This window comes from Marmota flaviventris, chromosome 3 (assembly GCF_047511675.1).
Source record: "Marmota flaviventris isolate mMarFla1 chromosome 3, mMarFla1.hap1, whole genome shotgun sequence".
NCBI lineage: Eukaryota > Metazoa > Chordata > Mammalia > Rodentia > Sciuridae > Marmota > Marmota flaviventris.
In genome coordinates this window covers 142,773,434-142,908,108 of record NC_092500.1, presented here as the reverse complement: position 1 = coordinate 142,908,108, position 134,675 = coordinate 142,773,434, and the positions used below count along the sequence as shown (strand labels likewise).

Below are 134,675 nucleotides of genomic sequence, written 5' to 3'. Positions count from 1 at the left end.
TCACTAGCTCTTGTTTTCAAACCCTTGTCTCCCTGTCTACCTGTTCAGTTCAGGCTTTCCCAGCTTCTTCCTGGGACGAGTAGAAAGTTCTCCCCACCTCTGTCCTTGCCCTTGGCTTCCCTCCCCACAGTTCACTGCACACTCCCACCACAGTGATCTTCCCCAAATACAAGTGTGACCATGTACTCTCCTGTTTAAAATTCCTCAGGAGTTCCTTCAGGGTAAATATCACACTCTTTAGCTTGGCCCACCAGGCCTTGAAACTCCGCCTCACACTATACTCCTCGAGCTTTAGCTGAAAGACACCCTTTCTCCAACTCCTGGACCATGATGTTTCATTGGCCCAGAATTCACTTATTAAACCACTTATTTGAAGAATGTTTCTGGAGTGCTCGTTCCGTCCCAGACACCATCCCAGCGATCGGGGATACGGCAGTGAACGTGAACATGGTGGAGTCTTGCCCTCACAAAACTCATATTCTAGTGGATAAAGATGGTAGACGAGAGGCTATGAAGTTTAGATAGTTCTCAAAGTATGCAAAAGCACAAAACCAGGGTGGTGAGATAGCAATTACCAAAACACATGTGTGAATCTGCAGAGTTTTCTTTATATTGGGGTTCTCTGGGAGATATTCTGAGCAGGGCAATTTTAACAGAGATTTATTGTTGTTGTTTCCTGGCAGGGAGATTTGTTTTTTTAAAAAATATTGCTCTAAAATAATTCCAATTTCTCTACATTCTGTTGTCAGAATGTAGAGAAATTGGAATTCTCACACCGCTGGTGGGAATGTAAAATGGTGCAACCACTGTGGAAGACAGTTTGGCGAATCCTCAGTAAGTGACCTCACAGAGCTACCATGACATCCAGCAGTTCACTTTTAGGTATAGCCCCCAAATAATTAAGAACAGATGCTCAAACAAAAGCTGGTATACCACTATTCATCACAGCACTATTTAAAATAGCCCAGAGGTGGAAACAATCCAAATGTTCATCAACTAATGAATGAATAAACAAGATGTGATATATCTATTACAGTGGAATATTATTAAGTTATAAAAAGGAATGAACTATTTATATATTTATACATGCTACAGCATGGATGAGCCTTGAAACCTTGATGTGAAGTGAAAGCTGACAGACACAGACAGGCAGTTGTTGTGATTCCATTTATGTGAATATTGAGAACAGGCAAGTCTGCAGAAATAGAAAGCATATTAATAATTACCAGGGACTGTGGGAAACAGTGACCACTGAATGGGTGTGGGGTTTCCTTTTGGGGTGATGAAAATATTCTGGAACTAGATTTTAGTGGTTGTTGGACAAATTGTGAATGTACTTAATGCCACTGAATTGTACACTGTAAATGTTTAAAAGGGTAATTGTGTGGGGGGGATGTGGTACTGGGGATTGAATGAGCATCTTGTGCATGCTAGGCGAATGCTCTAAGAAAGTGGTAAATTTTATGTTGTCTTAGTCATCTCAGGGTGTTATAGCAAAATACCATGGTTCAGGATACTGAAACAACAGAAATTAATTTTCTTACAGTTCTGGAGGGTGGGAAGTCAAAAATCAAGATGTCAGCAGGATTGATGTCGGGGGAGGGCTGTCCCCTTTGGCTGGAGATGGCCACCTTCTTGCTGTGTGCTCACAGGGCCTTTCCTCAAAGTGGGTGTGCACAGGGACAGAAAGGGGGCGGGGAGAGAGAGGGAGGGAGAGACAGAAGGAAAGAAGGAGAGGAAGAGGGAAGACAATTCTCTGGTGTCTCCTCTTAAAAGAATATGAACCCTATTGAATCAGGTCCCCATCCTTTGAACCTCTTTAACCCTTAGTTACTTCCTTCCTCCAAATATAGTCACCTTGAGGGTTAGAGTTTCAACATATAAATTTTAAGAGAAAACAGTTCAGTTCACAGTATTATGTATATTTTAACCACAATAAAAAAAAAAAAAATGATTGCTTTGACTACTGTGTAGAACATGACCACAGGGAAGGCAGGGAGCCTGGTAAGTGACTAATACTGTCATTCGTGTAAAGAGATGATGGTGGTTTAAACTAGGAGAGTATTAGAGGGGAACACAGTTTTACTCTTTATTTTCATGTGGAGAAAGTTTTCAATATAACATTTTTGGCTTCTTATCCCACACCTCACTCACTCTTATTGTGGTGTTATTGGTAGTTGGTCCACATTTTTTTTTTATTGTGTAGAGCTACTGTATTGATAAGCTATAAGAATCAGAGATTCTGCATCTTTCCTTCCCTGTATTTTCAGGCCCAGGGTGAGATAGTAATCCTGTTCTGCAGACTCCAAATTTTCACCTGGAGCACTGTCAGTACTTAGACTGCGGTGGTTGTGGGCAGAGAGTATTAGCAAGCTCAGTTAGTCAAGAGACTCTTAGTCAAGACTCTACACTAAATCTCTTTCTCTAATCGGATTCATCAAAATGTATGTGCCACTTTGATTTCCATCCTCATGGCTCACTTGGTCTCCTCTACACAACCTTTAAATCTCAGTTCAAGTGTTACTTTCTCTGGAAGCATTCTCTGACTATCTCCACTTTCCAATGTAATATATTTGCTTCTCCTGTCTTCTTAAAGGGCTATGGGTAGTTCCCTAGCTTAACACATGCCAAACAATACTGCACTTCGTGACCTCTCTGGTAGAGATAAACTCATGCACTCTTTGTGCACATCATATTTTGCACTGTTGCAATACATGGTCTTTAAAGATATTAAGTTTCTAAAGGGTAAGGGCAGTATTAATGTCTTCATTTCCCATACCTGATACAGTGTTTGACATGAAATTTAATGAATGTTGAATACATAGCTCCAATAAACATTTCATTATTCCTTTCTCATCTTTGTCTTCCTTCCTTCCTTCCTTCCTTCCTTCCTTCCTTCCTTCCTTCCTTCCTTCCTTCCTTCCTTCCAATTTTTTAAGTCAGAGACCTTAAAGAAATATCAAAATTGTCTCAACCTTACTATTAAAAGTTAGTGTGGCTCATGGAAGAGATTAGATCTACAAATCACATACAGAGATTCAACTTACAGAGATATCTATCCAGCAAGACAATTAAAGTTCTCTCATGTTTTTGAGAGACTTGCAACTGTGATATTCAACTGGAGTTTGTAGTCTTCTTTGAAGGCTTTCTGACTTCCCAAAGTCATGGAGTGATATTTTCTTGGAGTTGATTGGAGTCAATGGGGATTCATCAAGTTGGTGTGTGTTTTTATTTCTTGAGACAGTGAAAGAAAGCAATGTTTTTGAAGTCACCTATATTCCCAGAAAATTGAAAAAAAATACATATAAATTGTATATTCCTTTAGATGCAAAACTGATCACCTATCAAGACACTTCAGGAGGAATTTTTTTTTTAAAAAAATCAGTGGTTATTGGGTTTTGCTGTCTGTGCACACATTTTCTTCTAGTTTTCCTGTGACTAGGGACTTGCGTGCAGTCCATGGTTATCTGGATTCATGGCTACGCTCTGAGGATGTGAAACAGGTTGGAGTCAGTTTGATAACATGGCATCTGAATCCTTTGATTTGTGTTTCTTTAATTTCTGTTCTCCTATTCAGAAATTGACTTGCTTACAAATTACAAAAACTGACAAATTACAAATTTCCTGAAAATCTAATGATTTAAAAGCTATTTTAAGATATGTCAAACATCTTGAAAAGTATGTGAGTTGATGTGTATTTTTTAAGATAGTGTGTTGCCTAAAAAGATAAGTGAAATAGTTTAAGCATTATGCAAGTCTACAAGTGAAATATAAAGAAGGAATTGTGCATTTCCTTGGCAGCATATTTGAAAGAAGCCAAAATTAGAAACAGAAATTTATATCCATGGGCTTCAAGCACGATCAACTGTAATGACTGCCTGTCATTCATTTAGTGGTTATTCTCCTTTGTTCTAGGAGAATGGTGTCTTGTCTCTGTCTCTCAGGGGTCAAATTTATCCCTCTAGCTTCCATGTGCACAATAATATAGGGTCTCATTGGAATCAAGATGTCTTGTAGCTAAATATTGTTTGAAGGTGGATGAGATGGTTATTGACTTGAGAAGTTGGTGGGAAGCTTGGCAGGCAGTTATAGAATTGCAGGCATACCAATTTCATTTTATAAACTAGTTTAAAATAGAAGACACAAGATTTTGTCTATTCGGGGTACTTCATCTTGCCTGGTCAGCTAGCTTTGATGGAGAGGCCAGAGTTATGGCAAGCAGGACATTCATAGTCCTTGGTTTAATGTTGTGTAATGTTCTTTTTTTTCTGCCCTTCCACTGGGTCTCTCAAATCTGAAAAATATCACTATTGAAAAATTGCTTAAGGGATCCCTGAGATTTTTAAATTGTTATATCCAGTTATGAAATAAAAATGTAATGTATTACTGCAGTTTCAAATCAATTGTCAGGAACTTTGACCTATTGGGCTTTTCAAAAGTGTCTTTATCATCATCCATTAAAGTTTTGCAGGGTACTTTTGGAGTTAGCACACATTTTAATTTATTTAAAGAAGATGTGGTCATACTTTTGGAGACTCAGATAAAACAAGGAAAACCAAAATAGCCAACAGGTCAAAATTAACCTGATTGCCTCTGCTTTTTGAAACTTGAGTATTTAAAAATGTGTGTGTGTGTGTGTGTGTGTGTGTGTGTGTTGCTCAGGATCTAACCCAGGGCCTCATGCATGCTAGGCAAACACTCTACCACTGAGCCACATTGCCAGTCTGCAACTCAATTTTTGAACTTCTAAATTCCTCTACAAGTTTGTATGAATTAGGACAAGACCATTACTCACTGTCTTCTATATGTGTCCTCTCTTTAAAGTAAATACATTGAGTGAAAGAAAATACATATATGTAACTACTGTGCCTTCAAATGCAAGATTGCCTGGGTATGGGTGGAGGACTTAGTAAGTCTACCTGGTACTGAATAGATATTTAAATGAAGAGTATTTATTTACATAAGTAACCCCTTATGAAGAGACTGATCCTGAGGAAAGAAAGAATAAGATAATAAATAAATATTCAAAGGCTAGTTCAAGTCCATAGATTGGTTTCGTTCAACTCCAGGGCTGCAAATACCCCAAGCATACAGTTTACCAATCCCAAAGAAAGAATGTGGAGGGCTCAATGGAGAGGGTTTGAACAATTTATTCCTTGGAGGTAGGCTGGAATGCAATGGGGGTCTGCACCGGGCCTACAGGCAGGGGGAATATATGGATGGGCTAGCGTGCCCACTGCACAGGTCGATTTCCTCAGATGTTTTATGGGTATGTTCCTTAATTTTACAACAAAGGTCCCTCTGTTTAGACACTTTCCTAAAGACTGGGGATGAAAGAAGTGGCCAGCTTCCTCTCTCCATTTCCTTCGTTCTCACATTCTTCAGAGACCTTCTTATCTCACTGCATGCTTTCAGAGGCACTGATTAGAGTTTAACTCAACAGATGTTAAAGGAGAGAAGTTATTCTAAGGGTAGCCAATAGATATCATTTCAGATCAGCCAGGTCACTGCATTTCTGAGTCTTCAGGTAAGAAGTTATAATAAAGGAATGAGAAGGAATAATTTCATGAAAATATCTATGGGATTTGAGCACACACACTGCCAGTTACAACGGTGCTAAAAAACTAGTGGCTTCAGAAGGCCACTTTCTTAGCCAGCAGCACCTTCAAGGTGGCATAAACATCTGGTGGGCATTTAAGTCCTTGGAACAAAAGTATGTAGATATGAGCAGTAATATGTAGGGGTGAGCACATTGCAGACATAGCTTGTACTTGTTGCCCACTCTCCTAGGAACCGTTAGCAGGATCAATGACTTTAGCAGGCATTGATGGCAGTGATGGCAGCTCTGGACATCGTGCTTTTGGCCTTTGGATGGTTAATTTTATATATCGGCTTGACTGGGTTGTGGGATGCTCAGAGAAATAGCATGATTTCTGGGTCTTCCTCAAAAAGATCAGTATTGGAATTGGTGGAATAAAGCAGAATGGCCTCTCTGATGTAGGTAAACATTATTCAATCCATTAAGGGCCCAACAGAACAAAAAGTTAGAGGAAGGTTGAAAATAACCCTTCCTGACTGCTTGAGTTGGGACAACAATCTTCTCTTGCCCTGGCAATCCTTATTCTGAGGGCTTCAAAACTGGTGTGGAAACTATGCCATTGACTCTTCATCTCTCAGGCCTTTGAGCTATGACACTAACTATCCTGGGACTCCAGCTTGCAGATGAAAGATCATGGGGTATCTTAGCCTCTAATTATATGAACCAATACCTTATTATAAATTAACTTCCTTCCTTCCTCTCTCTTTATCCTTTTTTATTGTTCTCTCATTCTTTCATTCATTCATTCTTTCTTTCAACATATACTAACATGCATATATTCATAGATGTAGGATGTATGCATTTTGCTGGTTTTGTTTCTCTGAGTGACCCGGACTTCATCTAGATTAATTGCTAATAATTGTGCCTTCTGGTATAAACCTTGTAGGAGCTGGCTGATACAAAAAGTCATTGTAGAGCACATGAAAGGTGGTCCTGGGGAGATACAGAAGAGTTGGAGACAAGTTCAAGGAGACTTGGCTTTCTAACACAATCACGCAGGCACAGCCAGTGTTAGAATCTTCTGCTTTTAATTGTGACCCTCTCTTAATCCCAGGTTAGAACAACCTGAGAATGAGATTTGACCAGTGTGGTGCAGCTATCAGCTTAAATCATGACGTTTTGAGGTTTTAGGTATTTGGAGAGAATGAATAAATAATTGGAAAATAATTGTAAAGAGATCCTTTCCTCTCCTTTTTCTTTCAGCCTTCCTTCTGTTACCTTCAAAGTGCTTAAAATTTTCTTAAGTTCAAGATTTCCAACTTTAGTTTGGAAAGAGGCTTTGATATAAGTAAAACATTCTTTTTACAAATGTAAAAAGAACATTAAGGGAGATAAGTTTTATTGATGCCCTATAGGACAGAGCCAAATAGATAGATAGATGCTTTTATGCCATAGATAAATATATTATGGCTGCTCTTCTGGAAATTAGGCATCATGACTTTCCATTTTGTCATTTACTCCTCACTGGCTTAGCTTCATGTTGATCATTAGCATCAAACGTCACCTCTGAGACTGGCAAACAGCTGCTCCATTTGGTTTAGGGCTAAGGCCGATTCTGGCAAAGAAGACAGAGCTGCTCATTCCAGAAGAGAGGTTTTGGACCAAAACAGCGTGGATGTCTGCCAGAGCAGCAGGGATCAGAATGAAAGCCGGCACTACATGTACCCTTTTGAGCTGGCCCACGGGGGACAGGTGAAATCTATAGACTCAGGAGTCTGTGTGCTAAGGGATCAAGTGTTGAGGTCTCAAGCTAGAAAAATTCAATCATGAAACAACAGCATCATATCCCATGGCAAAGGTCAGGTTTGGCCTGGTTTCTCATAAAATTCCTTGTCAATGCATCAGAATATTGATAATAATATATATGATACATTATTATTATTAGAAATAACTTAGAAAATATTGTATCCAACTAGTCCATAAGTAGTCATTGTCAATCCACTGACTTCTTGCTCATTTGATTATCTAATGAACTTCTTTATGTCTGAAATTGTGTAATGGCAGGTAAAAATGAAATAAATAATGACATTCCCTGTCTTTGAGAGGCCAAGATATGCTTCATAAAACAAGCGGAGGGTAATATATGGATAAACTGAGTGTTAGAAATTCCAAAAGTTGAAGAGAATTCTGAAAAAAAAAAAAAAGAAATTAGGGATGGAAATAGTTAGGGAAGAGTACTTGAATATTTTTCCACATCATGAAGAAAATATTTGATCTTAGTTGGCAGAGAACGGAGGGTTTAACTTTGCAGAGCAAAACAATGTAGGTGAAAAGACCATCAGATATAGATTGAAGATAAAGGAGGGGGAAGTGGGAACATGGACAAAGATTGGAGTTGTCGGGGGAGGATTGAGTGAGAAGATAGACCAAAAACTTGTCTTCTTAGGAGGCTTTTAAATTTCTGGCAAAGGTGTTTGGGCTGTCGTGAATTTATTCACATATATTTCAAATATCTGTGTTTTACGCATTGATCTAGACCTGGAAAGCAAGACTATTGCTTGCCCTAAAAAATTCCTGTTAGGAGAGAGAGGCACATGAATAGTCTATTATAACATCATATTAGATCTTAAAGAGGTCTGTAGAAAGTAGCCTGGTAACAAAGATTAACTTAAGAAGAAGGATTCATTTTGCCTAGAATGCGGGTGGGGGCTAAAGCATTTCAGCTGGGAATAATGAAACAGCCCTGTAGATGTTCTTGTGGAACAATCCAAAAGGAATGAAAGCTGAGTAGATGCTGTAACACAAACTGTAGGTGCCCGTGAACAAGAGGACAGCAGAAATACTTCGAAGTTTCAGCAAAGCTTGAATGTGTAAGACTTTGTAGTTGCCCTGGATTCACAACCTCCACCACTGCCATCAGCTACTACTTACTGAGTTTTTATATGGCAGCCTCTAGGGTGAGTCCTGCTATATTCCATCTACAGTTTATGAATCTGGAGCTTGTAGAGGTGACCAATTTGCTCATGGTCACACACCAACAAATTTTGTTGGACTATATGACGCAGATTCTACCTGGGGAAACAGGGGCTACAGAATTAAAGAAAATGACAACAGTTCTATAATGGATTGTCCTTGGCTTTTGTCTAGAGAGGAAAGAATAGAAGCTATGTTACCAATATCCTTCAGAGTAGACTTTCCACTTTCTGTATAGTATCCTTGGAAAAGAAAATATCTAGGAGAAGAAAATTTAGAAACAAAAACAAACAAACAAAATCTTCTGATATGAAAAATGAGCATTTCTGGTAAAAAAAGGATGAATAGAAATTTTCTTTTAATTATTTATGATTTATATATTAGTACTGAGTTTTCGTTTGGGCAAAAGAATGATTACATTGGCCTCAAATTATAGTGACTTGAAAGTCAGATTTTTTTTTAAAGAAAAGTAGACAAAATTGTAATAAATTGTAATTTATTATTAATAAATAATAAAAAAGAATTTTCGAAATACCTCAAAAAAAAAAAAAAAAGAAAGAAAAAAGAAATCTTCAAAAGCAATCATCTTTTATGTGGATAGAGAAATATTTTTCTATAATAAATTCTGCTTTAAAATTAAGCAATGGTACTACAATAGCTTTTTCTTTTTGCCTAACTCAAAGTAATTTTTCAATTTGTAAGGAAGCCAGAAGATAAATTTCTTTGTAGGAAATGGAATGTTATATAAATATTTTCTTGGAAGGGGCATGCACAGACAACATTAATTACAAGTGATGAAATGGTATAACCTTATGACATCTAATTTTGGTTGTGTTTTAGTGTATTGATTGATGGAATCCAATTTCCTCTCTACTTTATTTAAACCCATCTTGTGGTTCCTGAGCAAAACGCTTAGAACTGAGCAAACATGATAAGTAAGAGTAACGTACATAAAATACACATTCCTTTCCAAACTGGAAAAGGCATACATTCCTTTCCCCCCAACCCCACTACTTGGTCAGCTAAACACTGATTGCACTTGTGAATAAGTCAAGAATAAAATCCCAGGCTTCAAGAATGCAATGTTGAAAATTTATTGTTTTATTTCAATTTTCACTTACATAAGATTCCGAGGGCAGTCAGTATTGGTGGTAAGCACAGAAATGACTCTCTCTCTCTCTCCCTGGTTATTGTCTCTTTGCTGCCATTCCCTTCTTGCTGGTATTAGTATGCTGCTTGGTTACTGGATAGAAAAATTTCCAGGTCTGAGCAATGGGGAGGTCATGAGGCAGGAAAGCTTTAAGCTTTCTAATGTCGTTGTTTTCACAGAAGGTCTGACTCTGTTCTTTAGGCATTAATTCTCAACACAATAGCACTCATCTGTCAACTTTTCTCTTTCTGGGTCTTTCTTTTCAACCTGGAGTCATCCCAGATACGAGAGGTATCTCACTGTAGATATGCTGGTACGTAGGTGATGGTACTAGTCCAAAGGGTACCCATGGTGTTCTCTGAGAAAGTGGAGCCTCTGAGCTAAAGCCAACCTCTGAACCTATGAGGTCAGACTGGGCACCTTCAGTTCTCTCAAGTCACCAGCATCTGTCTCTTCGCAATGGCCAAGGAGATTGAATGGAGTCTCCACACCCAGTGCTTCCTCATGCTCATGTTCAGCCAAGACTAGCACACAACAAAACTCTCTGAGTTCCAAATCTTGCTAATGCATGTCTCTGTGCCACAGCTCTTTGGGACACATCCCTTTCATTCCCATGTGAAGCCATTATTTTTTTAGTACATATACAGTGATGGAGAAAGCAAAGTGGGCCATGGGGTATTGGCATCAGCTTGAACTCTTGCCCCAGGTTTGGCAATGCCTGCACTACCAGGCTCTGTGGAAGGCCTTCAAAAGGCCTTCCCCATCACTATGGTGAATGTGCCTATTGTCCTTTTCTGTTCTTGGGTCTCACATAGGATTATGCTAGTTCAAGCATATTTCCATATCTTTGGCTCATCAACTGGAAGAGTCAAGATTGTAATCTTTATTCTTCTAAGTTGTCTGCCTTCTTGTAGATTCATGGTTGTAAAATGATACATGGGGGAGAGGCAGCTCTTAATAGCTTCAATGGCTGAAATGCAGATAAATACATTGATGGGGGATGATGTTTATCTCTTCCACCCATAATGTCCAGGACTAAAACCTTGCCATGCCAATGTTATGAGAGGATAATGAAGGAATTTGAGTTAGATCCATGTGGTGATGACTGAATGCCACATGTGGGTGCAATTTACTTGTAGGTAACTATTTCTAATCTCAAGGGTTCTCTGACTAGATCCCATTTTTTTCTTTCTGCATTGAAAACTTCTTATATTGCCACAAGACTTTGTTCATCAAGTAAAGTAATGCGAGAGGGATTCTCTCCAAAATACTACCATGATAGTTGGATGACATTTATTTCTGGAACATTCATTTACTGTCTCCTAAGGCATGGACTTGCTTCTCTGAGAGTAAAATTAGAGTTTGCGGATCTTAAAAGCATCTTGTTCAATAGAACTGTTCTGTGTTTCTGAAGCAGAACTCCTTCTGGTTTCTAGTCTTTCTAGGAACTGCACCCCTAGTCCTGCATTGGGAGGGAGTATTTGCCCAGTGCCTGCTCCTCAGGATGGTTGATGAGCTGCTGGTTGATAAATCATCCTGGGGCCAGAGAGGAGCTGACTTAGAAAGATGTTAGACCATGTTAGGAAGGAAAACATTACTCAGCGAGGATAAAATGGCGCTATCCTATCAGCACCTTTGATAGTAAAGCACAAGCTTGCTAAAGCTGGAGGTACATCGTGGTGGGGCTGATGTTAGGTGCTTGAAGAACAGCATTTAAGCCAGAGTGGAGGCTAGTGAGTGATGGGAACTGAGACAAAGGCACTGATGTTAGATATATAACATCTAGTGCCATGTGGAGATCTCACATTCTGTAACAGAGGGCTGACTTTGGGCTTCTGTGATAGGCAAAGACCCACTGTATGAAGAACTGCTGAGACCCCTCATTTTGAAAATAAAATCATATTTAAAGTATTCTACTGATACCAAGAGATTCTGTGGGGATCCCTTTTATAATGAAAAGAATGGTGAGCCAATGTAAATACTCCTAATTTATTAGCTGACTCTTTATGGTCCATTTTATTGAGGTATAATATACACAGCCAAAGGGATGCACTTTCAAGTTTACAATTTGATTTATTTAAAGTATGCAATAACTGCATTTTGAGATTATTACCCACCCATAAAATCACTGCCATCCTTAAGATACAAAATATTTCCATTATCCCTGAGTTCTTCCTTTCTCCCTTTGAAGTTCTCCTCTTCCTCTGTCCCTGGCCTCAGGCAACCATTGATCTGCTTTTGGTCACTGTGGACTTGGTTTGCATTTTCTAGAATTTCATATAAATAGTATTATGTGGCATGGACTCGTTGTGTCTGGTTTCTTTTACTCATGTAATGATTTAAGATTCACCCATGTGGTTGTACATATCAGTTGTCTGTTACCCCCACCATTCTCTTCCTTTTTTTTTGCTAAGAAGTATTCTATCATATGGATATTCCACCATTTGTTTGTCAATACCTGCTGATCAATATTGTATTGGTTTTAGTTGTAAATAATGCTGCTGGGAACATTTATGTGCAAGTCTTTGTGTGGACTTTTATTTTTATTTCTTTTGGGGGAGTACCTGGGAATGGACTGACTGGATCCATTAGGAGGCATGTACCTTTTATTAAGAAACTGCCACATAGTTTTTATAAGTGGTGGTATCATTTAGCACTCCTGGGAACAGTGTGTGAGAATTCTCTTTGCTCCACCTTCTCACCAACATTTGGCATTTTCAGGATATAGCACATCTTCTTAAAGTGTAAATTCATGTAAATGAATGGTTGCAAATGTATAGAATTATACATATTACAAATGATCTTGGAGAATTTTTGGTTTCTTATGACTTTGAAGAAGTCTTTGCCTCTCCCCTTTTCTTTTCTTATTTTTTATTAAATTAGACACTAGGGGATTCTTTAATTCATTATAGCTGTGGTTAACAAAAGATACCATTTAATAACCTGAGGGGATACATTTAATTCTTGAATATCTAATTTACAACTGAGAAAGAATAAAGAAGAAAGAAAAATGATTCAAAAATTATACATGGAAGAGGAAGAACTAGGTTGGAATGTGGCATTTTCCACAGCAGTTGTAATAATGTGTGGTTGCATTGCTGCCCTCAAACCATGGCTCCTCTTATAGGTTTCAAAGGCTGGCAGCTAAATTGAGCCACCGCAGAGCCACATCACCACTGCTAAACTCTAGGATGCTTTCCTTTTTTTTTTTTTTTCCAAGTTCTTTCTTTACTCTGGCCATGTTAATAGGGGTTTTCTAGGAGACAAAGGTCATGAGAAGAAACAGCAACTGTGAGTAGTTCTATTTCCTGTTGCTGCTCATTATTGACTTTATTATGACATCATCAACATACAAAGCTGCTGAAATGGAGTAAGGTAGGGGAGGTGCAAGGTGACTAGGAAGATATTGGTGGGATTGTCAGTGACATGCCATCTGAAAACCATCTGTACCAAGGAGTACACTGGGTAGTGTCAAGTTCAGAGCAAGGTGGTGCTTAAGACTGTCTGGGGCCCCAATCAAAGGTGAATGTATAAAAGTGGAAAGAGAAAAGAGCAAGATAGGAAAACAAAACAGAAGGAAAAGATTTATGTTCAAGGAAAAAAGCTTTCTAAAATTAAAAAAAAAAACAACAACGATGATATAATTCAAAGTTTCTCATTGTTACAGTAAAAATAGAAGACACTCGTTGCTAGAGTTTGGATCTGGAATGTCCCCCAAAGGCCCATGTGGTAAAGTCTTGGTCCCCAGCTTGGCAGTATTGGGAGGTTGTGTTAGTCAGCTTTTCATCACTGGGACCAAAATACATCACCGGGACAATTTAGAGGAGGAAAAGTTTATTCTGGTTCAGTTTCAGAGGTTGAGTCTATGGTCAGCTGACTCCATTGCTTTGGGCTCAAGGTGAGTCAGAACTTCATGGTGGAAGGACATGGTTGAGGAGCACTTCTCCTCTCTTGGTGTCCAGGAAACAGAGAGAGAGGGAGAGGGAGAGGGAGAGGGAGAGAAGGTTAAGGAGAAGAGAAGAAGGAGAATAAGGAAAAGGAGAAGAGGAAGAGGAAGAGGAGGAGGAGGAGGAGGAGGAGGAGGAGGAGGAGGAGGAGGAGGAAGAGCAGCAGCAGGGGGAGGGGAGGAGAAGGAGGAGAAGAAGGAGAAGAGGAGAAGAGGAGAGATGGGACTGCAAGGAAGATGGACTCCTCTAGGGTATGCCTTCCAGAGACTCATCTCCTCTAGCTGTGCCCCACCTGCTCACAGACACCACCCAGTTAGTCCATGCAAAATAAGATGGACTAATTAGGCTAAAGCTCTCATAACCCAATAATTTCACCTGTGAATATTCTTACATTAACAAAGGAACTTTGGGGGACTATCTCACATCCAAACTAAACAAAGGTGGTGGAAACTTTAAGAGGCGGGACACAGTGGGAGGTCGTTTGATCACTGGGGATGTTCCCTTGAGGACTATAGGACCTCAGTCCTGTCCTTACTCTTGCATCCTGGGCATGAGGTGACTGGTTTTGCTCTACCAAGTGCTTCAGCCATGATGTGTTGCCGTTCCATGTGACCAAAAGCAATTGGGCCAATTGATCATAGACTGGAACCTCTGAAACCATGAGCCCCGGTTAACCTTTTCTCTTTAAAAGTTGCTTCTCTCAGGTATTGGTTACATTCATGGAATACTAACATACTAGCTAAAACCCCTGAATACTTTTGCAATGTCATTTTTAGTATGTTAAGGGGGTACCAGCATCAGAGGAATGACCAGTGGCACCTGGATTGTTAAGCCCATCCATGCATCTTTACCTAAATCCCAGCATATATGTGGTGAAGGCTGGTGAAGGGGAGAAGCAGCCCTGGTGTAAGATCAGAAACCTGGCTGGCCCTGATGCTTTCTTACCTTAACTTTCAGGGCCTCCATTCCTTATCTATAATGCAGCAGTGATAACTGCTCTGTGAAGGTCTGAATAAGATGAATGAGAGTTGGCACTTGATATCTACTTTTTGCTCACGGATATTTTCACATTTTCCACTTTTGGAAAAATATTCATTAGAGTTCAGTTCTGTTAATCTCTTAATTGTTCTATGTCTTCAAGGCACAATGGAAAAATAGGGTGAAAAAAATTGTGTGTCTTCTACTTCATTGTTTTGAGTTTTAGCAACCTTAACGGTTGTAGACAGGCAGTCCTTGAAGGAGAAAAGATCAGGGCTTGCAAAGTTTAATTCCTTCCATTCAACCACTAAAGCTTAGCATATTTTAGTTATCCTCCTTTAGATTTAATACTATCTGGCCTCACAGAATTGCACCAAAGCTGTTTTTCCCTCTTGAAGATTCTCCCTGTTCTTTCTCCAGTAAACCCTGTAGTGAGTTTTGTTACCAAGATGCCTGCTGTTGCCATGCCGACAAGTCCTGTTTTCCCAACTGGCTGTTCTCAGGCTGGCAAGAGGGAACTGACTTAACTCCAGAAACATTTAAACTTCCTGAAAGATTAAATGGCCCTGAGCACTCCCACAGATGCTCTTCAGTGTTCTTTGTTGAGGTCAGGTTCATGCTTCCTTTACAAATATGATGATTTTTCTTGAATTCTTTATCTAAAAATGTAACATCCCTTAGAAGTTGTTCTGCAGCTGCCAACCAAGTTGAGCTTGTCTTCTTTTTACATCCCTCCTTCCCTCTAATGCTTTGATCTCCAGCTGCTTTTTGGTGGATTCACTTTTTTACCTGTTCTGATGGACATACAACCTTTGAACTACCTTGATGACACTTCCCATGGTGTTTGATGTCAAGAACTAAAAATAGATGAAGCCTTGCCCCTTCTCCAAGGAAATAAAATTGAATAACATAACTGGATCACTCTTGGTTATCTTGCAGATACCCATGTGACTAGACTCCTACAAATGGTGGTGAGATCATTTCTAGTCACCTTCTTATGTGTTGGCCACTGGCTTCTGCAAGCTTTGTAGAGTCCCACCCCCCCCCCCCATTCCCACCCCCAAGCCAAAAGGCAGCCAGTAGTATTGAAAATTTGCATACCAGATTGTCACTTTTGACTTTTACAAGTAACTTCATATGATTCATTTCCCTTTCCTCCCTCATCTCAGGCTTTTTTATTTCGGAGGGAGTAGATCTGCTTTTTCACAGTGGTTGCTAAGAAAGAATCCTCTCTGTTTATAGGCTTCTAACAAATAGTGGCAGCCGAAAGACAAATATGGTGTTGTGTTTGCAGGAAGAAGATGGAAGGAGGCCAGCAATTTGCAGCCTCCAAGCACCAAAGTCACAATGAGGCCTTTGAGAGTGTTGGCTGGCATTGTGTGTCCACAGATTGCTTGAAATAATTTAAAAAGATGTTGGCCTCATGCTTTCAATGACAAATTTATTTTCAGAAATCAGCCAGGATCTTATAACTTGAAGAACTGCAAAGTAGCATAGTCTTTTTTTTTTTTATCTCAAAGAAGCTTTTGCTTAATGGGAGCCAAAATTCAGTGTGATTTGTGTCCCTTTTCAAAACAAGTTTGTTCAACCTTTGGGTCAGAGGCTGGCTGGGATATCACAATCAATGGAAGCCAGGAGCAGGTTTATCTGTGTTCATCTTTCTTGCCCCTTTATTTGGGAGGACTTATTCCATTTTTTTGGTTGCCTTAGGGTAGGATGGCAGTGACTGGGCTGGAGTTCAGAAAAAGAATGAGACAGAGAAAAGAGAAGATAATGGTGTCTTTTGGCTTAACATCAATATATAAGTGGATGCTATGGTTTGAATGTGTCCTCCCAAATTCATGTGTTAGAACTTGATGCCCTAATGCAACAGTGTTGATTTGTTTCTTTGTTTTGTTTTTGTGGTCCTGGGAATTGAACCCAGGAGTTCTCCACCACTGAGCTACATACCTAGCCTTATTTATTTTATTTGGAGACAGTCTTGGTAAGTTGCTGTTATGATTTGGATATGAGGTATCTCCCCAAAACGTATGGGTGAGAAAACATAAGAATTTTCAGAGGTGAAATGATTAGATTATAAGAAGTGTAACTGAATTGGTGGATTAATACACTGATAGATTAACTGGGCAGTAACTGCAGGCAGGTTATTACTCCAGGTTGACTGAAGGAAGTAGGTTACAGGGAATGTGACTTTAGGGTTTATATTTGGTCACTGGTGAGCTGGGCTCGCTCTTGGCTTCCTGGTTGCCTTATCTTGATCTCCTCCCTTTGTCACACACTTCTGCCATGATGTTCTCCCTTACCTTGAACCTGAGCTGTGGAGTCAGCCCACCATGGAGTGAGCCTCTGAAACCATGAGTCAAAATAAACTTTCCCTCCTCTAAGTTGTTCTCTTCAGGTCTTTTGGTCACAGTGACTCGAAAGATGACTAAAACCGTTACTGAAGCTGGCCTCAAACTTGAGATTCTCCTGCCTCAGCCTTTTCAGTTGGTAGGATTATAAATAATGGGCCACCACATCTGACTGCAGCAGTATTGAGAAGTGGGACCTTGAAGAGGTAATTAGGTCTGGAGGGAGGGCTCTGTCCTCATGGAGCAATTAATGCTATTATTGCAGAAGTGCATTGGCTGCTGCTGCTTCTTCTTCTTCTTCTTCTTCTTCTTCTTCTTCTTCTTCTTCTTCTTCTCTGTCTCTCTCTCTCTCTCTCTCTCTCTCTCTCTCTCTCTCTCTTCTTTCTTGCCCTTCCACCATGAGGTGACACAGCAAGGAGGCCCTAGCCATATGCAACCCTTAATCTTGGTCCTCTCATCCTTCAGAACTGTAGTAAAGAACCTTCTGTTCTTTATAAATCATTCTGTCTCAGGTATCATGTTAGAGTAGCACAAAGTGAACTAAGACGATGAGTAATTAGGTTCTTTATTTCATTATTACAGAATAAAAGAAATAGTTACCTGGGATAAAACAGATTGCTATGAAATGACGCTTATTATGAAGGAGCTTAGTGGAAGTGGACTGAGCATATCATCTTCAGTCAGTGACAACAGCACAAAGCCAGAATAGTAACGGGTAATGGCCAGGGATGAGGACGGTGGGTGATGAGCACACAGCCAGCTGCGCCCCAAGCACTCTTCTGAGTGCTCTTTACATGAATATCAATGTATTCAATATGCCATGCAGCACTAGCAAGCAGGTACCGTTATTATCCTGACTTACAAGGAAATAGAGGGCATAAATAACTTGTCTGATATACACAGTAAACCATGGAGCTGTGGCCTGAATCCAGGTGGTTTGCTTCAGAACCATAGCTCATAAGCACCACACTAGGCTGCTTCTATTCATATCCCAGTAGTTCTCAAGCCTGACATTTTGTTCTCCTTTTTTTTTTTTTTTAAATCAACAGTACTTCCAGTTCCAGGGAGATTGCTGGCCTTGAAAAGATATTCACCAATTTAGAAAGGGAGAATTCCTTACTTGCTTCTCTTCCTTTCCTCTAAGCCTTCTTAAGAAATGTCTTCATGGGTAGAATCCTGGAAAGACATTGGAGGAGACAAGAAAATTTGATGTGAAAAGAGCACTAAAGATTTAATGGTTTTCTTTTTTTTTTTCCCCAAAAGAATATACAGTACAAAAATTGAATTTACCAATTTAGTATTACTGCTCCAAATTTCCTTTTGTAATCCAGATTACCTGGATTGGTTATTTATTCTGGGTTCCAAAGAATGTCCGAAACTGTCCATAGGCCATCATGGTAGGCTTGGGATCTGCCAGGAATTGGCATAGAAATATTCGAGTTCCCTTTGGACAGATTTCAGTCCTGTTGAGAGCTGAGATAGATATGTCAATAGAAGGCTGATTAATCAGGGTTTGGCATTGTGTTCAAGATGGAATTCATACTCCTGGTCAGTAAGGAATTCATACTCCTGGGCCCCACTTGCTTTTTCAAATCTGACAGTTGAATTTACAAATGTGAAATTCCTTCATGCGCTTGCTTCTTCCCTTACAAATGTCTAGTGTAAATATTCTCTTTTACCTACACAGGTGATGAAATGATGCCCCACATACTTATTCAGAAACACGCAGAGAGAGCAGAATAATGGAGATGACATCAAGTTCCATGAACAAGAGACTCCTTAAAACTGGGGCTGAGTGCAGATTCACTTTTTATTTTATACTTACTCATGCCATTTGACTGTTTTATAAAATCTACACAGTATTATTTTAAAATAGAAATCTAATTAAAATGAAAGTACCAAATCTTCATTATTTCTAATATTTATTGAGCATATAATTTATAGGACAAGAATCTGAAGGTGGCCTTAAGCTCTGCCCTTGTGTATGAGAGAGATGGGATTCCTAATGTAGGAGAGATGATATGCATACTGCCATGAGCTGAGCTGTAATACAGGCCAACAGATGTTCTATTTAGCACTGTTTTAGATTTTGTATCACTATGAAAAAACACCCAACAAGAACAACTTAGAACAGGAAATGTTAGACGTTCCAGTCCATAGACAACTGACTCCATGGCTCTGGGCCCAAGTTGGGGCAACACATCATGGAGGAAGGGCCCAGTGGAGGAAGGTAGCTCAGCTCATGGCAGGGCAGGAAGCAGACAGAGAGCAGAAGGGAAAAGGAAGATGCACCCTTCCAGGGTAGTCCCCTAGTAACCCACTGCCTCCAGCCACACCCCGCCTGCCTATAGTTACCACTCAGTCTGTCCATTCAAACTAGGAATGGACTGATTAGGTAATGGCTCTCATAATCCAAACATTTCACTTCTAAATATTCCTGAATTCACACAGGAATTGGCGGTGTGTGTGTGTGTGTGTGTGTGTGTGTGTGTGTGAGAGACACCTCATATCCAAACCATAACAAGCAACAAGATTATTTTCAGATGGGCTCACAGAGGAAGCTGGGATGGGGGGTGCATTGGCAAAGGATTCACAGAGGATGTATTTTAGTTCAAATTTGAGGATTCACTTACTCATTCTCAAGATATCATTGAACACATCCTATGCACCACATGTTAGAGAAGCAGGGCATTCAACAAGGAAACAAAAGGCCCAGACCTACCCTCAGAGTAGAATCAGAGGTGCTGAGAGGATCGTGAGCTGGCAAGACCTGGAGTTGGCAAGAGGAGATAGCCCTGGGCAGCGATCTTGATGGCTGGAGGCAGTGTTAGGCTCAAGTGTCAGTAGAAGGGGAAGACATCATCCTGCCAAGAGTCCAGTTGTTCCTGAGATGCACTGATCCTAAGACCAGAGTTGTCAGCTCACTACCCTGTATTGACCAACAGAGAAGATATCCATCTTCCCACCATCGTCAGGAGGACTGCTTAGGGTCTTCTATCCCCAGATCAACTTGGAAAGGAAGAAAGGAGGGAAGAAGCAATCTGTTAGTTAATACTTTAAAGAGTGTTTACCAAAATTAGATCATCTTAAGCTGGAAAAGTAATAATGATCGCTAAATTTGAGCTAGTAAACTTTTAGTGCCACTCAAATGAGTGAGAGTTCAGAGGGGCAATTTTGTGGGTTTTATAGAGTATGATTCTATTTGAATGAAATCTCTGAAGTAGGCAAATCCATAGATACAGAAAGAAGATTGGTACTTGGCAGGGGCTGGTGGAATGGTACGTAGGAGGTAGCTGCTATTGAACTTGGGGGTGTTTTGGGGGGCTGATAAAAATGTCTGGGATTAGATAAGGGTGATGGTTGTACAACTTTGTGAACACACAAAAAAGCACTCAATTGTACACTTGAAAGGGATCTTGTCTGTGAATTTTATCTCAACAACAACAATAACAAAATACAAAACATACTGGGTGGGTTACAAAAAATAAGGAAGCTATGATTTCCTTGCCACATCTAAATAGTAGTATAAATCAAGTCCATTATATCTGATAATTGTCAATCAAATGTCGATTTTCCAAATATTCTAAACTTGTACCACTTTGGATAAAAGTCCATCTATGGCTTTATATTACTTCTATTAAGACCATAGACTTCATAAAGAGCTCAACTGGTATCAGAATTCAACTCAGCTACCACTTGTAGCAAAAAAATGTTCTTAGATAACTATCCAAAAGTTAATCAATGTACAAAGTGCTGAAAGTCAATGTGAGATAACATGTGCAAATCCGCATATTTTAAGTTAGAATTTTGCTTTTTGATTTTTCTCTGTTTTTGAAGATGAGAAATGATAACTTTCATTTTCTCAACTACAGCGTTTCCTAAAAACATATACATTGTACTTCTTACTGCTGTTAAATATACCAAGTCATCACAAATTTTATTTTATTTTTTTGTACAAGGGATTGAACTCAGGGCACTCAACCACAGAGCTACATCCCCAGCCGTCTTTTGTATTTTATTTGGAGACAGAGTCTCACTGAGTTTCTTAGCACCTCGCTGTTGCTGAGGCTGGCTTTGAACTTGAGATCCTCCTACCTACCTCAGGCTCCTGAGCTGCTGGGATTACAGGAATGCAATACCTTACCTGGCCATCACAAATTTTTCAATTGAAAAATTTCCTTCATTATCTTTAGATTTGTTTATATTTTTATCATAGAAAACGTGGAAATAAATTACTCTTGTTCTGCGTTATAAGCATGAATGACAATGGGCATTTTTGTTACTCTTTTTATTATTTCTGCTCTTGGCCTTGAAGTTCCATAGTCACCATTAACACCATGACTTCTTTCAATCCCTGAAGAAAACCAGGGACTAAGTCTTACACATTTTACTTTTGTAACACCTCTCACATGTGTTCCCCTGACCGTCAGCTCCCAACTCTGCCCAAGCCAGCGTCATTGCTGGCTTCTTGGATGCAACCAGAATCATCTTCTGAAAGCCTCCCATTGCCTCACGTCCCTACACCTCTCACCACGGTTAAATCTGATTAAATTGTTGCTTTCTTCTGCACTTAGGTTTATTTTCTTTACAAAGCTGTATCATGTCCAACATTTCTCCCCCACGCCCCCCCAAAGTTTTGGATCATTTACTATTCAGTGAGCATTAGCTCTGTCCCTTACTTGAAATTCTTTCTGGAATAAGATGGTGTAGAAATGAACTATAGACACTTGGTGTCTTGGTTATTTATCTTGGTCTCCTGTAAGGTTTATGTCTCTGGTGGGAAACTTGTTTGGATCATAATTGCCTCTCTCTGAAGCAACTTGATACTTAGAGAAATGTCAAATATTACAAATAAAAATACAGAAGGCATTTTTAATTCTTATCTTTTGAATTTTTTTTATAAATTTTTCATTACTTTCTGTTCATTCCCTTTGTAAAGTTTAGCATCCTACAAGCTTCAGTTCAAAACTTTTTTTTTCCTCTCTTGATCTCTCCCTGTTTTAGCTAGGTATGTTTTTAGGTTGGTTATTTTTCTTAAATAACTTTATAATGGAAATAAGTTTTCAAAGTAGGTTTTTGTTGGCATGAGGGATTGTTGTTTGGCTTTATTGAATCAAAAACCTTTGTCTCTTCTACCCTCATCATTCATCCAAATATAATTGTTATAGGAGAAATTCCAAGGTATAGAACAAGGTAATGTTTATTATTAATATTTGGTGATTTGAAAAAGAATGATGTAAACGATTGTCTTAAATAAGGATTTCTATATCCCTTTGTCAAATTAATCACAGAGCACAAAGGCTCTTTTCAGAGATTTTTTCCCTAATGCCAAGAAGAATCTCTTCTTGAGCTTTTAGCTAAGGTCAAGCATCCTGATGCCAATTGGATACCCTTCATACCTGGCTGGAGTGGGAAGGAGGAGGTTAGGGCATAGCAGAAGCAAAAGAGAAGTCTGGCCACTTTCTGGTCCTGGGGAATGGTAGAAATATAGAAAAGGGGAGGAAAGAATGAAGAACAAAGTACCCCTGGAGGTGTGTGCTTTAAGGCAAATTAACTTCAAGAGCAATCTGGAGTGAGTGGGGTGGGATGGTGATGCCCTTTAGGGGAAGGGGCTCAGGGGCTTGGCTTTCCAGCATGCCCTGGATCTTTACATGATGGGGATTCAGAGTTGAGAAGTGAGAGATCCACAGGAGTGTACCTGATGGGAAGGTGAGGTGACAGCACAGCAGATCCCATGTACTTCTGGGTCAGAGATGGAGAAAGGCCATGGCAGACATTCAGGAGTCTGCAGCCTGTGGAAGCTAACGTGAGGCTGAGTCAGCAGGAAGTGATAATCCTGACCAAACCAAGAGAGATTACAAGTTACACCATTCTCAGGTTTCAGCCTTGAAGGCCAGGAGACTCCCAGGAGACAAGGGACATAGCCTTGGAGACCAGAAGAGGTAAAGGACATTGTGCCCAAGAGCTTGATTTTTTTCCCCCACCTCTGTGAGGGTGCTAATTTTCCTTCCAAAAATATCTTGGGAAAAAAACATGGGAAGATAGGCTATTCTGGAAAACCAAGCATTTTACATTTCTATCTTGATGAGTGATGATTTCCTAATATGAGTGCTGAAATCTTTTGAACAGATTACATTACAACATTTGGTTAATTATATGTATATGCATATATATTTTCCTAGTATACATAATTTCTTTTAACCACAGGGTAGGGATTTAAAAGTCAGAATAATGAAGAAATTACATATTTTAGGTTTATTTGACTTGTATGTAAATTAAACATTTTACCACTACAAGTTTTTTTCTGATATTAAAAGAAATATATCTTTATTGTAAAATGTTTTAAAAATAGGAGTATCTCAAAAATCACTGAAGATGTGGCCATAGTCAATATTTTTGTGAATTTTTTCAAATACTATTTCAACATATATTTATTCATTTATTAATTTGAATCATGAATATTCATTTATTAATTTGAATACTAGGAAATTAATAGTATTTTAATATTTTTTTTACTTATACAATTGAAGATTTCATAGTGTTAACCTGATATACTTTGTCTAGGCACACACATGCATATAGAAACACACAGACACATGTAAGCACAATCCTATGATCCAGGTGCACATGCACATAGGTAAACATATGGTCTTCCTTGCAAAAATGGGATCATATTGTTTTGTAACATTTTTTCCCTTAACTATATGTTGTAAACATCTTTATACATCATTAATTTTCTATTAGGCCATTTTTAAGTAGTCACAGTAAAAAGTGCCACAATTTATTTATTAGATAAATAATATCAAAATATCTACTAGTAAATAATGTATAAATATTTATTGTTGAATATTTAGTTTTTTTAATAATTATTTGATACCAGAAACATCATAATACATAAACCATAGCTAAATATTTGAATATAATTATTTTATTAGAATAAATACTTACAAATAATATTGCTGGGCTAACAAATATGTAATATTTTAGACTTTTGGTTAATAATTGTCAAATTTGTCATCCTTCAAATTTTATCAATGAACATGATATGAAGACAAATTTTTGCAAGGTTGCTAATTTGCTGGGTGAAAATTTGTAACTTATTTTGTTCTGGGTTCTTATGGTCTACTGGGTTCTACTGAGTTGTTCTATTTTTCCTTAGTCTTCATCTCTTTTAAGACATTGTTTCTTTAAACCCTTTATTGTGCACTGTATATTATCTGTGGGAAGCTGAGCTTGTGGTCTGGTTTCTGATCACTAATTCTAACACAGGCTTCTAGTCTCGGACCTAGTTAGGAATTTCTATTTTTTTTTTTTTTGAGTCTGCTGGTATTTTTCCGGAAATATATTTTCCATAAAGATTACACAGATAGTTTAGAATTGGAAAGATCTTGATGATTTAATTGATTTTCTTCATTTAACCAAGGAGAATATTGATATCCTGGTCATATTACTAACTTTCTCAATGTCACAATTATATGAGGGCAGGATGCCGGGCTCCATAGGCCAGATTTCTAGTCTGGGCCTATCTCCATTATATATCCCTCGCTCTGGCAGCCTTTCACAGACTAGGTCTCTCAGGAGGAACTGTCAAAATAGATACTGACTGGTAGTCAGTAGTTGGATTTTTCTTCACTGTTGCTTTTCTATTTCTGGCTTCTGTTTGTAAGTCACTCACATTTTTTTGGCGGGGGAGGGGGTGCTAGGGATTTAACTCAGGGGCACTCAACTCCTAAGCCACACCCCCAGCCCTATTTTGTATTTTATTTGGAGACAGGGTCTCACTGAGAGTTGCTTAGCATCTTGGTTTTGCTGAGGCTGGCTTTGAACTCACCATCCTCTTGCCTCAGACTCCAGAGCTACTGGGATTACAGGTGTGAGCCACCACGCCTGGCTAAGTCACTCACTTTTAAAGAACTGATTAGGTTACTGTGAAAAATTATAATGACTATTCTATATAATATCTGCTTTAAAAATCTTTCATTGATTTTAAACACATTTTTAAATGCCACATTCTGATGATCTTTTCAAATTTCTGGACTGATAAAACTTAGCAGTGCAGCCAAGAGAGTTCAGTGAGGTCACTAAAAGTATACTCAAATGTTTGATGTTAATTAGCATCGACTTAAATGGTAACTTCAAAAGGAGAAGAATGTTAGGGAGCTTGCTTTTTAGTAGTGCCAACTATGCATTAGACATTTGGCTGTTTTATCTCATTTACTCCTCAGATAAACATGTGATGTTCTTTATTATGCCCATTTATACTAAGTAATTGAAGTAAGCACCAATTCAGGGCCACTTCCTTAGAAACCTGAGAGAGTCTGAGCTTGAAAAATATGCTTTTTGTACTATTTAGAGAAGTTGTATGGATACAGCAATACATTCTCTCTATTATACCCTTTCTTTTTGTAAGCTCTGAATTCTAGCACAATCCTCAAATAATGTCATTTTTCAGTACCCACACGTGGCCAGAAAGGAAGCTTAGATACTTTAGGATTTGAAATCTACATAGTGATCCTTGTCATGGCTTCAAATCTTTTCTTGCAAGGGAAAAGATGGTTTCCTGAAGTAGGAAGATTATTCATGCCTCCGTTTAGAAAACAGGTCATCTCATCTATGCATCATCAGTGTTGAGAAGTGTGCTGTGGTTTTCAAAACAGCTGTCTAGCAATTTATCTTTGATAGTGAAAGAAATACCATACCCATTAATACATGAGCAGATGTCTGCTAAGCTTTTTGTCATATCATCTGACAGCTGACCAAAGGCATAATTTGTGTGTGTGTGTGTGTGTGTGTGTGTGTGTGTGTGTGTGAGAGAGAGAGAGAGAGAGAGAGAGAGAGAGATATCTTGGGTGGGTGGGATGTCTAGATAGCACTAAGCTCAGAGATCATCAGTATTTTGAGATTTATTTGTTAGTAGGAAGAGGAGCTGGGAGAGGAAGGGAGAATATTTTAAGGACTTAATTATAAATATTTTGAACAAATACCACTGGTGTTTTTCCTAGGGAACAAGCTGAAGATAAACTTACCAGTTCCAATTCATTTATATCTTCCAGCAACTATTTATTTATTTATTTACTTTTTGCCGATGGGTTAAGGGGAAATGCCAGCAATTCTAGGGGAAGCCTATGCTGTCAGTAACTCTGATAAGCTGTGTAACAACTGGTTAATTTGTACAGGAACAGCTGTTGAAGGGCCTTCTTATTAAAAATAGAGTAAGTACATCTCTTGCTTTCAATCTGGCCTGTGGTGACAGATCAGGTTCTAAATAGCTTGATGTCTCTGTGTGTGGTTTCTTTTGTTTTGAATTAGACCTACTCCATGGGTACTGAGTCACCCAGATGAGAATTATCAGTGGAATTATCAAAAGGAATCATGCTTTCTGTCAACACTCCTGAGTTCCAGCCCCCAGAAACACTTGGTTGAGATGTTGGTGGCATTCAGTCAGGAAATGTCAAGCCAGAGTGCTTTGAAAGACAAAATTGAGTTGAATCTTGTTACCCTGTTTCTTGTATCAAAGCTTATCTATAGGAAAAAAAAAAAACAGTGGCACTGGTAACATCTTAAAGTAATGACAGTAAAGAAGTGCTACTGGTTGGCAGTGCATTATAGACCCCAAACACAAATATTTGTTCCAATCTAATTTAGGGACTGATTTTACTTGATATCAAAGAATTGTGAGCAAGTCATCAAAAAGGGACACCAATCCCTTGCCATTTTGTTCAGGGTGATTTTTCTGGGATGAGTATTATCTATAAATTCTTTATGCTCTATTCTTTAAGCATAAGAAAGCTTATGATTTCTTGCAATCTCATCTATACTTATACCCTAGTAAAGAACATTGAAACTTCATGATTCTCCTGTGAACAACATCTAATATTAACTCTTGTTTTCTTATACTATTTTAATACCTTGCATATAATATACATCATATTAGTATTTATGTACTTAGACAAACCCTCACAAGTGGAATCATTCATAGTCAATTGAATGTTTCAGTGCCATCCTGTCCCAAGAAGAAGGGAAACAAACAAAATCCCCTTGAAGGCCCTCTTATGGATGCAATTGAGAGTGCTTCTATAGCAACTGATTGCAACATATGTTGAAGCAAAGGGAATGAAATAGTCTGGTCTGGTGGAATTAGGTTGTAGAGATCTCAAAAGGGTCTGACTGCCTGAGCTCCAGGTATCCACTTCCTCCTCCTCCTTCTCCTTCTTCTTTTTTTTCGTCCACAGTACATCCTTACCCACTTGTGCAATTATAGCCTAGAAATGTGTTGTGCCTCATATCAAGGGTATTTATCAGCATGGAAGAAACAAGCCCTTGTAAAACTTGGTGCTATAGACTGAATGTGTGGGTCCCCTCTCAAATTTATATGCTAACCCCTCAACCCCAATGTGATGGCATCTGGAGGTGGAGGCTTTTGGGAGCTGATTAGGTCCAGAGCACAGAACCTTCATGAATGGACTTAGTGCCTTTCTAAAAGAGATCCCAGGGAGTCCCCTTCTGCCTCAATCATATGAAGACACAGCAAGAGGAACATATTTATGAGGAAGGAGGCCCTTTCTGACACTGAATATGCGGGAGTCTTGATCTTGGACTTCTTGGCTTCCAGAACATTGGAATATAAATCTCTATTGTTTATAAGGCACCCAGTATGTGGCATCTTGTTTTACCAGCCTGAATGGACTAAGACACTTGGGGACACAGCATTCTAAAGGTTGACAAATGAGTAATCTAGAAATAGGGTCTGGATGGCTTTGGGATAGAACCGTACAGACAGCTTCAGCTACCAAGATGAGTTCAGTGAGGTCACTAAAATAGTCAGCAAAATATTGTTTAGTAACCTAAGACTCCATTAAGTATTTTATTATGGAACCTTCAACACTCCCTGGAGGTACTCATATGGTTCTGATAAATATGCAGTCATGTATAGACATTGGAGAAAGTTAAGATTATAGACAGAAATTTTTCTTCTTTTGGGGGTATACTACTATTTACTTGGAGCTCTGCTGCATGGTGGACTGAAAGGAGATTCCTAGTCTATGCAGGTCTGTGCTGTATTTAACAATGAGCGATGTTAAGATGCTAAAATCTTCGCTAAGAGGTTATTTCCTTGGGAATCTAGAAAAATTTCCCTGCATAACTGAATATACCACTTGTGTTTTGTAGGGATGTTTTCTCTCTCTCTCTCTCTCTCTCTCTCTCTCTCTGTGTGTGTGTGTGTGTGTGTGTGTGTATGCACATATAGGAGAGAAGAGGTTGTTTCTCTGTGGAGGTACAAACTGGACTGCTCAACAGATCCCCTGTTACATCTTATTTTTATGTGTAAATTTTAAATTAAGGATGGGTTGGGAGGAGGGGCAATTTTAGCCATTGTCACCCTTTGGAACAAAATAGATTTTCAGTATATGTCATCCACTGAGAACAGGGGAGAAGAAGAGGAGTGGGTGGAAATGGATGATCTTAAAATAAAGATTGACTGTATTATCAACTTGGGCTGCTATAACAAAGGACCACAGACTGGATGGCTTAAATGATGAAAATTTATGTGCTCATAATTCTGGATGCTAAAAGTCAGAGGCCAGGTCAGAGGGATTGATTTCTTCTTGGCATGTAGGTGGCTGTATTTTCTCAGTGTCTTCATATGGTCTTCTTTTTGTACATGTCTGTGTTTTGATTTATTTTTATAAGGACACTAGTCATATTGAATTAGGACCCATCCATAAGCTCTTGTTTTGCTTTAATTACATTTTTAATGGTTCTATCTCCAAATACAGTCACATTCTGAGGTATTCCATTAAGGCTTCAACATATGAATTTTATGGAAGGGAAAATTCAGCCAAAACAAGGACTGAGCTTCTGCATTTGTACTTAAATGCACAGCTACTATTACTATATAGCTTTATCTAGAGATGAGAAGATTCCTACCCTAATTTGCCGCAGTCTGGCTGGGCACAAATCACGAGCCACTGAAGCAGGAACAAACTTTATTTCTGAACTCCACCAGCACACTCCACACACGCTCCCCGGGAACTATCCCAAACCCCACGCGGCTAGTCCAGGAACCAGCCACTGGAAATATCTCCTCCGGAAATCCCTCCTCCTGCACTTCCCCAACCAATGGGAACTCTCCTGGAATCCCCGGGAATCCCCACAAAGTAGCGGCTGAGGCGGATAGTAATGCCTCGCCTGTCAACCAATACTGTTGGCAAAATGCCAGGGGCCATTCCGACTCGGCTGTGGCTCTCAGCACTAATTCACTAGGAACATAAGTGTGACCTGCCTGTTATAGATGGTATGAGTGATTGGAGAGTAACAATTGGATACCCCAAGTTAAGCCTGACTAGGTGGCATGGTCAAAGTTCTCAGTCAGAGGCTGGCTGGTCTTGTCATCAGTTCCTTATAAGAAGGGATTGGAGTCTTCTGGAAGGAAATGGAGTCTTTCTTCCCATCCAGCAGAGCTTCCTAATAACTGAACTCATCTTACTCCACACTCATATCTCCTGAATCACGGTATCATCCCTGGGGTCACCCTAGGAAAGAACAGCCCCTCTGCTCTGGGCTGACATGAGCATGAGTCATAGACGCTTCCACAGTTTCCATTTTTGCCCAGAGTCATTCTCCAGAGATGAACATTTAACAGTAAGTTTTCATGTACTTTGTACCTCATCATGTATCTTCTCCTTACTAGATGTATTCAGACCTTATTTCCAGAATTTGGTAAGAGGGACTATTTTCATCTGCTAATCATAGGACAGAAGATGGATATTAGGGTTATGGTTCTTGGCTCTTTTATTTGGGATTAAAAATGTTCCTAATATGATTTTCAATATAATTATCCTAAATTGAGTTATTCCAGAGCAGAGCCTCTGACCCTTAACACTAACTTAACTTTTGGGCTGGATAATTCTTAGTTGTGAAAGTTGTTCTGCATATTGTGAAGTCAGCAGCATCCCTGACCTTTACCAACTAGTTGCCAAGAGCACCCCCAGTTGTGATAACCACAGATGTGTCTGTAACTTTTCAAATGTTCTGTAGGGAAGAGACAAAATCTTATAAAACATTTTATATCTGAATTTTCTAGGATATATCTTTCAAAATAAATCATTATCTGTTCTGTCAATATTAATTCAAAACTTGTGCACTTTGCTGATGACAGGATGTTTGGATGTCAGGTCCAATTGGAGTTCACACATTTCTCAATTTAGTTCTCCCTCTTCTTTTAGCTACACCTTTGCTCAAAAGATGCCTAAAGCATTCTGTGAGATGATGAATAATATTTTCTTTTCTCCCTTCATCTTTCTTTCTCTTTTTCTACAAATACCTCGGATTACATTGTATTTGCTAGCTTGTGGTAATTCCAAAATTCTTACCTTGTGGTTTTTAATTAATTCCAATTTCATGAATCCTGGGGTTTAACTTTGACTTTTTCTCATTTTTTATATAGACTTTGTGATGTCAAGTTGTCTTATTCACTTTGTTTCAAAGTTCTGCTCAAGAGTAGGTACAGGTTATAAAATGGTAAAGTCAGGATGATCCCAGTTTTGTCTACACACTCCATATACACATGCATGTGCACGCACGCACGCGCGCACACACACACACACATATATACACACACACGTGCAGAAAAATATTTTGGAGGGATATGTTCTAAAGTGTAATCCTGACCTAAATGGGACTCTTAGTGTTTTTTTCCCTCTTTTTGCTATTTATATTTTCTAATTTTTCTAATAATAAGCATCTTGCTTGTGCCATTAAAAAAAAGGAAAAAAAAAGATTTAAAAGTCATTGTCAAGCTTCTTGAAATATCAGTGCAAGCTATGGCACCCATTCACTGATGCTGTTAATAGTAACAAGAGTTTTATTTGAAATGGCACTTATTTTTGGAAGACACAGGACAACTGAGTCACCCATCATATTTTAGGGAAAAGGATGAAACAAGAAACCCCAAAGGAACAGGTGGAGATTTGCTAGGCAGATTTCTTGTCTTGTACTGAAAGCTTTTTGGGTCAAGATAAATGTATGTGTATGAGCTCAGATGGAACTTTCCTGAGCTCCTGATGGGCTGAATTTAGCAGTGAGCTAAGGCTCTGGGTCACTTAGCGAGTCACCTGGCAGAGAATGGCTAGTGTATCTTGGAGCTTTGTATATTTAAAAGCTGTCCAGCAAGCACATCGTGTTCCTAGAGCACCCTCAGCTTGCCTGTCTCCAAGTGGCTCAACAATACCAAATACTTCCCCAAAGCACTATCCGTGGCCCAGCTGGTTCCGTGAAGTTCACAGAGCCTAGTTCCTTAAGGAATCACAGCTCAGGGGCAGTCATGCTATGTTAAAACATGCCAGGAACTGAGTTGTATCGTCTGGTTACCGTGTACTTTTAGAAATCAAAGTTCCCCCGAGGGAAGCCCTTTGTGCTTGATTGATCACATATTTATTTCTTGTCGTCTTGTACATCGTAAGATGCTGTTATGAGGAGAGGACTGTTTGTGACAGCAGAATTTGGTGGAGGAGAATAATGGATGAATGTAGCTGTTTAACTCTGTGTGCACAGTTTGATCAACAGTGTGTTTAGCACCAAGCATGGGTTGTTTAAGAAGAAAGAGCAGAGGCTTGGGAGACAGATACATCAGATTCTGAATCCAATTTCCGTCATGTATTGTAATATCTTACATATATGATGAATTATTTAACCTTCTGCAGCCTCAGTTTATACCTCTCTAAAATAGGTACAAAGTGTATTTCCTCTTAGATTTATTGTGACGATAAAGACACAGAATGCATGTAAGTAACAGCTTGGTAGATAGCAACTGTTCAATATTCCTTTACCTCTGGTCAGTTTCTAGGTTTGTTGCCTACAATTAGCATAGGCCAAGAAGTCATAAACTTAGTTTGTAAAAGGACAGATAGTAAACATTTTAGATTTTTGTGTACTAGAAGGTAAAATTGAGGTTATTATGTACATTATTATATAACAAGGAGAAAATACATCTCTGCCAATTATTATTGATGAAATTAAGAGTCTAATCATAAAAACAAAATAAAATATTTTCTTTTTCTGTGGCTTCTTTTAAAAAATATTTCCTAATATAGACCTACTAATAAAAATAAAGAAATTCTTTCTTAGGAGATAATATTTTACTTAATTAGGGTTCAAAGTTAGTGTTCCCTAACATTAAGTTAATGGCCAGTATTCATCTGTACAAACCACTCCTAACTTTCAGGGAATATAAAAAACAGACAGAGGTCTGAATTTTCTCCTCAGGCTATAGTATGCCAATTCCTCCTACAGATAATTTATTAATAATTCCAATCTCTGCTTGTGTTCTGACCCTAATTATCAGTGATGAGTAAATAATTTGAAATCACAACTGATATATAAACAACTGTTAGAAGGGTACAATCTGGAGAGGAGGCTGAAATAATAATAAATTTAAATAAACATGTTCTTGGAAGCCGACAGAAGGCTTAGTCTGATTTAATCAAATAAATCTTTAAAGAATATCTCCCTTTGTGGCTAAAATCTGGGAAGCAGTGGGAAGAAATTATCAGGCCACACAAACTGACCACCTACAAAGAGAGCAAGCAGTGAATGGTTATGAAAACAGACGGTTACTCAACTAGATTCTGCTTTTGATCAAGTAAGAAATGGACATGCCTGTTTTCAGTGATGGAGTAGTTAAAGCAGGGATTAACATTTGGCACATAAATATCAGAGGGTCTCTTCCTGTTGCCCTTTTGCTGACCTGGATGGGTAGATGCAGTTTTATCTAGTTAAATTCCCACAAATGCACAGGTGAAAACAGGATCATAAGAATATTATGTGACATATTCTTCACACAAAGAGAGCATATATTAGTAGAAAGTTAATAAGTGGTGAAAATTATCCAATGGAACAGAGAAGATCAGAGTGGGAATTAAGATAAAGCAAGGCAGCACCGTGTTTTGATAACTGAGTTGTAAAGAGAGCAATGTCCAACTTTCTGACAAAGACCAAGAAGGGACTAAGGTGTACAGAAAGGATCCAGGTAGGAAAGCTCTTACTATTTGTGTGGCAGAAAAGGTTGATTCCATTGTAGCACATAGTTTGAAATTTGATGAAAGCCTTTGGGTATTAACGGTGGCTGCCATGCTGTGGCTACAGATGTTTAGGGCAAGAATTCAAAAATTTGAAGATAGTTGACTTGGGAAAGTCAGACTTCCTGTGATTAACTTGTCCTTGGACAAACAGTGAGTTTTGAGGCAGAAATATTTTTAAATGTATTATTTAAACTAAAGAGTAATTTCTAGCCAAAGGGTATTTAGCAAATGAGCTTTAATGGTAGGTTTAAAAATACTTCTTCTCTGAGCTGATGCTAACACATATTTTCTCCATTTGTGTGTCAAGAGAACACAGAGTAAATGAATTTTCTTATATTTTAACTAGCAACAGGAAATAAAATACGCAATTTAGATAGGTATAAATGTCAAAAAGAAAAACTGAAATATACTTCCAAGCAAAATTTATTAGATGTCTACTCAAGAAAAACACATTGACCTCTGCTTGTAAGAATTCAAAGTCAATTACCTGAAGTCCAGGTATGAATATTTTTCCTTTTAAAATCAGATACAGAGTAGAAACAGTACTTTTTTTTAAAATATGACAGGCAACAGATATTGAAGTCTTCTCTCATAAATGGCATCAAAGAGAATTATTCATATATCAGCAAATCTGCATGCAGTTGACTTAATTTCAAACCCCAAACCTTTAAAGTATAAAGCTGATTGTGAACTTGATGGTAATCAAGGTGGTCTACTCAAAAATGCTTCTTTACTTTCTTCCTAATGAAATTCCTCTGTAATCAGTATTTATGTACATTTCAATTTGGCTGCTAAGATCTTTTAAACTCATAAAGTTTTGCATAAATGCTACCTTACAGAATCGCACTATCAAGGGGTGTGATCTGTGAGATAGGTAAAGGGTATTCTGCTGAAAGTGTTTTAGCAAAGTTTAAGTGCAGGATAAAGATCAGATTAGGAAATCCCCCTGCTTTCTCAATGACTAAATAGTCTGTACAAAAAAAGAACAAACATATGTACAAAATTCAAGAGTCTATGTATTGTGAAAAGATCAATCATTGTCCATGGAAGAAATGCCATAAAAAGTTTTGTTTATAAGGTGCTCAAGATCCAAAGATGAATAGTTCTTATGCAAAGTCATAAGAAATACAAAGCTAGTTCTCAGGGTATGTGTAATTCAGGCACTATTAACCCTATTAAATCTTTCAGGTCCAATGTAATTTTGCAAATTTAGGGCAAAAATATTACCTGAATGATTTAACATTGTCTCTAAAAAGTGCCTAATTTATTCCTAGGAAGTATTTTACACATACCAGGAAAATCAGACTCAACATATTCCTGTTCTCAAATGTAGCCAGGATTCTGGGTTCCACTGAAGAAAAATAATTACTATAGTAAAAATAATTGTATTGATCATAATCCTTGCTAAAACCAGCCTTAATACTTGTGATGCTTCTGAAGTACTCTATTTCTATAAAATAATATGTGGGATTCTTTTACATTTCCATAAAATGTACAACATATCATATGGATTATATGTTCTCATACAATCTCAAATGCGCCTGTGTACACACAGTGAAATCTTACCTACTAATATTGCTTACAGATACTTTCAAGTGTCTATATTAGAATAGTTCTTTGTACCTCTAACACTGCTTTCATTTAAATTTTATCAGATAAATAAAACACTAAGAGCTCATTGTTCATGATGCTGATGATTACATTTTAATATAAAATAGCAATGCAACTTTACAACACAATGTTTTTTTTTTTTCTTTTAGCCTAGCTAATCCTCTTGTATTCTCATGATAATTACCAAAGGCTCTTATTCACTCACTGTTTGCACTTCTAAAAAGTACAAAAAAAAAATTGCAGGAAAAGACTCCTATTTGAAAACTTACATTCAATCAACAAAATCACACCCATCCAAATTAACTTTCCTACTCTTGCTTTAGATTTTATAGTCACTGTGCATATAACAACATATAAGTGCAGGCAAACGATAGCTGAAGTACAGTTGTCATATAGTGTAAACCAGGACACTAGGCAAACTTGTGAAAGGAAAATAGAATGCCAAGCTAAGAATGTGAAAATACAAACCACAGCATTTAGGAATAAGCAATCTTCTGGTTGCCCCAGGGGAGACCATCTTTCAGAAATTTCCAAGTACAAGCATGAGACCAGAGAGTATCCTGGAGACACTTTCTTTTTGGCTTCAATATTTTACCTTTTCTAAGAAAAATGATTTTCTTTCTGATCCCACACATTGACATTTCAAAGTTTAGGGCAGAAAGCAGGAATATACACTTTCACATGAATGTAAGTCTGCCACGTCCCCCCAAGGCTCACAGTGGCAGTTACTCTGCTGGTGGTTTGGTGGTGGCAGGTGGGGATGGTGATGGCGTATTGGAAACCGTAAGGCATGACAACGAGAGGCCTTCAGGGATGTCTCAGGCAAGTTTTATGCAGATGTGTTGCTGAAATGCGGCATAAATAAGGAGGGAGAGTGATTCACAGCCTCTTGACATAGTTTCCGGGGAAAGTACCAAAGAATTTGGTTCTTCTTGAGGTTCCTGAAAATAGAAGCAATAAATGAAAAAGGTGTGACAACAAGGAAATATCAGTTCATATCTGTAGACTTGAGCGCTTTCCACCTTCAAGGCTTCACTAAGTGATAAAGCCCTGAAGGGTTTTGGCAAGGATGACAGAAAACTCACTTTAAGACAAAAAGAAGAAAAAACAAGCAATTTTAGTCGTGCTGCCTGATGTTTTCATTGCCTCATAAGCCTCAGTGATTGCTTCTGGCACACCAGGCTAGAAAGAAAAGCTCAGCCTCTTCATCTAAGGGGAAAGACCACCCTGTGGGGGAGGTGGGTGGTGGAACTCACCATGCTGCTAAACAAGAGCAAGGAATGAGAAATAAATGTGTCAGGATAACTGGAAAAGTGCAAGAACGAGGGTTGGTTCAGGGCAAGAGGCTTCCTCAACACAGGTGCCACATTAAAGCATTATCTGGGCTCCGACAATACCAGTAGAGCTGTATTATCTCATGCTCAAAGCACTGTCAGAGTCCTTAATAAAATATGGAAAATGTGAACAATTTACAGAGTCACTAAAGAAAGAAAAGATTAGCCACTACTTGTGTGTTTATGTGGGGGTGGGGGAACAGTTTCAGTCACTGGGCATCATTATAATTACCTTTGGTTTCTAATACCATGATTCCTTGGAGACTTTTTTGTGAAAGTTGATGCACCAAAAGCTCACTTGGGATTTCTAGCACAATTAGTGTCAATATGGTCTATCAAATTCCATTTCCCATTAAACTTTAGAATTTACCATCTTCATTTGGTTACCATTATTCCACACTCCTAAACCCCTGCCCCATGAAGGCCAGACATTTTACTTTTCTTCTGGATGGGAATTATTATAAATAGAATCAGAATCTTGGGGCTGTAAATGTGGCCTTAGTCCTTTCATTTTCTCGGAGATAAAAACTAGCAGAAAATCACACATACTGGAAGCAGTAAATACTAAACAGTAAAAAGGCAATGGTTTGTACATATGTATATGCATATGGGGATTACACAATGCATATGAATGTAGGAAAGATTCAAAGACATTATGAATTCAACGAAGGCTTGACTATCACAGTGAACCATGCAGGAGAGCAAATGCAAGCAAACTGCAGCCAGATGTGTCTGAAAAGAAATGTACACGTACCTACAAACCATCCATCGTCACATTTTTCCATCACATCAATGACATCACTTTCTCTGAGTTCCAGCTCATCTTCATTCCTAGGAGTATAGTTATACAGAGCCTGAAACCTTAAACAGGACAAGCGTGTTTTAATTTTATTTTTTTTTACATCTTTGTGAAATCGAACATAGTGCAATATTCATTTTATTTTTAACATTTCTATTCTTGTTAGCATTTTAAGTAGTGTAAATCTTTGGCAAGCATGTAAAGTAATTAGAAAAATTTAGGTCTTTTTATGGGAATGATACTACCCAAATAACATTTCGAAACTCTCAATGAAGAACATTCATGGAAGATTATAATATTCATGAACTGGATGAAAATATGTTAACATTTATAGGACAGACCTACATTTTAATGTTCAAGTTATCTAAAGTTGATTATTTAAATACTACATAACAATGCAGAATACAAAAATAAATGATATTTGTATTATTCAGCTATAATAAAAACAAGAAGGAATCATAGTATTTTTTTTTTTTTTTTTTTGGTATCAGGGGTTGAACCTAGGGGCACTTAACCACTCAGCCACATCTCCAGCCCTTTTTTGTATTTTATTGAGAGACAGAGTCTCACTGAGTTGTCTAGAGCCTTAAGTTGCTGAGATTGACTTTGACTAGTGATCCTCCCACCTCAGCCTCCTGAACCGCTGGGATTACAGGTGTGTGCCACTGAGCCTGGCTGGAATCATAGTTTTAACAGTCATAATCATTAATAACTGATGCTTTCAAATCGAATTTTTAAATGATTCTAATTGAGATTCACAAAATGTTTCAGATGCACATCTTCTAAATCACCATGTAGGAATTACTTTAAAAGAGAAGGTTATTTTTTTTTTTCATCAGGAGATCTCCTTAAAGCAGATTAATTTTATTTACAATCAGTGCATTCTGAGGATTTAGAATTTGCAAGTCACCTATGAAGTTGAGTGGATGTAGTCTATGCTCGGTTTTTACTGAGTCAATCTTAAATATTAGATTATGGACATAAATTTCTTTTTAAAATGGCTCTGGGGCTGGGGATATAGCTCAGTTGGTAGAGTGCTTGCTTGCCTTGCATGCACAAGGCCCTGGGTTCAATCCCCAGACAACCACCAAAAAAAAAAAAAAAAAAAAAAAAAAAAAAATGGTTCTGGAGACATTGTGTTGAATTTAAAATTTTCTTTGGAAGAATTACTAATAGAATGCTATCATTTTTTCTCTCCGCCTGAATTCTTTGAAGAGATACATTATTGTGGCATTTGATTAGTAACAAATTCAGACATTGAATTTGTGGTAACAAATAGAATATATTTTAATGACTATTAGAATGGACTGGTATTTTGGAAAGTGAAGACAAAAATTATAATAGCTGAGAAGGTCAGGAATAATTTGTTTTGCAGTAAACATAAAAACTTATTCTTAATATTACTAAATATTACCAGCACTGTGAGGGGGATTTTTTAAAAAAAATTGGTGAATTTGATTCTGTTGCTCTTTGTAACCATTATATAATTCTACTATTTTTGTAAGAAAATAAAAACAACATTCTAGGGTATTTTGGAGTTCTTTCAACCACTTTGAAAAAGTTGGTAAGAATGAGTTCTGATCAGGAACATTAATGATTTATTTCTAATTGCTTTATTCGGTCAGAAAATCATGTTTTGGTTGAATAAACTATTCCATTGCTTGAACTCAAATATTGAGTCAAAAGTAAGGAACACTGATCCACTGGTTTCCCTCTCTGTTCGTGAACTTTTTAAGCTGAGTGGATATGGATAAAGTTGGCTTCAGGGAACTCTAGGAAAGAGCCACTAAGATACAGTGTTTATCAGCCTCTCTTAAAAAACCCTGTCCTGTACCAAAGCCTGAAATTCCAATAACAGAGATTTCTTTCTTTATTGATACCTTGTCCTTCTAGCAAACTTATTTCAGCCACTTATGTTCTTTTGAGAATAGTCTTCTGAGTCTTTTGTTGTGGGAGGATTCTGATGGTGGCCCAAGTAAAGAAAGGTAGGCAGGTTCCCAGAGCAGGGGTGGTAAAAACTGCCAGGTGTTAACGGAAACAAATCATTCGGATGTTTGTGTGAGGCTAGCCTTGAAAGGAATAGTCAAATCATTTTGTTGTATGTATTGACTAGGTTTTGAGGCTGGCAAGGTGAAGGAATGCTACCTTTTGTATATTCATGGGGGATATTGATTTCAACATGGCGTCTTTTCCAGTTTCACATTGGAGGGAAACAGTCATTTCCAGGCTGCTATTTTAATAGGTATGTATTGCACCCCTCACTTTGGGAAAACTGATTCTGTGATTGAGCTTCTCAGGCCTCTTTAGCCTTTACCAAGGCACATCTCCAACCACTTATGGAGACAGGCCTATTTAAGGCCACAATCCCCAGCTGCTTGAAGAATCTCAAGGTCCCCAAAGCTAACAGACCAAAATTGGCAAGAAGTCCTACTTCATTTTTTGAATGATAAAAGCCAGCATGCTTGTCAAAATTTACTTACCATTCTGGTTTAATTAGACCACAAAAAAAAAAAAAGAAATTTTATGGAAACATAAACAAACCTTCCGGAAATCCTCCTACCTCTGCTGGCTTTCAAAATCAGTATTGCATGACAGGAAATGCAGTAATTATGATTTAAAATGCTGTTTTGAAAGATGTATTGGTGAAATGAATGATGGTGGTGGGGTCAGAATGCCTCAGAAATAAATTTGTCTTTATATAGGAAATGCTGAGCCAAACTAGAAACTCTCTGCACAATTTTCTATAACATATTCACCAAAACTGAATTGTAGTGATATAACATTATATTCCCACTTTTGCTCCAAAACCTAATTTTTAAATGAAGGACATGAAGCAATACCCCAATGAATCTGCAATCAAAATAGAAATTTAATAAAAAATGTTTTATAAATGTCCAAAGCAGGACTTGGAAAATGTGTCTTCTCCCACATGTGGGGTCTCTGGTTTCTTAATAGCCAAACGACCACAGTTGTCTATGACATAAAACAGTGTAACAGAAGACACTTAGTCATTCATCAACTCCTTAAAAGCTGTTTAAAAGAACATGTTGGTAATGCTATAAACCTAGACATCCCTGGAGTCTATATTTTAAATTTTTATTTATTTATTTTTTGTGATGGGATCCTATCATTGTTTGCATCAATGAGAGAAGGAAAAGAAACTTCAGAATCACAAATTATATTTGAAGTTTCCCAGTTAAATTCAAATGATTATTTGTGGTATGGAATTTCCTTCAACTAAAACACCTTTCTGTCTGTACTCTGTGAGAGCCAGTCTCTGTGGGAGCTGGGCTCTAAAGAGGATGCTTTTAGTAAGTTTCAGGTCTAGGATCTACGAGGAGCAAGGGCTTGGTGGTGCTGAAGACTCAGGCTGCACAGCAGGTCCTGCCCATGAGGAGGAGCCTTGTCAGCCTGCTCTGTACAAGGTGAGCAGAGCTGGGGAAGAAGGCTCACTCTGTAGGCCCAGAACTGCTGCTTCCACGGATCTTGCTCCTGACTCAGAATAGGCAGGAACCAGTAAGAGTGGATGACCTCTCTCATGGGTGAAATGGGGAAGAAAAAGCTACACAAGAGAGATTCTTAAAGGCAATGTGTAATACCTTCAGGATGAATTAGCTTCTGTATCAAAGAGAGGGAATTTGAAAGGCATATTCCTGGTGCTGGGGAAGTAATACCTTCTAGCTGAATGACAGTGAGTGTTTTGTTTTAATACTGCCATTTTCAAAAGACACTTCTAAGCATGTAACTTCGGAATGATGGTATTAAGGTAGACTTTAAGTCTACTTTCAATCAAGCAGGTGGAAAAACAATATTAGGACATTTTGCATGTGTCTTTAAAACTGTAGTGACTAGTTACATAACCAGCAGGCAGAGGAAGAGACAAATTTATAAATCTTGGGAATCACTGCAACGTTGGAAGGTTTTCTTAGTGCATAAATGAAAACCTTCTCTGTTTTCTTTTAAGGGTTGCTTTTGATCTCTGTCATAAAAGATGGAGACCACTGCAATTACCCCTAAGTTAAAAGATCTCATGGAAGTTACTTTGATCTCTTCCACTTGCAAAGATGTGCCATCCTCTGTTTTGGTACATCAATAATCTATATTGTGGGTCAAGGTTAGTCTTGAATTTAGAAGATAAGAAGAATACTTACGGTTCCCCCCCACCTTGAATGTTTTCATGAGTAAACACAGGACGCTGTGGCTGAAATGAAATGATTTTCAATGTAATCAATGTTTAAACTGGTACTAATTAAAAGATAATTTGGGTAATGGCATGGTACTTTTCTTGACATTTAATATTTCCTGTTGTAAAAAACCAAGAGGAAGAAAAACAACCACCAAATAAAGGGTTTCTGCAGGATTTATAATTAAAATATTTTGAAGGGTGCTTTAAATTAAATCAAAATAACCATGGTTCAAATGTTTTGAACACATTCACAATCTTGTCTGCTCAAGCTTTAAGAATTCAGGGTTTAGTCCCATTGATTTTTCAAAGGTCAGGAATATGGAAAGAACGTGGACACCAAACCACTAGAATAGGCAGTATGGACACCTTCACTCAATCTTATTCTCCAGCGTTTTCTCAAACAAGCAGAAAGTAAGCCACAGTTAGCTTAACAGCAGAATATCCACATTCACTCTGTAAACTTTTCCTTCACAGACAACATTTTCACATACAGTACAGGTGACATCCCATGCTACATTTGAAGTAACATTCTCTGCTCTCAATGTGGAGAAGGCACATGCATTTTTAAAATGAGAAACAGAGAACTTTTAATAGAATGCAACAAACAATATCCAGGTAACATGTAACATTTTTACCTTGGAAGAGAAATATTGGTAGAAATTCCCAGTGCACTGAACTCTCAAAAGAGTTTCCTTGCTTTTTAAACTAAGCATCAAGACCAGTATCTGTAATAGATACTTATAATATTGGAAATGACAAGCCTTAGCATCCTATATAGCCACATAATTACTTCATTGAACGAAAGTTAATACATTTGTTGAATATGTCAAATTTGTGTAATTGACTACCTAAGTGTTACCTTTTAGGGAGAGAAATGCATACAACTCATTCATAACACGTTTCAAAAGTATTTTCTTCTAAAGGACAGTTACATGGTGAAATAACAAAATCAGAGTTTGCATGGCAGTGACTCTTTGATAATTACTGAATTAATTGTTAGATCCATGTCCTTAGACATCAGGACCAGTTCTCAGGTTACCATAGTTATGAATAGATTGTTGATAGGCTGAAAAGTTTTTCCTGCAGATTGTCTATGGAAATACCACTGGCCCAGGCTTGGATGGGGAAATCTGGGATTCCCTGTACTCGATGATCAGTCCCCTTCCTAAATTCTTTATCCAACCATTTCCCATCCATGCTATCTGGGATAGACTACTAAAATGTCAATTTCTGAATCCATTCACTTATCGCTTCTCGGCCTTTTGGCTAAGATCAAGTGAATCCATTCACTTAAAGCTATTACCAATAGTATTTCACTCAACAGTCCATGCACATAATAACTTAAAATTAAAGTGTGGGTAAGATTACATACATGTGGATGGCTTAAGGCCTTAAAAGAATTTATTCACATAAACCAATATAAAATTGTTAACAGTGTATCTATTATTAAAATGATAAAACATTATTTTAAGAATGATTAAGATTAAACCATTTCCAGCCATTTTTGATGGTTTAAAATATTAAATCAATTTAAAGTATAAAGAGGCAACTGTAAGTCATCCATAAACCTATATGTTACATTTCTTCAGGTTCTCTTTTAATTCAACAAAACTTTATATATGTAAAATATCTTGCATGCTGAAGTAAGAGCTGTATATATTGTCACTAATATTATGTAATAATTCCAAGTCTTCTTTTCTGTTTTCTTTTTCTTTTTAAATGACTGCAGAATAATGTTCCCTCACATATGTATCTATATACTATATTTTTTAACCATTTATTTTTGAAGCTGATTGGCCTAATCCTTTTTTATTTTTGCTATTATAAATAACAATGTTATTAACATTATATTCAAAAGCTATTTTTTTTCTTTTAAATTATTTTTTAGAATACATTCACAGGAATAAAATTTCCAGTCAAATTACTATTTATTACTACGTATTAAGGCTACATGATTTTGAAAATGTCACATTAATCACTCAAAAGTATTGTGTATATAAAAGAGTCTTTAACAGAGTCTAATTTGCTATCTTTCAAATAACAACCATGATAGCGACTATTCTTTCAAAAAAATTTCATAGCACCATACGTAGTGTATGACAAAGAAAAGTTATAGATAAAAATATTATTTGTTCTTAAGAGAAAACGTTTTGTAAAATATGTTTCATTATGCTCTAATGATGGCCTGCCTATTTCCACATAGTTAAATCATCCTAATATGTTTAAATTGAGTAAAAGTTATAACTTATAAATGCATTCAGTGTTTGGTGAAAGTGGTTGATTTAATATCATTAAAATGGGCATGAAATAAAAATTAAAATAAAAATTAAAAATGAAGTTATATATTAAAATAAAAACTCTACTTTCAAAGTTGGTATATCTCCATCACTATAATTCTACCAGTTCGATTTTTTAATTCAACCTGCTTCTTAAATCATTTACGTGAACTATTCTTTTGATGATTGGATTGGAAGAATTGGGCTGTTGCTGTGTGTGGGTCCCTTAGTTCTGCAGGCCTCAGCATGTCAAGAGCTTGTGTTTCTGGCTGTGTCTGTCAGTAATGTCCTTGCTCTTGACCCTGTTTCCCAATATGTCTTTTCTTTTCCTTCACATCCTTCAAAACTTGTCTCTGCCTGCTGCCCTTTCTATACTGTTTATATTCACAGGCTAGAATTTCTCACAGCCTTAATTAACAGAGAAATTGTGAATCTCTCATAAAACTTTGCAAAACTTCCTTTAAGAAGACTCACCCCATGTTAATGGATAACTAGGAACTTGTTTGGAGGAAAGGTAACTAATTACCGCTTTTGAATTAATTAATTAATTTGTGTATGTGTATTGCTGGGGATCAAATTCAGGGCCTTGGGCATGCCAGTCAAGTGGTCTGTCATTGAACTGCATCCCCAGCCTATGAATTAATTTATTTCAAAGGCATTTGACCAATAAGCAGTGGCGTAAGAAGTGTTAGTGGTTGTTTATGAGTAGTTATTTATGAGGGCACATTTGTGTCTGTTTTGGACATTGACTACTTACTCTATGACCTTGGGGATTCATTTCAGCTTTCTTATCTCTAAAGTCAAGGAGTTGGATGAGATGAAAATTAATCTTGCTCCACTTGGGGAACTCATAAAGACATCCACATTTCCTCGGCTGTGTAAAGGGGCCTCTCATCAATCTTAGACATTTAATTGTCAGAGAGCCCTGACAAGTGACATTTACTGGTTGATTATCACTTGTCTTAGTCACATAAAAACAATAATGGTAATAATTCAGCTTTGTTTTCAGACAAATAAACCAAAACCCAACGCTATTGGATAATTTCTTAATGTGACAAATAGATTAGAAAACAAAGTGGGATGATAAATTTTACTAACCCTCTTTATTGTATGAAATATTACTAAGATAGGATAGGTGGCTCAACCTGGTTAATCAACATCTTTATTTTGTCCCTAAGATAGGTGTTTATGTTTTGTAAAGATATTCAAGCAAATTATCTCAGGAGACCATCTTCTGCTCAGTGTGCATGTACCCTAGAATTGGTGCCATATCTGCCCTTGATTGCCACCTAATGGTGAGTAGGGACAGCAACACACTAAAAGTTGTTTTTGCCTTTGGTCAGCTCTCACCAAATTCCTTCAGCCTGGATTAATTTTGAAAGGATATTTTAAAGACCACAGAATGATGTGGAATGAACAATCACCTGTTTTCCTAACCATGTTCTTCCCTTCCCACATTTTACATTCTTGAGAAGGAATCACTTGTCAGCCACCGATGTTTTTGGTCTGTGTTCATTTCTATTTTAATTATCTGCCCAGGCATTTCTATTACTCATAACTGCTTAACTGGGCTGAGATAAATATAGAAGAATATATATTTGTGACATTCTGAGAGGCTTACACGAACTGTGAGCTCAAGAAGATGGTTTTCAAGTTAACACATTACAGTCACTGCTCTGGAAAATTTGAGCAAGAATTGAATTGTATCATGCCTATATTTCCTTGATGAATCTTAAAAGTAGAATAAAATTTATAAAATTCAGTGCAGCACCGTGCTATTTTTATGGTACCATAAGTATTTAATTTCCCCCTTATCAATGTAACAATCTTTTTTTTTCTTTTAGTATAGTTATTTATTTATTTTGGTTGCTGAATAGTTATTTATTTATTTTTTAATGCTGTCAAAGATGAAAGACAGGTTTTTAACACATGTTAACTTTCAAAGCCAGGATCAACCACAAACCACTGCTCATAAAGAAACTGGTTTGACCTATCCTAGATTCTCTGGCATCAGAAGAAGATATACTTTCCCTTCTCATGTGAGATATAGTCTGTCTGAAAGCCAATCTATTTATGCTTCTGCAAAGGTATCCCTGGAGGATTCACTATATCTTTTATGACATCATTGTGAAAATAGTATGAATTGTTACTTTAAATATTAATGTTGAAAAATCTTGAAAGCATGATAAATTGTTCTAAAGTTTTTAAGTCAAGTTTTCCCCAGAAAATGTTAATAGTAGTGTTTATCAAGCACAAATGGCTGACAATCTCCTAATAACAATACCAAGTTTATGTTTATAGGCTTATTTTTCTTTCTTAAATTATGAAAGTAAACATAACTTTGCACAAGTGGAAAGAAAATAGAATATTTATGGTCCACACAAATGTGTAACCTAACTTGCAGTGACCCAAAGCATACCAGTTCATTGACCCACGGGGATTTATGATGAGCTCTATCAATTTTGGAAAAAACTTCCTTGTGTGTGTGTGTGTGTGTGTGTGTGTGTGTGTTGGCTCTGGAAAGCCATTTAAAGATGTTTAAGAATCTCTACAAATTGACATTCCTCTCTCTCTATGGCAACAGAAGATTGCTTTGGCAACAAAACAAGGTCTTACTATGCAAAGCAAAAAAAAAAAGCACAAAATGGCATAAACACAGAACAGTATCTATATTTTAAAAAATGGAAAAGAAAAACTTGAAATGAAGCCTTTGGGAACTTGAAATGCAGAGCCACAACTTTGTAATTGGCTAGTGAAACTCAACCAGGGCCTGTTGAAATAGCAATGGTAAAAGGAATCCTGACGTATGCACAGATGAGAATCCCCAAACATCTTGGCTGCGTTCCCCAGAAGTGACAGTTCCATTTAGAATCCATTCATTCTAAAGTGCTGCAGATGGTATAGAACTAAGCAGCTAAAGGGACAGTAATTGGACCTTTAAGTTTGATCAAAGCTGTCAAAAAATTGGGAGTACATGGACTCCAGAGAGCAATATTGGAGATAAAAGGAGCATTGAGTGAATGTAGCACTTGTCACTGGAGCAACAAAACATTTGGAAAGGCAGCTATGTTCACCCCTACACCACCAACACAAACAACACATTCTGACACAAGGATCGTGAATTAAAATAAATCTGAACAAATTGACATAGAAGCCGACATCACTGAAAGCATGTGAGTTCAATATATGATTGGCAGCAGTTTGGGGTTTTGCACCATACACAGTGACTAGAAAGCAGCAATTTAGTCCAGAAACATGAGACAGATGTAGAAAACCGCACACACTCCTGCCCTTATTTGTATTGTGGGAAACTGATCATGTCTTTTTTGGATTTTGGGAAACCTGATACACACACCAGGGAAGGCCATGACCCCAAGTCTTAGATCAGGATTTTCCTGTTGATATGATTTCACTGGTCATCATCAGCTGGTAACTTCCTCTCAAGGGTCTCTCTTCAGCCCTACTTCACTGTCAGATCATAGCTAGGATAACTGTGGAAGAGCCAGCCCACTGAAAGGGACAGTGGCCAGGATGGCTGTCACAAGGTAGGTGCGATCTGACCCTACCCTGTGGGAACTGCTGCCAGGTGAGCTGCAGGATCTCTTAGACATCACTGGGCTACGAGGAGGTTTACCCAGGACAAATATCTCGCTTTTTAAATCAGCCTGGAAAAGCCATAAGAAGTTAGTTAGTTCTCATCTTCATGATGCAGTCTCAGGAGGAGTTCTCCTATCTTGGTCTTCCCATGCACACCCAGCATGCCAAACTCCTGAATAACAGCAGAGCAGGAAGGGTTAAGAGTCTGCAGACAGCTGTTCTGAGGGCTCCACACAGTGTCTACACTCAGGATCAGATGCTGCATTGATATGGGGCTCATAGGCACAGCAGAAAAAGAATTAGAGAGAGAAGCTGGCATGGAGAAGGTATTTGAAAGCAAAGTACATGGCTATGAATACAAAGTAAAAATTATCTTTTTTTTTGTCCTGGGGATTGAACTCAGGGGCACTCAACCACTGAGGCACATCCCAGCCCTATTTTGTATTTTATTTAGAGACGGGGTTGCACTGAGTTGCTTAGCGCCTCACTATTGCTGAGGGTGGCTTTGAACTCATGAGCTTCCTGCCTCAGCTTATCTTTTTAACAGAGTACTTAACTACTGGGTTAAAAATACCCTCAAATCTGACCTGTTTTCTTTGTGCTTATTGAACAGATACAAAGTGAGATGGAAACTCATCAGATTTCTTGGAAACTGTCAAGAGAAAAAAATTTCTAATAGCATGTATAAGAAGAGATTTTTTTAATGGTGAAATATAATTAAATACTAAATATTGCCCTAACTAAAGCTTGATTGTTTTAGCATTTTTTTTCAAAGTAAGATCTTCACTGTGACAGTAAATAAGCCAGTCATGTGTGGGAGTAGATTTTATGAGGGGGCAGGATCTAGTAATATAGGGTCTGGCATTTGATTTAGCTTAAAAGACCTTTAGTAGAACTAAAAGACTTTTAAATAAAACGTGGTTTTCTCATTTAGGGGAAATTTAACAATAACTGTTTATAATTGTCCTCAAATCAATAGTTTCTTGGGATGAAATGAGCTTGGCAGGTTTGCTTAAGGGTGGTAGCAGGAGTGTCTGATGTTCTCTGATATCCGTTTTCTTCTTTGCCTTCAGTAGTGGGACCCAGGATGTTGGGCAAGTTCATGGCCATTCTGAGTAAAGATTACATTTCCTAACCTTCTTTGTACTCAGATGTATTTGTATGATAAGTTCTGAAAGGCGCAATACAGGTAATTTCTGGGTATTTCCTGGGTTTTCTGGTGACTGTAAAGCCACCATTCCAATCTGGAACATTCTATGTTTATGTCAAAAATGTATGTTTGTCAGGTTTAAGCTAAAAGTATTTTGAGTTTTCTGGGACTGCAGGAATTTTGATTTTGATGAATACCGTGGTTCTATAATATGAATGCTCACAGAGGGGGGAAAAACTGATGTGGACAGTTAACAACTAAAAAGATCAGTTGAACATAGAATTGGAGCCAAATTTCGTATTGGAAACTGCTCAAGGGGCTCAGATTGGATGGGGCTGCTTTAGGATGATGACGTCCCTGTGGGACCATAAGAAATGAGTTTCTTGGAAGAATCCCAAGAAAAAACTGTTCTCTATCTTCATTAAGTGCTTTCATTGCAATTTGAATCCACATTCTATCAATCTCTTCTACAAAATATTCTCTAGGATGTAATGAAAAGTACATCTCAGAGAGGATTTAATTTTACAGTAATTTTTATTATAAAAACTAATTAATTTGAAAACATACTGAAAAAACTAGGGGAAAATCTTGGATTTGGATTATTTATACATCAAATTTACAATTTGTTTATCTTTCAACATTCTATAATCCATAAAGTGGTAGTCAATTTTACTTTTATGGAAGATTATGGATTGCACATGACAGATTTTTCATGGTCCGAGAATATAATTTTAAAGAATAAAACGACATTGAATTAACATAGGCTGAACAATGGCTGATAGGGGTTGATAAAAATGTTATTGCAATTATTTCATGCATTCTCTGCTGTACTTATTAAGATTATTAAAATGGTCTTTTCTCTTTGATTTCAGTGCTAGGTTTCTTTCTTTGCAATGAGTATAAAAATTCAGAGTTGATTCAATTTGTATTTATATTTACTCAGCATGAATAACTTCAGCCAACTTATATTCTTTCTATGAGTAGGAAAATAGATTTATAAGGTGTTTTTAAAAAAACTCAATGGGAGATTAAATATCAAGATTTGCTCCCCAATGTAAGATAAAATCTTATAGAAAAAACATTTACATTTTCTCTGGAGTTAGTTATTTTATATAGTTATTAAAGTATTCTTTTGATATCTCTATTCTCTCATATCATTCTATAAGCATTTGGGACCTGAAGAATTTATGAGATGGACTAGGTTCTTGCAGGAGAATAAAACTTTCTAAATTTTAGTTTTGTCCTTCCTTGATGCTACAAGGTTGAGTCCTCTGTCTGGTCTCTAAGTTGGAGAACTCAGATTCTAAGGTTACTCTTTCACTTACTGATAAAGCTTAAAGGCCTGATGAATTAGTACTAAAAGGCAAGTATTAAATACACTGGCTTTAAAATTAAAACCACAGAAAGCAAGGGAAATAAATTCTTAGCCTGAGACATTATATAAAGTGGCATTATAGTGCTTAATTTTTTTTTTCTAATTATTTTCTGCCAGTAACGGTAAAATCTCTAAGAACAAAGAGCAAATAGTCTTTTAAGTATTTCAGTTTTCAAAAGTTCCTTCCGCACCTAAGTGAATTCACATAAATGGACTGTTCTGGTGGAGGGATGTGATAACATAGATGTTGAAGATTGTATAAATGGCACTGTTCAGGTGTTGGAGTTCCCTAACATAAAAACTTGGCTCTACCAAAGTTTTAACTTTCATCTGCAGAGACCCCCATTTCATGTTCAAAAGACTAAATATGAGGATGAGTTCTAATTTGAAATCTGTCACCTTTGCCAAAAGGGAAATATTTCAGGATCTTTCTGAGCATAGAAGCAAATCTTTTCTGTGATGGACTGATTTCGTGTTGTGATGATCATTATCTCTTTCCAAGGCCAGTCATTAATTTTGTTAAAAAATTTTAAAAATATGATCTTAAGGAAGAGTTCAATACCAACAGAGTTGCCAGCCTGCAGGTGTCAGAGATGGATGCTTTGTCAGCTGCAACAGTAGACTCATCCTACCTACATCCCCATTTACTCCACCTTTGTGAAAGGTCTCGGCTCAAGACAGTCGATGACAAAACACCATTCTGCTCTTAGGCTCTGCTGTTCCTGCTGATGGGTGGGAGGGAAATGATGGGAGGTAATGAATTTACTAGGAAGTGGGAGAGAATAACAGGCACAAAGCTTACACCTTTGAATGGGATGGTTCTCAAGCTGACTCCCAATAAAAAAATCTAATGATTGTTTTTTATGATGATATAAATTTTAGTTTGTTTTTCTCTTCAACCTGGGTCTAGTTACTATGAAGATATAACTTTTAAATTTTTGAACAGAGGCCATGCTATCATGTTAAAAGTTAGCAATCAGTACTTATATATCTTTTTAGAGCTTGTAAGATGCCACAGATTCTAAATGCATACATCTACTTGAGTTCATTTAAAAACATGCAGTAAGCCACACTCAAGACTCAAGATGCAGTTACCTTTAATTTTGGTGAACTTATTTCCTGTTGATAAGAATATTTAGGGAGGAGAGGAGAGTAGGGCTGGGTAGGCTGAGAAAGTGTAGAGACCAGGTCAGAAACAGAGGCCAAGGGAGAATGGAATGAAGGGGAGGAAGGCAGATGGCTGGGAAAAGGTGTAGATGCTCCATCTCCCGAAGAAAATGAAGGTGGCTTAAAGATTGAGGAAAAACAAGACGTGATTATTCACATATCCAGAATGAGGCTGCAAAGTCTTTAAAGAATATTTTCCAAACTGAAATTAATTTTAAAGTTATCCTGGGAAGTGATATTTATGATAAATTCTTGCTTTGTGCTTTTTCTTTTGAATTTGATTCAAAAGTCCCAATGGGTATAATTGGTTTAAATTGGGGGTGAGGAGATAACGTATGTATTCTACCATTTCATGTTTATTTGAAAGCTTCTACTACATGTGAAGACAAAAACTTATCTACGACCCTGTAATGACCCTTTGTAACTTGTTTGGAGAGTAGGTCACAAACTCTAAGTATCACTTTGTTATGAAACAAGGGAAGTGATGATCTCTCTGTGGGATGTGAACTGGCTACTGGGCTCCCCCCATAAGGCATATGCCAAGCCTGGTGTACTGTTTGCAGCAGGCAGATAGCCTGTGAATTGAGCCACTTCTTGTGAATTGAGCCACTTACCTAAAAACATCTTAATACTGATTATACTGAAGGGAAAATTAGTTATTAAGTAACTCCCTTAGAAACATGTTTAACTTAGTGAATTCTCTCTGTGATTGATGAAGTAGTGTGTCTGTTTTATGCAAAGGTAAGCATGGCAGAGTTTTTATTTTGGAAATAGAGGAATCATGAAAAAAATGATTGGCATAGAAGCATATTATGAACCTTTCTTTTTATTTTATAGTTTCAGTACTTGCAAGTAATTATACTTTATTTTTTACTAGCAGAATACACATTTAATTTATTTTTAAAAAAGAGAGAAAAGTGTACACATGAATGTTTTAGGGAATTTTCTCTCTTTGTGATTAACGCTGTTGGTTGATATCCTTTGTTTGTATGAAGAAGTTGTGGAACATAATTCTTAAGTAGTTACCAACTTGAGGACAACGACCTCTCCAGAAAAGTAAAAAAATGATGGAAGGACTATTTGTCTTTTTATTTATTTTATATTATTATAAAATATAAAGTTATATTTTATGTTATTTTACTTTTTTGCAAAGTGCCATCCTATGAGAGATGTGGTCTACTGTTCTTTCATCTTGGAATTGGGATGATCTGTCTTTGCATTCACTTTCTCATCTATATAGTGCAGATAATAATATTTCCCATCTCACTGGGTTTCAAAAATTAAAGATGTAGAATGTTTAGAAAACTGTCTGACAGTAAGAGCTTCAACATTAGCTATTGTTATTAAACTTGGAAAATTATAAAAGCTACATATTACAAAGACTTTTTTAAAATATGTATTTTTTAGTTGTAGTTGGACAATACCTTTATTTTTATTTATTTATTTTTATGTGGTGTTGAGGATTGAACCCAGGGTCCCCTATGTGCGAGGCAAGTACTCTAACGCTGAGCTACAACCCCAGCCCCTAAAAAGACTTTTAAAATGTGAATTTATACTCATAAAGAAATAATCTGGTGCTGGAATTATATATTTGCCCCATTTTAGTAAAATATGGAGTGTTTTCATTCATTCTTCCACCCTGACTCACACAGTGCTTGTTCTCTTTGTAATGAAACCGTTGAGGCAGTATCAGTAGGTATTTGCTAATGTAATTAACTATCCTAGCTCAGTGCAGTAAGCCTGGTTAGTTGTTGGGTTGTTAGGCAAAGTTAAATACCTCATGACTGGATTTTGCTGCTTTGCTGTCTTCCTTAGAGATCCTAGGATCTGTGGGGATGCCTACTGGATATTTTAAGCAGCCAAGTTTCTCCTTCTCTTCCTCCTCTTCAATGTGCAGCTCTGGTGTCACCTCTGTGCCATCATGGCCACACCACAAGACACCTTGTTCTTGAGATTCTGTTGGCCACCTCTGGATGCCTGACACAACCCCCTCACAGATTTCCTCATCTTCCTCTCCAATGACAGGGAGGGTTTCAGGCAAGGAACCCACATTGGTACATGCAGAGGACACAAATTTATCACCCAGTACTTCAAGAACCCTTTCAGGGTCTGAAAAGCCTCTTTTCATTTTCTTCCGATCTGCAAACTTGTCTCGAGTGGTCTTTATGGGATCCTGAAGTGGCTTTGTATCGTAAGGCTGGACTGCAACTGGGGTCACGCTCAAGTGGGGGGAAGGTGACAGAGAGTGACGTGAGTCAGCAGCTAGGGATGCTGAAGGCAACGGAAGGAGGACAGGAGGCTCCTCCTTAATTTCAAGGATGATCTCCTCCAGGCCATTTGGTTTGGCTTGGTCACCTGGTAAGGTTAGAGCGCTAAACTTTTCTAATTCATCCAAGAAGTTGTCCAGAAAAGAAGATGGTATTGGGGACAAAGAGTTTGCTGGTGGGCACCCCTCTGTTGGGGACAACCACTTCTGGCCATTTCTCTGGAAGGCTCCTTTGTCTGAGCCAGGTGAAGCTTTGTGCATGGGAGGAAGGGCTGGTTCGCTGGAAGCCAACTTAGAAATGAGCAAGGATTATGAAGTTAAAAAAATAGGCAAATAAAATAATAATAATAATAATGAGTAAGAACATAGAGACAGAGAAATGCAGGAAAGGTATGGTAATGAATATAAAAATTAGTCTATGTTGTAACATGGACATGGATTTAAGATATTTGGAATATACCTAGATTAGAAGAAATTGTCTTGAAATTTAAATACATACAATCCATTTATGCTAACTTAAGAAAGCAACTTGAACAATAAAACACTACTAGTTTTGGAAAAGATTGTGTTACATGAGAAGATAAAGTGGTCATAGAGAGTATAAGGACAGACATCAAAACCTTTAAGAGATAATAATTTAATAGTGTACTTCATTTAGATGATATTCAGTCTTTTAAACTGTGATTCAAAGTTATTGTGGAAAATGTTAATGTAAAATGAGAACCAATAGCTAAGGGTTTTTTTTGTGTGTTTTATTCCTTAAGTTTATCTACTGTTCTTGCTTCCTTAGGCATTGATTGCCCAATCTTTTGAACTCTCAAGACTTCCTTACTCATGTTTTCAAGGTCATTATGATACATCACATGAAGTATTATGGACCATTATATATGAACATATTTCTAAATGAATAAGTTCCAAAAATACGTTTCAAGAACAGAAACCCATAACCAGAATAAATTGAATTCATATAACTACTGCTTCAAATTTAAAAAAATATCCAAAGTAACTGTTTACACAGAAAAGAAGAAGATGCTAATGGAATAAACTTCTGCTTGTCTCCTATTCTGCCTCCGAGGCTTGACATTTTATATAAGCCCAAGGGAGTATAATTTATGAAGCTTAATCTTAATGTATATATATATCTTAATATTACTGATGTATTTTGGATATTTAAACAAAATGGTAAATTTGAATTTTTGTGCAAGTTCTTGAAAAATAGTTCTAGAAGTTCTTGCTTAGCAATGTCTCATACATTGATCTATCTGAGATGGACAAGAAAACGTGCTATATGCTATACATATAAAAGCTTTGAGAGATTCTGATGCTTTAGTGCTTTCCAAGTAGATGACTTGTTTGGAAAGAAAAAAATTTCAAGAAAGATTCTGGAGATGCACTTTCTAGTCGATTGTTCAGGACAATACTTCACACATGCAGCAAGGACTCTAGGACCTTAGGCCTTAGTATGTGTAAGTACACATCAAACTCCCACCTAACTTTTGATTTCTGTGGCTTATAATAGGAATGGGACATTAGATGAATTTATTTAGTTTTTCTTTAAAAAAAAAAAAGAAATATGATGTCATTTCATCAAGGAGTACCAAAAATGGCACAAAGTCTCATAAAACTCATCTGAGCATGTTATTACAGGGTACTCTAAGCTGCTTAGCACTTGATATAAAGTGAGCCTGTACATGTGAACTGTGTGGAAATACATTCCTGTTAAGCCCTGTAGGTGTTGAATTTTAAGTGCTCTACTACTGAACTACACCCCCAACCCACAGATGCTGAATTTTCAACAACATATAAATTACCTAAGTCTTATTTGAGAGTCTATAGAAGTTCATTTATTGTTTAGAGTTCTATTTTATGGTCTTTAGTATATATAACAAAAGTTTTTAATAATTAGATTTTGAAAGTCTTTGAAACTCACAATAATTCAAGATAACTACTTCTGACTCTCTTTTATGGATAGGATTATTATTTGGGTGAGAAAGAAGGATCTTTAAATTCCTTATCATCATTACTATCATTATACTACATTACACCACTATTATTATTGCTATCTGCTACTACTATTATAAGTGCCATTATGACCATAGTCATCTATTTATAAGTAAACAGTTAAAAGTGCTTAGCTGTACCATGGACTTGGTTATATCAAAAGTTGTTAGGTATTTCAGAATACCTATATCACAAAAATGTACCCATAATACAAAAGTCATACAAGTATTCTGCTTTCTTTCTAATGGGATTCTATTGTACTAAAAGCGAAAATATCAGAAATAATATCAACTTACATTTGAGTCTCCCCTAAGGTAGAGATACTATGTCAAGAAACATCATTTAAAATTGTCAAAGGGTGATTTGAAAATCATTAATGAGCTCCTATTTGCAAATATCAGTTAGAAAATAAAAGATGTGACATTACTTTGAGTCTCATCATTTGAAAATATCTAACATTTCTCTTCCTGAAAATAACTCAGTGCAACGCTATTGGGAATTTTCCTCCATAAAGCCAGTAATATCATAGCATGGATCCCCAGTTGAAATGAAACCAGTAAGTATTTTTTTCAAATTATGGACATAAACTTTCAATGTTTTTGTTCCCAGCAATGAGAATAAACTAATTAGTTATTAATGAAATTTGTGTACTCCTCTATTTAAAACCTGGTATTATAGAAAAAATGGAAAATACCAATTTAAATCATATTCACAAAGATTAAAACATTATAATCTAAAATATTATATTGTTATCATTAATTAGGGGACATGGAAGTTCTTTAATTTTAAATAGACCTGTATAGGGACATGATTTTCTTCCTTATACAATTTTATTTAAAAGTACAATTGCTTGCGATTTATCTGGCAGTTTTGTTAAATTCACTGATGGTGGATAAGGCAAATATTTGAATAGAGATTCTTATCTTTTCTCTTTATCAGTAAGAACTACTGAAGTAAGAATGTTGATCTCTAAATGCTAAGTCCTAAGTGGTAAAATAAATATACTCAGGAAGATTCTGGAAAACCTCACAATCAAACAAAACTGGATAGTACCAAGCTATACCATTGTCCAAGAACATAGAATTGAGAGTAATTACCCACAACTGAAACCCAATCTTTAAAGGGGATTACCATGAGTAAAATGCCTACCTTTAGACCTTTAAAAGAAGGTGTTTCTTAAGAACACATTGTATCACTTACTTATTTAAAATTCTCCTAAGTCTCTTTTTTCAGGAGTAGTTTAAGTTTCTGGGGACATGACCTTGAAATGATCTTGCATTGCATATACTTCACGATTTCATAATGGCTGATATGCTGTTTTATTTTGCTAACTCTAGATGGTTTACTTTTCTACATCCTAGCCTTGATCTCAAGCAAAACAATAAATTATGTAACAACAATTTTTGAAAATGTTGGCAAGTATTTAACAGTATTTTGGAAACAATTCTTTGGCAATTGAAAAGTTTATATTTTGAAGTCAATTAAAAGGAGAAAGAAACCCCAAATTACCATCCATAAAGAAAAATACATTATAATTCAACAGAAAAATAAGAAAAAAATTCACATTGTGAGTAAAGACAGTAGGAGGACAGCTTTTACTTGTTAACGAATTCAGGAAGTAGAGTCTCTTTTAAATTGCATATTGATATTCCACACTCATATAATTGTGTCAAAATGAACCCTAAAAGTATGTACAACTAAAAGAGAAACTAAAAATATAAATTGCATATGGAGATAGATAATAATCTTCAGCTACTAGCTCAAAGGAAATAGTAGAATTGGCATATACTTGCCCCCAAACTAATGAATAAATTTGAAGACTTCTAATAATCTACAACATTTTTATTCAAATAAGCCAAATTACAGTCTCTAATTTTTAAAAGAATTACTTCGTTCTTTTTCTATAAAGATTTGAATGAGATTTTTGTCAATCTAATAACCATATGTTCTTGAGATACACCATCTTGGGATATACATGGAATTTTATGTTGTATATGTTAATAAATATTTATATATATAAATTGTAATTGTATCTGCATATAAAATAATGCATCATATGATACAAAATTTATATTTATATAAAATCAAACTTCAGAAAAAATAAAGTTTAAGAATATATATAAGAAATATAGATAAATATCATACAAGGTTTTATGATACTAATGTTTTCTCTTTCAACATTTTAACTTGAAAACAAAATTAGCAAAAGCAAGCATTAACCCTTTATGCTAGCACCTATTTGAGAAAGATTAAATGGCACTCACATGTGTGGAATCAGAGTACATAAATCCCATCTTTGCAATGGATGTGATAGTCTGATCTAATGTCCTAAAATCACATACTAGTTATCTTACTCCCAGCTCCCAAATTTAAAATGACCGAATATTCATTCATATGACAGAATATCTTCTTACCTTATTGGAACTTAAGCTGTAGATTCTATCACTAGAATAGCTGTGGGGTATTGGAGGGTCAGGGTATTCCTCAGCACCTTTTGTATTCTTCTTGATGACTTCTACATAGGAAACAGGGAAGATGCCTTGTCTGTTGGTTCCTGGAATTTTACCTTCATACCAGTTTTGATCAACTCTTTTAAGAAGAATAATTCTATCTCCCTGTAATGAACATTAAGAAAATGCATTATAAATAGGCACGCAAAAATATTAAATGCATAACTGCTATTGTTTCTTAATTAACAAGTTTTACACTTGGGAAAGTTTTAAACTTCTAGGTTTTGCTTAATTAGGGGAATGCAAGAAAGGTCTTACTAGAAAAAAAAACAAATTATTGACATTCATGCAACTAAACCATCCATTCATAACTTAGAATCTTCCCTAAGGATGCTTGGTGGTTGTGGATACGCTTATATATGTTTCATACTGGTACTGTGTGCAATGAGTTATTTCAAAAAGCAGACTAATTTAAAGGTAATGTTTTAATGATAGTAGCAGCATGCTATCTTTGTCAAATTCAAAGGAATGAGCTTCTTCAGGAAAAGTTTCAGAAAGTATGTCTGGAATGGGTTGCAGAAATTGTCCTCAGGAAGGGATAAAGTAGAATAGCACACCATTTTTCTTCTTTAATCTATGTGTCCTAAGTAGGGACAAAGAGTGAATGCAAAAGACAGGGGCAAAGAGAGAACCCTAGAATATCCACAGCTGTGGCCAGGACTGAAATCACCCGGCTGTGTCAGGGCTGTGTCATGCCAGCATCCTTTCTGACTGGTGACCACGCCATACTGGGCCTTAAATATTTGAATAGAGTCTTTGGCTTGTGCAGTGATAGAACTGTCTACATTCATGATTGCTCTTCCTGCAGTGACCAAGCCAATGCCATCGATCCTAATTTAAATTTTGTCTCAAAACCACACATGGCCCAGAACTAAGTAGGCAGGCTACTGTTAAGCCACAAACCTGCATCTGCACATACAGAAGTTTAGACAACTGCATCTGAAAGAGTGGTGGAAGTGACATTGGTTAAATAGCTTCAGGACAGTAGGAAGCCATACTTCAAGTGCTACGTAATTAAAGGTTCTCTTTTTGTCAGAGTGCTGGATGGTTTATTTAACATGTCCTACCATCAATGAGTAGAACTTAATGATGAAAAATGAATCTCCCCAAGTCTTAATATTGCCCTGATTTTCTAATACATCAAGAACACACAGTCACCAGGCTATCGTGTGAGCTATGAGATGTACTTAGAAAGCCTTTTTTTAAAATAAGAAACTGAAGATAATACAGTACATGTAATGCTGGGAGGCTAGCAGAGAATCAGCTGATGATGCAGAATTAGGACTGAAATGAGAGAATGAAATGAGGTTCTCCCAGGCCCAGAACTTCACTGCATCTGGAGCAGGATTCCACCCAGCAGGCCTGGGAGGTTCCAGACCATTCTGATCAATACTACTATTTCTCTGTATTGTATGAAGAAGTGGTCACCTCAAACACATGTATGTCATTGTCCAGCAAATAATAAAAATAGTTCATTTAACATTCTTAACTATGTGGAGTGGCAAGTGAAAAGAGATAATGTTAAGAAGAGACTTCAGTATTGGTAGGTTGCTAGAGAAATTTGGATCAGGCCCAGAGAAGATGTCAAGGAAGCATGTCAAAGAAGCATAGATGGCTCTTCATTTTTTTTTTTTTTTAATGTGGTGCTGAGGATTGAACCAGTGCCTCACGTGTGCTAGGCAAGCATTCTACCCCTGAGCCACAACCCTAACCCCAGAGATGACTCTTGAAAAAGAGTTTCTCCCAGAAAGGAAGGATCTTGAGGGTCATCCTCGATTTGAAGATGGAGGAAAATAAGTATTGGACACATTTAAAAAATTGAATAATAAGGTAACAGAATATTTTGAAGTGTATTAGAGTGCTTTCTCCTTTTGAAGTCCTGCATGTATAACTTCTTGATATTCAGAGATGCACCTACCCCCTGAAGAGGATTTGGGTCCCTGCTTCCCAGACTAAGTCACAGAGGGAATCTGAGAGTTCTGTATCCTACAGGGTGGTGCCTCTGGAAGGACACTAACTCTAGGAAGTCTCAAGAATTTCTTACAGAAAATGGAGACAACACAAAAATATCTAAGGAAGAAAATAACCTATTTCAGTTTTAAGAATATACAAGGGCTGGGATTGTGGCTCAGCTGTGGAGCGCTCGCCTGGCATGGGCGGGACCCATGTTCGATCCTCAGCACCACATAAAAATAAAGGCATTGTGTTGTGTCCTTCTACACCTAAAAAATAAATGTAAAAAAAAAAAAGAATATACAATCTTTTCCAAAGCACCTATAAAGAAAAGATCTGGGTTACCTTTCTCAGTGAGAGCTCCACGTTGGTGTCTGCATTGAAATTGTATTTGGCTATAGCTTCTCCAATCTCTCCTGGCTGGGCTGGGGGTGGTGGTCTTGCAGGCTGTGCTTTTTCAGGAGGTATGAGTTTCTATAAAGAAAAAGAGTAATTTATTCCTGAATTTATGGTGACCAGTGAAACCTCTACCCTCAAGGAGGGAAGGGAGAAGGACCCACCTCCACGTATGAGATTGGAAAAATGCCCACTCTTCCATGGTGCTCTCCCTCATACCAATTTTGATCAATTTTCCTGAGGATGTAGACAGTATCTCCTTTCTTAAATGACAACTCCCTGGAAGAGAGATGTTTAAATGGTCTTTTCCTTGATGCACAGCAATTATTCTTAAGACCCACACCCTCATTAGATCTGTATTTTGTAAATAAAATTCCCATGTGTAAAAAATCTGTCAAGCTCTGTTAGGTGAGGATTTTCTTTGCAAATTCCCCGACTTCACTTATAACTTAAGAAATGCTTTTGAAATGATATAAATCATAGGAAAATTACAATGCAATTAATAATTCTGAAGGAACCAGTTAATTAGTGGATTTTGGAATTGGGAATCAGGTCTTGCTTGTTTCACATCCCATTTCAACATTTATCTCTTACTAGCATAAATTAAAGACAACTTAAATCATACGAAGAACACTTATTTGACTTACTTAGATGTCTGAGCCTTAAAATCATAAACAGCTTTAGCAGGCAATTTCTGAAAAGAATGGTAAACAGTTAGCACCAACTTAAAATTCGGATTTCCTGTAAGAGAATAGTTTCACATGCAATATAAAACCTCAAGGAATGATTAAACATATATGATGTACATCCTATATGCAATTTACAAATAAATCCATTAGTTCTGCATTTAGATTTAAGTTATAAGAGCAATATAATAGCTGGCCTCTTCACTGTCTTATTTCAAATTAGGAACTATGGTAAATTAATGTGATAATAGGATAATAAGACTCCCACAGAAGATCCTGACCTAGGTGTAACTTTAGCTATTGCAAAGGTTTTTCCTGGGATCACTGTGGCAGGTCACTATGGACTGAAGAAACTTTGAATCATAATAAAAGGACCAAAAGACATGAAGGAAGTCATCACCCCTTTTACTGCTAATTAACATGTTAGCCAAGAAATATTAGCCCAATTATCATGGAGAGGTTAGTTAGTGGTTGAAAGTAGAGTCACAATCATCCTGTGTCTCCAGAAGGGTTCAGGAATCCTTCAGCACACTCAACCAGCTGTTCATCTTTTAGTCATGATGTGCTCTGACCTGTGCCCAGCCTGAAACTTTGGACCCCTGGAATCTACCTGAGTCATTCTGTACCGTATCATTAGCAACACTGGCTTCTTCCCCAGTAACCAATAATCCTTTCCTTCTATTCTCTTTCCCTGTGATTCTAACAAACTTCAGGAAACTCAGGCAATTCCTGACTTCACAAGGATTCACAGTGCTGGACTATATCAGATATTTGTAAGTTCTGCAGTGGCTGCCAGTCTAAGACCAGCTTTCAGTTTCCATCAAGTCCACCTGTCTCCAGGGCAGTTAGGAGCAAGAGCTCTAGCCCTGGCTGAGCCATGGACAAAGAATCAGTTGGTACATTGTTCCCAAGAGCAGTGTCATTAGAACTAGTTGATTAAGGGTTTTTTTTTTTTTTTTTTCATTTGTCCCCCACTCCCCAACAGGGATCCTCTCCAACAAAGTAAGCCAGCAAAGAATGATTTATGTGGTCATTATTGATTTGCAACACAGCTGACCTAGGGCTGCCTCCTAGATCTAGTAGGCCAGGAAATGGTGCATAGGAAACCCCCTCATTCCACAAGGCAGCTCAGTTCAGGGCTCTTTCAGACCTCAACTGTTACTTTATGAGTGTCAGCTCAAGACCCAGGGAGGCCTCACTGCCAAAGCTGGTCACAACCAGGGAAGAACTGCAGCTAGGGTCAGAATGCAAACTGTTGTAGTCTTATTTCAGGCTCCCAGGAAAACTTTCTAGTTTGTTATTTTCATGATTCAGTCTGAGTTCTTTATTGGTTTTGGATGTAAGTGTGGCTGGCAAGTGCTTTATCAAGTAGGTCATGGGAGAAGAGACTACAGCGCTAATTCACCAATTACCTCTTTTTCAGGAGTTGCTCTTCTTTCTCTTGGCGTACTTCTCCCCAAGTCAGTCAAAGTGGATGAGTAACTTCTGGGAGACTCGCGGTCTATTGGAAAGGACAGGACCCGTCAGAGTGAGTATCCACTTCATTAAAAGTTGACTTTTCACCCATTTTCCCACATGCCAACTATAACTGCCCCCAAATTTGGTAAATAGAAAGTTGTAATATAAGATACCCCAAAACAAGAACATTTCAAAAGGAATAATATTTGAGGTAGCAGGGTTATTATAATCATAAATATGTAAATAAAATTTTGACATTGCTGATTAATTATACTGTAGCACCTGGTGTAGGTGATTCATAATTATAGAAATTTTCCATATCAAAAAATTTTTAATACTTACTATTTCTATTCTCTTTGCTGCCGATCTATAATTAACATCATAAGGTCTACAGTGGCTGGAGTATTTGAAAGTTAACAACAATTTGTGGAAACAGAAACATTTTGGGGAACAACATTTTAAGAAGGCAGAAATGAAAAAAAGATAAAATCAAAGAAAGTATGTTGATGACAAGATATAGTAATGTCCCTTCTCTCTTCCTCTGTTTTTAAATACTTGAGTCTTATGCCATTTTCTTTATTTATACCTTTCTTTGGGCTCAGCTGATAAATTACAAAAGGGATAAGTGAACTCATATTAGTTATCAAATTGCTTATGAAATATTGAGGGGTTTTGTTCACCTTAGCAAAGTATAAATAATTGCATTACAAAATTAAGACTGCAAATGTTCCTTAATATTTTCTTATACCTTACACATTTATGTGACTTATATGTGGAAATGTAACTAAAGGTTGAAAGTGTTCCAGTAGTCTGTTCATAGAATTTTACCAGTGTTAACTGGGTCAAAAGTTGTCAGTTCTTAAAAAAAAAAAAAAAAAAAAAAGTTGTCAGTTCTTTTTCTTGTTCCTTTACTAATTTTAGTTATATTAACTCACAAGAAGCATTAAAAATAAAATTTATTTTATCCTTTTGTGAAATAAGTTAAACTGCAGACCCATAAGAAGAAAACATTGTTTGGAGGATTCAGCTACTTAGACTATATAGAAGAATTAAATTCCTACAAATGGTGTCAGTTGCATGATGGATGAGGATAAATTCTGAGTTGTAAGTTCCAAAGTTTTTAGTTTTAGAAAGGTGATGCTGCCACAAATATTTCAGGTATAACTTAACTAGTTATTTTCATTTATACAACAAGATTATGTGGAGTATATTTTACATTGTAAGCTAACATACTTTTATTAACATGACACTTTCATGATTATAAATTCAAAATTTAACTTTACAACCCATGGAATATAAACTATTTCTTGCTTGGCCTAAACATAATTGTAAAGTGACTATTTCATTAAAGAACAAATAAGTAATAATATGTATCTCAAAGCTCTGTCAAATTGTGTTTCAATAATGTATCTGCACAAAAATATTGAAAGATAATTACATCAGAATATTAGAAAACTAGAGATTAACTAATTTATTAAAAAAATTAGAACAATTCTTGGAAAATTTCAAACTGTAAAAACTGATTTTAAAAATTCCTATTTATTGTTTTAGAAGCATGCTGTATAATATGAATGAAAAAAAGATAAATAGTAAAGTAAATAAATTTGTGGTATAATAACTAACAAGCTACATCAGTTACATCAATGTGAAACTTAAATTATGTGCTTTTTGACTATGGAAATTATATTTTCTATTATGAACTCCTGAATATTAGGAGTTTGAGTCCCCTTTCTGTTAACTCCACATCTGTGTAAACTTGGGCAAGCTGCTTGCCTTCTCTGGGCTTCAGTTTCCTCAACTGTAAAATAATGGTTTTGACAACACCTATCCCATTGGTTTGTGCCAGTTTTAACTAGGTTTTGTATGTGCAGCACTTTGTAGTACCTAGTGTATACAAAGTTCTCTATTGACATCCAAAGTTTCAGCCTGAAATGTTCACTCTAGTCTCTTAAAATTTACATAGTAAGCAGATGTACTTTAAAATTTAAAAAAAGAATTTGATACAAATATTAAAAACACCCTGTGCTTTTAAGTTATGTAAACTTCAAAAAGTCTGCATTTGAATTGCTATTTGTCCTTGTGTTGCCACTTTAAAGTTATCTATGTAAAGGGAGTTGAGTCACTTTTAACCTAGTCTAATTCAAATTTTGTTATAGCAAAAGTAAGTAAATTAATGAAAAATAAATAAAGTAATGGAAAAGAAAATGAATACACTGATCGATGGAAATAGGACATTTAGATATACAGCTTAAAGATACATTCACAAAAATTTCATCCTAATTGTGCCCTTTCAAGGGAGAAAATTATTAAATAATCCTAATCTCTTTAGATGTCTACCAATTACTATTCATACCTTCAGTTTTGCTTTCTGAATGCTTTCACATAATACTTCTATACAGAAAGTGAGCAAATTATTTGTGAATGCCTTAAAATTTTAAAAATAATATAAGAAATTATAAAAGGCTATTTATTAAACTATTGGTTTTGATTCATTTTACAGAGAAAAGAGATCTCTGAAGGATACTGATATTCAATGATAGTTTCTGCCCTGAAGTATTCCTTTTAATTAAGTAAATCGCTTAATTTGTCATCCCAATGTAACAGTTGTTGGAAGCCTCCTGCTAAGCTACAATGTGGATTTACTTTGGCTCCTGAGTAAATTTTTGTGAACTGATGATCACTTTAAGCCACACATGAAGTTCAATGTAACTATGGGCACATGAGAGAGATTCAGTGAGACAGGTCTGCACAACACACATTTGTGTCACAACACACAACGATGCAAGCGGTCCCTCTCACAGCTCGGGAACGATGGGATGGACGAATGGATGGAAGAGCTGGAGGTGAGTATCTGAACCACAGGGGAAAACCCAAGAAAAGTTCCTCCACCTTGGAGACTCAGTGCACTCTCGGCGTCCTGGTGGTAGCTGTTGGTGATGTCCACATCTGGGAAAGAGGCACTGTGAGGCATTCTCCTACAATCGTTCTGGTACAGGGGACAATGAATAGCACCATCTTGAGGCAGTGGGTGGAAAGGCTGGTGCGTGGGGCTCCTTTTCAGAGCTCGGAGTGATGAATTCCTTTCAGGAATATCTGGCAGCAGCTCACTGATAAGACGGTGCAATATACTGTTGTCTGGCAAACTTCCTCTCCTCTTCTCAGCTTTGATTTGGTCACAGATGTCTTGAAGGGCGGAGTCCAGAGCCTCGAATACAGAAGCCTTACATTTTGTTTTTTCAGTCTGTTTTTTGGGAGTCATATTCTTTTTCCTCCGGAAAGGCACAGGGCTGACTAGAAATGCAAGTTTAGACAGGCCAGGGTCCATTTCTTGTCTCCTGGGCTGCTCGATGTTTTCATGTTTGGCTCTTTCGTGTTTTAACATTGTGGTAAATCTCGTGTAGGACGCGGGGCATCGGCCTTTGCAGGAACTGATGAGGTGCCTGTGATGGTGGTGGTGGTGATGGTGGTGGCGATGGTGGCTGGAGCCGTAGAAACTTTCAGAGGATGTGAACGAAAAGTGATCGAAATCACTTTCGCTGCAGAAGGATGACCCTTCTACATGAATATAGTCACTGTGGTCAGACACTACTCCATCTTGGTCACTGTCGGAAAATTCCACATGGGCTCTCGGTTGCTCCTCGCTGGTGACTTCGATGTGGATTGGCACCAGGGTTTTAGACTGGTAGCTCCGTTGCACCTGAGAAGGGTGTCTGCTTTGATTTTCTTCCTCCAGCAAAGACTCGATGGAAAATCGCCTCTTGGGACACAGACCATTTTGCTGTGGTTCTAGGGTGACGGGAGATAACATTTCATCTCCTAAATTTGGCATGGATTTTGATTTTTGAATCAACTTTTCAAATTCTGAAATGCGGGTGGGTACCATGTCCCTGGGCACCTCCTCGGTGGAGGACTGGCTCCATCCATGGAGTAAGCCCTTGTGTTGCTGTTCCTTTTCGTACTGCATTATTCTCGACTTCACAGAGCAAATGACCTCTGAATTCATCAAATCCTTGCGGTTAATGCGGTGCATCTTCTTGTACATTTTTAGGAACCCTGGGGCGTTGTGGGCTGCCCTGTGTCTGATTCTTGATCTGCCATTACCTCGAACCTCCTGGATGTAAGGGGAAGCCCAAGTCATGGGGCAGCTCTCTTTGGAGTCCTCTTCACATAACAAGGAGCCCATACTTTCCGACTTGGTTTGGGGGTCTGGGAAGCTATCGCAGTCATCATTGAGGAGATCATCACAGCTACGGGATTTGATTTTGGGGGAAACTGTTTCTTCAGTGCTGCTCCAGATCTCTGCATTTTGCCGGGCCATCTGCCAGCCATTCTTGAAAGTGATGGCCCTTTGTGAGTCCCGTGGGACGTCCAAATGCTGTCTATAAGTGCTACAGTACTCTAACTCAGGGGAAGGGGTGCCGTTGATCCCTGAGTAACTGCAAAGGGACGGACACATTTTGCTATCATCCCCACCTTTTAATCCAGAGCAGCGTGGCAGGAGAGAGACATTTGGAGAAGTTAAAAAGTTCACAAAGAGAGGAGGTCAGTATCAGAGAGCACAGCAAAGAGAAAGCAGTTAGTGTGGTTTATCTTAGACAGTGACTGTTAACACATGTAGCTTCAACTTTAGAGAAAAAAAAGCCTAAGGCAAAATAATACCTTTTCAATGAATTCAGCTTTGCAAATTTTAGAGCCATTTAAACCATGTGTAACAAGTAACTGATGTAGTATATACACCCATTTCTATTTCTTAATGAATATATCTTTCTGCCAAAGGGTATGCCAAAAATACAATTCTATCTCTTAAGCTAATAGCATGACCTGGTAGTAGTAACTTCGAGGATTAACAACTGATGGCCAAGTTGTTGTGAACTTAATCAATTTAAGAGGGACAGGATTTGAGGTTCATAATTTACAATAGGGTAAGAAGTGATTTATAATTTACATTAATTGATATTCTCTTAACTCTTATAAACAATTTTTATGAGCATTTGGATAGAAAACATTATTTTCCAAAGTAAAAAAAATAAAAATGCTGTGAACTATTGTTAGCAATTTTTTTCCAAGGAAAAAAAAATAGTGAGAGACTCTTTAGATAAAGTAATTTATCTCTTTAATTGCTAACCTTCAATCTCCTATTAGACACATTGTTCTCATAAAGATAACTGGATATAATGTAAAACTTTCATTAATTATATCATGCTTCTTTTCTGGGGGAGGTTTTTTTTTTATTGTTTGAAATTTGATAAGAGAAAGCTAAACCTGATCTCAGTTTGGAACAACTACGGAAATATTCTTTTCTTTTTCTTTGCCAAATTAGCTAATAAACAAGAGGCAAAATTACATCTAAGGATGTTTTGTTTTTAGAAATAAAACCTAGTACAGGAAAATATTAACAAATCATGACTTATGATCTTCCCCAAGTTCTTTAAAAGTAGATAAGCACATTAAGTAGATATGTAGTATTTGGGAAAGGAAGTTAATTTAACACTCCCTACTATTAAACAAATATTTAAATTCATCAGAAACCTTTTAACGTTCTGGATAGTATCCAAGAATAATGAATCAGTGCATTTCATAACCTACTTGTTACCTTAAGATATTTGTTTGCACAAATGAGTAGAATCTGGTAAAGGCACATCTACTTATCTGAGTAAAGGTACAAGGAATGGGGCTCATTCTCCGGGAACAGCTGGGTCCTACTCACAACTTCACTAGGCCTTGGAAGGCTTGGGTCCCCGCTGTGCACAGGGCAGCCATCTCCACAGCTACTGATCAGCTCTAAATGTGGCACTGGCTGTAGTGCCTACAATTGGTGACGTGGCTGAATCTATTTTATAGAACTTTCTGTTAGAGCTCATTTTCTTCACACATCTTAAAGTGCTTGTCTCTTGTCAGCTCCAAGATACTGGAGGAGAGTCCAACAGCTCCAGATTTGGTTATAGCTGAAGGTTCAGAGGGACATAGGGGAGCTCATTCAATCCTCACTCTCTGTCTTAGAAATATTTCTGTCCCAGAGGCAATGATGCACTAAATGACCTTCCAGGGACCTTAAGCATGACTTCTTCCCTTCTAATACTTAGCTCACTACCTTTCCAAAGAGGATAGAGGCCATCTGGAAAAATGGCTTATTGATTTCTCAAGTTTAAGATAATGGCTCAAAACCAGTCAGTTCTCATTGCAAGGTGAATTGAACACCGTGTTGCACAGTAGAATGTGGATGCTCTACTATATATATGAAGATTGGCCAAAATAAAGAGATAATGGTTAAAAAAACCCAACTTTAATAGAGTAAGCATTTTTTTACTTAAAGATTTTTTTTTTAAATGTATGTTTTTAGGGAATAATTTTCTCTGTTGCTGTTTGTAACTATTAGTTTATAAATGTGATTGATTTGCTAGGTAGAGTAACATTAGAAATTTTTACTATATATTAATGCTTATAAATATCATCTTTCATCTTTATAAGCCCCCAAACAAATTATTTGATACTTTGTATGTGTTTCATAAAAATATATCTATATTGGGGGAAAAGCATGAAAAGAAGCTATCTGAGTCCTTTAAGTGAACCCAAGTGGCTGGCCAGCTTGAGTCAGTCTGGGAAGGAAGAAAGCCATTGTTCTGAAACTGTACTTCACTTATGACACTGTAGGTAAAAGGTAGCACATATCACTCTCACTGCCTGGCTCTCACTGTCAGTCTAGGTCAAAACTTTAACTAGTTCATTTTTGTGCATTCCTTTATCTTTGCTCACCTTTTGCTCTTGAGGGGGAGGAAGGAGAAGAGCTAATGAAAGACTTCGTAAGGGTGGCATTGGATCCTGGGAGGTCTGCCCGACCAGGGCTGGTCCTGCTTGCACTTTGCTCCCCCAAGCTCCTGGGTGGACCCACTGCAGGCTCACTCTTCCTCCGTTTCCTGAAGTCGCTGGCCATGCTTGCAGAACTGAAAGAAGTAATCACATCAGTTTGACTGGTCCCAGTGGAAGTTAGCACATGCACCACAAAGGCCCATGTGATGTGCTAGAGAAGATGGTATATAACCCTTAAATCTGTACCCCAAAACAGCATGGTGAGGATCTCATTCCTTGACATTTAAAATGATTTATTTAGAATCATCTTTTTAAGACATTTATTCCAACTGTGATATTCTGGAAAGGGTAAAATGTGGGGACAATAAAAAGATCAGTGGTGTTAGGAGCTGGGCGGAGGAAGGGATGGAAGAAAGGGTGCTGCCCTGGGAATTTTTTTGGCAATAAAAACTATTCTAAACTATTCTCTATGACATAGTGGTGATATATATCGTTACACATTTTAAAACCCCAAGAATATATAACACACAGCATATGTTAAAAAAATACATGTTTTAGAACATTTAAAGACTTTTTTTTTTTTTTAAGAGCAGCTTCAGGCTTACAGGGAAAAAAAATCACTGGAATGTATAGGACTTCCATTCTGTGGGTTCTTCATCCACAGATTCAACTAACCATAGATGGGAGAGAATTTTAAAAATTGCATTTGTATTTAACATGTATACATTTTTTTATCCCAAGCAATACAATATATCAAATATTTGTACAGCATCTACACTGTAAATGATTGAGATAATATAAAGTTTCTGGGAAGACGTGCATAGATTATATGCAAATACTATGCCCATTTACATCAGATACTTGGGCATCTGCAGATTATGATATCCTTGGCAGAGGATGGGGGAGTGTTCTCAAGCCAATCCTTTGCAGACACTGAAACACAGTGTATAGAGAATTCTTTATACTCACTCCAGTTTCTGTTTTTATTTACCTCTTCTATGGTATTTGTTACAACTGATGAACCTATCCTGACATTTCATCACTGAAAGTCTCCAGTTTACATTAGGGTTCCTGCTGTATCTGATTATATGTTCTGTGGATTTTTTTAAAAAAATGCATAATGATATCTGTCCCTCACAATGTATCACATAGAATAGTTTAGAATAGTTTTATTGCCATAAAAATCCCCTGTGCATCCATCCCTTCCTCTTCCTGCCCCCTGACGATGTCAGATCTTTATATGATCTCCATATTTTGCCCTTTCCAGGATATCACAGTAGGAATCATACAGTATGTGGTCTTTTAGATTGGCTTCTTTCACTTAGTAGCATACTTCTAAGTTTCTTCCATGTCTTTGTGTCACTTGATAGCTTATTTATTTTATGGCTGAATAATATTCCATTATATGGATGTACCACCATTTCCCATTCACCAAATTTTGGTAATTATGAGTAAGACTGCTTATAGGCATTCATACACAGGTTTCTTTGTGTGAGCATATATTTATAATCACCTTTTAAAATAAAAATTCTCCTATGGTGAACATTTTGTCAATACTGGAAATTCAGTGTTATGATACGTATAATGTATCTTTTCTCTAGTGAGTTCCAACAGCATGAACAGATCCAAATGGGGGGTGGGGGTGGGTGGGCAAAAACAAAGGAAAGGACTGAAATAAAGGAAGATGTCTAGCAAAATTAGTTTCTTTTACCTCAAGGATTGCCTGCAGGCTTTCCTAATAATCTTAGCTTTGGAAGACCTAATACAGGAATTCCAACATTACATATGCAAATAATGAAAGACCAATAATTTTTCCAGAAAATTAACTATTAAGAATTCCTTCCACTGAGTTGTATAGAATGCTCTATTACAGCAAGGAGTTTTTACTGTGGTTGTGAGTCTGAGAAGAATATTAGTGATTGACAGGCTCCATCATACAGCATGCTGTCTGTCAAATCACTGGAGAGAGTTATGTAAACAGTGACAGCATTGGATATAGCTCCTATGGAGCTCAGTAAGATGCTATGTGCTTTATTTACATTTTTATCTTATTTAGCCCACCCAGTAACCTATGAGGGATTGATATGTACACCCCACATATATAAATGAGCAAACCAAACACACACCTGGGAAGTACAGAAATAGACTTCAGAATTTGCATTCTTTCTAATGAGGAGGCTCCATCTCCTACACATATTTTTGCTGTGACTATCCTGCCATGTGAGGGTCTGTATCTTTAGAGCAATCCTTAGAACAGATTAAAACTTTAAAATTCAAACATTTAAAACATTTTGGGTGAATATATAGATACAAAAGATAAAAGGAGAAGTTGGATGCTCCTTTCTTTGTGCTATTAATGTAGCTGGATGAGCTTTCTACTTAAATTGATAAAAATTACAGAAGAGCAAAAGAAAGTTATTTGTTGATGATACAATATAGCTGGGAGTTGGTAATATTCAATGTTGCTATTGAACTATGACTGAATTTCATCAAGATTTTTAAGTAAGTGTGATATTTGAAGCCTACTTATTAGAACTTCTTTTGGACTGACTCTGAAGGCTTTTTATTTTGTTTCTCTCCTTTCCAGCTGTGTAAACTTGGCAAGTTACTAAACCGAAGTATTAGTTTCTTCAGAGATACAGCGGAGACAACAGTATTTAACTCGCAGTGTTGTCTTTTGATTGAATATGTTTAGGTACTTAGAATGCCAAGTATACAGTAAGCCTTCATGTATTGTTAGTAAAAGAATTTCTGATTTGTGTGGTCAGTATAATTAACAAATATGTATGTAAGAGTTACTAATTTATAAATTTTTAAAATAATTATCATAAATATTGCTTAACAACATTAAAAATGAGTTATGTATAATACTTATGAAAAGGAAAGAAAAGCGGGCTGAGATAGGGAAGGGAAGAATATATCAATCTGTGAAGGAATCCAGAATTATTTCACTTAAATTTTATAAATTCTTGAATATGATCATATAAAACTGATGCCAAAATTAAATTCATGAGATGGTACTTAAAATAAGAGCAAATAATACATAATTACCATTGAAAAAGAAACCACTGGCATAGAATATTCTGGTTGTCAATGTCATGGGATTCTTACCTAGCAGGCCTTTCCAGGCTTCTGTCTATAGACTGGTATATGGAGGCCTGTTAAAATAGAACAATAGCTTCATGACAATCATTACCATGGCAAATTTCATTTGTCTGTCAACATTAAATTAGGTAATTTAAAAAGAGTATTACAAATATTGAGATTAAAAGTACCATTTATAAGGAGAATAAAAATGCCTTCCCAAATAGAAGTTATGCAACCTGAGCTTCACTTTTCGTATATACTTTCTCTTCTGAGAAAGTGCATTGCATTTCTTGTTGTAATTTCAAGTTATCTACAGCCCAAGTGTTCATTACATGGGGAAAAAGAAGAATCAATAATATTTCCTCAGGAATGCTGAACTGAATAAAGAGCTAAAGTTATTCTGTAATATTAAGTTCAGAAAGCTGCCTACTGATTGACTGTAAGTAGAAAATGTCTACTATGTTTAAAAATATATTTGCAGTCATTATTCGATTTTTACACAATGTAAGCATTCTTTATAATTTTGTTGTTGTCATCAAGCAGAACTTGAGATATCTTTCCTCTGTCAACAAAGATCTGACATTTCAATGAAATCCACAGTATTTGATTTGAAATTAAACTAAACTACCTGGAATTTCAGTCAGGTACAGATCTAAGTAAGTTCAGTGTTAGTTTAAAATAAATGATCTAATGAATCAAAATATAACTTTTTAAAAAGTTTATTCTGTAGAGTACAATAAAATTGATACTAAGCAAAAATGATAGATTATTAAGTTCCCATTTTCCATGGCCACCCATTGTGATTATTGTTGAACTATCTGAAAGGCAAGAGAGGATTAGTATTGAGCTCCCAAATCTTGGAGGTGACAGTACAAGATGGGACTGAGGGTGACAATGTGTAGCATGCATAAGGAAATGTATAACACATTTATATGACTTTGGTCATAGTAAATGCTATTTATGATCAGACAAATTTTAGTTTAGTTTGATGAAAAAACTGAAATTCTAATTTGAAATTTTTGTCTATATGGAAATTTTAAAATGTTAGCCAGAAAGGTAAGATTTGAAATTTTTAATTTTAAATTCCTATTACATGAAAATATTTTACCAGAATATTGAAGACCTACACATGTTAACCCCACTTAACAAATAATTTCTATAACTCTGTTTTCTGTTAATTGGGAAATTAACATCAATTAGTCAATTGAAATATTAATATTTAACCGTACAATTGTTTATGTAGGTCAATCTGACAAGTCCCCTTATAAGTAACTATAAAGTTGCTTTTGTAACTGATATATTAATTTAATTTTATTTCATTGAAAGAGAATGGAATTTTACCTAGAGACAAATAAAAATGTTTCTTGACCAGAGAATATTTCTTTCTCCTTTTGGGCCAAAAAATTATATTCTAATATGTTTAGTTCCTAGAAAATGCTTTGATTCCTAGTTTTTAAATAAATACGAAATTAGGAAAATATGGGACACTAGCCTGATAAGTTTTCATGATTGTTTTAATTTACTGAACTCTGAATCAGATACTGGGAAGGTAGAAAAACAGAAAGTAAATAAGAAAGCAAGCAAACAAGTAAAAAAAAATAAAACCACATAGTTATATTATAGTTTAGAACTATTAATTCTACATGTGTGCAGAAGAGTAACACCAGAGCTGCTGGATACTGTCATCTGTGAGGATCAAGGTTTTCTTGGGACACAATAATACACTGTTGATCATCAAGTGGGGTCAAATTCAAAACACTTTTGAACATCCCTGAAGAGATCATAAATTTTAGAATGCCAATTTATGATGAGTCTAAACACTATTGTAATGTGAAATAAAACAGAGTGTAAGAACTGATAAATTGATTGTACCTAGTATTATTGCAGAAAACTGCAATTATTTTTCCTGTGATGATTTTCACTTTCAAATAAGCTAAAACCAGTTTTTGATTCTGTGTATAGTCAGAGAAGGTTCCGTATCACATTATTAGGTAAAGCATCTGTGACTAAGAGAAAAACTTGTACCCATAATTGTAAGAATGATATCTGTCCTAAAATAAAAATTCTATACAGAAAAAAGCAATCCATTTGACTTATTATGATCTATTGTTTACATATAGTCATTATTTTATCACACCTAGAAGGTCGTTTTAATGAAGAGTAGATATTGAAACTTTCTTTCTGTTAAGAATGATGTGATTAAACTTTGTTTAAAATCTGGTAACAATTCTTCATCAATGTTAGTTTCTCAGTTATATTTAAGGATTAAAAAGTATGTTGCTAGCTGGGTACAATGGTACATGCCTGTAATCCCAGCTACTTGGGAAGCTGAGGCAGAGGGATGGCAAGTTTGAGGCCAGTCTGAGCAATTTAGCAGACCCTGTCTCAAAACAAAACAAAACAAAAAACGTTGGGGATGTAGCTTGGTTGTTGACTTGCCTAGCATACTTCAGCCACGGGTTCAATCCCCAGTACTGGGAGAATAAAAACGATTTATTCATGACATATACCAGACTCTTGATAAATGGTAGCTAAGGTAATGAATATCAAATCAATTTATATATATACTAGAAATGTTATACAAAATGGCATTAAAAACAAAGTCTAGATACATTATTGGAGTGTTTTATTACATTCTGACAAACCATGATCTTATATTGATAACATAGTTAATATGCTACTAAAATCAATCAACATTCCTCTCAATCCCAAAGAGAGAGTGACAAATAGTTTAAGAACAGAAACTGAATTTTAAGTGATTTTTTGCCATTATCATAACATTTTAGAATGCATAAAATGAAATTTTTAAATATTTTTATGTCCAGGAACTACTGTGAAATGTTAATTATTTGAACTCATTTCACAAAAATTCAACAGTTAATGAAAATTGTACTAAGTAAATTTATTTCTAAAAGGATTGAGCTCTTATATATATCCCTTGGAAATGGTAAAAAGTGTGGTATAAAGTAAAGAGCACTAACATGAAGTCTGAGTGATCAGTGGTAGTCCCCCCCCACCATATTATCAGGTGATTTTTGGACATATTTCTCAAAATTGTTGCACTTTACTTTTATTTACTAAAAACTGGGTGAGCTGGACATGATACTTATCCTAGAAATATCTGACCAAATAGAATTTCAAAATCAATTCTTGAATTGTTTAAAAAGTTGAAATGATACCCTTTAATCATACATAAAGGTAACATAGCATATAGAATAGAATTGCTTGTTTTATTAGATGTTTTTAGAGTATATGTCTGCTACAAAACATAAACCTTAAAAAATAACTGAATTCAGTAATCCAGAAGGTTCCTGATTATTCCATTTTACTTTTGGTTTGATATATAAATATCATGGTCACTCCCCTGCTTTGACACACACTCTGATGCCTTCTATGGGGAAAATAATTTTGGATTGCAAATTAAAGCTCTAGAAAATTGGGAATTTCCTTCTGAGACTCTATGCCTGCAATTCCAGTGATCACCTCTATGTGTCAGTAGTACCTCCTGCAACATTAGTTTTGTTTTTATTTGCACATATTTAATTTAAAATTTCAATAGAAATAAGATATTTATTAAGTGTTATATTCACTTAAGACCATAAAGCAAATACTGTGTGAAAATTGGTTTATTCTGTTTGCTTTCATCCTAGCTACTCCTAAGAGTTCTCACAGAGGTTTTTATACGGCCATTGGCTACCAAGCAGTGCCATTTTTCCTTCTGTCTTCTAGTAAGGCCTTTATTTGATTTCCAAAATAATTTTCTGTTTTCTTTGTAGACAGTAGGGAAAAATGCTTTTGTCTAAAGATATTTTCTATTTTTTTCAATAATCTCTTTGCCTATTTCAAATAAAAATTTACATTACATGGCCTAAATTTTTCATCTAGTTGACTGTTGTAAGTGTTCTTAATAGATATTTCAAGTCAATTTCATCTATGTGCCTGGGATGATCTGTTATAGTGTCTGCCTGGATTATAGTGTTGAGAGAATTAGTGGTGTCTGTCAAGGGTATAAAACTGGTAAGTTATAACACACATAACACATATTTGTCATCCCTATTCTTGACTGATACTAAAATCCATAAGTTTTGAGTATTTAGGAAAATGAAGGAATCAAAAAATAAATATTAGGCAAATGTGGTACATAGGCTTCTGAAAACTTAAGAATCTAAATTCTGTAAGCATGATGATGAAGTGGCTCTGAGAAGTTTGCTAATTCTATTTTCCACAGCCTAAGAAAAACAGTGGTTAATATATGCACTAATATGACAATGATTTTGATTTTTTATTTTCATGCTGCTGAATACCAAGTCTGCGCTGAATAGCTTAACTGATAGTTATGACTGGAATGATTCTTCATGTAGAAATTAGAAATAGCCAATGTCTGTAGTATAATTAATGTCTAGGCAATGATCCTAGATACAGCACAATGATACAAAGATAGGTTTTTCAAAACTAGCTTAGGCACTACAGTGAATTGTAAAACATGGGTGTTCAGAATCACAGTAACAGGCTCTAAGGGAGAAATCTGAAAAAGAGAGAATAATTTCCTTTTACCTCATTGGAAACACCAGAAGAATGATCTTGAACATAATCCAGAGCCTTTTTAGGAGGCTGGGGTGTAGATGAACCACATAAGCAGAAGTGTAGAGATGGAATGGAGGAGAATCAATGGCAGCAAGGAATGAACATGTGGAAAAGGTGACAACAGTTAGAAATTGAGTGCTGATAGCATCAGATACAAATAAAGAGTGACATGAATGGAGCAAAATGGGGTAGCCTAGCAGGAAGAGTGCAATGTTTACAGATATTCTCAAGCATTGGGCAAAATTGCTAGTGTTCAATTAGTAAATTTATAAACTCATTTTATCAAATCAAAATTAGCATTCCTAGTTTGGCCACAGAGGAATGCAAGGTTCATTAAAGAAACATTAAAGGAGCGAGTGGCTAGCATGCTGGTAAGTTTCAATTGTGTGGCAGAAAATGACTGTAGAAAATGCTGATAATTTAGGCTCAGTACAGAGGTTGGTATAATCCTTCTAAACTCTCTAAGCAATAATAACAAGACATATAAAACAAAGATCGAGAACTTTTTTCTTCTTAAATAGAATACATTAATATTAATGTTAGGATACAAATGAAAAAAAATGGAGAAAACATTTCTCCTATTAGTAATAAAAATTTCAGGATAAGTTCTTTGGTTTATATTCATTTACAGTCACATTTGATTCAGTTCAATACAATATAATAAATCTAATCAGGTTTCCTTTGCATTTTAATGGTCAAAGGGTCTACCATAACCCATTTATGATGCATATACAAGCATATAAATCAGCATATGATATGGTAAAAGATCATAGACTCTGATTTTTCTTTTCTCTCTCTCTCTCTCTTCCTCCCTCCCTCCCTCCCTCCCTCCCTTCCTTTCTCTCTCTCTCTCTCTCTCTCTCTCTCTCTCTCTCTCTCTCTCTCTCTTTACCAAGGATTAAACCCAGGGGCACTTGAACACTGAGTTACATCCCCAACCATTTTATATATATATATAGTGCCTTGCTAAGTTGCTTTAGGACGTCACTAAGTTGCTGAGGCTACCTTTGAACTTGCAATCCTCCTTCCTCAGCCTCCCAAGCTGCTGGGATTATAGGCATGCACCACCATGCCCAGCATATCTCTGATTTTTAATAAAAGTTGTTGGGCAGTGTAATTGGCATGTTCTTTAAGAATTTAAAATTCATGAAACGTGACTGACACATCAAATGCATTGCTGTTGGAAAATACTTTTCCCAAATAAAACTTGATTTACTACAGGGAGTTATTTAAAGCTTAAACTAACTCTATTCCTATAAAGCCCAAGGGTGGGGGGGGGCATCCTTGGGTGGGAGTTTAGGGAATAGCAACATAGCAGCAGATTTCACTAGCAACACTGGACATCAAGGTTAACAGGGTTTCTTAATTTTTTTCTTTTCTCACATTCCTTTCAGTAGGTATTTTATAGTGGGCATATTCTGGTCATATATTAGAGTGGGCACTACCCAGAGACTTTTAGTTGCTGTTGTTTGACAGGCCTGGTTTTAACTTCTGGTTCTGCAATTTAGTATTTTGTGCAAAATTTTAACCTTTCTGTTCCTGTTTTCTTCTTATTATGGGGCATCAGAAAGATTCATGGATTAATGAGTACAGCCAGCTCTCCAGGGACTTGGTGATTCCTCAGCAAATGGGATCTACACAATAGTTATTGTTATTATTATTATAATTGCCAACATGGTCTTGTTTGAACTAGATCAAAGTGAACTGTAAATGAGTACAAATCCATACAGCTGTAATAATTGCCTAAATATTCCAGAACAGAAAAATCTTCAGCATATTAAATTTGCAATTAATTAGATACAAGATAATCCTGATGCATGATTTGGAAAAACCATACAGCAAGTGTCTGAGGGCCTTAGCCATTTTGGTACAGAAGTAATGTGGACTAAGTTCCACCGCATTTGTATATATATATTGTGCATTCAGTTTTTTTTTTTTTTTTTTGTTCTCTAAACGAAACCTCTCTCTTCCAATAAAGGTACGTTTTAAAATAAATCAAACAACATTTTCCTATTTATCTTATAGTAAAGGCTAACCTCACTTACCGGGCGTCCAAACTCCAGTTCTGAAAAGAATTTATACCAGGGCTCATTTTCTAAATCTATGTCATCTGGATTTATGCGATCAGTCTAGAGCAGACGTGAAGGAAAAGGGAAGGAAAAGGCACACTGAGCGAAGTGAGGGAAATGCTGTGTGGTATGAAAAACACGCGCGCATTCACACGCCAACATGCACCAACTCTCATCCAACAAACCTCAGCAGGAGAGAACGGAGGAAGTAAAGTAAAATGAGTAAAACCAGGATATGAAGATGAGCGTCAAGGTCCCTGGCTATTGCCCCTGGCCAAGGTTTCTAATTCTCTCCTTAGTTCCTTGCACAAACCATGGAAAACTCGCTATGGAAGCATGGAGAGCACACCCCAGTCTTAAAATAGGCTCAAGAGAGGCACCAAATGGCTCTTCTGAGGCTGGTCACATCATTGTCCCTGGCCTCTTGGTGACTAGCAGCCCCAGGGTCTGAAGTCTGCAGACAATTCCCCCAGGTGCAGGCATCTGGAGAGGCTGGGACAGGGGCAGGGAAGGGGAGAAGAGATAGGAGGTGCGGGGAGGAGTAAGAGGTGCTGGGAAGCGGTTAGGGGGTTTTTTGGCAGGAAGAATCCAGGGCTAGGTGACAAGGAAGAGGGGCAGCCGGGGGAGGTGTGAGTAGCCAGCTTCTGACTTGGCCTTCTTAGCCTCTGGAGAACAGGGCTCCTCCTGAGCTTCCCCACGAGCATTAGAAAACTTAAAAGAAGGAAGGAGCTCACCCGGATGGGAGAGAGAGCTGGGGCGCATGAGTTTGGCGCGGGGATGGCGCTCCTGGGCGGAGGGGAGGGGCTACGCGTTACTTCTCCGTAGGGTGAGGTGGAAAGAGGCTTCCGGCCAGGTTCCCTTGGAACAGGTGTCGGAGATGTTGGGAGAGGGGGCTGTAAGAAAGAGGGGGTGAAGGAGACACTGATTCATTACATAGGGCTTCTCTATGAACCCACAGGACGCGGGTCAGTGCGTGTTGTGTGCTGTGTTAGGCTGGGGAGGAAACCTATCAGAAGGTTCAAAGGCTCCAGTGGGGGTCGAGGACCAGAGACCCTTGGAATAGTCTGACTTACTGCAAAAATGTAAAGATCGGGAGTGGGCAGTGAAGACAGATGGCGTGTTTTGAGCCACCCCAAGATTCCCTTTCCTCCTGCATACTTTGAGCTACAGGAAAGGCTCTGGGTGGAGCCAGGTTTCCCCAAGTAGGTGCTGTGGATGGCTGGTGACGGGGGAGGGAGTGTGGGATGAAATCTCACCTTGGTTTCCTTGCCATTCTAATTTAGAGAAAAGCCAATTTTTATAATTGACTTGCTTTCCTCTGTTGGTTTTGGAATGGTTGTATTTAAGATGGAAAAACTAAGGAGTGTTAACATAAACAGTGGGAGAAAATCCATACAATTACTTAAGTAATAGAAAGCAGACACCCAGCAGTTACTTAGCCCTCTCATACTCAGTGTGTTCAAATAATACTTGCCTGACCAGATTGATTCAGGATGTTCCTTTTTAAAATTAAAATTGGGTATTTAAAGTACTACAGGGGCCTTACTACTTCTTTGATAATTATCACACGACACCAGTTAAATATGGTATAGTTGAAGAGTGCAGTATATTAAGTGAGAAAAAAATTCCTAAAAAAAATTATTTGGTAACCCTGGCCAGGAGAAGAGCTGAGACTCCCAAGACATATTCCAGAAGGCCCTTAAGCACTCACTGGTCCAAAGCCAATTCCATATAATTTTCTTACAATTCTTAAAGGAGCTCAAGGATTTCCACTGAATAGTTACAACTCAGTCTTGAAAGAAACATTCTGTATCTTTTATAATTTTGAGGGTTTTGAAATAGTCCATATTCCAACAAAAACCTCTATTTTACATGAACTCATTTTAGTGTTTTATTGACTTGTTGCATTTGTAACAGTTTTTTAAATCCTATGTAATGAATAGCCCTATGTAATGATTCAGTCTATATTGAATAATATACACTCAAAGTGTTTTTGTGTTGTGGTTTTGTTTAAGTATTTATAGTAAAAGGTTGTAATAATAACTACACATGATGATGAAAAAGTTTGAGACATCATAACAAAAATAGTGCAAGGACCCAAGTTATCCAATACATGCAGAGATCATAATTACAAAGACTGTTTAATAACCCTAGGAAATGTATGTGATAAGTGATGAAAAAAATGTAACATGCACTTGTGCAGTAGTTATTATGACACCCAAAAGCTGGCATTTGATGATTACAGTAAAAAAAAATGCACATATACAGAAGACCACACTGGTGTTCTGGTATTGAAGCTGTTTGTTTTTTCTTTTTTCAAATGTCATTTTGCTTTGTTGTTATTTTTGCAATATATAAAAGTATGAGAGAATATCCTATGGTGTATGGGAAAATGCTGCAGAACTCTTAAGACATTTTCCCTAACTTATGCCACTATTATATTGGGTTTACACTGAAACTGGAAGAAAGAAAACATTCTTGTAACTACTTTGCCCTTTTCTGTTTAATAAAGAAATTTGATTCAATAGTTCCAAAAATATTAAGATTTTGCTATTACTAAAATATTATTTCTTCAAGTTATTATCTAGAACATTATAGATACAAAATATAATTTATCATAGAAAGGTTTTTCTGGAATTGAGTTTCTGATAAATTGACATTAAAGAGAATTTTTCAGTAATTTTTCTTCTGTTTAGAGAGGCATACTAGTTCTCCCATAGGAAACTAATCTCTGATTATTTCAAACTTTATAGTTACTATAGTTAGATAGTAGTTATCTTGATTTTATTACGTTTTCTTTCAAGTACAGTATTTTGTTTGCTAAGAGGAGATAGAAATAACTTCCATTAGAGGAAATAAATTTGCCTAAAGAGCATGAACAGCAGAGGGCAGCACATTTACTAGCTACATTAAGTATAATTTCACTTTGACTTCAACTTCAAGAAAATATATAAAAAATAGATAAACTAAGTTCTCATTTTATGCTGGGAGCAATGGCACATGCCTAAAACCCCAGCTACTGGAGAGGCTGAGGTAGGAGGAGCACAAATTCCAGGCTACTCTAGACACTTAGTGAGACCCTGACTCAAAAAATAAATAGATAAGTAAATAAATAAAATAAAGAAAAAAGGAAATATGTTTTTATGGTAGAATATAGAAAAGGGAGCAGAATATCTATCATTTGGTACCATATCTTATAATGGCAATGTCCCATTAATTATGATTTTTCCCTATTAAAAATACAATTTATAATCTCAATGGGCAATGATCTAGACTTTATGCCAGTAGACATTAGCAGAAAAAACCCACAAAACAATAACACTGGTAGTCTTCAGTAACTTTGGCATATAAAGAAAGGCACACACCTGAGTTGAGCCTTTGTGTGAAATAAAATGTAAGTGGCAGAACTAGAATTTTCTCTTTGCTGTGGTTGACCTATTGAATCGCCTTAGTTACATAACAATTAAACGCATTGTGTAGCGATTGCTGAGATTGCTGAGGTACACACAAATCTCACAATAATCAGCGGCGTGTATACAGATGGTCAGCTAACAAAAATATATGAAAGCTAATCATCTCCCTCATTCAACTTTCCTCCTATATCAGAGTTATTTTAGGAAGTATGGTCATGCTTCATTCTAATTGCTCATAAAAGGCAGAAGAGCAGAGATAACTGATATGATCTTTCTAACCCTCTTTTTAAGATCCCAGCAAACCTCTGCTTAATACAAGCTTTATGTCACCAGTGTAAGAGGAAATACTTAAGAAAAGCTATAACTATAAATCACACATCATCCTTATTTAAAAGCTAACAAGGGTGAACAATTTTTACAGTTTAAAAGCATTTAGCTGCTTTTGTGGCTACAGAAATTTCACAGTTCTCAGTCTTCTGAGGCATATACTTGCTTTATGTTGCTCCAAACAGAAAGAAGTGTTGATGCATTTTTTTCTTGAGACTTTATGCTCATTAACTTGTAAGCTTCAAAGCACTGGCTGTTAAGTATTATATTTATTGTAGATCCATAATAAATAATGAATGCTATACACATTGCTAGTTGGAATAATTCTTTATGGTTCAAACCATTAGATAAAACTTCCAAAATTTTTATACATTTATCTCTGAGTGGCAACTTTTGTTGATAAAGCAGCTCATGTTCATTCATGGTTTAAATCAAATTTCCACTCTGTATAGTGATTTCAATGCTTATTTCCTTTGGCTTTTCTTATTATGTGTAGGTTTAGTGATTTTAGGGAAAAGGGCATCTTCATATTGTTTTTTATTTTATTAAATGTACAGAGGTCCTGATCAAACGCCTTTTAAAATGAAAAAAATTAACATGGCTCATCTACAAGTATATTCAATTAAGATGAGACATAAAGTTTTATTAATATAATCCTGATAGCGAGTTCCTGTGATTGCCTCTTGGAATAAATAATTGTGGAAATATGGTTCTGATTTACAGATCAAGTCAATTAAAGATGACTTCAACTGGTGATTGCAGTCTTTTTCTAGATATCAAACATTAGGCCCATTTAGTCAACATTTCTAAATTTATAGTCAAATGAATATTTATGAGCTTCAGCAAAGTGCATTTACTTTTGCTTTCCGGTTGAACAGCATAAATGCATATGCCACTGATTCCTAAGGAAGAAGAAGGTCTTTTTGCCAGGGTTTGGGAAGGACTTTTGTTCAAACAGTATTGCCCCCTCTGCCTCCTTTGTATCCCAGAGAATCATGGAATTAGTGAGCCATAGTTACTAATAGCTGGGTAGAATCCCTCCTGCATGTCTTGATGGTGACTCACTGGGCCTTTTGTCACTAGAAATGTGTGGCATTCAAAGATAAGCAACAGAACCAAGATTCAGTCTCTCCCTAATTTTACACTAACTGCAAGGGCAAAACCTTCATTCATTCACTTAGTAATTTGGTGAGTTATTCACCCACACCTACCATATGTCAAGCATTGTTAGGTGTGGGAGATAGGATGCTGCACCAGACATGGTTCCTGCCTTCAAGGTGCTTGAAGTTGAGAGAGGGACACAGACAAGTAAACAGGCCATGACAGTTCTGTGTGATATGGGCCATGGAGGTGGGAGTCTGCAGGTACCAGCAGGGAGAGTTTTAAACCTAGAATTGAGAAGGGACAATTACCTGGAGTCAGTGTGACTATACTAAGACACAGGATGAAAATTTCTATGTGAAGGAAGAGGTAGTGAGGAGAGGTTTCTGGGCAGAGGAAATAGCCTGTGTAAATGAGGAGGTTGAAAGCTCCCCGTGTAGTTGGAACCCAGTAGTAGGGTGGGTGGGGAGAGATGAGGCTGCAGAGGATGCTGGGACTACGTCACACAATGTGTGTGTGTGTGTGTGTGTGTGTGTGTTGTGTAAATTATGATAAAGGATTTGGATTTTGAATGAAGGACAACAGAGAGCCAGGAAAAAATTTTTGAGCAGGATATTTTATAAAGATTTTCTAAATATTGCTCTAGTTGTGGTGTGGAGATTAGGTTGGAGAATTAGGGAAATGGATCTTTAGGTGGCTGTTACCTGGTCCAGGCAATGACAGGATCAAGTGTAATTCAGGCAATGAACAAGTATGGACCTGAAGAGAAAAGTGACAATGGTATCTCTCATTGTGATCAGGATCTTGAGTTCATTGGGAGAGAGGGGATTTGAGTTGACATTTGAGAAAACTGAGCAGATGGAGAGGTCCTCCTAGAATTCAAAAAAGCAACAGAGAAGTGCCTGACTATTGTGTATGGTTTTTAAAAATTAAAAACGAGAAGAGCAAAGAAATGCTTTCAAACCGTCTTGGGGTAAAAAGACAGGAAGGTGCATCCCTAATAGCTTCAAACCCCTTTGTGCTGTCCATTTGTCTTACATCACTCTTATTTAGCAAGCTTGTACTGTGTCCTCTACATCTGTGTGTTCAAGACACTTAGAATGTTCTGCAAACAAGATTGATATGTAGTACCACTACCCTTAGGCCTTTGTTCCCCCACCTCCCCAGGTTATAGAGGACTGGAATGGATTCAGGATTGATGTTGTGGTCGTTGGAAGGGAGAATAGACTAGTCCTATAACACAGTGCCTGACTAAAATGATACATATGACTTGCTCAAGTCATTTGGCATAACACTAGCTCCCAACAAATTTGTTTAGGAAGGATTAAAATTTTGCTCCATAGAGCCATTCTCATTTCCTTCAATGTTTCTAGGTTTCTTTCACTTATCTTTTCCTGTGAAAAGATAAGTGTTTCTAGGTTCCTTTCACTTATCTTTTCCTATCCATACCCAAATCTCTGACAACACTCATGGCTCTAGAACTTTCTTTTTAGGACCAATTAAGTATTGGGTCATAATTACTCAGGGCCCAGGTTTCTGGCAAAGTACATAAAATATACTAACTTATTATAAATCAGTCAATAAACTTAATTTATACCTGCAAAATTATCAAATAGACTTAGGTGGTAGTTGAGTCCCAGCTAAACGTTTCCCATTCAGCTAATCTAATACAGTAGTGATCAAGTGCACCGGGCATGAGTGCACCCACCAGCTAAGTTAGTTAATATTGCCAGTCTCTTTGTCCATAAAATGTGAATTCCACACATCTGCTTCTTAGGGTTGTTGGGGACATTACATGAGATAAGGCATAAATAACTAATTATGGAAGCATGACACATAGTAAGTGCTCAGTAAAGATTTGCAATGACTGTTTTGGTTGTTGCTATTATTATTGCTACTTTACAACAAGGAGTCTTTAAAGCTTTAACCTAAAGACTTGAGTAATGTAGGAATTTGAGTCACAACAATAGGGCCCATGAATGAGCTTTAGGTGGGCACAGGGAGGATTTTTAGGTGTGCCATTGAAGAGGTTGCTTATTGGCACAAATACAGATCTAGTCGTGTATATATACTCAATGAGAGACTTAAAGCTCCTTAAGGCAGAGACACTGTCTTGTTCCCCATTATGTCCCTATCACCCAATATAAAGTCTGGCACATAATTGGTGCTTATCCAGTTTTCTTGAATGAGTAAACCATAGCAATATCCTGATGGGAAAACTTCTGAAGTTGACTCTGTTTTCTGACACTCTAGCTACGAAAGCATTTCAATACAATTACAACATCCACCATCCTAGGAGTCTTATAATTATTAGAATGATTATTAAAGTTTTGCTATTTATATCTAAATATGATATTTTCAATTTCATGGAGTTGTAACATTCTGTTTCACTTAATTCTCATTCTGGGAAATTTTAAAGTACCTCGATATTCAATCATATAACGTAGAAAATGGGTTATAAGTTCGTAAAATGGAGTCTGCGAATCAGTGATGTTCCTTTTTTCTTTTAGTTTTTTTGTTACTCAAAAACATATGAGTTGTTTGAAGAGAGCCACAGGAGACTTAGATAAATGTCTGTTTGAATTATATGATTATAAGGTTTTGAACATGCTTCTTAAAAACACCACCACTAATACAGGGTTTCCCAAACTAAAATCAAGGACACTTAGGTTGGGTGTGGTGAGGCAAGGGTTTCCAATTAAATTTCAGGGCTGGCTTTGCCTTCTAGTCTATATAATAGTGTGTTTTCTTAGTTACTCTTGGGGGAGCTAATAAAACTTTCTTTTTCCTGTTCACTGATCCCAAAATTCTTTTAAGGCAAGGACGAAGTAAATTGATATTGACATAAAGGGTTTTTCTAGAAGCAGGCTTAGAGATGCAGAGGAATTGCAGAGTTTTAAAGAGATCTTGAGGGTGCTGATCTCTGAGTGGAAGAAAAGGAGAAATAAAAAAGGAGATTGGGGAGAGCAAAAATCCAGGGGACCAGGGAAGAACCTATTTGTTAACTTTAACTCGCACTTAGAAGAAGCAAAGCATTTTTCTCAGGTTTACATATCTTTTTGTTTGCATATCCTTAAAATCAATAATTAGAAAAAATATTGCAAAATGAAATAGTCTTGATCCTAGAATGACAATCAATCAGGATGCTTGAGGCTTAGTAACCTGAGAGGGATTTAATAAAAATCAAGTAAGTAACTTGTTATAAAAAGGGCATTTAGAAAATTTCCCCTTAAATTAAAGAAATATTAAGAAACCATTAAGGAAGGCAAAGAATGAACCTTCCTGTGTCTGCATATATTAGGGAGATTAATTAATGATTTTTCTCATTGGCAACCTAGAATAGAAATTACATGTTGTGTTTATGAGTGTTTTGTTTTTTAATTAAATTTAGGTTCATGACTAAGCACAGAGTAGCTATGCTAATGAATCTAGCATATGTGTGTACATGGATACATTAATTATATAAATAATTGGATACATATTAAAAGTATATATAATAAATAGCTATGATTATTAAAGTGTACCAATTCTAAGACGAGATGCACAGATCATGAAACAAAATAAACATGATTTCTAAATAATGCCAATAAATAAACTACCTTCATGACAAAAATCACTAAACGATGTGCAATTCAGGTTTATTTGGGAACCCTGGCAGCTTACTGAGCGGGCATTCTGATTTATGAGAAGTGCTTACTGGTCTCTCATGCTGCAAAATTGATGACTTCCCAGGTTCATATTCAAAAATACTCCTTGGCTCAGACCGAAATTTTCTGGTGTCCACTTTTCTGTCTGGAGGATCCCAGTCATGCCTAGAAATAAACAACAAATCACACACTAAAATAATCCTGTATGCTTAAAGCAGCTGTACACAAACTATTTGCTCTCTGTTTTCAAAGTTAATTTTAGCAGAGATTTAAAAAAAAATCTCAGGACAAAAAGTTAATTTATGAAAATAGCACATATTGTATATTTTGCTTGACATAAATGATTTAAGGAAAGTCATTCTTTTTATATTATATTTCCTGTGGGTTTTTTTTTTTTTTTTCATATGGGACTATCCCACTGCTGGTTCAAAAACTCACATGAGGGGCTTATGGACACACAGACAATGACATGCTAGTAAACTCATGGGTCAGTAATGACAGCTGTGTATGTTTGAGTTTAAAGAATATGACAGGAGGTAAGTGGCAATATAGGCTCTGTGAAGCTATGAGAGTTTAACCCACCACTGGGTGACTAGGTGTCCTCCATCCAAAGTGATAAGGAGTAGCACACACACCATATTTGATTCTATTTCTTACAAGTGGTAGAAGAGTTTGCGAGGAGTTCAACAGAAGCACTTGGGTTGGCATACACAGAAACATGCAGAGTGGCATGGGAGACCCCTTTTGGTGTCAGCCTTGATAAACTAGAGTGCAGTATTGATCTCATGGGAATCTACTTTTTTTCCTGAGCTCATACATCATTCAGAGACTGTCACAAAAGGATTTAGCAAGTAAAGCTCCAAGGAAGGACTTTGAAAGTCAAACTGTTTCAGGCAGCTGAGACTAAAGAGGAAGGCATCTTTTAGAGAAGGAAGAAAAATTTGTTGATTATAGATTTCTCAGGAAAAAGGATTTTCTGACTTTAGATTAGGGAAATTCTGACTCCATAGATGGGAATAAAATTCTGACTCCAGAGCATATTGGAAATAGTAGTGCTCCAAGAGGGAAACTTAGAGGCAAGTCCTGACAGTCTAGTAAATTGCTGAGCAATAAAAGACCCTTTAAACATTTTCAGTCTTTGTTTCTTCTATAAGACAGAGTAAAATGTGTCTTTTTCTCTTGCAGAGGTGTTTGAGCATTATGAGAAAATACATATAGGAGCCATCTGGAATTTTTAAACAATCATCTTATGTCTTTACTGGGAAATAGTACATTTAAATCTGAGTTAGTTTTGGTCATTTCTGATAGCAAAGACACTATTTTGTGTCTAAATGATTATTTTTCAGTGTTAAGACATCACACTTTCTAAACACATAATTCATAAGAGATCGATATTAAAATGAGAATTCCTTCACATGTGACTTGTGTTCATTTTTGTGACATCATGTACCCTATAAGGATCAGTAATTATTGTCAATGGGGTATTGAATATAAACTTTCTTAAAGGGTTTTGATAGATGATGCTTAATAACCAGTATTAATAAAGACTAATTCTTGTATCCTTACTTGTTCATTGCCAGCATAGGCTTTGGATTTAAGCAGAGCTGAGTTTGAATCCTGGCTTTGATATACTAGCTGCATGAGCTGAGCAAGTTTCTGCAATTTTCAAATTAGTTGTCTTTCTCTCTGAAGTAGAAGACATGCCTAGGGATGTTCTCAGAATTAAATGACATAATATGGGAAAAGTGCCTATCTAATGAGTTCCGGATAAAGATTACCTATAATAGGAATATTAGTGTCATAATCCTACTAAAAATGACCTAATGAAAATGTGTTTGTAAATTTTTGTTTGAGTGTGAATACTCTGAATAAAAATATTTCAGTGGAATGAAAATTTAGGATCAGCTCAAAAAAACTGGGGAAAATGAATCATAGACATTTATTAGCTAATTCCTTATTTATGATTAATGAATAATTTCCTCTGGTTTCAAAAAAAGATTTTCTTAAGCTAATATTTCAGATCTGAGGAAACTGAAAATTAACTGTATAGACACTCACCTGCTGTAACAAAGGAAGTCCATGTAAATTATTTATATTTATTTATCTCATATATGCACTTATTGGATCAAAAAGTAGAGGCTGTGTCCACTTTACTTGAAGTTTAACTTCATGCATTCGAAAGATCTTTCAAATACATCAGCATGACCCAACAAAATGTTTGCTACAGTCTCCATAGTGGTGGGCCATATGGTTTATGTAGGGACTAATAAGATGTACATATGTTCTCCCTGCAAGACAAGCACTGATTCTTCTACTGAATGCCATGGAGCTTTATTTTGTATTCTAAGCTAGGTATAGGCCTCTTTGTGGGATGGGGAATGCCTTACTTTTCTGTTGAAGACCGATCTCTTGGTCGGAGCGGTGGGACCGGAGGTGGAACATGTGGGGGAGGAACCGGAGAGGATGCATCCTTAAAGGCATCGGTGCCGTTGTCAGAGTGGCTTTTGGAAAGAGGTCTGTAGGTCTGGGTCTTTGCAGCAGGATGTGACTGAGTGCTGTAGGATGGGTGGTACAGACCTACCATGAATAAAACAAAAACAAAAACAAAAGCAACATTTAAAAAAGCATGAAGTTGTTCATGCCTTTCAACATACCCAATGATTTTAAAAACTATTATCCACAAACATATTCATAATGCACACATAAGACGGTATGTCATGTATCACTTTGTAATATTATCAACTTAGTAATCATTATTTATTAACTTACTACATATACATTCACTGATGACAGTAAATCTTCATCAATTATTTTGGAATTAGTAACCATTCAGACTGTTAATAAGAAAAAAACTTACAGGCACTCAGCAAATTTTCTCGTCGATCATAGGCTAATAACATCGGTAAGGTTTCAGAAGAAGATTAAAAAATTTTTAGAGCTATTTCCAAATATCTGCTGATAATTTAAAAACTGTGCTTTACATATGACAATTAATATGTTAATTGCAATCAAACAAAACCCTGAACAAGCTCTATCCATACGATGCTATGTGAGGCACAAGGGAACATAAACACTCAATAAGCTTCTAGTAAATTTGAGGAATGAGGTAAATGTTCAGTAAGCTTCTAGTACATCTGAGGAAATGAGGCACAAATAGAATTATTACTGAAAATAATTGGTAACATTTAATAAAGACCAAATGAGGAAAATATACTAAGAATTAAAGGATATTATAAAATGGTAGATGGGTCAGAGATGCTATCATAAAACCCAAGGGACTAGTCATCCCTGAAGGATTACTTTGGGTGGACAGAAGAGGGTATCAGGGATAAGTACAGGACAAAGAGAAGAGGGATGTGGGGTTAGTAAAAAGGGAGAAGACTAGTTGCAGTTGCTGTTTCTACTGATTAAACGATAAAACTTATAGGAATTCTGGCTTTCCCTGCACTAATTACTCATGGAACATCACCTTCAATATTTAAAAAAATCACAAGAATTCTGAATTTCCACAACTGCAATATTTCGGGGTAAGTTTATTTGCATTCATCTGTTCCTCCCGAAGATCCATGCAAATTTCTGTGACAAATGTAAAGAGACAACATCCACACTTACAGTTTTTGCCTCAGTTCTACAGTCAGACTTCAACTTTTGAGCTAAATAAAGGAGGTAAGTTTGGTGTACTGGTAACTGGAAATAAAGATGGAGGGGAATATCTTAATGGATTTCCCGTTATAATTTGAGGGAACCAGGACCTAAAACCAGAGATTAGTAGCTAGCTAAGCTTGCTTTACTCATTTTCCCTCTATTTGTCTTTGGAAACTAGTAGCAAAATACCTAATGCTTTTAGGGCATGAATGCTGGTTCTTCAGGGGTCAAGGAGGAGAGAGCCTCACACAGATCTGCTGCCAGGCTGGCTAAAGGACCCCTAAATGAGAACAAAGCTGATGAACAGTCCTGAGCCTGTGGCTGGGCAGGCAGAGAAGGCCCTTGGTGAAATACCTGATGCAACATTTAGGAAGAAGTGATAAAAGGAACCATTTTTTTTAAGGGTCTCTCACTCCAGCTGAAGACCACTTCACAAGATGCCAGAACACTCAAATACAAGTGGCAGTGCCCCGACTGAAGTTATTCTATCAGGATCAGTGGCAATTCTGAGTTAGAAAAGTGGCCCAGCCAAGTGGGATTTTTCACATCTCTCAATGATTGACTGCATTTTGGAGCAGAAACCTGGACAAGGTCACAAAACACTTTGCTTGATTTGTTTTTTGGGAAGTGTATTTGAAAGATCTTTCCCAATTATAATCACTCTCTCTGTTGATAAAAGAAGATCTTTATCTTATTTTGTACCTGGTATGTTCTTTCACCCTGTCCTTCACACTTTGGTTAAACATTCCTGAAACCCAGAATAAACTAACAGTGGGGATGAATGAGACAAAACAGTATTAATTCTCATTTCCATGAGAAAAGATCAATCTTTTTGTTATGCATGCTCTGAAAAAAAGAAATCAAGCAACCTCCTAATTATAGGAACCACAGTGTGGTCAAACAGAGGGACAAAACAAACTGATGGTGTAGTTCTTCCAACATTGTTGAGCATCAAATCATCATGACAAGCAAGGAAACCCATCGGCCCATCCTACCTGCATTATATGTGTAAGGAGTATTGTACATGTCTGTGTCATCATCTAGAAAATGAAACATAAATATTATGGTAGTACAGATTCTGTCACCATGCCATAACAACACAGCAGAATTTCAGAGAAACATCAGAAATTTGCTAAAAGAGCAATGCGTTTTTCCTAGTTCATAATATCCATTTATGTTTCCAAGTACTGCCTTTTGCTGAGCCTCTCTGGACTGACCTTTCTTATCTTTAATGTATTTGCCTTATGGCCCTCTTCACAGCATGCAAAGCCCATGCCTTGTTCTCACTTCCCTTGGAGGCTTGTTAACTGCAGGGAGCAGGCTCAGCCAGCCCTGCCTACATCACTCTCCTGATAAGGAGCGAGCCCTTGGGGGAGGAGGGAGGAGGGAGGAGGGAGGAAAGAGGAGTCTGTTGAAATAGACAACATGCCCAGTGCAGGATGTGAACAGGGAAGGATGGAGGGAAAAGACCAGAACACCTGGCAGTGTCCAAGGTGCTCCTTCTAAGAGGCTTTCTGGCAGCTTGGGGGTGAGGCAGAGGCACACATCTGTGAGTTGAGGAGTGATAAAAGAACAGGAAGAATGTTGAAAAGAAAGGGGGCATGAGATTCACTAGGGTCTTGACATTTTTGTGTGAATGAAATCATGCGAAGGAGGAGTAGACTTCCTTCAAATCACAAGGCCCCCAACAGAAAACAGAACGTGCATACCAGGCTTGTGCACCATGTGGATTTGCTTAAACATAGTCTTGTACCAGTCCTTGGGTCGGTCAACTGTCTGTAATAGAGAATATCCGATAGTTAATAGAACTGACCTCAGGTAAACATTGCTTTTCAATGTCTTCATTGCTTGTAGTCTATCTTTTTAGTGGCAATTTCTGTTTAGTTATAAAAATTTTCTGACTCTTCACTATTACTTGGTGGTGATTTTAGCAATTTATCCTGTTATATATGCAAATTATAATTACATTATCCCTCCTTTGAGTTTATACTGAATTGGAGCGTTAGATGCTATGGTTTTATTTGTTCAAATCACAGCTGTGCACTGACCGCATCTAGCTCTTTATATGTGACATTACCTTATTGTACATCAGTAGAAAAGTAAACATATATCTTTATAATCATAACTAAATGTTCTGCTTGACAAGATCTTTATCCCAACTCTTTCAAAGTTACATGGGCAAGAAATTTGACTATTTTGTTTGACACAGTTAGCTAAATAGACCAGATTTTCTAAGACTGTTCTCTTGATTTGGAAAGTTTGGTTAGTATTGCTACAAAAGAATTCTTGTACTTGTTAGCTCGAGCATTGGTTTATATTTTATATCCTAATTTTTCTTTTGGAAATAGAGTTACCACATTTTTCATCTAGAAATTGAGGGTCCTGTGCCAGATGGCTTTGGCAATGCTGCACTAGTAGATTAACATTAAGGACTACTTGACTTTATTTGCCAATCACCTCTGCTTTCTCAACTCTTCCTACAATGGAAAACTGAAGGCAGCTGATTGACTATATAGTCAAATGGCAGCAGCTGGTAGGAAGGACAGTAGTGATAAAACAGGAGACTGGCTTTTATTTGCTGGCTCAAATGGAATAGTTAAACATGTATCTTTTTTTTTTAAGTTATATTTTTTAAAGATGAACACAATATCTTTACTTTATTTTATTTATTTTTAGGTGGTGCTGAGATTGAACCCAGTGCTTCATGTGTGTGAGGCAAGCTCTCTACCGCTGAGCTATAACCCCAACCCCAAACATGTATCTTTTAAAAACTTTATTGCAGTGCTGAGGATGGAGCCCAGGGCCTGGATGTAGGTAGGCAAATGTACCACCTCTGAGCCCAACCCCTGTGCAACATTTAAGGGACTTTTATTTCCATAAAAGATCAACTTCCCTTCCATTAATCTTCATTTCTTTTACAGTATAAGAGCAACAAAAAATAATACATAACTTTGTGCAAAAATATTTTCTAGCCATACTTGGATGCAACCAATGGGAACAACGAAGCCTAATAAGTCAACTAACGTCACTGAAAATGGCAATGTATTTTGACGGACAGGAATATTTTGCTCAATTGTTGGAGGGCCTGTATCAGGCAGGATTTCACAGTTATGCCATCTGCTAGCTTTATATGGTGAGCAAAGAGATGCCAGGCAATGCCCCATCAGTTGGCAAAGGAGAACATGAAACTAGTAAAATGGGATTTTAAAATTCAAGGTCCCTTTCTAGAAGAAGCCCTATAATCCTTTAAAGCTCTTTTTTTTTTTTTTTTTTTTTTTTTTTTTTTTAACAAATGCCATCATGGAGATTGTCATGCTTCATATTGTAATTATGAAAGTAGATGTCTCCTCAAATCTGAGGAAATTTACTTTTAGATGTGTCCTTCAAAAACATTTTGCACGAACAGTAATTACCAAGACTTCATTGTGCTGTTGTCATCTATAACCTTGACTGAATAGATTTCAATTTTTCTACTCCTACAGTTTATGAAACATCAGAGTTTCACAATGAATTAACATGCAGCGATTCCCAAAAAGAAAACAGACATATTTTCTACATACCAGTTTACAGTAATTCTGTTCTAATTTTTGCAACTTTCCAGTTCTAAGAAATGGTCAAACAAGTGTTATATTTGAATTAAAAGGAAGAAAATTTTGCATGTCTCTTAACTAGCTGGGCTTAATTACACGATCTCATGGGGTCTGAGCCCTAGTGATTTTTGTTGTTGTTTTTGAGGATGGCAGTAAAAGGCTGACAGAGACATCCCAGGGCGCAGGAGAGTGGTCAATCTAGAAAGCTCCTTCCCTTCATTAAAGTAACTCAAAAGTAGTGGGTATTGATTCTAGGCTTTCTGGAGCGTCTGGCCCATTTAATAAAATCCTGTTGCCTTGGTATATGTTGGTCATCTGAGACGATACTACGACATGGTGCATTCAGTCAGTACTGCCTTTGGTGTATACACTGGGCAGAAATTTAATATGAAGTAATTTGAGTCTTATAATCATTCCTTTCTACACAGCTGAGAAAGGAAAATACCCTTGGAGATTCTTGGCCTGCTGTGGCTCAGAGATGGCCTGACTCAACATTTATAAACACAGCTATACTTGGGGATGTGCGCTGTAGGCTGCAAAATAGTAAACATGAGTAAGAGAAGTCTTCATAGACCTGGTCCTTCTTGGTAAAGTTTTAAAGGTCTAAGGAGAGAATGATTGTACATAAAATTACGGTTCCTTATAAGGAATTTCTGGATTGCTTATGTTTTATTCTCTATTTTTAGAAGGCAAATGAGCATCACATGTCTAGTGTATGTATTTGCTTATAACTAAGCATACTTTTGATTTATAGTTGAAAAATAATACATACATTTTAAGATTACTTGATTTTCATTAACCATCAGTTTTTACCTTTAAAATACAAACAATGCAAGGCCTTGCCAGTTAAAAATTATGTCTTATGGATTAAAAGAATGGATCAAATTTGCATGCCCACTGTTACATATCATGTATTGACTTAAAAATCTACCCAGAGGTTTCAGATAAAAGCTTTTGAGTCCAACTTTATAATTACATAGAAAGCAAAGATCTCTTAGTATGTTTATCTACTGTTCCTCAAGGATCAATTAGACAAAACTAACGACACCATCCCTGTCTGACTTGGTATCCTTACATTATTAGGGGGAAAAAATCAAATTAACAATTTTGAGTCAGAAATCCTAAAAAGGACACAAATGACCAAACACCACCATCGGAAACATGTAATCATTGTAAGACTGAAAATATTAGTCACAATCCCTGAACTTTTTCTGTTACTTCACTATGACAATCATCAGTTTCAACATAGAATTTTAGGACTTCACAATTCACCACATTCAACATTCTAGCAATCTAATGAGTCAAAAGCCCCAGTTCCTGCTGTATTGATATTTTTTTAACTTCAATTAAAACACTGATGCTTATATTAATCAATTTTAACTCTTTTATATCTGTATATCATTTTATGTCTGTATATCATCCATGGACTCCTCATATAATAAATGCAGGTTCAAAAACAGAAGAAAAGCCCCACACTTTAGCTTTTTTTGGAATGCTTCAGTCTTACCACTGATTTCTTCCTGATCTCTTTCCCATTCTTTCTCTCTACCCATTATTGTCTTTGGCTCCCCAGGTTTGCATTCCAGGGAAGCAGCTCTTGGCAACACCCAGCCCTTTATGTGGGCCTGGCCGGCAAACTGTGTGCCTCTGGGGGAGCTCCTTTCTCACACCTCCCCCCAATTTCACCTGCAAAGATGCTGTGGCTCTCATCCTGGTGTCCCCAATCCTCCTTCTCCCCGGCAAGCACAAGCCTCCTCTTCAAGTGGACCTGGTCAGCACGCAGCTGCCTGCCCTGGCTCTCAATAGCTGCCTCTGCTGCTGCTGAGCTTTGCCAGAAGGGGCTGCCCCCGACACACTGAGCAATGCTTTGGCAGAGTTTAAAGACTTAAAAAAAAAAAAAAATTCCCAACACTTTCACTTATCATCCCCAGAGAGCTCCCAGCAGGCTCAGTTGACAGGGGACAGACACTCAGATGTGTATTTTTCTTTAGACACTTTTCCCTTTCCATGACATTAGCTCCCTTCACTCCAATCATCTCACCTCCCAGCTCCCAATTCACAGCTCTGCATCTCCTGGTGTTAACACACATCCATTTCAAGAAACAAAATCACTGGTTTATTTGCAATGCATGTGGGAATTCAAGGCAGCCAAAGAATTTGCTTTTTTTTTTCCTTGTTTTTTCTCTATGGCTCTATCTATCCTTGTTTTCTTTAAAAAAGTTTTATCATTTAATAAAAAAAAATCACAATTTTCATGACTCTTAATTCAAATGGAAAAACAGGTTGCGTAATTCTCTTCAATGGACAGTTCTCTTTCTCTGCCACACAGCATAATATTCATGAGAACTCAGTGGCACAGAGGGCAATCCTCATTATATAAGACCCTAGGAATGCACAAAGCCACGCACAATCCATCCTTTGTAGAGGCTGTGCATAGACCCAGGCAGACGCACACGCTGGCATTTCCTACCGTTCTAATTGCTGTGGGGATTCCGGATTCATCCACTGGCCCGATCCCCGGGTAATGTGGAGCTTTGATGACTGTCACTCTCTTCTCTTCCTCTGAGGATCTGTACAGTGGGATTGAGCTGCTGGTGGTACCGTCCAGAGACTGTGCATGCTGGGAATAGGTCTCTGCAGAATCTGTGCAGAAAATTTGGTGAAATATAATATACTGGATGCAAAAAGATTCAAAATTAATAGTGCCTCTTGTACTTCTGTGCCAATTGTAACATAGAGGTCATATTTCCATGGCTCTGTCTTTTAATTCATTGACTTTGTTTTTGAGCAGCTTGTGGTATAGAGGATATAGTGAAGATGTGCAGTGAATAGGCTATAACATAGAAGACCCCAACATTTATGACATTTGTTGAGTGACTGTTTGACAGCCACTGTTAAGTAAACAGTACATGTACCACCTCGTCTTCCCTTCCAGTAATCTTGAGGGACTATCTTGAGAGGGAGACAACAATCAGTTCTGATGAGGGGGCAGATAAATTCAGTAGTTTTCCTCAAGTCACAATTCATACCAATGTTATTCTTGTGATACCACTGACCACCAATGACAGTGACTTCATAGAAAACCAAGTGAACAAAAAATCACTTTAAAAATTTTTACATCCAAACAGGCATGAATGTTAAAGGTTGGGGGTAACAAAAAATGCTTTAAAATGATTATTATGAATTGAATTGGGTTTAAATAGCCAATGGCTATAAAAGGCCAAAGCTATAACATTTTACCACTTGAAGATAGCAATGGTACTGAGGATGTAAATTAGATGAAGCTTGTCAAGAACCTATCTTCCTGTTATATTTATCAACTTCTAGTGTACTTTCAGAAGCAACCAAAGGGACACACAAGTATTATATTTTCCACTTACTCTGAGTTTGAAAATATGTCCTGCCATTCATCTGGCAAAATTAGCAATAAGACATCCTGTCTTTTATCAATTATTTCAAAATTTTGGTGACTAAGAATGTCACTTTCTTTATACTGTTTATGCCATAGCATGGTAGTTCTGTCACTCAGAAAGTTATTTTATGTGGAAACAGAAGAGCCCTATGTTTCAGGATAGAATTCATTGATATCATTCAGATATACATGTGTGTGGGTAGAAGTATATATATATGTACACACACATATACATACACACATAAATATTATATATAAATGTATTTTTCATGAAAAATTGTATGAACATCATAAGTAAACATTTTAAGAAATTTAACTCATCTTTATAAGGGTAATTAGAGTTAAGGTCTAACATTTATAGCTATTACTATTATTATGAATATTTTCAATTTAGCTTGCAACAGAAAAGCATTTTTAGTACATGTTTTAAAAGAATGGATAAAGCTAGGAATAAAACTGCTTTATGTGCCAATGAATATGAAATAAATATCTTTTCAAATTCCAAAAAGGACTTGAGAGCATAACCCTGATGCTAGTATTTTAATCATCAATGAATGTTTTTCGAAAAGTTAGTATGTGCAAAGTCCTAACCTAAGCACATGGAATCAACTCTGTCTTTCCCTGTGTTTCTTCAGGTTATACAGACTGTAGCTTATGCAATGGAAGTTAGTTCTTTATTTTATTATTCTTTTATATGGTCCACTTAACTCTTATCTTTGCAATCCCTTGTCCCCAACTAAATATAAAGATTAAACTTATAAATTCTTGTAAATTCTTCTCCTATCACAGCATTGGCCAATTAGAATTTGTTTGATGTTTATAAGAGAAAATTCTTCCCATGTAGTATAGTTAATATGTAAAATCTGCTCATTGATAAGGCCTAAAATCAAAGTCTCTCTCTATTTGAATATTTATAATTTTTTTGTTTGATGGAATGGTGCTGGTAGGGGGGATAAAACTGTGTTCATTAGGACAAGCAATTGGATAAAGAGTCACACTTTGATAATAAGTATTTGGGAAAGTGTTGTGGATATCCAGAATAACTTGTGAAGCTTTATATATATGTGATGCTATATAGTTCCATTACAAAAATCTAAATATGATGGATTTCTGTTATAATACTAAGTATGGGCTGGTGGTTAAAGGGAAAATTTTTGGCACAGGGAAGTTCTACTTTCTTGTACTCTAAAAGGACATCATTATAAGATGCACAGATGATCCCCAGGGGTAGCATTAAAGAAGGCACAAGTATGAGTCTTTAATGAGTCCCACAGCTGCATTTGAAGTCTTACAAAGAATTTGTTGACCATGGAAGCTGAGTTCCACCATGTACAGCCTGGATATTGCCATAACATATTCTTTAGTAAACTAGGGATTATCATGATCTTTCAATATGGAGTCAGTATTGGGAAGGTGGGGGTGCTTCCTGTTGTCAGCCAGGGAATAGCAAAGTCCTGTATTCTGGTCACTTTTTCTCTGTTGCTGATTTGCAGTGGCCAGAGGATGTGTCCTCTCCTTTTCTCCTTTCCTGAGAGGCACATGTGGGCATGCTCTCCTCAGCTCCTTCTCTGCTTCTTGCTCTCCTGGAAGTTTTCTCATTTCTCAACATCACAGAAGCTTTTTCAGCCTAAATTCATTTAGTGGTTCAATTTGGTATGTCTTTTAATGTTTGGGGGTTTTAGAAGTATTTATTACATTCTTTTCTAAACCATGCTAATATACTTTATATAAGATTTTTTCTTTTTATGGCATAGCATCTTTTTTTTTTTTCCAGGAGGTTTGAAGAATTTATGAGGCCCACCAAATTATATGCTTAAATATTTTTATGTTTATGTTTTTTTTCCTGAAGGAGAGCTATATTTTTCATCTGATCCTTAATCCCCAAAGGGTTAATAACTGTCTCTCTATAAAATTATAGAATCATCATTTAAGAGATCTCTGAAGTTTCCCTTGTTTAGCTTCCTACCACCCCATCCCAAACTGATGGCCTTCCGGTCTTGGTCTGCATGGTAGTTTATTACCGTGTGAACCAGTACTTTATTGTTTTATTACTTTGTGAGACAGCCTGTTCCTTTGTCACACTGTTTTGACTGTTAAACCATTCTTCCTTGTATATAAACCAAAAAGAACATTCTACAGCAAAAGTTCTTCCACAAAGGTAAAATCTGCCTCATGGGAAAGTACTACATTAATTTTTCCTGGGTAGTGTGGACTTTCCTCTTCCCAACTGTATCTTTTCCTTTCTACCCGCCACCTCAAATATCAAATAGCCTTTTTCCAGGCTCAGAGGTAGATGGGATCATGGTCTTGGAAGAGCTGGGTATCTGTTTTGTCTGATGTTGAAACCTCTGCCCTGGTTCCTCCTAGGACAGGTCATTGAAGAGTGGAGTGTTGAAATATCCTGCCTCACTTTGATGCCTTATGTTTTTCTCGTGTGCTTTGTACTTATATTGAAATAGCTGCGGGACTCATGGCGCTCACATCACTTACCAAGGGATCTGCCATGCTGCATGATCATGCTTGAGTTGAGCGAGGCTGGGAGAGAATATGCCGAGGGAGAAAACGGCCGTTGATAGTAACTCATTGGACTCACGGCTCCTCCAGAATTGCCATTCACTGTTATCTGGCTCTGAGGAAAGGGCAGAGGCATCCTGTTATAGCAAACGGTTCCTGTAAACATTTCTCCTTTACATGACAAGGAAAGGCTTCCAACTGCATGACAGTAATCAACTGCCAAGTTCTGATTTATTTCAAAAACTGATGTCATAGGGGCAGGGCACATTTTTTTCAGTCTCTCTCTCCATTTTATTTCTGAAAGTCACTCTCCTCTATATCAGAGGGCACAGAAGGTGGCTAGAAAGGATGAAAGCAGTTAGACACTCTGTTCACAGAAGTGCCTAGTGGTATCAACAGGAGTCACTGCTACATAAACATGGAGGGTGCATGTGCTCCTAAAAATCATGACTTAAGTAGTTGTGACTTAAATGGCACATGCAGGATTTGAAATGAATGCTCTGACATAAGGGAAGGGATTGGTTCTCAGATTTAGGAATATCCTCTAGTGAATAAAGGTTTCCAAAGCAAAGTGAATAATCTAAGGAACAACCTATTCTAGAAGAGTCACATACCCAGTAAGGCATCAGAAATACATGTTAAAATACTCACTTTTCCCTACTTCAAACTTCATCTGTTTGATTTATTAACAATTGATTTCAATTAATTTATATATGAGTGTTTTGTATTCCCAAAGGTATCTCAAGATTCTTGTTGAAGATGATCATAGATAGGCTCCTTTTTGAAGTTTTTATACATACAACCTGGTGCTAGCCACATAGTAGACATTTAATAGATACATATTCTAATTGAACTGAATCAGCTTAGTTTTCACAAGTTAAGCTCAGGAATAACAATTCACAGCACATCGATGAGTATTATGAAGATTATGTACTGCATGCAAATAAGACAAAACATTAGTAAGATCTTTGAGTTAAAATTGTCTTATAGCTGAATACACACAAACACGCATATGTACATAAAGACCCATGATTTGCGAGCTTTTACTACTTATTTTAAAACAAAATAAACTTCTATTATACAGGCTTGAAACATAGACAAATAATTACATAGTTCCACGATTTCACTTTAAAATAGGTTATGTTTTCAAATGACCTAGAATAAATCTGATTTTATTACTTCATAGCCATAACACATAGATACTAAAATCAATAAACATTTCATTATAAGGATTGCACTTTTAAAATACTTTTTTCAGATGTTAGGAAAATTGCTTTCATATCATAACCAATCATATATTGAGTACCTTCTACCTGGAAAGACCTGGACATTCAATGTGAGGCACAGATCTGATCAAATGTTTCAGAGCCTTTAAGTATCCCTGGGGAGTGATCTGAGGATGTTTTTGATTACTTGCTCCAATCAAGTCTGGTGGATCTTTATAAATATAATCTTAATGCTATTGCTCTAATGTGCTATAATTAATGTTAAAAGTAGGAGATTAATTTTTATTAAAAATCAGTAGGTTGCAGTGGGTTGAGTATCCATTATCCAAATGCTTGGGACCAGATGGATTTTGGAATATTTATATATACATAATGACGTACCTCAGGGATGGAACCCAAGGCTCAACATGCAATTCATTTTTATTTCTTTCATGCCTTATACACATATGCTGAAAGTAATTTTAAATAATAATTTTAGTGCACCTGCATTTTGACTGTCCTTTCACATGGAGTGAGGTGTAGAATTTTTCCACTTTACTGTGCCATGTCAGTGCTCAATTTTTTTCAGATTTTGAAGCATTTTGGATTTTGGAGTTTTGGGTTAGGGATACTCAACCTGTATGTTACGAAACTTAGGAAACTGAATCCTATTTTGATGGTTTCAATAATATTCAGGGATTATAAATGAACACTGAACGCAGATTTACTCTTTTATTGTGTTAAACCAATCAAGATTTTAGTAATTAAATAACACTATTAGGATTTTTGAAAATACTTTATAACTATAGTGATTATAATTAATGATGAGGAAAAACATCCCATGAAGAACCTATGAGCAATAAACTGATATTGGAATTCATTTCAATTGCAGTCCCCTCTGTGTACACAAGACCATCTGCATAACTGAAGATCCCAGAGAGTCTTAATAACATACAACTGAAGAGATCAGTACACGAATTGATATGCTCTGGTAGGACATAAACAGCCATACCTGCCAAGCACCTGATAACACAGGCTGGTCCCCTCCTGTGGCAAGGGAGGAACGTTTAGTGGAGTAAGTCCTATAATGTGTTTTAAACACCTTCATTGGATGACTACCAAAACCCATCCAAAAAAAGATGGATGGGATTCATTTTCTGTAATTGCAGAGTCTTAAAAAATATATGGCTTACTAAAACATTTCTCTATGCATGAATGTTGCAGATTTAATGTCCTGGATAGAATATAGAAACTATGTAACATGAATAAAATTTTGTTTATGACAGTGCTCATTTGGAACTTCATTGTAACATTTATTTTAGGAAAATAAATTCCCATTTATTTATTTATTTATTTTCTGCCTAAAGTTATGTGCCTTTGAAATGGAAGCCATTATTTCTACATTATATGCAATTGAAAATTTGTGCCATAAAATTTTGAAGCATTTTAGGCATTCGTTAATAATTTATTAGGAACTGCTTGGCATATGGACACTTTTCAATGACATAGCATGTAGAAAAAATATTTATAGATGGAAGGCAAATATAAATAATGTATTCATAAATTTCTGTACTGGAGTGGCTCAGGAAAAATAATTCCACAACAATCACAGGGCTAAATTTCTGTAATGTTAATTAAGATTATTTACATCATCCATTCTTCTGGGGCAAAAGGGTTAAAAAGATGTGGTTGTTTAGTAAAAGGCAAGTAAGAAGAATTAGCACCACTCAGTCAGTAAGCACTTCTGTGAGAAACAAGGATATTAAACTATTTACATAGGACCATTAATATGAGTCAGTGAAGAAAAATGTTATCTACTAGGTATTAACATTGGATTAAAATTTTTGAAACATTTTAGACTTTTTCTACATTCTAATTATAACAGTATACTTATTTAACTTTCTGAGATAACTCATATTAAGGAAAATCACTGTACAACTCACCAGCCATAACCATATACTAAGCCATAAGTAAACCATTTTGAAGCAATCATAAATAACTCTATACATTAAGTAAAGAAAATATAATTAAATTTTATAGCTCAAAGTAATCTTAATGAGGATGACTGTAGTGCATCTCCCTGGCAGATGGTATAGAATTGGTTTACTCATCAACACCTATGTGAAAAAAAAGTGTTCAGCTGCATAACAAGATGGCAGACAAGAAATCAGTCTTTGTAAAAAACGGTGGAGGCGAAGGAAGGAAGAATAATTACATGAGTGGTGGCAGGGGTGGTTAAGGTGGTACCATCTGTCACAGCAGACCTCTGACCCCAGGTTGGGGAAGGTGTCTCAGAACAGTCAGTGGTGTCAGGGTTACCCATCTGCAGCTCAGCTAGAATGGATGCGGAGGACTCGCTCTCAGAGCGGGAGGAGTACTCGCCCAGGGAGGAGTCTGTCCTGAGAGAGCCTGGGTCGTGGCTGTGGACAAGGCTTTCAGGAGCTAGGAGAGGGTGTTTATAGGAACAATGTGAAAGGCTCTGGGGCTTAGGCAGGCACGGAGGCCCCAGATCATCAGGTGGCCGTGCTGGGCTGGAGCCTCTATCTGCTGCAAAAGTGACTCCTTTTTGGTTAAAAGAAATGGCAGGAAAAGGGCACGAAGAAGCAGCTTCTGATGTGGTTTGTCTGTGTGTCTGTGAAGCATTTACCTCCAACACACTGGCAGCTAAGTGCTGATTTCCACGCTGAGTTTGAGGAAAAATAATAAGAACAGATATGAATTATCCAATGAACAAAAACATCTCTGTTTGGCAATGGGGCAGAGAAGGCAAAGCATTGGTTTTATTTGCAAGCACTTTAAGAAAATACACTCAGATGGATTAGGTGTCAACCACACAGTACAGAGAAAACATGGAAACATGAAGAAAACGAAGCCAGGCAGTGTTTTTTGGAAACAAGACTAGTTTTCACACGGCACTGCAAATTAAGTTTGGGTAGTAGGGGCTGTGAGTGTTGACATAAGGGATTTCTCCCTCAAAAGTTTGAGCTTTTTGTCCTGGTGACAGAAAAATGATATCAGATTGTCCATGGCTGGGCAGTATTAGTTTGACCTTCACAAGAGAAGCCTTGTAGCATAGTTCTTCCTGTGGCCTCCCCATGGCCATAATGTCCCCAAACTATAAATCAGTTTGCCTCATTTTTTTTTCTGACTGATGGATTTAAATACTGATCAAACTAAAAACAACTAAGTGGAAAGGGGATTTGTTTCCTTTCCACTCGTTGAGTCTGTTGATTTCACTGAAACATGAAAAAACAACTGAACTTTAAAATAGCAGTGCAAATAGAAGTTCTTATGTGTGAAAGTGAAGTGAAAAGAAAAACCAGCCAGTGGGAATGGTTAGAAGGCACCGTCCTTGGTTAGAGCTAATGTTAAATCTCAGGAAAAGGAGAAAGAAACGGAAGGAGAAATAAAAGGTTTAAGATCATTAAAGCTATTTATAATATGCATATATGTTGGAGGGATTATCTGCAGCAGGAAGGGAGAAGATGGTCCATTAAACATTTTTGCATTCATCTCATAATTTTGATGGTGTCTGACCACACGTATTAAATATAATGATAATCATAAAACTCCGTGAATGAATGAAACTTCAAAGCAACTTTTCCCTTTTAGTCTCCCCTCCTTGCAGAATACAGGATCTTGGGGTATTTGAGACACTGCCAGGTGTAAGATGGCTAAAAACATTATGGGATGTTATCATCAAGGAGGGACGTGGATTAAAAAGAATTGTATAAACTTAGCAATATTGCCTAGTAAAGATTTAAGTGGTACCATTTGGTGTCCTAGGCCAGCCGTAATTTTCATAGCAGCTGATGTCATATAGGTTGAGGGCCTCATAAAAGTCATAATTAATTTTTTTGCCTCAGACTTTTAATTGAATACTTAAAATGCACCATATAAAAATTTCTCTATGGGTAATAGATCCCTTAGAAAGCTCTTGATTCTTCTCTTAGGAAAATTGTAAAAATTCATGCATACATAAGGTTCTGTATAAACAGAAATACTTGCTTCTTGACGAATCATATTACATTTGTTTCTATAGCTAGAACTGTAAAATTCAATAGTTGGTCACCCAACTATTTCTTTTTTGGGGGGTACTGGGGATTGAACTCAGGGACACTCAACCATTGAGCCACATCCTCAGCCCTATCCTCAGGGGCTCATGCACTCTTTAAAGCACATCCTTAATCCAACGAAGTTAAGAAATTCCAACCCTGCATAAAAAGACAGATTTCCACATTCTATTTTTATTTAATAAGCTTTGTTATTATTGTTGTTTAAACATAGTTATTTTAAATATTTTTTTTCTTACTGTTTATGATTTTTAAAATCTCTAGAACTAACTGATTGATTTTAAGTCTGAGTTACCTAGACTCAAAAGGTTTTAATGGGAGTGTATCCATTGTATTAGAAAACATTTATAATAATTGTAGATTTTATTGGGACAGAGCTACAATTTTATGAAACTATAATAATTATAATTTAATACATCAAATTTTGATTCAAGTCTGAATGAAATTCAATATGAAGCACTCTTTGGGCAGAGTTAGTGGAATTTCTTACCGTAATGTACTTTCACTAAACTAGTTTCCATATAATCATGAAAATATTCCATGGATCTTTAAATTTGTGTATAGTAATTGAAAATTCTGTTAAATATTTTAAACAATAAAAAAGGAGGTGAGTCATCTGCTCAAATGAGTTTTTTGTCCCCTTAAAAATTAGAAAAATTTAATGACTTCAACTCTCATGAGATTGACTCTCCATGTCCTTTGATGTGAAATATGTCAAAAACTAAGGCATATTCTTCCCATAATCATCTGGGTCATCAGATTGTTTGTATGGCATTGCATCTGGGAATGGTCTTTATCCATTCATTCATTTTTCCAAAGAGAACTGTTTCATCTTTTGAATTTTTCTCACTGCCTCCTGACATGGTCACAATTTTGAGTCTCTTAAGGTATGTATGTGGGGCATGTGTATATGTGTAGGGTGTATGTGTGTATGCGTAATGTGAAGGTAATGTGAAATACTTGCTTCTTGATGAATCATATTACATTTATTTCTATAGCTAGAACTATAAAATTCAGTAGTTGGTCACCCAACTATTTTTTGGGAGGTGGGTACTGGGGATTGAACTCAAGGGCACCCAACCATTGAGCCACATCCTCAGCCCTATTTTATATTTTTTATTTAAAGACAGGGTCTCACTGAGTTGTTTAGTGCCTCACTTTTGCTGAGGCTGGCTTTGAACTTGTTTAATAACTGCCTCAGCCTCCCAAGCTGCTGGGATTATGGGCATGTGCCACTGTGCCAGGCTAACTATTCATTTTTTAAGTAAAGTTTTGAAATACCTTGGAATCCTTTTACATGACCTTAATCTCCACACTAATGAAATACCCCTGGACAGAAGAGCAGAGGGAACCATCTCATATACATTTCCCTAGAAAATGTGAGAAAAGAAGCAAATGAATGTGAAAAAAAGGAGAGAGGAAGAAGTATTATCTTGCTCTGGACTACACTGCAGTAGCAACTTTATTTGCATGTAGTGGCAGAGATGACTGCATAAAATCACCCTGTTTTATGTCTCCTTTGCAAGATTATGTAAAGCTAAGCTGTCTGATTATGGGTCAAGGGTCACTAACTTTTTATGAATTTGAGATGCTTTTTGTTTTCGCTAAAATTATTGAGGGAGGAGCTAGAAACACCAGCTAGCTGCTGCCTGGTCTTTACAAAGAAAGGGAAACTTCCCAAAGCTTGGCATCCCTATTTCACCTGATTATTAAAAATAGCACTGAACCTGTTGGTCCAACTGAATTCAATCCAGAACGCTAAGGAGAACCTGTGGATGAGAAAGATGACTAAATCAAGTCTGGAGCTCCCTGAGTAACGAAGAGCAAGGGAACTCAGAGGAAGGTGGATGTCAGAAGTGGAAAAAGCACAGTAAACTGGAGGTAAGCACTGAAAACTCAAGTGCCTGCCATGGAGCAGGAAGCCATCTGGACTATGCAAATCAAGCCAGATACTAGGTGACACAGAGAATGCTGGGAACCAGGACAGAATGGAGAAAGCATATTCCCCAAAGGCAGGATTGATCTGTCCAATGTACTTTGACTTGAAAGATGTCACAAGCTAAAGCACATTCTCTCTAAAATGACCGTGTCATGTGTGATATCATTAAAAATAAAAATTAAACTAAAATTAAAAATTTAAATTAAAAATGAAATTAACTCAGTGACAACCACAGCATATCAGCAGTCATTAGCCCTCAAACCACCAGTTTGTTGACTCTGTAGATGTAGAAGATGGAGATGGAAAGAGGGAAGGTGGATGTGGACTTGGTGTGAAGCTGGGATAGGAAGAAAGTGCATGGCGTGGCAGGATGAGGTGAGTGAAGGACTTATTTGGGGGCAAATATTTAACTGAGAGATAAGAGCTCAGTAACTGAAATAAACATTATTTGAATGCAATCTTAGGGGGAAAAATCAATGCAAACAAAAGTCCATACTGAATAGAATTTCCAAAGTTTAAATAAAGACCAGTGCCATGCCAAGCCATGTTGGAGACTAAGGAAAAAAGAACAGTGATTTTTTTGCAGGAGGTACTGGGGATTGAATTTAGGGGTGCTCAACCACTAAGCCACATCCCCAGCCTTATTTTTGTGTTTTGTTTAGAGACAGGGTCTCACTGAGTTGCTTAGTACCTCAACATTGCTGAGACTGGCTTTGAACTCACAATCCTCCTGCCTCAGCTTCCCTAGCCACTGGGATTAGAGGCATGTGCCACCACGCCCAACTGTGTCCATGATTTTTTATGAAAGCATATGCCAGCAATAGTATTTCCAAACTCTACATCTTTGCTGATCTCATGTTTAATTGAGAGAATAGTCATGTTTGACAATTTCCTCTTGACCAATGAAGAGCTTAAATATTTTTTTTTGTTTGACTTAAGATGAAATAAATTTATGATTAATTTTTTTTGGTAAATAAAATCATCTGAACTTTGAATAATTCATTTTAGTAAAGCTACCTTTCAAATACTCAGTATTTTCAAAAGATCTAAATACTCTAGAAATAAAACCATTAAAAACATACACAAATGTATATGTAGAGGGACATATTTTCTCTTCAGCTTTATGTTCCATATTTTCTCTTTAGCTTGACAGGGCCTTGGGGACTAAGATATTAACATCTTCCCTTTAACATCTTTAGCCACTGAGCTTCTAGGCCTCATTTCTCAAGGAACATGTGGGGCATGTATTCAACAGCAAGCAAAGGGATTTAGCAGGTTTTTGTTTGTTGTTTGTCTGTGAGGTTAACAAATTGCGAAAGATGTAGGTCATATTGTTTGACTTTGACAACAGGTGGGAGAGCTTCCTGGTGGCCTTGGATCTGCAGTCAGGTAGACTTGGTTAAGTTGTATCATCTTCCTTGGCCTCAGTTTCCTCATATGTAAAATATGAGCATAAGTAAAACCCATCTCATAAAGTTTGTGAAAAATTAAATGAGATAATGTAAGAAAGGTGCTTGGCACAGTGCCTAATGTGTTGTAATAACTGTTATTTTTTTAAAAAACGAACATGCTTAGAAGGCATTGGGATGCTTTGCACAAAAAAAAAAAAAAAAAAAAAAAAACAGGATAGAGAGAAGACAGCAATATGAAAACTGTCAATAGTAGGAAGAAAACTTCAACTTTTCTTGCTCCACAGAATGAATATGTATGATTTAAGGAAGGTAAGTTCAAGAAGAAGCTGATTACCCATCTTTTGGGAGATGTAGAGGATTTCAAGATTCTTATGATTTTTAAATGGGGATAACAATCCCAAATATTCTCTAACATTCAGTCTTTCTCTTACAAACACACACACACACACACACACACACATCAGATGAAGACATTGTCAAAGATCTTGTAAACTCATAGCGAAGTGGTTACAGAACATTGGTTGGTCAGACTAATGGAATACATCAAAGATCAGGTCTGGTACTTTTGGGGATGGTCCAGAAAGTAGACTCTGTAGTTTGTAGTTTTTCTATCATTTCCACACCGCTGACACTTATTCCTTACTCTGCCTTCCTTAATTTCTACATATTGATCCCATGGAGCAAAAGAAATGAGTTTTCTCTCTGATCTACTTGACAGTCAGATAAATTCCCCTTTGTGTCCCCAACATATGTGCAGTAGTTGCTGTGGAAGTCTTTGGCAAATGATTGATTATGTTGTTTCATAACAGAAGGGCCAAGTTTATCCCTTAGACGCAAAGAGCACAGCATGTACAAACGCCATCAAAGACCAGGTGTAGCTTTTTGCTGTCTTTTCAAAGCTTCTGGCTTAGACTTTCACACATCTGACACTGAGAACAGTGTGACAATTTTAGCAACGGTATATTTGTTCACACAGCAACAGAAGGATAACATGCCTCATTTTGTCGTCTTTCTATACATAAATTTGTGGGAGGTAAATTTTAAAATGTGCAGTTGACAAACCGTATGTCAAATTGTCAGATATGGAGAGAATTCCTCAAACAGTAGCCTATAGTCGTCTATTTACACTAATGGTCAGACTTTCATAATAACAATCATATGTAAATGAAACTTCTACAATATTAAAATTTGTTTTCCAGTCCTTAGTGTAGATTGCTTTTGTTTCTTGGTCTTCTAATTTCTTGGGAAACTAATTTTTTACAGTAGCACATATTTAACTGATTTATAGAGTATGGCTTATAGTGTTTGATGTTTACTAAGATTTCTTGCAAGAATGTGAAATGTAAGTATTTAAAATGGAAAGGTCACCTGTGTAAAAAACCATTAAATGGAAAATGAGGGTTAAAGGTGATGTATATTACAATAGTAATGATGTGAAAACAAATTAAATGTCCATCAATAGATGAATTGATAAGGAAAATGTAGCATATACATACAATGGAATATCCTTTTGCATTAAAAAAAAAGGCAATCTTGCAATATGTTGCAACCTGGGTGAATCTGGAGGACATTATGTAAGTGAAATAAACTAGTCACAGAAGGATGAATACTACATGATTCCCCTTATGTGGGGCATCTAACACAGTCAAACCCATGAAAGCAGAAAGGAGAGTGGTATTCGCCAGGGTCTGTGGGGAGGTAGAATTGAATTGCTTTCAATGTGTGCAGAATTTCATTTATGCATGATGAGTGAACTGTAGAGATCTGCTGTATGACGTTATGCCTGTAGTTGACTACACTGTAGAGGACACTTCAAATTTGTTAAGAAGGTAGATCTCATGGTACCTGTTCTTACCAGAATAAAAAAATAAGACAATTAAAACTGCAACACCTTTATGCTTCCTTTTTTGACTGTTAGGACACTCTCTATCTTGAAACAAACTATAAGCCTGATGAAGAAAAGTCTTATTTACCAGTATAAAAATGAAGTATTCTTAAAAATAACATATTTCTTTTCCCCAATCAGGTCCATAATTTGTAAAAATGACATCATTTCAAAATAATAACGGTTACTTTATGTTGAAGAATTACTGTGTAGCAGCCACTATGCCAACCTTCCTATATGCATTATCTTACTTAAACATCATGGCAACTGTAGGAGATGAATGCTATTATTAGCTCCATTTAATAGATGAACAAACTGAGGCTCAAGAAGGGAGAATAACTAGTCAGAAGGTCCTATGTTAATATCTCCTTGGAAGATCTGACAGTCTAGTTGCTCTCCTCCCAGGCTTTCTTAATTGCACTCCAAAAGTCAAGACTAGGTTTTCAAATTCCCTCTTACACTTGCCCCGTCTGGTCTGCAGCACTTGCGCAGTGAACTATTCCTTCTCTGTGTGATTTCCTCTCTTGTTATTCACTTGCCCCAGATCCCTGGATTTCCTCCCTCTGAGAACATGGCTTTCAGTCTCCTGGGCTGGTTTTTCCTGTTGATGTTGGGATTTGCTTAGGCTCAATTCTTGGGGCATCTTCTTTTCTCCACACTCGTTCCCTGTTGACCTCACTCAGTCTCATGACTACGAGAAACATCTGTAAGCTGATGGCTTTAACCGAGAACCTGGCCTTATTTCCTGAATTCCAGACTCTTGTATCCAGCTGCACACTTCACCCCTCCCTGTGGGTGTCTTAGAGACACCTCAAAGTTATCATGTCCCAGCTGGATGTGGTGGTGCACCCCTGGAATCCTGTGACACTGGAGGGTGAGGCAGGAGGATTGCAAGTTTGGGGCCAGCCTCAGCAACTTAGCGAGATCCTAAGCAATTTAGTGACACCCTGTCTCAATAACAACAACAATAATAACAACAACACAAAAGGGTTGGGGATGTGACTCAGTGACCCTGGGTTCAATCCCTAGTACTAAAAAAAAAAAAAAAAAAAAAAAAAGAAAAAACCATGCCCCAAATAGTATCTGTTTCCCCTGACTGCTCTGCCCATGGTTGTTTGGTCTCTGTTGATGGCAACACCACCCTCTCAGCTGATGTCAACCTTGACTCTTCCTCTCACGCCCCATGAGCAATCTGCCAGGAAGTCCCTTGTACTGTACTTCTGAAATACAGCCACAGAGTTGAATTTCTCACCACCCCTACTGCTTCCCCCTGGATTTCAGTCACCATTGTTTCTCACCAAATTTATATTTTCCTAATGGGTTTGCCTGCTCGCTTTCTGGCCCTAAGGTAGGTTTGTTCTCAATTGTTCTAAATGTCCCTGCTAGAATGAGTTGGTTAGGATGTAAGTCAAATAATTATAGTAGCAGCCTCAAAATCCTTCAGCGATTCCCATTTTCACTGAGGATAAGAGTCAAAATCTTTGCAGTGGCTTCCAAGGACTTCGGTCAGTTGGCCTTTGTTTTCTGTGACTCCACCTCCTATTACTCTAGGCCTCACTTCCTCTCTGGCTTCCTTGCTGGTCCGACCTTGGACCTTGAATGGCAGCAGCATGCTTCAGCCTTAAAGTCTTTGCACTGGATATTCCCTCTGTCTAGAATATTTGTCCCCACTTCAATGCTGTTCTGTCCTTTCAGTGATATCTATTTGACTAACCTGTTTTAACGTGGCCTGTGCGCCCCATCTCTCTGCTTAGCATTGCTTAATCACGTTTCCACAGAGTAATGTCTTTCTAATGTAGATAAATTACTTAAGTTTTTATTAACATTTGCCTCCCACCCCCACAAACATGGCTTCAACTCCAGCTCTGTCACTAGAACCTTGACATATAGCAAGTACCCAATAAATATTTGTTGAATGAATAAAAGTAGCAGAATCTTGAATCTTAACTTTGGGATCATGCTAATCCTCTGGGGATTATGTAATTATCAATTACACAATGATATTATGACAGAATTTTACATATGGAAATCTTTACTTCCTAAAAATCTGGCGGATAGAAGTTGATTAATATTTATTAGATAGTGGAGACCCACTATCTCCAGTCAGCCTGGATAGTGACAAAACCATGGAAATGATCAAACTTAGGTTTTCAAACATAATAAAACCATTTTGAGGAACCAAACTATATTAGATGAGTCCAATAGTTCTAAATGTCCCTGTGACTTCGCCGACCACTGCTTCCTATAGGGACACATCCTGAGACCCAAGTTAGCTTCCTGATGCTAGCACAGCTCTGGCTGTACAGGCTCAGATTGATTTTGCTTCCTCAGACCATCCTGAGCTCTTGGGCCCCATCAAGACATCTGCCTTATTTCTCCTTATGTCATAGCCCCATGTCTCCTTGTCACTAGTGAGTTAACTATTTCACAATGAGAGGTATCATAGTTCTTCTGAGGACAAGCTCTGCGGCCATAGGGTTTGTATTCTGACTGGGGAAGCAACTCACTTTGGTGCCTCAGTTGCCTTATCTATAAAATAGTTGTAATAATACATACATAATCAATACATATTGACTATGGAAATAATCAATAGGGCAACGCCTGCATATGGGAAAACCTTATTATTTATTAGCTGCTTTTATTATTGATATTATCTTATTACATGTGGGCTCTCCAAAGATATTAATGTTAATCCAAAAAGTTTGCTCTCCTGAATGAGTTTTGTATATTATGATTAGCTAAGTTTTCTACATTAGGAATGGATAGGAGGATCTTGGTGTCAGATATCTATTGAAGACTCTCTTCAAAGTTGTGTTGTGGTGTATCTTTAACAACTCAGCTGCAGTAAATAGTATTATACAAGCTATTTACTTAGGTCCTATTGTTTTCAATACTTTCATGACTGCTATTACTGCTAGTATTATGTTTTTCATTAGTGGTTATCATTTATTGAGTGTTCGCTCTATCCTGAGTAAATTACCTCTAATAGCTTCCCAGTCTTCCCACGACCTATGAGTTAATACTCTGATTTCTTTGTTCAGACTCCAGAAAATTTAGTAATGGATTCTTCATGACAGTCAGTGGTAGAGCCTGGATTAAATCATGTAGTTTGTTCTTCAAGTTTCTGCTCTGAACACTACAATATTTCATGGAAAATCCAAAAATAATGGAGCACATTTCTCTTCTAAACAAATAATAAGTGTCAACACAATGATGCTACGACAGAATTTTACGTATATGAAAATCTTTGCTTCCTAAAAATGTGGGTAATAAAAGTTGATGAGTTCACTATACTTTCTGACATGATAAACTAATCTAGTTTCAGTCAAAATGAACATTGAGCTACAAAGGAATAAACAGTGCTTGATATTGTGATGAACATTTCCTGCTAGAGTGAATTATTGACAATTATCTTAAGAAAGTGTGTACACTCAAATAAAATTAGCTAACGAAACATCTGGTAGGATAAAAATCTCTTTGAAATCTGAAAGTACTTTAAGTATTGAAGTGGTTTGCAGTGTCTTAAAGAACTGACCCTTCAGTGATTTCTAAAATATATCTAGGAGGAAGAAATTTCTAGAACTGATTTCTGGATAAAAGTGTGTGTGTGTGTGTGTGTATGTGTGTGTGTGTTTAATTAAAATATACCTGGAAATTTACTGGTAGATTTAGTCAACTTTTAAATTCTAACTGTAAGATGGTTTCTTTCTCCTTTTCCTTCCTACTTGGAAACAAACAAAGCATTAGTTTGTGTAAGAAGCCCAAACCAAAGGAGTTAGAGTCTCTATTATGCACACGAAGAAGAGACTGGAAAGTGTAATGTACCACCCGGCAGTCTGAGGACTGAGAGGCCACAGCAACTGCAGACATTTGTTTCTCTTGCTGAGGAGGTATCTTTGTAGTCTCTGGAGGAAGCTCAGGATGCTGTTTGTGGCTTTCAGGATCTTTTCCTGAAAGGGGAGCTATTTGAATGGAAAGAGATGCTGTGTGTATCTCAGGCTCTGGGTTAGGGGGTGGTGAGGAAGGCCTTTTGAGAAATAATGGTACTTCAATAGGTTTGGAGAACTGTGGAGAACTCATGGGGTTGCTACTTCCTAGATCCTGGTTCTGAGTTAGTTTCATGGTAGAAATTCTCCGAGTATGAGAATCTTGTGTGTAGTCCTCTTGTAGCAATGGGGTACTGTCAGCGAAGGGAGCAGAACCTATTCTGGGAGCTGCTGGGAGAGGATTAGTGATTTTTTGTGTATATGACATAGTTGTGTTGGATTCTTCAGAATATACGATTGTCTGGCTAGAACTGTCACTAGAATGCATAGTTGTGTGAAGAGGCTCTTTGTTAGTAAAGTATTCTGTACAGGAAGGGGTTTGTGGGTTAGTTACCAATGAGTCTAAAATATCAGGCTTTCTGTGATTGGTTATCAAGGAGCTACAAGAGCTCTCTTTTCTGGCTGGTGGAAGGGGTGCCTAGATGGCCAAAAGCATCCGGAAAAAGAAATAACATTGAAGGAAAAACAGAGAAAGTCAAAGTTAGTCATGAAAGAAACCTGCCCTTAAAGGTAGAACAATCTCTCTTTTCTCACTATGCTTTACATTCTGTTGGCTATATTAAATTATCATTTTCATTCCTATAAAAATTCCTATTTTAGCCAGGAGCAAGGGTGCACATCTATAATCTAGTGGTTTGGGAGGCTGAGGCAGGAGGATCACAAGTTCAAAGGCAGCCTCAGCAACTTAGCGAGGCTCTAAGCAACTTAGCAAGATCCTATTTCAAAAGAAAAATATAAAACAGGCTGGAGAATGTATCTCATTGATTAAGTGCCCCTGGCTTTAATCCCTGATTTAAAAAAATAATATTATAAAGTTGCCTCCATCCACATTCTGGGATATTATGTTAAAAATGAACATATGTTCTCTTGGCATATTTTTAGACTTCAAGGTCTATGGTTAATTAGTCACATAGTTTTATAATATTTTTCATGCTTGTGGCACAATTTTACTCAAATCTTCAACACAGAGTCCCTTTAGTTTTCAGAGTGAATAGTTGCATAACTCGTATTTATTGAACACATAATGTATTGTTAACCTTATGACTTTGAAATCCAAAACATCAGCTGCCAGCTTCTTAAGAATTAGAATGTATCCTAAACATTCTGTTAGAAGATGGCTTACTTTTATGAGCTTAATCAGAAAAAAACAAAACAAAACAAAAACCCATAAAAAACATGAAACACTTGTTTTGAACTTAAAATTTGTTCTCCTTGTAAATAGAAGTCTGGCAAACAAAGCAAATTCAAAAGCAAATGTATATTAAAAAGAAAAGACTAAGAAAGAGGTTGCTAAGAAAGAGATTCTCTTTAATAACCATGCTTTAAAGTAACACAGTAAAGAAGAGTGTGCAGGATTACCTGAGTTGGTGATTTCTTTTCTTGCAGGTTTGGTCGAACACTTCTAAAACCTTTTGCTGCAAGAGAGGAATATGTAGCATCTCCGTTCAGTGTCTCTTGATTTCGATCATTGTAAGATCTCCACGCTTTTATTAAGGGAAAACAAATTGGATACAAAAATATCTGGGTTCACATAAACATTTTTTTTCAGAAAATTTATTTTTATTTCTAAAATGGAAGCATTCTTACTAGAATTTTCATTTAAAAATGCATAGCAATATATGAAATTTAAGTTTAACATGAGATCAACAATGTGGCTATGGATACGTAAAAAAAAAAATCCTCATAATAAATGTAATAGTTATCAGAATATCTTTTCTGTACCTGAGTCTGGTGAATGAGAATCACGCCCTGAAAGAAAAAAAATATTGAAATTAATGCAAGGGTACAATAACTGAACAATCCAGTGAAAATACTTGGTGAAGAACTACGTGCATTATTTTTGTAGACATTATCTCAGTTCTAAAACTCTGGGTACTTTAAATATAATGAGAGGTTTGTGCATTAATTTTAACTTCAATGGAAATGTCATTTACTAAATAACCATAATATATAATTAACACATATATCAAACACTAATTTTTCTCCTCAATAATGCTGCAGCCATATAATTTTAAGATTATTGTTACCCATGAATTTCTTACATGAATTTCTGAATATTGAATTAAAGGATCTAAAAGGATCTGGTTCATAAATAATGGATGTTTTTCATAGCATTAAATCAAATGAGCAGACCCATAACTGGTAAAAGCCCTGTTGTTACTGACTTTATTTAACTTCTGTGCTAGAGATGAATTTTTTAAAATAGTTTGCATTGTTTCTATCAGATCATGAGATACTTTCAAATAATCTGTTACTTTTAAATTTTCTTCGTATTGTTATTTAAAAATCATTTAAATTTAAAATATGAAAGAGCTGTTAAAATGCATTCCATTGTCCTTTAAATCATGAATCTTGGAAAATAAATTTCAGTAGCTTAAATCACTCTTGGTAATGCAGTTGGAAATTGGCTCAATCCCATATTTATTATTGATTTTATTGGAATTATGCATTCAAGGATCTTCTGTATGTACATTTGGGGTAATCAAATGTGCCCAATGTTCACATTTAAAGTTATCAATTTGTCTGTGTTGTTCTATTATACAACATGGTTAATTGCACTTAGATATATAAAACCTTGAACTTGGAAAGACTCCTAGGGGCATTTAACTGTCCAATTCCTTCTACTTGTTACCTGGGACCATTATTAAATTACTATTATTTCAGTGACTTTTTTCTTCTTCTCATGTATAGGGTATAATTATTTTGAATTCTGAACACTAAATTTGGGATGATAGACGCATAAATAGTTAGGAAACCCTATTTAATTTTACATATTCTCGTTCCCTCCTTTAGGCAAGGCCTTTCAGACAGATTTTTTTCTAAATCAAAGGAAGAAAAATAAATATGAATCAGCACAGAGTAATTTAGAATGACTCCAGCCCAGATGAGTTAGAGAAGACTAACAAATTCCCATTATTTATAAAACTGAAAAATAGTATGGATTTTAGCTCTAATGAATGAAAAATTGGAGTCATAAAATGAATACCAAACAGTAAAAATAACTTTGAAGATTTATGCATAAAATGTACTGGATTCTATTTCCAGAATTTGATGGGAGGTGAAGATTGAAATTCGTCATTTAATTCAGTTAAATGATGTTGAGGACTCTATAAAGAAAATAAACATAGTCTAGTGATGCAGAGCAATCTCTGGAATTTTGTTTGGGACATTTAGGAAGAGAGATTTAGTAAAGACTAGGGTGTCACACACTGTGGACAATGAACAAATTTGGGGACTTAAGGAAAAAACAATGAATTAATAATGATTGTTATTTATATTATAATTATTTGCTTGAGAATAGGGAGTTTATTTTTCTCTTGGTTTGATAGGATGAAAAAAGAGGGTATGTAGTATGTGCTGAGGAGTGAGGTCATAGGAGCCAGATATGTGGAGGTGCAGGTGGTTAGATGGGAGGGTATACTAAGCTGGTCTGAAGGGTGTGATGTTTGTATGTGAGGAATCTCCTGTCATTGACAGTTTGTAGGGGGAAAACCCTGTTTTTTCACATTGCTGATCACATCAGAGATTACAGGACCCTAAGAAATGATACATGGGAGAATCAGAGGTCAGTCTCTCTAGGCCCAACTATGGACCAGGGTGTGCTAAGGAAACATGAGATATTAATAATGGTGTTCTCTGCTGAAAGGCCTTGCCTAAGAGGGAACAAAACTGTGTAGAATTAAGAGAAAGGAAAGAGAAAAATGGCCATGGATTAAAATTTCAGGATGAAGCAATATTTTTATCTAAATTTATGTTGACGATTTAAGTCTACTTTTAAGTGGGTGGTTTTTAAGGATACTGACATGTACAACATTTCAATTTCTTTAAAGTAAGCCCAATTATAGATATTAAAAATCCCCAGCTCTGATTTGTGACTTTATTGTAGACTACAGAAGTCCTAAAAGAGAAGTTCCTTCCCACATGGACACCATAGCTCTACTATATAGCTCAACTTCTATATTATCACTGCCAGAGAAACTTGGGAAAAGGAGGACATGTGTATTTTGGAGCAGGTAACAGAAAGTTTCCCAGGTCCGTGTCAAGAGTAAAGAGAATATGGATTCTAAAACTTAAGAAAGTTGAGCAGGTAAATGGCATGGCAGATACACAGGGTGAATAGTTTTGCCCCAGATCTTGAACATCACTGATGATCATTCACTTGTGAAGAATCAGAATTAAGATTCTAACAATCTGAATCCTTAGTTTCTAGTGTTCTTTAGTAGACAGCATTGTTTGCCTGAAATGTTAAGAATGACAAAATGAGATTTTGCATCTGAAAATAAATAGGGTCTTTGAGGGTTGAGACTTGTCAAAGCTCCTCACTTGCACAATGGGCTTGTCCTGTGTCCAGGCCTTAGTGGCTGAATACCTGTCAGAGATATTCTTTAAGATATTCCTGGTCTGTTGTCAGGGATTGGCCCTCAAAGGACCTTCTCAACTTTATGATTCTAACATCAGAGTTTTCATGTGACTGTGTTGGTTGTGCCTATCTGTCACATCACAATCTTTATGCTCAGGTTTTATTAAAATTCCTTTTAACTGATGTACTATATTGACACTATCACCTATATTTTTCTTGAAAATTATGAGGACTTTAATCCTTATAATGCATTTCTTTAGAGGGCTCTAGTGCTTTGTAAGAATTAAAGTAGACCTTAAATTCATGTCAATTAGTTCATGATTCTAAGTACCATAATAAGTCTTTTCATTTATTTTCTTTAGTTACCTTCATTTAATTCTGACAAGGCCTTGTGGATTTGGGAAATGATGTTCTCAGAGAGGCAGGAAAGTGACAATTACATTCTATTTTTTTAAGGAAGAAAACTTGAGGTACAGACAATTTTTTTCTAAGGGCATAAAACACACCGGTGATATTGGCAAGACTATCTCTTGGTAGAGTGGTCTTGTCACGCATGGCATCCTTACCAATGTCACCTCAGACTGCCAAGGGTTTTTGATTAAGTGAAATGTACTTTGGATGTTTCTCTTTAATCATCATTTTGCACCTAGCCTAGGTTTGAAACATCGGTGTGAGAGATGGTGCATTATCCTATGGGTCTTCACTTCTGATGAGAGGAGGAGGAGACACAGTGATGTAGGGGATGAATAGTTGATGACACCTACGGACCTTCTGATCTGGAAGGGGCTTGGGGGAGGGGTGGAATCTTGTGTTTGTTTATGGAAAGGTTGTTGAATTTTGAGAATATTGAATGTAATAAATACTTATTAATTCCCTTCTGATTCACATAAAGACGGTCAAATATATTCTTATTAAAGCTCCCTCAAAATGTGATTGGACACAATAGATACTGATTTCTTTCTTTAAAATGTAATTAAAACTTCCTTAAACCAGTTAAGATTACCGTATGTGTCTGTTTTAAAAATTACATCCAAAATTCAGGGGACTTTATTCTCTAGAAATCTTACTTATAGTGAGATAAAATATAAAATAGCTCAGAGTCAGTACATAGTCTTATCATTGAAGATTATTTCATATTCCTGAAGTGTTAAAATTTTTCTCCTATTTGGATTGTGAAGCATGGCATCTTTTTTCTAGCAAGTTGACTGATAGGAAATTGTTCATGTTTAACTTTTGACACTCCCAAATGGCAATCTCTATTCAATCTAATACTGTCTTTTGGTGGCTACTTTTATAAATAATAGTAAATTGGCATTGATGGAACAGTGTGTCATGCCTCAGGAGTACATCAGTGGTTCACACCTGAGATTATACTTGATAAATGATAGTCATGGTACAGGCATTCCAATTACACGATGGCTCTGGCTTGTATTTTATTTATTTCCCTACCTCCTTTCATTTTTATTTCCCTGATGTATCTAATGTAAATGCCTATAGGTTTTGTAACACCTTGTCATGTTTATAAACACATGAATAAAATATGTACAAATGTATCTAGAGAGATTTTTGAAACCAAAAATGAGATCATACAACATACATTGCAATACAACCTGAAGTCTTTTAATCTTAACATATTATGAAACTTCCTGGCCTGATATTCAAATTTGGATATTGAAATCCATTTGTGAATTGGAGATGGTAAATAGAAGTGGGATTCTGGATATGAAAGTTTGTTTTTTCTTCAACAAAACTGGGTAGTTTAGGATCTGGTGGCTTTAAAGCAAAGGACGCCTATAGTATTTAATCAACTTCTAAATGTATGTGAGTAAAAGATTGTGATATGCATAGTAAGAATTAAATTTATTTAAAAACTTTTTACCCCTTTCCCAATTTTGCTCTAAAACCAGAGACCGCAACTAACAAGCCAACAATGAAACCAACCAACCAGCCATCAGAAGGCTTGGCTATGTTTTGGAGTCTAGGAATAGGGTTTTTTTCTGGGCTCACTGATCTTTTATAACTGCAGCCCCCTCCTGAGGGAGACTGTGCCTGAGGGCTTAGGAAAGTCATTGTTATAAAGAGACTACCTGAGTGATTGCCAGAGTGTCACACCCTCAGTGACTTTCTAGGGTATATTTTTATCTGTAGGTACACATTAATCTTAACTGGTCAAGATTTTCATATATTTAAAAATATGTATTAGATGGGTCTTTGCTGATTAATGAAAGGGTAAGGCCTTTCTCTCAAAACTAATATTCTATCATTCTGCTTGTAGTCTTTGGTGAAGAAGCAAATTAATGAAGATTGGCTTTCCAGAATTTCTTCCTGACCCCTATATCACCAAAGGAACATATGAGTTATCATAATGAGATATGATGTTACTTTATTTTATGAGATAACCAAAACTTGAACAGTTATTAACGTTTACACTTATTCAACATGTTTTTGGCAATTGTTTTTAATTAAATTTTTAAATGTGTTCTACAAGATATCAGTTTCTTTTGACCTTTTATTTTTAGAACATAAACAGCTAGAAGGGATAAAATCTATTCTTGGGATGAGAAAAATAAGAACTCGCGGGCATTTGAAAGGTATTTACAGCCACTGTACTCATCCAAATAAGATCATTCTGGAAAGAAAGAGAGGTCAGGTACAGCCATTCAAGTGTGACATTCTTTCTGTGAGTTAGTGGTATTATACCTGCGGCCAATAGGTTTGGAGAACTTTGAACTCTCTTCACAGATGTTAACGTAACAGACATGGCAGCACGTTTGCGAGCACACCCACCGCTATCTGGAAGCAAAAAAATGATATAGCAGAAGCCAAGGCAACAGAGGAAGCACATGCAAAATCATGCGTTTTAAGTGAAATGTGCCAAACACTCGTGAGGGAGATGAACAGTCAGAATTAGTAACCATGGAGCACATCTGCAAATTTCACACCCATCCCCTAAAACGGACAAAACAAACAAACAAAAACCCCCAGGGGTCTGTCTCAGAAATAGATGCCAATGCTTTAGGAAAAAAACAAAAGGTTTTATATTTAACATTCAATGTTTTTTTTGTTAATGAAAATATAGGCACAGAGCTCAACTGTTTTTATACCATTTAAATTCAATGCATAACTCTATAAGCAGTATAGCTACTTTAGAGTTATGGATTATCTACTGTCCACAGTTAAGTTCTATAGTTATAATATACTTTTGTATTAATCATTTAGGTTTTACTGTCTTGTAGCTTTTATGATTCCTGAAGATAGCTTGAAATAAAACTAATTTGGTGACATAGGCCTGATATACTTGATAATATAGGATTTATAAAGAAACAGCATTATGGGAAACTCCATGTCTTCCCAGAGTTATGGAAATGATTAGCCCACCTAAAATCAGGAAAAACATTCCTCTGTACAGTATTAAAATGAGCATATTTTAAAAACTAATTTGTTGCTTCTACACTTTTGAACAATGATCTATATTTATACTTAAGCACATTGTGATGTGAAGTAAAATAAGTGCAAATGCATCAGACGTTTTATGTGCTATGAGAAGTTTAGGCTTCTAAATCTGGAAGACAAGTCTCCTAAAATTGAAAGGTTAATGTTCTATTTATGACCAGATATGAATTCCATTCCCACATTCCTTTGTATTATAACGTGTGCAGTAATAGCATCCCTTGCTCTCCTCATTTTGATCATTAAGTCAGAACAAGTTTTTGTCTTTTTGAAAGCTAAGACAAAAAAGAACAAATAACGCAACCATCAACAAGATAATACAATCATCATATTTTGTGATATGCTATCCCTATGTTTTTCTTTTTCTTTATTTCATAGAGAAACATATCCATTTGGTGCATTAGACACGAGAGAACTGAGCTTAGTAATGACACTTGGAAGTAAGATTTGAATTAGTTATTGATAATAGTCACAAAGAATAAGGTCAGTAGAATTCAAAGTTGGTGGAATTATTCTCATATAACTTAACAATATATGTTTAAAGTCACAATTTCTTAATATAGAAAATAAATAAACCAGAACCCTAACTTGAAACAACATTAGGTGAAAATAAGCCAAATGAATCAAAGGTTATAATTAAGAACCCAAAGAGAAAAACACAAATGATGGAAACTGAAGGTAACTCCAAGAGAAGCACCGACAGGATTTTAATAAACATGACAAACTGAAAATAGCCAAGAGACAAGTTGTCTGCTAACGTGGAACTGATGTCCCAGGACACGAGGTATCTAGCAGCTAGGGCGGGTTGGGTAGTCAAGGGTGTTGGAACTGAAAACTGATAGCACTCTCAATCATTTTACTTTGTGGTTCTTTGATTCTGTATATCTGAAAATAAGCAGAGATAAAAACAGAAAATTCCAGAATGAGAAGATCCAGGACCATTTGTTAAACTTGGTGTTTTCACTGTGGCCTGACAGACACTGTGCTGTCTCAGTACATTCACAGGGACGCTGGGGGCTGTCTCCATTTTTGAGGAAAATACAGTAACATCTGATGGATGCTATGTGAACTGATAACTTGAGGAAGAGCAAAGTTTCTACCTCACAGGTTGTAACGTCTGTGCCTTTGGGTGACATGCATCTTTGAAAAACTGAATTGAGGGTGGTTGTCATGTTGAAAACCAAGTGCCCTGTAAAAGTGAGACTGGCCCTGTACAATCTAACCTTACAGTCTGAGAAGTTTTTCAATGTACCACAGCCATTAACATTATTAAGTAATTGTGTTTATAAAGAATGAAATAAAATTAATATTTTCTTTTAGTTTGCATGACTATTTTGTCAAATGGCTTTTAAGTTGTTAGCACATAAAAACTTATTAAGTATTATTAAGTGATTGAATTGTTTGCATCTTCTAATAAATAGAATTGTTAGATATTTCATTTGGCCTCAAAGCTTGATGAAAATAATTACTGAGACACTCTGAACCAAGGAAGTTTGGAAATCTTTGGGCTAAACAATTTATGCGTTTCAGGCAGCTCTAAATTTTGATTAAGTAAATGCAGAATCTGTCTTTGTTACCATTTAATAAAGAGCTTATTTTAAAAAGTCAAGGTTATGTGAAATTTAGAAAACAGAGAAATCTATTATAGTGTACTTATGTATTGAGACTTTCTGGTATTTCTTGAGAATATTTTTAAGGACTCAAAATGAGGAAGTTATCTTTTATACATCAGTTCATCTGAAGGAATCCTAATGCTGGTCTCTTCTTCACAACTATTCTTGATCTACAGCCTCTGAGTCACGATTCTACCAAGATGCAAGACCCCTGGAGAAGGTTTTTCCACTGCTAGAGAACACTCACATGGGTAAACCATGTTCAATGAATTATTTGGTGTCTTTTTCTCTCTTTTCTTCAATAACTAATTTCTATGCCGACGAAAATAATGGGTTACAAATTCTGAGTGAAAATATAGCATGCTTCATATATTTTCCTCCATTGTTTAGATAATCTAGAATGAAAAAAAAATGAATCACATCCTCCTTGGCCAGTTCATTATGTATTTGATTGAAAGCAAAGATTAGATTTAAAGTAATTTTTAAATTATAGTGACTAACATGTAGATATTTAAGTTGTGATATATCTCTTTAATGATTGCTACATAGATAACCCAGGCCAGTTTTACTTACTAGTTATTTAGAAACTAATTCCTACTTTATTTTGTAAATACAGCAACAACATTTACAATTTTCTAAAATGATTTCTATTTAGCCTCTTTATATACATTTTAAAGTGATGTTTCTATAGCCACATTATAACATTTCTTTGGAGTTTAAAACAAAGGGTTTAAGTAACTTCTAATCAATTTTTATGTCTAAGTCTGAAAGTCATATTTCTTATGTGTATATGCTTAAGTAAATTCACCCATGTAAGCAAAATAATCCTATGCAATTTAACATTCATCCAGAATCAGGTTTACTCTATCTAATAAATGAGAGAATGTTTTAGATGGTTGTGGTTATATTTAGGAAGTTCAGTAGTAACTTTGTTCTAGTATGAGACTTACACAGATTTAAAAATTTCTTTGCACCTACCTTTGTCATTAGGGATTGAATTATATGAATAGAAGATCAATTATGCAGAATATATTGTACATGAATAAAGTATATTTACTTTAATCACATATACATATATATCACAATAGCACTATAATAAATAGGAAAATCAGCACCCAACAAAACGAAGGATATTGGGAAGTTATGTTCAACTTAAGCCTCCAAAGAGATGCCTCAGATCAATCAGCACATACCACTCCCTCAAATGGAAATGTGCTGATTGAGTTTGGCAACAGAGTTTTTCCTAGACCAGCTGAGGGCTCTATGTTCTATTTGATTTCTTTGCTGTCCTTTGCCTAATAATATTTCTTATTTCATTTTCCATGACCAATTTTAATACCTCCAATTCTTGAAATGCCTTTACTTGTTTAGTTTGGAAGAGCATCATTTCTCTTGACATCTAAGCCATGCTTGTCTGTTTTGAGCATCTCCAATACCCTCATCTTGCCTGTTGCTCTACACGTGTCTACAAGCCAGTTGCAACCTCAGGACACAGCATAATCTAGGCCAGTTAGAGCAGGTTTCTGTTAAGGGGCTGCCAGGGAAAGATGGACATAGTATGTGTCCCTACAGTTGATCTGGGGATTAGACATTCGTTCTCACTAGTGGGTTATTAATTCTTCCTCTAGGCACTTTGATATTAAGATACAAGCAAAATGTCAGAGAGCTTGATGTGAAAGAATATTTCAAGCCATTCTTTTTTCTCTGCCATAAAGTGACTGACTGACTAAAATAACTTCCTAGCAGCACTTGCTGGACAATAGGAAATGACATGGTTTAAACACAAGTAACAAAATTTCAATGAGAAAGTCATTTCCTGAATTACTTAATACTGGTATATAAGACTTGGGTTGGGGAGAAGATGAAATTATAAACCAAAATATCTAAAAGGTAGAAAAAATTATATTTCATATATACATCCCATGTATCACAAACACTTTTATGATTAAAATATACACCATAAAGTTTGCAGACAATCTAAAAATATAATGCTTATGTCTATATGTGGGTTGTGATTATGAATTAATTAAAGTGACTTTCTATGCATGATGCTTTGACATTCTATCTGCCAACGTTGTCAACATAGAATTTATAGAATGGGAAAGTTTAAATATTTTTCACCAGAGCAACCTGTCTTTGAATTTAGTCCATCTTAAGTGAGAAATTTCAATGTGGGCATACAATACCTAGCATTTTGGGGAGTTAATTTTAAAAGATGATTAGAGAAAAAGAGAGTAAGAGTATGTAACAGAACTCCTTTTGATGGCTATGAGATTGTAGCACACAGACAAAGGAATGAATCTGGACTATATAGCTAATCAGAAACTCAGTAACACATTTAGTATCAGAAGACTGATAAACTAATGATTTGGGGCCAAGATGATTTTTAGAGAGCAAAGCTAAGAAGTTTAAAACTAATGGAGACAGCATACCTGTATTCATTTTGACCTTGGAGGTTTTGTTATTAAACTCTTCAGATTTCCTGTAGAAAAAAAATGATGCATAATTTGTTCGCTAGCATGTGGAATAAGATACCATCAGAGTGTATTTTTGTTGTCCGGTAAACCTGTTAGTTAATGTCACATCATCATTAATCTTACTTAAACCAAGGTTTAAAAAGGTTGGTCAGATTTAAGATACCATTCATGTTAAAATTCAATTGTTCTTGATCCTAGGACCATAAACTTATATTTTGGTTAAATGATGGCTGTTTCATGAATCAAAAGGAGAAGAGTGTTCATTTTTGAAATTAAATTTCCTTTACAAACATTTATATGAATGATTTGTGTTCTCTAAACCTGGAAGGATCATCATTGCTTGTTAATTTTCCTCTTCCAGAATTATAAAAGGGACCTCTGACATCATTACAAGAGTGGGTTATTTTCACAGGCCAATTTATCTTAAAAAGCAATTGAGGGGAAACTTCATTAGAATAAATTTTATTTCTTATTTTTCTGCATATACAAATAAAGAGGCCCATTTCTTGTTCTGTTTGTTTGTTTGTATCATTTCCCCAGAATGCTGCATGTTTTTGAACGCTGGGCCTTAATATTGCCCCTGTGGAAGGAATGCCAATGTAGCCAGGGAGGAAGGCAGGGGTCGGCTCAGGAGCTTTGAGAAAGTTCCTTCAAATGTATTTATTTTAAACTCTCAGTAGCAAAATTCCTAATATGTTAACCTTAAATGGACAAAATAAACAGAAAAGTTGCCTCAGGGGATGTCTGTGACCAAGGCTGGGACAGCTTCTAAAACAAGAAGGGATAAACAATTTCCAGAAAATGAGGACTGTAAGGACATTTTCCAAATTCTATTTGATCACTCCTTTTGGAAATAGGCAACATTGTATATTTAAACCTGATTCAGGCTTCAAAACTGAATGTGAACATAGTGTTTGGGCTGGAATAGCACTGACTAATACACACCAAATAGAAGGAAGCCTAAATCCCAGAACACAAACCCTCTTAAGATGTAATAATAATGTTTTTATACCAAATGAGAGATTTAGTGATCAGCACATATTGTGTGAATTCAGACGCAGATGTTTACAAAACATCTGACGCTCAAAAGGTAAAATAGGATTAAGGAGAACAAAGCCAGGCGCCACAAATCCTTGTGCTTTTCTATAAAGTGATGTATCCTGTTACTTCAAAATGTAATTTGTGAGGTTTTTCAACTTCTCATTGTTTTAGATGTCAAAATGTGAAATGACTAACTTCCTAATCAGGCAAGACAGTTTCCAAGCTGTTAAAAGAAGAGCCAGGGTGGCAGAACTCTCCAGAAGAACCTGAGACTGAAAGGCTTCTTGGGTACCTAATAAAAATGCATGATTCTATTTCCCTTATTTGTGCTAAAGCCATTAGCAAATTCATGACTGAGAACTCTTTAGACAATTTAAACTAAAGCGGATCTAATCTCTTTTGTTCGGTTCTGAAAAAGTGTCTTTGATTGTACTTACATAACAAGCACAGATTATTCTGGAAAGCATCAAATTCCTAGAGTGTTTGCAGCCACTAGAAGAATACAGTATTTCAAGTACTCTCTTAAATTGGAATTGAAGCAGGGCCAAGAAAACTGACTATAAAACTACCTTGAACCATCATTTATGGTCAATAAAACAAAGAAATTTGCACAATGGGTTGTCAAGATGATTTCCTGGAGGTTGTGTTGAGACTGTATTTGCATAAATTCATATTTTTCCTAAGTTTTAGGTAAAAAGCAACTTGTATGTATCCTAACTTGTATATAAAAATGGATTTGTTTTACTTAGGGGTCAGAATAGCCTTTATTCCCAATATACATATGGCAGTAGATGGTTCTGGTTATACATGGGCATGAACATGACTTCAGGTCTAGAGTGTTGTTAGTTCTTCAGTTGGTTCAACCCATGCTAGGCAAATGCTCTTCCACTTAGCTACAACCCCAGCCCTTTTAAAATTTTATTTTGAGACAGGTCTCACTGAGTTGTTCAGCTGCTCTCAGATTTGCGATCCTCCTGCCTCAGCCTCAGCCTCCCAAGTACATATCATTACAATTGTGAACCACTTTCATTTACCAAGCACCTCATTATTTTCCTATGGAGCAGAGAAGCCTTTGTTCACAATATGCACAGGATAATAGGCTGGGTAACTAAAACTATTGAGTGGGGGTCCTAAATGTTTAGATTGGTTATACTTTGGCATCAGCATGACTTTTTGTCTAAGGTCTTATAATTCTGCTTGAACCCCTTGGGTTATCAGGAATCCCATCTGAAGAAGACCAAAGGCCAGATCCTTGCCCAACATTAGCCAAGAATTTGGTTTTATTGATTGATTGATTGATTGTACCAGGGACTGAACTCAGGGACACTCAACCACTGAGCCACATCCCCAGCCCTATTTTGTATTTTTTATTTAGAGATAGGGTCTCACTGAGTTGCTTAGCACCTCCCCATTGCTGAGGCTGACTTTGAATTCAGGATCCTCCTGCCTCAGCCTCCCGAGCCACTGCAATTTCAGGCATGTGCCACCATGCCAGACATCATTTTATTTTTGTAGATCTGAATTTAAATACCAGCCCATCTATCAAAATAGAGGACTTGAATTTGAATTCAGTTAATGTGAGGAGTTTCCCCAAAAGATTTTCTATGGAATAATTTTAGTCTAATAAATTACTGTGGTCATTTTGACATTAATCTTCTCATAGTTCACATATTATTCTGGAAAAGGGGCACGTAGATAGTCTAAGTGTTGGGAAAACATTGTGGGATGTTAGCTATTTTAAAAAAATCAATCTGATTTTATTTAAAAATAAAAATATGGTGTGATTAAGGTTGCACATCATATTTAACCTGAATTACATATTTACTTTGAAATGAGATCATTTGTACCACTCTTTCTTCGTGAACAACCCTAACTGATCCATGTGTCAATGCATTTCTCTTTCTCTCTGAATGTAGTTAAGATTAAAAATGTTCATAAATGCTAAATGGTTTCACATTTCAATTATAATCAAATGAGTTCATCCAGGTTGACATTTATCATATCTTTTTAAAATATGTCAACATGCTCCTTTGACTTATGGGAAAACTCCGAGGAGTTTATTTTGTCCTTTACAGTCCCTGAGTTTAGAAACGTAAGATTCCACCTTGACACCTTTTCTGAATAGCTTCTCTAAATTGGTAGCCTGTATGTGAGGCCTACTCAGAGACTTTCTGACTCTGAGTAAAGAAATCATCACATCAGTGCATAAGCATGATTGCCCTTGCTCATAAGAACAATAGATCCCTCTCAACACTCCTGACCTAAGGGTGCCCAAAGATGGCCATTGTTATTCAGAAGCCAAATGATGCCAGCTTTTATACAAGTATGTTGAGCTCAGAACACAGTCAAAATCATTCCTAGGAATGAGGAAAAATTATTACCACAAATACTAAGGAAGAAAAGAAAGTGGTTATTGGTTATTTTTATAAGATTATACAGTGTTCTTTATAATTATACTAAATTTCCTGATGCCTGGGCAACTTTCCTGAATAAAGAGCACTGTCTTTCAAGGAAATCTGCAATTTTTCTCTTGAGACTTTACAATGGGAGCTCTCAAAATACTTAAGAGATCTTTCCTAATGACTGTATTGGTTGGAAGTTGATCATCTTGTAGGTGATTCTATTTTTCTGGTGTTATTCCAAAGTCTCAAAGTTAGTGAAGCACTCCATTCAACTCTAAAAGAATGCTGATTTCATTTGCTTTAAATGGCCATGTGACTTCATAGTGCCCCAGCATCTGACTTTCATGGGGTCCTTCAGAGTAATCCTTCAGGGAATTATAGGATACATCTAAATACGTACATATTTTTTTCTAAGACAAAATCATTTATTCAAATTGATAATACAGTATCAGGGAAGTTCCATTGGCTTATATTATGTAAATCAAAAGCCAAATGGATTCTAAATGAAAATAAAATCAGATACCCCATAGTGATTCAGGCACATTAAGAAAGCAACCTGTGTAATTAAGATATTCCTGTAAGACATGTAATAGGTGTACTGCATAGTGTAGGAAAGATGGCCCTATGGTTTAGATATGGTTTGAGTGCATCCCCCAAAGACTTCATATATTTAATCTCCAATGTGGGTGGAAACTTCATTCAACTAAGGTGTTTAGAAGCAGAGCTTTCAGGAGGTAATTAGGGTTAGATAAAGTAATTAGAGTGGAGCTCTCCCAATTAAATCTTTTTTGGGGGGTTGTACCAGGGATTGAACTCAGGGGCACTCTACCATTGAGCCTTATCCTCAGCCCTGTTTTGTATTTTAATTAGAGACAGGGTCTCACTGAGTTGCTTAGCACCTTCCGGTTGCTGAGGCTGGCTTTGAACTTGAGAACCTCTTGCCTTAGTCTCCTGAGCTGCTGGGATTACAGGCATGTGCCATCACACCAGGCCCATGATTAAACCCTGGCAGATTTATAAGAAAAGGAAGACAGACCAAAACACACACACACACACACACACACACACTCACATGCACACTCCCTGCCTCTTGTCATGTGTTGCTCTGTGTGGCCTCAGGACTCTGCCAGCAAGATCATCACCAGATGGGACCCTTACACCTTGCACTTCCAGGACTGGGAACCAAAATAAAACTCTTTTCTTCATAACTTATTCATTTTATAGATTATTGGCAACAGAAAATGGACCAATATAGATGGGTTGTGGAATCAAGCCTGCCTGGATTTGGAGCCCAGTTCTGCCTTTGTGGAATCAAGCCTGCCTGGATTTGGAGCCCAGTTCTGCCTATTTCTAAGCATCCATGCGAGCTATAACAATGTCATTGCCACCTTTTTCTTCAATAGCTGCAATAAGATTAAACCTGTCCTTCTTCCCCACTGACAGGAAACTATCCTCAATCTGGCAAACTGGCATCATTCCCATAAACAATATTTCAGGTATTTTAAAGTAAACTTTTGCCTTGATTATGGCTTAAGAAAATAATCTAGACTTTACTGGAAATACATGGGACATAATTATATTGCTTTAAATAGAAGCAAGTCACGTGGATTATTAGGCTACTTATATGGATTCTCCCATTTCCCAATTCTCCCATCCCCCAACAGCAGCATATTAGAATCTGTTTTCCAGGAAGCTTTTATTTCTTCCTTAAACAGATCCTTCTTTTAGCTAAGATTGTTTCCCCCTTACATGGCAGTGAATAAGAAGAGACAGACCTAACAAAATAATTGCATCAAAGAATTGCCTCCTAGCCTAGTTAGAGTCACAGCTACTTAATCTAAGTAGAAAATGACAGTAAAAGGTTGTGATGATTAGCCTTAAAAAAAAGGTTCCCCATTACCTTTGACAGTTTATAACCCAAGTGAGGGGTAGAAGAAAAGAGATGTCCATAAAATGTCACACAGTGAATTGTGTGACTAATGGCAGAGTGATAGCATCTTGATGGCAGCCACTCCTACTTAGTTTACAAAATGAGAGTGGTTCCTCCTCTTCTCACCATTGTACAGACAATTCCTATCCTAAGGGGAAAAGCCTTAATATTTAAAAAAAAACTATTTTTTTTGAAACTATGTGCTATGTATATATTGATATCCCAAATCATTTGACTTAAAAAGAAATTATTTAATCTAGCTTAGTTTTGAAGGTTTCATTCATAGAATTTAAGTGGAAGTAAACATTAAATGTTCTGGCAGGAATGGAAAGATATCATATCTGTGTTTTAATTTTAAAATTCCAACCCTGAAAGAAACCTTAGATAAACCACTTTATTTTTGAAGTTAGATATTTGAGAATAACTGAGTGACTATGCCAAGGTAAAGTAGCAATAAGCAGACTCCTAAAAGCAGCTTAGCTCTCCTGATCCTTAGCAAAAAATAGGCATCCTCTTTAAGGCATCTTAAAATGTTTGAAATTAAGACCAACCCCTCAAAACATTACAGTACGATTATTAATTAAATGCTAAATCATAGGAGCTAGGGTTAAAGGAAAGAATAAAATATCAGCAGAAATTGTGGGGAAGGGGTAAACTAGTTGATGAATAAATGGGGGCTGTTATCATAGGGCCGTCTGTTTATTCTTTTAGATTAAAAGGGAAATATTGACCGCTTGTGATAAAGATTTCTTTTGCCCAGTTACTGCTCAAGTCCAAATGGAAGGCATCATTCTGATCTCATAAGCTCAGATCAATAGATATTACTAATATTTTCTTGAAAGTCTCAGGATTTTAGTAAGTATGCTTATTTTGTTTTTAAAAATTTCTTCCGTATTTTATTGGTGTATTATTCTTGTATGGAACAGTGAGATTCACTGTTCCATATTTTCCCATGTACATGATGTAATAATACAATTTGGTCAATGCTTCTCCCCACTATTTCCCCTTTTCTTCCTCTCTTCTCTCCCCCAGTCCCTTCCTCTTCTTTACTGGTCTCCCTTCTATTTTCATGAGACATGCCACTCCACTTTTTTCTCCACTTTTCCTCTCTGGTTTTCATACATGAGAGAAAAGATACAACCCTTGACCTTCTATGTTTGCTTTATTTCACTTAACACGATACCCTCAAATTCCATCCATTTTCCTACAAATGACATAATTTCATTCTTATTTATGGCTGAATAAAATTCCATTGTGCAAATATACCTTTTTTTTAAGTCTATCCATCCATTGACAGACACCTAGGTTGGTTCCCTAGTTTGACTAATGTGAATTGTGCTACTATAAACATGGGTATGCATGCATCAATACAGTATGCTAACTTCAACTTTTTATGATAAATATTGGGTAAGAAGTAGGCTTATTTTAAAGTATTGTCATAGCAATTTTATTTTCTGAAATTACTATAGGTAAATAATCCTGATTATTATTAAATGACTATTGAAGAAATGGCTACATTTTTCTTCTGATTTAATACATATGTTTCTTGAACACCTGAAAGAACATATACATAATTAAATAATGCCTAAATTTTTGTGCACTGCCAGTATTATGATAAACGTGTATTCATCTGTATCTCAGAGATACAATGCTGAAACGTGATAGGGTAAATGATCATGACAACATTATACTTTAGCAGAGATAAATGTGAAATCCTGCAATTAGACTAAGCCAAATTTTATGATAAAATTAGAAAGATTGATAACTTAAAATTTTACATGAAATAAGACTAAGTGCTTTAGTGGACTGAACTGGGCAATATAAAATTCTTTAAAAACATAATTAAATCAATGTACAAATGAACAATGGTATAAATCCAGGAAGCTGTAATCCCATTTTGATGGTCATATTGGGGACCAACTGACTCAATTTGAAAATGTCTCCTTCTATGTTGTCCATGTGCCAGCCTGGCAGGGTTGTGGGTTTCTCTGGGCTTTGGAGCCTGCTGTCACTGAATGGTGAAGGTGAGTTTGGTGAGGACCCACTATAATGAGCTGTGGAGTGAGCATTGGCAGCAATAAGAAAAGTTACTGACATATACTCAAATATTTTTTTCCATCTCAGAGAACTCATCCCATTGGTTAATGTTCTCAAATAACCCAAATTTGTACTTTGAATTGGTAGGAAGATGCATGGAAAATAGTTGCAATTAGAAACTTTAATGCTCCCTTAAAGATGAACCTGATTTTAAGAAATCTGACATCCAAATGAGACTGTTTTCTTCATGCTGGATTATTGACAGTCTTGTTTATGACTCTCGTCAGAAAGAATGTAAACTAGTCCATCCCAGAACTAAATGCCTTTAGATTTCTGAGTAGTTCAGCAAAATGAATTGATACCTATTGCCCTTTTGTTCAGCAAAATGCCAACTCGAATGACTTCATTTCTAGTTCTTACCCGGCTCATATGTTCCCAGCATTCTTCCTTTTTTATACCTAATATAGTCCTTCATACCCTGCCACTATTTAAAGCTAAAACTTCCACTCAATCCACCAAAAATAGGCAAGGAAAACAACATACAAATTTATACTTAAATTATACATTGGAGAATAGTGAGACTCAATTAAACAAAGTTCTTGTCATTTCATACCACCTTGCTTATTTGATAATGGTGGCTAAATTTAGAAATGGTTTGAACACTCTTAAAGAACATTATTGAGCATATTTTAACATACATAGTTAAATCTTATTTGGTCTGATATTTATTAGTTACTTTCCCACTTTTGTCTACAAACTCCTAACTTTCTTTCTTTCACCCTGAATTTTGTAGCTCTTGGAGAAGCAAAAAAGACTTCCTCTTGACT

At 36.6% G+C, this 134,675-nt stretch overlaps 1 protein-coding gene across 12 annotated transcripts; it reads right to left on the bottom strand.

Annotated features, from left to right (window-relative positions):
* Nucleotides 1-33,489: 33,489 nt before the first annotated feature.
* Nucleotides 33,490-126,403, bottom strand: Sorbs2 (sorbin and SH3 domain containing 2). 12 transcript variants are annotated; one of them, XM_071610480.1, is made up of 24 exons: nt 126,394-126,403; nt 121,599-121,691; nt 116,261-116,287; nt 115,898-116,022; nt 99,955-100,093; nt 96,523-96,695; nt 92,172-92,238; nt 91,458-91,502; nt 89,205-89,394; nt 86,868-86,982; nt 79,064-79,222; nt 78,306-78,389; nt 76,231-76,287; nt 71,701-71,747; nt 68,536-68,723; nt 64,672-66,255; nt 61,737-61,825; nt 60,286-60,332; nt 59,803-59,917; nt 59,588-59,716; nt 57,194-57,394; nt 40,913-40,962; nt 36,717-36,823; nt 33,490-35,569 (listed from the first exon to the last, which is right to left on the bottom strand). In XM_071610480.1, exons 1-24 carry the CDS (start codon nt 126,401-126,403, stop codon nt 35,508-35,510), a joined length of 3,903 nt encoding a protein of 1,300 aa, XP_071466581.1. In that variant the 3' UTR covers nt 33,490-35,507. The 12 variants fall into 12 exon arrangements, with proteins under 12 accessions (XP_071466581.1, XP_071466589.1, XP_071466582.1 ...); XM_071610488.1 differs by lacking the exon at nt 64,672-66,255 and adding an exon at nt 114,321-114,956 and having other exon boundaries at nt 99,955-100,087; nt 115,898-115,953; XM_071610481.1 differs by lacking the exons at nt 76,231-76,287; nt 126,394-126,403 and having other exon boundaries at nt 121,599-121,659.
* Nucleotides 126,404-134,675: the final 8,272 nt, after the last annotated feature.

Coding starts and splice junctions, on each gene's coding strand:
- Sorbs2 (XM_071610480.1), bottom strand. Junction 89,395..91,457: donor TCCTTACACATATAATGCAG/GTAGGATGGGCC, acceptor TATTCATGGTAG/GTCTGTACCACCCATCCTAC. Junction 59,918..60,285: donor TTTAAGGCTCAGACATCTAA/GTAAGTCAAATA, acceptor TCTCTCTTCCAG/GGAGTTGTCATTTAAGAAAG.